Source organism: Microcaecilia unicolor, chromosome 12 (genome assembly GCF_901765095.1).
Source record: "Microcaecilia unicolor chromosome 12, aMicUni1.1, whole genome shotgun sequence".
In the NCBI taxonomy this organism is placed as follows: domain Eukaryota; kingdom Metazoa; phylum Chordata; class Amphibia; order Gymnophiona; family Siphonopidae; genus Microcaecilia; species Microcaecilia unicolor.
In genome coordinates, this window is record NC_044042.1 from 51,123,009 (window position 1) to 51,267,187 (window position 144,179).

General features: G+C 44.2%; 1 protein-coding gene across 1 annotated transcript; it reads right to left on the minus strand.

Moving 5' to 3' along the window:
• Positions 1-24,893: 24,893 nt before the first annotated feature.
• ADAMTS8 (ADAM metallopeptidase with thrombospondin type 1 motif 8) lies at positions 24,894-99,591 on the minus strand. Its single transcript, XM_030221392.1, has 9 exons — positions 98,088-99,591; positions 62,754-62,993; positions 59,892-60,024; positions 55,379-55,546; positions 52,508-52,806; positions 50,454-50,637; positions 40,792-40,964; positions 35,116-35,291; positions 24,894-27,518 (listed from the first exon to the last, which is right to left on the minus strand). The coding sequence occupies exons 1-9, from the start codon at positions 98,832-98,834 to the stop codon at positions 26,783-26,785; spliced, it is 2,856 nt and encodes a 951-aa protein (XP_030077252.1). The 5' UTR covers positions 98,835-99,591; the 3' UTR covers positions 24,894-26,782.
• Positions 99,592-144,179: the final 44,588 nt, after the last annotated feature.

Genomic DNA, 144,179 nt, shown 5'->3' on the forward strand with positions numbered 1-144,179 from the left:
CCTTGAAGTAAACTAGACATTTATGGAACAAGGCGCATTGTTGTCATGAGTGCTATTTAGTGGTGTAAAAAAAGAGCATGTAAAGACTTAAAGGGACCTTTTTACTAAAGTTTAACACGCGTTAATGGACATTAGTGTGCTCTAAATGCTGCACATCCTATCTTATTCCTATGGACCATGTGGCAATTAGTGTACACTAATGTCTATTAGCGTGTGCTAAGCTTTAGTAAAAGGGCCCCCAAAATGAATTACATTTTATTAGCTGTATTGAATTTTGCAATAGCTCAGATCAAGTATTATTACAATACATATACCTTGTGAAAATCTATAAAATGTATTTGTTTATTTATTTGTTACATTTATACCCCACATTTTCCCACCTATTTGCAGGCTCAATGTGGCATTTGCCGTTACGATTGGTAACAAATACAAGATTGTGTTGTGGTCAGATGAGGTAGATGTGATTCAGGCGTCATTGGGTTGAGGGGAATGATGATAGTAGGTTGTCCAGTACGATCCTTGATTATGTTGTGTTACTGGGCGTGGGGAGTTATGTTGGATTGGAGGGATAGACTATTTTGAAGAGGTGAGTTTTTAATGATTTCCTGAAATTTAGGTGGTCATGTATTGTTCTCACAGCATGCTGGAGTCAATTCCATAGTTGTGCGCTCATGTAGGAGAAGCTAGATCCAAATGTTGTGTATTTTAGCCCTTTGCAGTTGGGGTAGTGTAGGTTAGGTATGATCGTGCTGATCTGGATCTGTTTCTGTTTCTTGTTGGTAGATCTATGAGGTCTATCATGTATCCTGGGACTACACCATAGATGATTTTATGGACCAAGGTGCAGATTTTGAAGGAGATCCGTTCTTTGATTGGGAGCCAGTGCAGCTTTTCACGGAGGGGTTTAGCGCTTATGAATCGTGTTTTACCATATATCAATCTGGCTGCTGTGTTTTGGGCCGTTTCACTAAGCTACGCTGGAAAGTGACCAGCGCTATCCTCAGTGCTGGTCTTTCCTGTGCACTGAAACCACTTTTAACACAGCCATAAAATGGCCCCATTTCATTTTGCCTATTAATGACCATGCGCTGATTTCTCCATTAGCACATGGCCATTAGCGGGTGAGCCCTTACTGACACCTGTTTTTTAGGCAGTAAGGGCTTCTAAATTAACCACGCACTAATCGGTTAGTGCGTGGTGATGTAGCTTCGATAACCAGTTAGCAATTGTCATGCCTACTCTCCACCCCCAGACCCGCCCCCATATATATAGATATATTTAGGTTGGGTAGTGCACGCCGACCACAAAACTATTGCAGATGATTGCGAGGGATTTCCGTAGGTTTTGCACTGGTCGAGGAGCTCAGACTCAGAGGTCCAGATTTTTCAAAGAACTCAGTCCTTTCGAGGCATCCTTAGAGGAGGTCAGGACTCAGGTTCCTCTTTCCCCGCCCCTTCCCATCTGTCCCAATGAAGGTGCATGGGTCTCGCTTCTGATTCCTGTAGGAGCTCGATTGTCCCAATTCTTTTAGAGGTGGGCCCAAGTCACCACCGACCAGTGGGTCTTGGAAGTTATTCAAGATGGGTATGCCTTAGAATTCACCAAGCCTCTTTCAGGTGACTTTCTAGAATCTCCCTGTCGCTCTCTCCTCAAAGCAGGCGCGGTACGGGACACACTATACAGGCTCTTGGATCTGCAGGCCATTTGTCCCATCCCTCTTTCGGAGTACAGACAAGGCCGGTATTCCATTTACTTTGTGGTTCCCAAGAAGGAGGGCTCCTTTCGTCCTATTTTAGATCTCAAGGCCATCAATCGGGCTCTCAAAGTATCAAGTTTTTGAATGGAGACTCTTCGATAGTGATCGTGGCCGTCCGTACCGGAGAGTTTCTAATGGCCTTGGATCTGACGGAAGCTTATCCTTACATTCCTATCCAGACCGTTCACCAGAAGTTCCTGCGGTTTGCAATTCTAGGTCAGCACTTTCAGTTTCGCGTTCTACCATTTGGTTTGGCTACAGCTCCTCGGACGTTCACCAAAATCATGGTTGTAGTGGCAGCGGCCCTCAGGCGGGAAGGTATCCTTGTCCATCCATACTTGGACGACTGGCTCATCAGGGTGAAATCTTTTCAGGAGAGTGTGCAGGTCACGGGTCGGGTGGTTCGTGTCCTGCAGTCCCTTGGTTGGGTGGTGAACTCAGCCAAGAGTCGTCTGGTTCCTTCACAGTCCCTGGAGTACTTAGGAGTTACACTGCACAGGGTCATGTTTATCTTCCCCAGGGCAGAGTGCTCAAGCTCTGGTCTCAAGTTCAGGGGTTACTTCACAGACGCATCCTATGCGCTCGGGATTATCTTCAGGTTCTGGGCTCCATGGCAGCAACGATAGAGGTGATACCTTGGGCCAGGGCTCACATGCGGCCTCTTCAATCTTCTCTTCTATGCAGATGGTCTCCTCAGACAGATTCACTTCAGGTGAGGTTGCCTCTGCATTCTCTGGAGTGCAGCAGCCCTTTCTTGTGACTGCAGGTGGACAGTCTCACCAGGGGAATGCCGCTGGAGTCTCCCCAGTGGACAGCATTAACGACGGATGCCAGTCTCCGAGTTTGGGGAGCCCATTGTTTAGGGAGGCTTGCTCAGGGTCAGTGGTCTCTTCTGGTCCCAGTCCATCAGTTTGTTAGAGACCAGGGCAATTTGGCTGGCTCTGGAGGAGTTTCATTCCCGGTTGAAAGGCCAGGCGGTGCGAGTCCTATCAGACAACGCCACGGCAGTAGCTTATGTCAACCGCCAGGGAGGAACGAGGAGTCGACTCTTGCAAAGGGAGGCAGCGAGCATGGGCGGAGCTTCACCTGACCGCCTTCTTGGCTTCCCATGTGGCAGGAGTCGAAAACGTTCAGGCAGATTTTCTCAGCCGTCACACGCTCAATCCGGGAGAATGGTTTCTCAGCACTCGGGCGTTTCAATTGATAGTGGAACAGTGGGGAGTTCTGGTTCTGGATCTTTTTGCCTCCGGTCTCAACGCAAAGGTGCCCCGCTTTTTTCAGTTGTCGGAAAGACTCAGCAGCGGCGGGGATAGATGCCCTCTTACAACAGTGGCCTCCCGGTCTTCTGTACGCGTTTCCTCCCTGGTCCCTCTTGGGTCATCTTTTACAAAGGATCGAGGCTGACAGGGGTCCAGTAGTCCTAGTGGCGCCGGATTGTCCTCGCCGTCCGTGGTACGCAGACCTCCAGCATCTTTGGTCTGCGCCTCCTCTTCGTCTCCCTATTCACAGGGATCTTCTGTCTCAAGGCCCAATTTTGTCTTATGGCCTGGCTCTTGAATGGGCTCGGTTAACTAAGAGGGGTTATTCAGCTCCGGTAATTTCTACCATGCTCCGGTCATGTCATTGGTCTACGTATTTTTGGTGGCCATTGCTTCAGCTAGGAGAGTCTCGGAACTCCAAACCTTTTCCTGTGGGCCTCCATTTTTGGAGTTTTCTAAAGAGCACATGGTTTTGCGCACAGTACCTTCTTTCTTGCCTAAGGTACTTTCAAGGTTTCATCTATCTCAATCGGTCTTTCTACCTGTCCTTGGGTCTTCCTTGGGCATGGAGAGTCAGAGGAAGTTGCGTAAGTTGGACATTAAAAGGGTTCTTAAGCACTATCTGAGAGTGACTGCCGACTTTCGGCGCTCGGACCATCTGTACTCCTAGCCGGTTTGCAGAAGGGCTTCGCCACGTCTAAACCCACTATATCTCGGTGGCTCAAGGAGATGATAGCTTCTGCCTACATTCTCGCCAGCAGAGCAGTCATCACTTGACCATCACTTGACCCTACCTGTCCCTCCAACTACCGCCCCATTTCCCTCCTACCCTTCCTCTCCAAGATACTTGAACGCGCCATTCACAGCCGCTGCATTGATTTCCTCTCCTCTCATGCCATCCTCGATCCGCTTCAATCCGGCTTTCGCCCCCTACACTCGACAGAAACAGCACTATCTAAAGTCTGCAATGACCTGTTCCTCGCCAAATCTAAAGGTCACTATTCAATCCTCATCCTCCTCGACCTATCCGCCGCTTTTGACACTGTCAATCACAACCTACTTCTTGACACACTGTCCTCCTTTGGGTTCCAGGGCTCTGTCCTCTCCTGGTTCTCCTCTTATCTCTCCCATCGTACCTTCAGAGTACACTCTCATGGCTCATCCTCCTCCCCTATCCCGCTCTCTGTTGGAGTTCCCCAGGGATCTGTCCTTGGGCCCCTTCTTTTTTCAATCTACACCTCTTCCTTAGGCTCCCTAATCTCTTCTCATGGTTTCCACTATCATCTTTATGCTGACGACACCCAGCTTTATCTCTCCACACCAGAAATCACTGCAGAAACCCAGGCCAAAGTACTGGCCTGCTTATCCGACATTGTTGCCTGGATGTCCAACCGTCACCTGAAACTAAACATGGCCAAGATGGAACTTATTGTGTTCCCACCCAAACCCACTTCTCCTCTCCCTTCACTCTCTATCTCAATTGATAACACCCTCATCGTCCCCGTCTCATCTGCCCGCAACCTTGGTGTCATCTTCGACTCCTCCCTCTCCTTCTCTGCACATATCCAGCAGATAGCCAAGACCTGTCGCTTCTTCCTCTATAACATTAGCAAAATTCGCCCCCTCCTCTCCGAGCACACCACTCGAACTCTCATCCACTCTCTCATTACCTCTCGCCTTGACTACTGCAACCTACTCCTCACCAGCCTCCCACTTAGCCATCTATCCCCCCTTCAGTCCATCCAGAACTCGGCCGCACGTCTTATCTTCCGCCTCAACCGATATACTCATATCACCCCTCTCCTCAAGTCACTTCACTGGCTTCCAATCAGATACCGCATACAGTTCAAGCTTCTCCTACTCACCTACAAATGCACTCGATCTGCAGCCCCTCCTTACCTCTCTACTCTCATCTTCCCTTATGTCCCCACCCGTAACCTCCACTCTCTAGACAAATCCCTCCTTTCAGTACCCTTCTCCACCACCGCCAACTCTAGGCTTCGCCCTTTCTACCTTGCTTCACCCCATGCTTGGAACAAACTCCCTGAGCCCATACGCCGGGCCCCCTCCCTACCCATCTTCAAATCATTGCTCAAAGCCCACCTCTTCAATGTCGCCTTCGGAACCTAATCACTACACCTCTTCCCAGGAAATCTTAACTACCCCAACTTGACATTTCGTCCTTTAGATTGTAAGCTCTTCTGAGCAGGGACTGTCCTTATTTGTTAATTTGTACAGCACTGCGTAACCCTAGTAGCGCTCTAGAAATGTTAAGTAGTAGTAGTAGTAGTAGTAGAGCAGTCCCTGAGGGGTTAAGGCTCACTCCATAAGGGGACAAGCAGCTTCATGGCAGAGCAGTTCTTATTTATTTATTTATTTAATTGCATTTGTATCCCACATTTTCCCACCTATTTGCGGGCTCAGTGTGGCTTACAATACATTGTAAATAATGGAAATACAGTTTGTTACATTACGATTATGGGTTACATTGTGAAAAGTTAAGAAGATAGAGTCAGATCAATCACCTTTGGGGCGTAGAAACTATAGGATAAGACGTTGGGGAATTGCTACGGTGATCGAATAATAGCAGGAGAGCGATGGGGTAAACAGTTTTTATCTATGGGTAGATTGTTGGAAGGGAGAGAGTACGGGGAAGTGGAGTACGTGAGGTAATGTCTTGAGGCATTGTTGTGATGTATATGGGATTTATATGTTTTGATCCTTGCAGTATGCTTTTTCGAAGAGATAGGTCTTCAATCGTTTGCGGAAGTCTGTCAACTCGTTGACCGCTCTCAGGCCGCGTGGTAGTGCGTTCCAGAGTTGCGTGCTTTTGTAGGAGAAGGTTGATGCATGTAATCCTTTATACTTTATGCCTTTGCACTTAGGGAAGTGGAGGTTGAGGAACGTTCTGGATGATTTTCTGGCGTTTCTGGGTGGCAGGTCTACCAAGTCAGACATGTATGCAGGGGCTTCACCGTGAATGATTTTGTGCACTAAAGTGCATATTTTAAAGGTGACACGTTCCCTGAGTGGGAGCCAGTGTAGTTTCTCACGTAATGGTGCTGCGCTTTCGTATTTTGGTTTTCCGAAGATGAGTCTGGCTGCTGTATTCTGGGCTGTCTGAAGTTTTCTCATGATTTGTTCTTTGCAGCCTGCGTACAGTGAGTTGCAATAATCCAGATGGCTTAATACGAGTGATTGTACCAGGTTGCGGAAGACAGATCTTGGAAAGAATGGTTTTATTCTTTTCAGCTTCCACATGGAGAAGAACATCTTTTTTGTTGTGTTGTTCACGTGAGTCTCAAGTGTAAGGTGGCGGTCGATTGTCACTCCAAGGATTTTTAAATTTTCTGAGATTGGCAGGTTTAGTTTGGGTGTATTGATGGCGGTAAATTTTGATGTGTTGTATTGGGAGGTTAGTATGAGGCATTGAGTTTTTTCTGCGTTCAATTTCAGTCGGAATGCATCAGCCCAGGTGTTCATGATGTGTAGACTTTGGTTGATTTCATTGGAGATTTCGTTGATGTTTTGTTTGAAAGGAATATATATCGTTACATCATCGGCATATATGTAAGGGTTAAGGTTGTGGTTTGATAGAAGTTTTGCTAGTGGGGTCATCAGTAGGTTGAAAATTGTTGGTGAGAGGGGAGATCCCTGTGGTACTCCGCACTCAGGTGTCCATGCAGCAGATGTGGTTGAGTTTGATGTGACTTGGTATGAGCGTGAGGTTAAGAACCCCTTGAACCATTTTAGGACATTGCCTCCGATGCCGAAATATTCAAGAATGTGTAATAGAATTCCGTGGTCAACCATGTCAAAGGCACTTGACATGTCAAATTGTAGGAGGAGTATATTGGAGCCTGTTGCGATCCGTTGCTTAAATTTGGTCAGTAGGGTAGTTAGTACTGTTTCTGTGCTGTGATTCGAACGGAATCCTGATTGGGCGTCATGTAGTATTGAGAACTTGTCGAGGTAACTTGTGAGTTGTTTGGTTACCACTCCTTCTGTTATTTTGGTTATTAGTGGTATGGATGCAACTGGTCTGTAGTTAGTTATTTCGCTAGCATTTTTCTTTGTGTCTTTGGGTATTGGGGTTAGTAGGATTTTTCCTTTTTCCTTTGGGAAAAGTCCGTTTTGTAGCATGAAATTCAGGTGGTTCGTTAAGTCTAATATGAATTGTTGAGGAGCTGTTTTCATGAGGTTGCTTGGGCAGATGTCTAATTTGCATTGGGATTTGGCGTATCTTTTGAGCGTTTTAAAGATAAGGTCTTCTGGCAGTACTTCGAATTCGGTCCAGATCCTGTCTGCTGGGTATATTCCGTCTTCAGGGTCTAGACAATTCAGGAAAGTGGTGTATTCGGTAGGGCTGGCAGGTATTCTAAGTCTTAGTTGTATGATTTTCTCTTTGAAGTATTTCGCGAGGTCGTCGACCCCTGGTGTTTCTTTGTTATTGTTTGTAACAGGTGTAGTGTCTAGCAGCTTATTTACAAGGTGGAAGAGTTTGTGCGTGTCTTTGTAGTTTAGTCCAATCATAGTTTTATAGTGTAGTCTTTTAGTCTGTTTTATGGTGTATTTGTATTTCCTCCGAAGTGATTTCCATGCATTCAGTGTGTGTTCATCTTTCTTCTTGCTCCAAGCGCGTTCTAGTTTTCTAACTTGTGTTTTGAGTTCTTTCAGCTCTTCGGTGAACCATGGATTTGATTTTTTCCTGTGCGATGTTCTGGTTTGGATTGGGGCAATTGTGTCTAATATTGTTTTGCATATGTTGTCCCAATCTTGGAGGAATTGTACGGTGTCTGTGTTTGCTGGCCATTCATTTTGGTAGACCTGTTGCCAGAATGTTGTAGGGTCTATTTTTCCTCTCGTAGTGTATGTTGTTCATTCGTTTTTGTTGACTGCGTTTCTGTGTGTTTGTCTTGGTCCGGCTTGCAGACATTTGTAAGGCAGCAACGTGGGCTTCTCTGCTTTCCTTTTCTAAGCACTATAGACTGGATGTCCAGTGTCATCAGGAGGCGATCTTTGCGACTCAAGTACTCACAGCGGGTTTACTGGGGTCCCTCCCTTAAGACTACTGCTTTGTTACTTCCCATCAGTCCAATCCTGGGCCGGTCTGGAGGGACGCTAAGGAAGGAGAAATTAGACCTTACTTTCTAATTTGCTTTCCTTTAGTCCCTCCAGACCGGCCCAGGTCCCTCCCGTATTATTTGATCAGTGGTTCCAGAGCACAGTTCTTTAAGAGTTCTACGACTCTGCTAGTTTACAGTTCTTTGCAAAATAAAATACAATAAATAAATCACTCAAATTGTTATGCTATACCTCATCTCCTTTTGGAGTTGCGTGTGAGCATTGTATTACGACTTTGTCGTCCTTCAAGCATGTTGTATGAGTGCTTTGTGGCTAATTTATGTTGTGTGCATGTTACTGTGGAAAAATAGTTTGTTAGCATTCTGGATACCCACAGAAATAGTGCTGTTCTAAACTGATCCAAATGGTTCATGGTTTATGGCTTATTTATATATATTTTGCCTTCGCAGCAAGGCAGATTACAAATATAACATACATAATCAAATAAATTCAATGAAAGCATATAATAAGCTACACAATATCATAACTTTAGAACCAGGAAAGTTGTGTATTTATCTTGCTAAGGGGCTACACAAACCCTGATGTTTTGTATAGTACTGTGGCTATGATATGTAGACATCTCAGAAACAAGTATGATCTATGAGGAATGAAGGACTGTTAATGACGACATTTCAGGAGCAATGGATGAGATCATGGGGGGCAAGGATCAGTTCTCACTGAAAGAACTGGCCTACTGACAACTCCCTGACAGCTGCAAGAAATGGAAGGCTATCTGTACATCCAGATGAAATCCTGCCAAGCAAGGGGTCTGGTATTTAACAGGAGGGCTGCTTAGTATAATAACATCTGAAAAAAGCACCGGTATGATCTCAAACAACAAATGTACTACACTACTTTTTTGTTGTTTTTCTAAAAGATATCACAACTTACAAAAACTCCAGTTTTCTCAGGACACATTTTTGCCACAGATTTGTGGAAGTTTGTACATTTTGATGATACGATTAGGCTAGCAGCTGTTTTTATCTGGCAGGCTGCATGCATGTACAGTAATAACTAGAAGTCCTAGTGAAAACACATGTGTTATGTAGACAGATGATCTATCTGGCAGGGGATCTAAAAGTCTGAATGTTTAGGTAATAGCCATGCTAGTTTTAATAGCTATTTAGATTATTACAAAGATTTGTGGAAGGAAGGTAAACTAAGTGAAGGATTTGGCATGCTCATGTACCTGAGATGGTAAAATAAATATGAGAAAGACAACAAAAACCACCCTGGATAAGCAGATATCTTGAAACAGCTGAAGCAGAGAGAAACTCTAATAGTGTGAGATGCTAGCAGAATCAGTTTTTCAGAAATGAGCTACAGGGAGGAAGGGTAAAATTGCTATATTTTCCATGAATATTCGATGGGACCGATTGATGCAAACTGTTGCAAATGACAACCCAAACCTGAAAATATTATTTACTTTCTGGGTTTAACAGACTGAGGGGGAAGTTATTAAGGTGTGGAACCACAAGTTGCTGACTCCTGTGATAAATGAATAAAGCTGCTTGAGAGCCATCTCACAAGCAGTGTTATTCCATTGGCCTGCAAGCACTGGGCCTCAAAGCCATGGCCTGATGCTCCTGGGCCTAACTTTAATGAGGCATCAAGGCCAATCATACTCCCCCCTTCCCCAATCATGATCCCCCGATCACAGTCCCCCATCACTCCCTCCACCCCCGATCACACTCCCCCCATTATGACCCCCACCACCCTGACCATGACACCCCCACCCACTAATCAAGACCTCCATCCTCCCCAAGGTCCCTCTCCATCATCGAGGATCTGGTGATCCAGTGACTCAGTGGTCCAAAGGCAGGAACAATCCCCAGTCACTCCTGCCTTGCTGGTGCCATCTCCAAAATGGCATTCCTAGCAGTAGTCTTGTGCAACTAATGCTACAAGTTATTTTTCCATATAAGGCCATGATGCTCCCAGTATGGTAACATATTCCCAGCTTTTGACTGGAGTTATTTTACTGTGATATTTGGCCATATTGTGACTTGGGGTGTACACCGGTGTTTTACACAGTAAAGAGCTGCTTTGCATGTATTTGCATCTCATTACTCTGCAATCCACAGTGACCTAAATATTGCCACGTTAGGACATAACAAGCTGAATTAGATGTTAACAAGCAATTTCTGCGACTTAAGGCCCTAATGCAACTTGATAACTTCCCCCCTCAAAATAATAAATAGTGAATATGGCTGGTGCTGTTTGGACATCCAATTGATTTATTACGCTTAAGGGTTAACGACTCATTAAACCTTCAGTTAGCCAAGTGAAGTCAACTCCATAGTTCAGCAAATACTCTGATCCTTCTAACCTATCATTTTGTGATTGTTGTTCTACTTTCAATAACCATGAGCTTCTCTTAATTCGTGCAAAGCAGGGAAAGACTATAAACAATTTTCTAAACTCTTCCAGTCAGCAATTTGAATTCTTAGAAATATTGTTAAGAACTGGAAATTACACAGAAGTGTACAAATACAGGCAAGATCTGGAACATCAAGAAAAATATCTGATAGAACTGCTCAAAAACTGGTCAGATTTGCAAAACAGAAGCCACAGATCACTGTAAATGATCTGCTGAAGAGTTTAACTGACACTGAAGTAGCTGTCCATCAGGCTTATTTTCGAAAGAGAAGGGTGCCCATCTTTCGACACAAATCGGGAGATGGGCGTCCTTCTCTCAGGGTCACCCAAATTGGCATAATCGAAAGCCGATTTTGGGTGTTCCCAGCTGCAGTCGGTCGCGAGGATGACCAAAGTTCCCGGGGGCGTGTCGGAGGCGTAGCAAAGGTGGGACTGGGGCGTGCTTAAGAGATGGGCGTCCTCGGCCGATAATGGAAAAAAGAAGGCCGTCCCTGATGAGCATTTGTTCGACTTGGTTCATTTTTTTTCACGACCAAGCCTCAAAAAGGTGCCCTAAATGACCAGATGGCCACCGGAGGGAATCGGGGATGATCTCCCCTTACTCCCCCAGTGGTCACCAACTCCCTCCCACCCTAAAAAAAAAAAAATTAAAATTTTTTGCCAGCCTCAAATGTCATACCCAGCTCCATGACAGCAGTATGCAGGTCCCTGGAGCAGTTTTAGTGGGTGCAGTGCACTTCAGGCAGGCGGACCCAGACCCATCCCCCACTACCTGTTACACTTGTGCTGGTAAATGTGAGCCCTTCAAAACCCACCTGAAACCCACTGTACCCACATGTAGGCGCCCCCTTCACCTCTTAGGGCTATGGTAGTGGTATACAGTTGTGGGGAGTGGGTTTTAGGGGGGTTTGGGGGGGCTCAGCACCGAAGATAAGGGAGCTATGCACCTGGGAGCAATTTGTGACGTCCACTGCAGTGCCCTCTAGGGTGCCCGGTTGGTGTCTTGGAATGTGAAGGGGACCAGTGCACTACGAATGCTGGCTCCTCCCACGACAAATGGCTTGGATTTGGTCGTTTTTGAGATGGGCGTCCTCGGTTTCCATTATCGGCGAAAACCAGGACGACTGTCTCTAAGGGCGACCATCTCTAAGGTCGACCTAAATGTTGAGATTTGGGCGTCCCCAACCGTATTATCAAAACAAAAGATGGACGCCCATCTTGTTTCGATAATAGCGGTTTCCCCGTCCCTTCGCGAGGATGTACTTAGAGACGGTCATCCCCGTTCGATTATGGCCCTCCATGTAAACCAGATTGGACTTCATAGTAACATGTAAAGCAGAAATTTCACTCATCAGTCTGTGAGCCATGCTATGTTTCATTGGTTGAATAAAATCCTCAACCACATTCTTAAGTAGAACAAGTTTTGTGGTGCCAAGAGGTTTTCGTGGAATGATTTCATTAATTTTCTTCAGACTTTTCCAATTTGGTTCCCTCCTGAATTTTCTGCTGTTGCTCCCAGGTACAATTACCAGCTGGCTCCAAGTTATAAGAAAAGGGCTAATCAAGTTGTAGGTTTACCCTGAGGTACGCATACCATTGTAGTTCTCATTTTTAGATTGTAAGCTCTATCGAGCAGGGACTGTCTCACTGTGTCAGGTGTTCAGCGCTGTGTGCGTCTGGTAGCGCTATACAAATGTTAATAATAATAATAATTGTCCCACTGATTTAACTAAGAAAATCAGACAAAATATTGGATCCAATTAGCATAAGTTTCACATTTGTGAATGTTAGTGCCCAACCCTGGCTTTTGTCTGTTCACAAATCTTTCATAAATATACTGGTCAAAAAAGGGACTGTCAGGAGCTTAGCCGAGATTGGATAACAGAGCTGGTAGTGGGAGGCGGGGCTGGTGGTTGGGAGGCGGGGATAGTGCTAGGCAGACTTATTTTTATTACATTTGAACCCTGCTCTTTCCCACTCATGGCAGGCTCAATGCGGCTTACATGGAGCAATGGAGAGTTAAGTGACTTGCCCAGAGTAACAAGGAACTACCTGTGCCTGAAGTGGGAATTGAACTCAGCTCCTCAGGATCAAAGTCCACCACTCGGCCACTCCTCCACTCTAATATGGTCTGTGCCAGAGCTGATGGTGGGAGTTGGGGATAGTGCTGGGCAAACTTGTATGGTCTGTGCCCTGAAAAAGACAGGTACAAATCAAGGTAAGGTATACACAAAAAAGTGGCACATTTCTTGGGCAGACTGGATGGACCATGCAGGTCTTTTTCTGCCGTCATCTACTATGTTACTGTTAAAAGCAAACTTTGCCCTTGATGCCAATTTCTTCAGTCATTGCTCCAAGTATATCTTACATTTATTTCACTCATGCTTGGCATACAAATGGCTGTCATCTTCCTAATCTACTGCTGGGGGGGGGGGGGGGGGGGGGGGTCGGATGCCACCATTTTGAAAGATGGTGGTGGGACAAAGAGGACAGCTCTGGACATTTCCCTAGGTGGAGCCAGCAGTTATGTGGGCACCAATAGTATTCAGTGCAGGTGCTTGTATAATCTAACAGGCAAGTATCATCACATTAATAGCAGTCCTATCTATGCCTGGTTATCGGGTACGGACCATACCAGCATAACTTGCAGTCACCTTCAATGACACAGATATTCAGTGTTATAGCCAGCTGAATATGGACTGGTGTATTGTGTGCACTTCACATATGGTTCCTATATCCACAACCCTGTCTAGCAGGACCAACTGGTCTGAGCCTCCCTGCCAGCTTCACATGTATCCTATCTCCTCCTCCCCCATGCACAAATGATTGAGAGACAGAAGTGTGGATTTTTTGGTTATGGACATGGCTGCAACTTATTAGCTTATATAAGCTTTAATCAGCCAAGATCTGGTCTTGACCTGCTCTGCTACTAGGATCATAGTGAGCAATGTTAGTGCATTGTTATAGGCGAGGTCCCCTTCTGACCCACCATGGTCAGAGATTAGGCCCAGTCTCCCCAAAATTCTCAGATTTAGTAGTGTTGGCTCCTTGGGAAAAGGAGGCCCCATCCAGCTGTTTGAACTGTTATTGACCTGACATTTCCCACCTTACACTTGTTCCAGGGCCTACACCCCACTATGAGTTTGAGAGGTGGCCTGACCCCTGACCACCTAGACTCAAACGTGTTGATGCCTTGTTCACATCAGCAGTGCATTGAGGAGTGTGCCCTTATTATACAGGCATTTGAGGATGTCACACCAGGAATACGTCATCATGACTAAACAGCACAGATTTTGACAAGAAATATAACAGAAAATAACATAGTACTATGATTAAGACTACCTGTACCTGGATGACTTACAGTTCATTTGCCTACATTTAGGAGCCTAACCAGCTTATTTTCGAAAGAGAAAGATGCCCATATTTCGACCCAAATCGGGAGATGGGCGTCTTTCTCCCGTGGGCGAACAAATCGGTATAATCGAAAGCCGATTTTGGTCGTCTTCAACTACACTCCGTCGCAGGAACGAACAAAGTGGATGGGGGCGTGTCGGAGAAGTGGTGAAGGCGGGACTGGGGCGTGGTTATCGGTTGAGGAGAGATGGGCGTCTTTAGGTGATAATCAAAACAAGAAGGGTGTTTTGGACGAGAATTTGGTCCGCTTTATTTGGACCCTTTTATTTCAGGTCCAAGTCCCAAAAAAGTGCCACAACTGACCAGATGACCATCGGAGGGAATCGGGGATCACCTCCCCTGACTCCCCCAGTGGTCACTAACCCCTCCCACCAAAAAAAACCCCACTTTACAAACTTTTTTTGCCAACCTGTATGCCAGCCTCAAATGCCGTACCCACCTCCATGACAGCAGAATATGTTCTATCCTCTGACAGCCTTTCCCTGGTTCTGATGTGGCTCTCGGGTGAGTGTGACACCTTTTCTGTTATGCGCACTGCAGAGTCACATCAGCAATGCATTGTGGTGGGTGTAGGGTATTGGGCTCCATGATTCCACTAGCTTGTGTTACATGCTCACGATGTTGGTAGTTGGTAGGCTCTACTCCCATGGTGCTTTTCCTTCTGCTTACTGGGTCAAAGTGTGCCCTGTTTTGTTTCCGGTAGTCCATGAGGTAGTGGCCATTTTTGTAAGCCAGTTTTAGCTCCCTTTCATGTGTTACCCACGTTACTGAAAGTGGGCATTGTACAGCATTCTGCCAGCTCTGACCTACTGCTAATCTCAGTACCAGGAAGACTCTTTGCCAGTGGGGCACAACCTCTGATCTGCAGTTAACTGTGAGTAAATGTGCTTATTCAAATAAAGGACGTTTTTGGAGACATTAGTGTTCAGGTGTCAACTGGTGTGCCAAGGGTCTACAGCAGCAACAAGTCCTACAGGTCTGCGTGTATGCAGGTCCCTGGAGCACTTTTAGTGGGTACTGCCGTTCACTTCAGGCAGGCAGACCCAGGCCCATCCCCCCCTACCTGTAACACTTGTACTGGTAAATGTGAGGCCTCCAAAACCCACTGTACCCACATGTAGGTGCCCCCTTCACCCCTAAGAGCTATGGTAGTGTTGTACATTTGTGGGTAGTGGGTTTTGAGGGAGGGGGTTGGGGGCTCAGCATCCGTGGTAAGGGAGCTATGCATGTGGGAGCTGAAGTCCACCGCACTGACCTCTAGGGTGCCCAGTTGGTGTCCTGGCATGTCAGGGGGGCCAGTGTACTACGAATCCTGGCCCCTCCCATGACCAAATGGCTCGGATTAGGACGTTTTTGAGCTGGCCGGTTTTAGTTTCCATTATTGCTAAAAAAAAACCGCCCAGCTCAGAAATGAACAAATCCATGGCATTTGGTCCGTACAAACCGTATTTTCCAAAAAAAAAAAAAGACGTCCATTTTTTTCGAAAATACGGTCTGTCCCTCCTCTTCACTTACCCGTTTTCGGACATAGACGCCCATGGAGATAGGCGTTCGCATTCGATTATGCCCCTCCACGTAGCTAATTACACAGAAAAAGATCTTTTAGTCCACCTCTTCCAGGGGTTCTTAACCAGTGGTGCCTGGTACACTCAAGGGGTGGGAGAAGCGGTCAAACAAGATGTGGAGAAGGGTCTCGAAATCTAGTAAATATCATCTGCAAACAGTCATTTTATTGAACATTATGTACAATTTATGTAGTATTGTAGCTCTAAGTATGACTTCGGTAGTATAACTGTGTGCTACTATAATTTTAGTGACACGTTAGCAGCACTGTTAGTAGCTAAGAACAACATATGTAGCTGCCAGTAGTCACTAGTAGATATGTGATTTAGGAAGTGGGTGCCAGGGATTCATTAATCAGTTAAACGGGTGTTGGAACCAAAAAAGATTAAGAACCTCTGACCTATTTGTGTTTACCTACTGTGTTGTACTTGTCACAGGTCTTAATATGTGTTTTCTCTCTCCTTCCTACCACCAAGGTTCCTTTGTGTTAAATTCCATGCATACTTGAATTCTGACACTGTTTTGGCTGCTATAACTTCCACTGGAAGTGTGTTCCAGCTGTTCAGTATTGTCTCAGTCGAAAAGTATTTCCTCACATTCCTTTCAGTTCTCCCTCCCTTTAGTTTCAAATAATGACCCCTTGTCCTTCAGCTTTTCATTCTATAAAAATGTTATCTTCTGGTACTGTCTTCTATTGGGGCAATTTTCACAACGATATGGGCAAGTGCAAAGTCCACAGGTACTTTTCTTAACCGTGGATTTGCACCAATTCTCAAAAGAAAAGTAGAAGCTTAGGGGCCATTTCTATAAGGGTTGCCTAAATTTGGGGACCAGAAATCTAAGTGCTAAGCTAATATTATACACAGGGAAAGTGGTGTGCCAAAGCCATTAGGTCCTTTAGGCGGTCATTTATTGTCCCCGATAAGTCCCTTTCATCCTTTCTCAGTGACTTTGATGCCTGGCTTGCCTTCTTCCATGATCCTTCCTCCCCCTCTCTCATCATTGGTGACTTTAATATTCCTGCTAATGATCCTTCCAACTCTTATATTTCCAAGTTACTCGCTTTAACATCCTCCTTTAATCTCCAACTATGCTCCACCTCCCCCACTCATCAAAATGGTCACTGTCTTGATCTCATCTTCTCCTCCAACTGTTCACCCTCTAGTTTCCTTGTCTCTGATCTTCCCCTCTCTGATCACCATCTTATAACTTTCACACTTAAATCTCCTCCCTCCCAGTTCCGTCCTATCTTATCTAATTTATCTAGGAATCTTCACGATATTGACCCTTCATCTCTATCCTCCCATGTTTCAAACCTCCTCTCTACTGTGGCACCATCCACGTCTGTCAACGAGGCTGTTTCTTCTTACAACAATACTGTATCCTCTGCCTTAGACACTCTTGCACCTTTGATGACCCACCCTATAAGGCATACAAAACCCCAACCTTGGCTGACTTTATCCGCTACCTACGTTCCTGTACCCGCTCCGCCGAATGCCTCTGGCGGAAATCTCGGGCCCTTGCTGATTTCTTACACTTTAAGTTCATGCTGACCTCCTTCCAATCTGCTCTTTTACGCGCCAAACAGGATTATTATATCCAACTGACCAACTCTCTTGGTTCTAACCCTCGACTTCTCTTCACCACATTGAACTCTCTCCTCAAGGTGCCTCCTCCCCCTTCATTATCTCCTCAGACCCTTGCTGAATTCTTTCACGACAAGGTTCAAAAGATAAACCTTGAATTCTCTACCTCACCACCTCTCCCTCCACTAGTCTGTTCCCCTCTCTCTCCTTCCCCTCATTCCTTTTCCTCCTTTCCTGAAGTTACTATAGAGGAAACTACACTTCTCCTTTCTTCCTCAAAATGTACCACCTGTTCCTCTGATCCCATTCCCACCCACCTTCTTAATGCCATCTCACCTGCTCTTATTCCTTTTATCTGTCACATTCTCAACCTCTCACTTTCCACTGCAACTGTCCCTACTGCCTTTAAACATGCTGTGGTCAAACCTCTCCTTAAGAAGCCTTCACTCGACCCTACTTGTCCCTCTAATAACCGACCCATCTCCCTCCTCCCTTTTCTCTCCAAATTACTTGAGCGTGCTGTTCACCACTGCTGCCTTGATTTTCTCTCCTCACATGCTATTCTTGACCCTCTACAATCTGGTTTTCGCCCTCTCCACTCAACCGAAACTGCGCTTACTAAAGTCTCCAGTGACCTATTACTGGCTAAATCCAGAGGTCTCTATTCTATCCTCATTCTTCTTGATCTTTCTGCTGCTTTTGACACTGTCGATCACAGCATACTCCTCGATACCCTGTCCTTGCTTGGATTCCAGGGCTCTGTCCTTTCCTGGTTCTCTTCCTACCTCTCCCTCCGCACCTTCAGTGTTCACTCTGGTGGATCCTCTTCTACTTCTTGCACATTGTTTGCAGTTCTGGTTGCTTCATCTAAAAACAAACAAACAAACCAACCAAAACACACTCACACAAAAAACCATCAACCCCCCCCCAAAAAAAAACAAACAAAAAACAACCAACCAATCAACCAAACAAACAAACAAATAAGAGCACAAATTATAAAGCGTATGGCATGGCTTCCTTATGAAGGAAGACTAAAAAGATTAGGCCTCTTTAGTTTGGAGAACAGATGAGGTGATAATATGGTATAGGTTTGTAAAATCATGAGTGGTACAGAACAAGAAAATAGGAAATGGTTGTTTACCTTTCAAATACTACCAGGACATCACAATGAGATATTCCATCAAACAAAACTTGCGAGTTTTTTAGCCAGCACAGGCTCTGGAGTATTTTGCCAGAGATTTGGTCAATATTAGCAGTGGATAATTGGGTAAAAATGGTTTAGACAAATTTCTGGAGGTGAAGTCAATTAGCAGTCATTAGCCTGGTAGAACTGAATAAGACTGTTACCAGTTGCATTGTTGCCCTAATTGGGGGGTGGAAGAGGAGGACGAGCGCCCCATCTCATGTGACTAGGTGCTGCTCAGAGCAGCCATGTTGACATACATTTGTTGATGGTCTGATCACCTGTTGGGTGCACTGACACCCCAGGCAGGTGTCCATCTTACCCGTACCTTGCAGTGACCCTGGATTTGGGGTTGCCACCTCTTTCTGGAGTGAGCAACAGGGAATAAATCCTCCCATTAGAACTTCTAAGTGACATGAAGTGGCAACTGTTGGAGATAGGATGCTGGGCTCAATGGACTACTCGTCTGATTCAGAATGGCATTATTTATGTTCTAATGAGCTAATTAAGAAAAATTAATATCTTTTATGCTGCATATGCCTTGTAGCGCTGTAGAAGTGATAAGTAGTAGTAGTAGTACTTTATTCTCACTTCTACAGCTTTTAATGGTTTCGGGACAATTTTCAAATAGATTCTTCATGGGTAAATGAATATTTGTTCATGGAAAAGGCTTTTTGAAAATTGCCCCTTTCCCTCATCAGGGAAATCTATGTACGCTCTCCACAGCACTAGAAGTTTCCCTGTGGGGAAAAGAAACAGTACTGGGAGTGACACTCGAGCAGGATGGCAAAAGTAAGCACAGGCATTTTATTTTTACATTCTCACATTTATTTCTCACAGGTTCACCAAGTATATTTCCACTACAAAATATTTGGGTTAAGAGATTCCCATGGAACTGACTAGCCAGCTGATTTTTAAAGGAAAACACTGCAGTGAGTTTCCCTATTAAAATCAACTTGCAGGCCCAGGGTTGAAAAAGTATCTGTGAGCTTGCAAGCATTTCAGCCTTACTAAAATGTACCCTCCTTAAAAGTAAAGAATGGAGAGGGCCTAGTTTTGAAATGATGCTATTTGAGGATACCAGCATGCATTGCTCTTATTTAACAGTCACCACTGCATCACTGCATGTGCCATTTGCTTGGGCTTTTCCCAAAAATGTATCTGCATATCCGCAAACAAAATACACTGAATAACAGAAAATGGTAGTGTACTGGCAATATAAAACTGTAATGTAGAGTCGAACTGACTGGAACTAAATGCAAGCAATGAAGAACAGAATTTCAACAATAAAAAATTTATTGAATAAGACCTGACATGGGTCATGTTACATGTATCCCACAATTATCCAAAAACGAGTTTTGGTTCAATATTGCTTACAGGTAACAGTTGATTCAATTACATTTACAAGGTTGTATGATGCTATGTTTTACAGTGGTTGGCAAGATAACTATTAGTGTGTATGGAATAGCCATTGGGTTTCTTGAGAAGATATGTCTTAGTTCATTTGTTAAATGAAATGATGCGTTACAGTTAGAGGTTGTGTTGTGTATTGTTGTTCCAGTATGTTCTTACAGCAAGGGGGAGTGGTCTGGGCATGTTTTGGATGGGACTAGGAAGTTAAAATATGGACATCCAACTCCAATTTCAGAAGGGAAAGGGATGTCTATGTTCAAAAAGATGGATGTTGTTATTTAGACCTGCTACCACATTCATATTCCGAGTTGGGTGTTCTTTCTAAAATGCTGTTCTATCTCCTGAAATATCATTGTGGGATTTGGGAAACAGCTGGTATTGAGCATCACTTCACTGGAGGGATAAGAACATAAGTATTGCCATACTGGGAAAGACCAAAGGTCCATCAAGCCCAGCATCCTGTTTCCAACAGTGGCCAATCCAGGTCACAAATACCTGGCAGGTCCTCCCCCAAAAATACCAAATTGGCAAAAGAAACCAGTCACTGTGACAACTTCAGGATATAAACTGGTCAGGTTTCCAAGGTCACAGAGATAACCAGTTATGTGCTGGCTTTGAACCTGTCAAATTTTTATGCATTTATTTTTTAAAATGGATGTTTATACTGCACACTTGCGATGCATAAATTTCTCCTGTATTTTAGCACAGGCTCTGCGTTGACAGATTCTGTTCTAAATTACAGGTGAAACCTGAGACACATCAACCTGTACATCTCAATTTATGCTTTTGCGACATGACTAAAATGGGGCTGCACATAATACCACAAGAAAAACGAGGCATTTTTCTATAAAATTAGAAAGTTTATTTAGTATTTTTTTAAAAAATTTGTTATAGATTACAAGCTTGATTGGAAACTGTATCTTCTCTCATGTATCAACAGCACTGAAGTAGCAGAGGCCACAGTTGAACTCGTTACAGTTAGAATGATTAGTACTAGATCAGCACCCAGGAGTGGGGAAACAGAAGCAGCATGTTGTGCATAAACCGTCACACAGGTTTTCAAATACAACCATTGTACAAAAATAAATACCTTTTATAGGAAACTAAATACAAAACTACAGATCCTTCATTGAAGGGAACAGCAAAAACAATATAAGTTATGACTCTATGTACAGCACTGGAATGCTACATTTTCCAATTGGATGGGGGGGGGGGGGGCGGGAAGGTGTAGGATTGGGGATTATTCCACCATAAGCATCCAATGGAGATATATGTATATGTGTAGGTGGTGTGTGTATGCTCTGACACCTCTCATTGGGGGGAGCTGGGCTCCAGAAATGAAGCATATGAGAAACAGAGACAGACCAAAGCAGAGTCCTTAATAAATGCTATTCTCTCTAACAGAATTCACACCGCCAAACTCATATCATCAGAATCACCAAACTCATGTTCTTTACCAGTTTGGCTCTTGGCAATTTTTGAGAAACGATTGGTGAAAAAATATATATATTTCCTTTTTGAATAAACAATCTTTGATTGTCAATCCTAACACTTTACTTTTAAACAGTGCCTTTCATCCAAACTGAATCCACACATTATAAGCATAGCATTTTTAGACATGCCTCAGGAGAGATATTTCTGGAGTGCGAGAGAGCTTCTTGAAAGGATAAAGCAACTCTGGCAGAAGTCTCCAGATACTTCAGTTCACGTCTATCACTCCCTACTCATTTCCTTCCAGAAGTGGTCAGTTGCATGTCTCTTTCTTTCAACATCTAGGGGCCGATGCAGAAAGCAACTGCGGGCTTAGCCGCGGGGTTGCCATGGGTTGAGTGTGCGTTGTATACGCTGAGCAATGTGTACAGCGCTGCAAATGTCTAGTAGCACTATAGAAATGATAAGTAGTAGTAGTAGTAGAGAGGACTTGTGCCAGGGTGTTAACTCGTGAACAAGAAACAGCTGCAAGCTGTATTAAAATGCATGCTGATCTTTCGGGGTCCTTTTACCAAATGGTGGTAAAAGGGGCCCTGCGGCGCCATTGGCACATGGTTTTGCCATGCGTGAGGCCCCCTTTTACCACCACAGGTAAAAAGCTTTTTTTCTAAGGAAGGAAATGACCATGCAGTAAGTTAAACCTTTGCTGCACAGCCATTTCCTGGGGAAGCCCTTACTTTCTCCTATTTAGGAGGCAGTAGGATTATTGCCCCTGGTGCTAGAAAATTTAAAAATATTTTCTAGCACCGGAATTGGAGCTTGGTGGTAGGCCCAAATTGCCATGTGCCAAACTGGCGCTACCCTTACCATACCTTTTGTAAAAGGGCCTCTTAGGTATTTGGTGCCATGCATAAAGTATGCTGCTCACTTTTGACATGGGCACAATGGAAGAATTTTTCGCTAGAGTCTGGAAGGTTTTGTGGAAAGGATTTTGTGTCAATCTTTCAATTTTGTCTTATTTTGCAGATGGAAGGAAGCCCCTGGAAAATGTAAAGGCAGATGGAAAGTAACAAACGTGTGTGCTTTGGAACAAAACCAAAAGCAAAAGCAAACATCATTACTTGGGGCCCTGTTTAATAAGGTGCGCTAGTGTTTTTAGCGCATGCTAAAACTTAGCACGTGGTAATGCTAGAGGCACCCATATATTCTTATGGGTGTACATAAGTACATAAGTATTTCCACACTGGGACAGACCAAAGGTTCATCAAGCCCAGCATCCTGTTTCCAACAGTGGCCAATCCAGGTCACAAAATACCTGGCAGGATCCCAAAAAAGTTCAATACATTTTATGCTGCTTATCCCAGAAATAAGCAGTGGATTTTACCAAAGTCATTTTAATAATGATCTATGGACTTTTTCTTTAGGAAGCTGTTCAAACCTTTTTTAAACCCTGCTAAGCTAACTGCTTTTACCACATTCTCTGCCAATGAATTCCAGCATTTAATTACATGTTGAGTGAAGAAACATTTTCTCTGATTCATTTTAAATTTACTACTTTGTAGCTTCATCGCATGCCCCCTAGTCTCTAGCATTAGCACACGCTAATTTTTAGCAAGCACTAAAAACACTAGCGTGCCTATAGCACGGCTTAGCAAACAGGGCCCAAGTAAACTGCACCTAAATATGAGCCTCGCAAAATAGTTTAGGTGTAAGCAATGTTTGCAAGGCTCATATTTAGGCTGAGTAGCGCAGGAACGTTCAATCTCCACTCCCAGATATGCCCCCTCCAACACTGATTTGGAACTTACTGCAGGATGCCTGAGCACATCCCATGGTAAGCCATTTTAAACTGTGCTTACTGCAGCTTAGTAAAAGGGTCCCTTTGAGAGTTATGCTCCTAAACTGGCCTCTTTGAAATTTTTCTAGGGCCGAGTGCCTAAATTTAGGCTCCAATGGACCCATATTCAAAGGATTTATGCTCCTAGCTTTGGAAAGTTATGGTCATAAATTAGACTCTGAAAATTCACTAGGTCTGAGCACATACTAAACTCCTAAATTTAGCAACATAAAGATGGGTGGCAACAGGGGTAGCATTAGGGTGGGGAAAAGAAGTTATGAGCTTAGCACCGATTTCCAGCAGTAGGCTCATAAATCAGACTCATAAATGTAGGAAAATGAATAGCAAGCCTAATATTTATAAGCTCCAAAATGTTCATCTGAAAACATAGGATCCTAAGGGGCCCTTTTACAAAGCGGCGATAAGTAATAACAGTGCAGCATATAAGTCTGGAGCACGGGCATAGCTAGGTGGGGCCACAGGGGCATAGGTCCCCCGCAGATTTAGCTCTGGCTCCCTCTACTTTCGACCCCCTTCTCGCCGCCAACCCTCCCCCACCACTTTTGACCCCCTCCCTTCCAGCTGCCGCCGCCAACCCTCCCCCGCCAGGTACCTTTGCTGGCGGGGGTCCCCAACCCCCGCCAGCCGAAGTCTTCTTCAGCACCGGTCTCCGGTGCGTTCGCTGATCTATTTCTGTGAGTCAAGACTCACAGAAACAGATCAGCGAATGCGCCAGAGACTGGTGCTGAAGAAGACTTGAAAGGGGGGGGGGACTTGAAAGTAGTGGGGGAGGGTCGGCGGCAGGGGGTTCGAAAGTGGCAGGGGGGGTCAGTGGCAGGCTAAACTGTGCCCCCCACCTCGCCATCTGGAGCCCCCTCCCACTGAGGTTTGGCTTCGCCCCTGGTCCGGAGAGGACTGAACCCAGACTATGGACTTATATGTTGCGCTGCTATTGCTGACTGTCGCATGCATTACTGAAACTGCGTTTATTTCTCCATATGCTTTTGCATCCAAATAAAGTTGTGACCCCTGAGGAAGGCACACTGCCAAAACACGGCCCGTGTTGGGTCCGAATTGTTCATGCAACTTTTATTGGAGAATAAACTTTTCAGTTTGGAAGATATTGGACTTTTAATAGTTCTTGGAACTGATTTCTTCCACTCTGTGCCTGCTTGTTTGATTGCTATGGAAGGATTGTCTACCTTTTTTTGGTTTGAAATGTGATAATGTTGACATTAGCATGCAGCCATTTTAAAAAATGGTTGAGTACTTACCACTTTCCATTTTGTAGGCGGTAAGGACTCATGCGGTATCTATGTGCTAATCAGATAGTGCGTGACAATTTAGATGTCCTAACTCTGCATGATAATCCCCTCCAAAAAATAATTAGAAAAATTAGCATGCAGTGAGCGCACAGAAATTTCCAGGTGACCGCAGGATGCCTGAGCGTGTCCTGTGGTACCCCATTTTTTGCTGTGTTAGGTGTGCATTAGTACCTAAAACAGCTTAGTAAAAGGATCCCTATATTCTTTTTTTCACTTCCTTTGGATGATCTTAGGAAATCAAGCTAGCTGAAAGACTTTTTATGCTATAAGTGACTGCAAGCGTGTTTCAAGAGTTTTTACAAGTATAAGAAAACTAGAGGTGCTAGTAGGCTGAAAGGCACTATTTATAGTAAATGAAACCGTATATACATATCCTCTCTCAGTGGTTCCCAAAACTGTACTACTGACCACACAGCCAGTTAGGGTTCAGGCCATCCACAATTAATATGCCTGAGATAAATAAACAAATACTGGCTCTCTACAACAGTGTTTCCTAAATCCAATTCTGCAGTACCCCTTGCCAGTCAGATTTTCAGAATATCCATAATGATTATGCATGAAGTTGATTTGCATACACTGTCTCCATTATATGCAAATCTATTTCATGCATATTCATTGTGGATATCCTGAAAACCTGACTAGCAAGGGGTACTCCAGGACCTGACTTGGGAAACACTGCTCTAAAATATGCAGTCATATCTCATGACTACATGTGAATATTCTAAAAAGCCAACTGGTAGTGGGGGTCGATAGGACGAGTCTGAGAACTACTGCCTTGCATTATTCTTCTACAGTCAATCAAAGGCTAATTCCCACACTTCATAAAACAGAGAGGCATTTGTATTAATCGTGAGGGTTGAAGATGCAAGATGGTTAATGGATCTTCCCTTCTTACAATAAAATAATGAGAATAAACCCGGTACATCTGCTGAGCAATCCCTATGATTCAATTATTAAGCTTACTTATATAGAATACTATATATCTGGACAGATATGCAGGCATAATAACTACTGCACACAGATTTTCTTCCCTTCTAGAGACTGATGATGCCTACAGCCTCGTCAGAGTACTGATACAGTTGTGGAGTCTAAGCTAAGTCAATAATTTACTTTCTGTAGGAATTAATCACAGTAGATAGAGCCTTGGAATTTGCCTGTAAACTACCAGCTTTGTACACACAAAATCTGATTTACTGCTTGAGGTTTTCCCATAAGTAGAGAATGGCAAAGTCATTTATAAAGTATATGACTTCATTTTTTTTCACTATTATGTTTTTTTTTTTTGTTTGAGCAACCTAAAGTTTCATTCAGCTTGCTAAATTGTTTTGGTCGTTGGCCTAATTAGATTGACCCCTGGCTTTAGAACACAAGAAAATTTTGGAATTTCTGTTTCAAAGCTTTGTGTGAGATTACTATGAAAGAAAACATTACAAGAAAAGGTTAACCAAGAGCTGAGGTACCTGGACCACCTGCAGCAAAGCAGAATGATAGGGAATATGATAATTGTCTGTAGGATTCCCAGGTTGATCATCATTGTAAACCACACAATTATTTGTCTTTGAAAGGTACAGTGTATCACACGCTGAACCAGTTGGAAAGAGTGAAGGGGAATACAGACTGGTGTGCCATGGGAAGTAAGGTATAAATAGAGTGACTATAAAAGCTCCATTTCAGAGGGGACAAACTGATCCAGCCCTGGTTTTATCCCATGAGTTACAGTTTCTCTTAGATAAATGAGAATTATAGCTCCACTCACGCAATTAGACAAAACCAGGCCAGGATGAGGTAGTCCCCTTTGACACTGAGCTATATAGTCATACCGGGAATAAACACAATGCTTGAGCTCAAGTTGGAAAGAAAAATCTGAATGATTCCTTGGAATTCTTAGATATTGCACCAGAGATGGCTTATTCACTTGTTAGGCCATAAACTGAGACTTGTAAATTATATATGCACCTTGTAAAATTAGTTAATGCAATCCGTTGGAGACAGTGACATCTTAGGATGGAAATGACTCACACAATGGACTTATATGTTTTCTCCAACTGTCTACTGTGATCCCCTATCAGTGTGCCACCTTCGGCTTGGTTTCACCATGCTGACTTTCTGATGATGGATTAAAGCAGCACCTCACATGATTTAATCCCAGGTGAAAAATGCTTGCCAGTCTCTTGGAAAACGTACATCATTGAAACTCTTTCTTTTTTGAAAAAAAAAAGCAGTGGTTATTATTCCTTCTCAAACAGTTTAAAATTCAGCTAATTATTCTCAAACAAATCTTTGCTCAAAATCTTCTCTTCTTTGAGGTAGATATCTATTGGGGTAGAGGGGTAGCAAAAGAGTGGTTTATTTTTCTAAGTCTGTTAGTCTTTCAAGCAGGCCAAAAACGTGTGACTTGCTCGGGTCAGTTAGTGCACTTTCATCTATGTCCCTGCTTGACTGTAGGCAAGGTCAGAACCAGTTAGTAAATGCCTATGCTGTGTGTTTTTATTTTTTCAGTTCAGATCTTGGCTCAGCACTCTAGTACAACACAAGTTACTGTAACTGGCTGGGGCTTCTTAGACAAATTGCATTTTTCTGGTTCAATTGTCTTCCCTGCGTAGTCAATACAGAGCGGGCTTTGTGTCTGCAATCCACTCCCGCAAGTTTGCGAACATGGAGACCATGATCCCATTTGCCACAGTGGACATGGCAAGTCACCACATGGTTTGATATCTTCAGGTTTCAGCTCTCTTGTACATGCCACTGAGGCCTTGCCCTCCACATCTCGACACTCAACGGTTCGCCTTTGCCAGCCAGAGCCACAACTTTTGGAGCACGCGGACCAGTCACCCAAAACCCACTGTGAGGTTACCATTGGCTTGATAACATTTGCTGATTTCTTCTCTTTGCTCTTTTGCTTGCTGAAAGTGACATCTTTAGGGATGAAGAAGGTATATTTGACCTTTGGTGGGAATATCTCACTAGATACGGTCAGCAGCTGAACGGTCATGGGTTCTGGAAGTTGCTGGAAGCTCTGTATTCTCTCCAGTGTTGTTAAGGACCCACTGTATTTCAAGATGGTGCCTTTCACTAGGATATCCTGTTCCATGGCTGAAACTGCAAAGTCACCATTTAGAAGGTATCTGCCATTCATGGTCTTTAATGCCAGGTAATTGCCATCAGGCTTGATTCCTCGGTGACTGCGCTGTTTAATGTCTATGTTAGTGGCTCCAGCAGGGATTGTGACAATGTCATTGTATCCATATCTATGCATACAAATAAAATAGTTACTTTCAAAGATTGATCCACAATTCAATTCAGTTTTCTATGGGTTATTTCGTAAAGAAATGCATCACATAATATTTTACAACAAAATACAACAACATGTATTACTAAAAACCAATCAACTTGGATGGGAATTGCCAACTACCATACACCAGTGAAAGGGTAGAGCTGAGTGAAGGGATTTGAAGAAGAGATGATTCATATCACGCAGATGAAGTGGCAAGTCAACCAAGGCAGAAAGAGTAATGAAAGAGAAAGATCTGCCACCAGCCGCAGCTACATTAATATTTAGAAGAAGGATGAACATTACAAGACTGGAGGGACAAGAAAGGGGTTTATAGATATGAGGTCAGAGAGGCAGGCAAGATCAGTGGGGAATACATTTGGGAAACAAATAGCAAATGGAAAAGAACTGAGGGTCAAATGTGCTAAGCTTTTTTCCCCATAGAGAGAAAATAGGGAAATCCTTTAGGACATCTTGCCCTGAATGTAATAATCACCTAAGGAAGTTCTCTGAGGTTTGGATGATACTTTTAGGTTTTTTTTCCTGTCCTTCTGAAATATTATTTTTCTTGGAAACTGCTGGATGTACTGACAAGAGAGTTGATGTCTGAGTATGACCATATAAGTGTTATACTGCAGCGTGCTGAATCAAGACTACAATTTTAGACACACTGTACTAATGTGCCAAATGCAGTCTATAACAGGAAATTTGCTTTCCCAAAAATGTTTAGTTCTACTATATAAGGATACAATTATTTACTAGAAAAATGGTTTCACTGAAAGTGGTAATTACAGCAATGTATTACAAAATAAACCACACCAGACTAGCAGACATTAGCGTTGCTGAAAAAAAGTATTTGAAAGTTCATAATATATCTGGTGCATGAAGGACTGAAAGACAATTTCCATCACTCTATTCAAGGCTACAATAATGGAAATTCGCCCAGTCTAAATCAGTCAACAAATGGCCATCCAGAATTTGAAAACAAGGAACATAAGAACGTAAGAATAGCCTAGTATTCTGCTTCCAACAGTGGCCAATCCGGTCACAAGTACCTGGCAGAATCCCAAGGAGTAGCAAGATTCTGTGCTACTGATCCCAGGGATAAGTAGTGGCATTACCTATGTCTATCTTCTTAGCAAATTATGGGCTTTTCCTCCAGGAACTTTTCCAAACCTTTTTAAAACTCAGATATGCTAACTGATGTGGATAAAGTTTAGTGCTTAAGGGGCCCTTTTACTATGCCGCGGTAGGCACTAGCGCATGGCTACCATGTACCAAAAAGCACTGTCGTGGGATGCGTTGAGGTTTCCTGCGGTAGTCTGTCGATCAGCATGCGCTAATCCCATGCTAAAAAAACACTTATTATTTTTTGACATGTGAGGTATGTCTAATGGCAGAGAGTAGGTGTGCCCTCCGCTAATTGGGTACCACAGATATATTGCAGTGTGTTGCCCAATTAGCGCAGGAGTAGCACGGGAGCTCTTATTGCCCAGTAAATAGGTGGTGGTAAGGACTCCTGTAGTAATGGTCACAGCGTGTAGCCATTACAGGAAAACATACAGATACGGCCATGTTACCACCACGCCAAAAGTGGCTGCAGTGTGCGCTACAAACAGCATTGGCTACTTTTCAGCGTGGCTTAGTAAAAAGGCCCTTAATTGTTTTTTTGTTCCTGAAAAAGAAGTTCCTTTTTATGGTCAAAAGATTAATATCTTTCCTGATGTTTCCAGGGCTACACAACTTAGGAGGAAGCAATTTTTGTAACTTAAAAATCATGTGTTAACTCTAGGTGGGACTTTTTTCTTACATTTTCCTTAATTTCATACCATGGATCCAATTATGTTTTTAGATCCTTCTCAGTTAGAAGCCTTTGTCCGTAATAAATGGAGACTCAGCCTGTCTCTAGGATTTTCTCAGTTACTATTTCTGGGTTCCCCCCCCCCAATTAAAGTTCTCATATTTAGACAAACTATGTTTTTGCCCCAGACACAATAGCAAGTTCTCCATGATGTGGTTTATATTGATTGTTCAATTTTCCTTGTAGTACAGTGTTGTACTGTATTGGGATTTTTGGTTTAGTGTGTTTTTCCCTCTTATTTTTGAAAATTTAATGAAAATAAAAGATAAAAGTATAATAAAATACCCCCCCCCCCACACACACACACAGATACACTAACTGCTGTTATCACATCCTCTGACAATGAGCTCCAGAGCTTAACTATTCATTGAGTGAAAAAATATTTTCTCCTATTGATTTTAAAAATATTTTACCATGCAACTTCATGGAGTGTTCCCTTTGCACATTTTGAAAGAGTAAACAAGCTGTAGTAGGCCTGAAATGGCTTGCTAATGTGGATTTATTTCCTGTTCTTGGATCCACTTATTGTGGACAAATTATTTTGATTTTTCCTTTTTATTATTAGGTTTACTGTATTATATAGAATATTGTGAATTTCTAAAGCATTTTGATGTAATGTCATCTTTATGTGATTATATTAAAATTAATAAAATATAAAATTAAAAAAAAAAGAAATGGTTTGCTAAGGGAGATGGTGGCACATTTTGAGTATACTTGGGACAGCTATGGAGCACAATGGTAAGAAAAGAGTTGAAAGGTCAGGTGAAAGATATAGGGGAAGGGGAAAGGGGAAGTTGGTGTTGGCTTGCATATAAGAATTTATACGTATACACAAATTTTTAAGGGAATTCTATAAATTGGTGTCTCAGTCTAGGCACTCCAATGCCATGAACCTACCCCAGGATTCTATACAGTGCGCCTAGAGATCTGTGCCAAAATTCAGTGTGCCTAAATCTATGCGCCGGGATTTATGCTACGTGTTCGTTGGTGTGAATGAATGCATGTAGTTTTAGGTGCTAGGATGCCAACTAAGCATATTCTATATACCGTGCCCAACTCTAGGTGCCATTTATAGAATGCGCTTAGTCAGCACTGATTTCTGCACCAATTTTTTTAGGCGCCATATATAGAACCTCCCCTTAGTGCCAATTCTATAACAGTATCTTGGCTCCAAGATTCCATTATAGAATGCTAGCATAAGGCCAGCATTGGCGTGCCCTCTTATGCCATGTCAAAACGGCAGGTGTAAGTTGGCATGCTTAAGTACATCAATTGACGTGCATAGTTTACAGTATTCTCTAAACTTGCGGCTAATATTCAGTGTGATTTAGCTGGCCGCTGACTGGTTAAATTGCTTGGTTGAAGTTAGCCGCTAATTTTCAGTGGCACTTAACTGGCAAATTGCTGCTGAAATTTGCAGTTACTGCAAAACATAAAGCTGACTATGCTGTGGGGAGTTGGCACTTGGCCACTTAAGTGCTGATATTCAGCCCTTAAGGACTTGATTCTATGTAATCACACCTAAAAAACTGGCGCTGAAACAAAATACACCTAGGCATATTCTAAAAGGTATGCCTACATTTAGGCATACTTTATAGAATATGCCGAGTTCCTGTCCACACAACTAAATTTAGTGCGGACAGTTATGCCAAGTAAAGTTTGGTGTAAATGCTGATGCCTAAATTATGCGTGGATCGGGTGTATTCTAAAACAATGTGCATAGATTTTAGAAACGCCCAAGACTTGCCCATTCCACACCCATGGCCATGCTCCCTTTTCAGCTATGCAACTTAGAATTTACATGCATTACATTGTGTGCATAAATTCTAATTAATGCCAGTTAGTGTTAATTACTTGTTAAGTGGCAATTATCGGTGCTGATTGGTTTGTTAACTAATTAAGTTGCATGCACAAATCCAGAATATAACTGAATTTGTGCATGCAACTTAAGTTGCATTATATGGAATCCGGGGTAAGCGGCTAGGTTTAGCACATAAAGGGATCGCATAAAAGTCAGCCCTGTCTTTGGGGCCTGCCCCAAGTGTGTGCCATTTCTGGGGGGAAAATAAAACCCCTGGAAATGTCTTGCGTGGCAATAACCCGGTGGTAATAGGGCATCACTGTGTGCTGCCCGATTACCTCTGGGTTAGCGTGGGAGCTGTTATCGCCATCTCAATGGGTGGCAGTAAGGGCTCCCCATCGCATGGCCATAAGAGGGGCTTTTTTACCCGTTGCAGTAAAAAGGGCCCTGACGTGTGGGAAAAACAGCCCCTGCAACCAGTTCAGGGCTCTTTTTCCCGCAGCTTGGTAAAAGGGCCCCTAAGTTTGTGCCTGAGGCAATGGAGGGCTCAGTGACTTACCCAAGATCATGAGGAGCTGCAGTGGGATTTGAACTAAGATATCTTTTACTGCTGACACTGTTATTTCATGGCTGCAGTTTAAAGGCGGGCTGTTCTGGATTTTGTCTTTATATTGTACTCTTCCTATGAAAAATGTATATCTTTATACACCTCCAACAGCTCAAAATTGTGAGTTTCACTACCTGCAGAGACTAATGCTCTCTCTCAGCAAAGAAAAGATGAAGTTGATATTTTCTTTGCTGGATCAATGCTCTATCGTTAATGCAAATGGCTGTTAGGCTGTGCTCTAGTATCAGACGTTTTGCTCTTCTTGCATAACTAGTTAAAAGGCTTATGGTCTGTTAAATGGATAAACCATCACCTCAAGAAGTGAGAAGAGGACAAACACCGAGTTCTGTATGACTGTGTGATTTTATTTATAAGATACAGGAACCAAGAAGAAGATGGAACACAGACAAAGCACAAAGCAAAACAATACTTGGCTCTCTCCATAGTTTTCCTAACCAGCAGTTTCTTCACTGCTGAGGGCCAAATTAGCCCTTCCAAAATATCAGTTCAAGCTCCCTCAGAAGTCCTTTTACTAAGCTGCGGTAAGCACTAGTATGCACTTATGGCAGCATAAAATGGCTTTTATTGCGGTAAATGCTCAGGCGTCCTGCAGTAAGGTCCTCATCTGTGTGTGCTAAACGTGGCCTAAAAAAGTAGGCGTGTTTGGGGGGCAGAGAGTGGGTGTTTTTAGCACATTAACTGATTAGCACAGGTTTACCATGTGAGCCCTTACCACCTACAAAATGGATGTCAGCAAGTGCTAACGTGGTAATATTTTAATGGTCGTGTGCTAATGGTGATATTAGCGTTTGACCATCAATGCAAACAAAGAAAAATTGCCATTTTACTGCTGGGGTAAAAATGGCCTTAGTGCATGAGAAAAACCCATGTAAAGGTGTGCTAAGGCCATTTTATACTGTAGCTTAGTAAAAGGACCTCTCAGTTACCTGACTTTCCAGCTGTAGTTTTGCCTCCTCTGCTATTGCTTTTCCTGTCCCTCTGCACTTTGGTGGCAGCAGCCTCCCTCATTCTGGAGAAATAGGGGTGTCTCACTAATGAGTAAGAATGGTTGAGGTTTAAAGGTAGGCTGCTCTGAATCTGGTCTTTTATGGTGGACTGCATATATAAGAGACAAAAATCAGACCACCTACACTAGGCAAATCCAACGGATAATTTTCACCCATAGTGTTTGAAAAATTAAGTAAAGTAACACTATTCAAGGTAGTTTTATTTTGATTATTGTCGCTGGGGGCGGAGTTATGGTCATCAATAATGGTGAAACCTGCTGGCTGGAGTAGGAGCTACGATACAAGGTTCCTTAAGAAGTCTTTGGTGTGTGACTCCCAAGTTCAGGGCAGTTGTTGCAAAGGTTGGGATAGGGACAGTAGAAAGGAAGGATCTGTTGAAATAGAGGAAAAACCTCTGGATAATTGTGATACCAGTACTGGTTTCAAATGAACTGAAAGAAAATGAAGAAAGGAGGGACTAATGGGCCAAAAGAAAAATACATTCACAGTAGAATCAATTACTTGGATGAAAAGAAGGATCACTAATAGAACCAACACCATAAAAGAAAACAAACAACCCCCCCCCCCCCCAACCTTTGCTTGTAGTCTGCAAAAGGGGAAATAGTGATACAAGATGAGAAAAAAGGACCTCTGAATTATTTTACCCTTTTACAGCTAAAAACTCACTGGGTTACCTCTTCAGTCAATATAATTATCTAATCCATATGGCTGCCCAGTTATCAACTTAAGAATGTATTCTGTTCCAACTGTTTTAGTACTTGATCTAAAATTATACATAAAGAAAAAATGTGTCCCTTCTCAATACATCGAGGCTCTAATGGGGCTTCAGCATTTCCTTTTTTCAAACAATATTTATGTTCCACCAACTGTACGTTAAGTTGTCTAGTGGTTTTGCCTTTATCATTTGTTCATAAATTGACATACAATTGCACAGACATCAAAAATAGATCTACACATTGTTGTGTGTCTTAATCAATAAATTCATCCATCTTGAAGATTTGTAATTTTTTTCATCTTAGTACATAAGTACATAAGTAATGCCATACTGGGAAAAGACCAAGGGTCCATCGAGCCCAGCATCCTGTCCACGACAGCGGCCAATCCAGGCAAGCTTCCCAAACGTACACACATTCTATACATCTTGCACTGTAATCTTGCATTTAAAGTGACCTCCACAGCTCCCTTCAAAAAAGCTAGAAGTACAGTAAAGAATCTTTTAAATTCTTCCCACGGCTGAAAATCAACATCATCTCAAAAAACATTATGTACTGATGGCATATTCTAATATCTTTTAATAATAGAAGTTGCTTTTGAAGACAACAGGGAATGCAAACTACATGATTTTTTTTACTATTTTTCCATTGTATTCCACTTTGTAATAACAATTCTCAATCATTAAAAAAAACCTCTCCTTCACAATCTTTGGATAACCATGTTCAGTCAAATGATTTTGCAATATATTGAGTTTGAAACTCATTTGAAGAACTACTCCTTCTAAATCTTAAAACCTGGAAAAATGGAAGACTGTCCTTTAATCTCATTGGATGAAAACTGTCATTTTAATGGTGTATTTCAGTCTGTAGATTTAGAAAATACTGTTGGGTCAAATCCTTCATTTTTTATATCAAACTTTATTGCTTCATTATAATAATTTAACAAATTAAAAAATGATTTCAATTGCAATTCAGTGTCAGACCAAAGAATGAAAACATTACCAATATAGCATCTCCTTGTCATAAGATGCCAAAAAAGTGAAAATTAATCCACTCTCCTTCAAAATCTGCCATAAATACATTTTCCAAAGAGGGAACAAAGGTGGCTCCCATATCAGTTCCAGAAACTTGCATAAAAAAGTTTTCTGGAAAGAGAAACATCGAATGTTCTGTAGATGCAACATGGAGTCTACTTTTTGATTACTTCCAAACCTCCTTCCTGAGGTATAGAAGTAATGTAAAGTAGCCATAAACTGAACCTTTGAAATGTTAGACATTACCCCCAAATATTAGTACATGTGTAGTATCTTTTATATAGGAGAGGACCTGAGGTAAATGTGGGCTTAAAAATTTGTCCAAATAAATACTGACATTATCAAGCAAGGAACTGTTACTAGATATAACGGGGAAACCCAATGGGGATTTTGAGAAATTTTTGGATATTTTTCAATGAATAGCACTATGCATGTGCTAAGAATTTCATGAAAATGTGGCTCATCTGATATGGATAGAAACAAGCTTTGTTGAAGGTGTGCCATACAGTTTAATTTGCTCCTGCCCTTACTTGGATTTGTTGAGTGAACCTGAAATTTTCCTGCAGCTGGAGCTGTTACCTCCACATTCCCCACATTTGTCAAGCTTCGTAGAGGACCCAATGACATGGTCACAACCAGCTTTGACACACTGGCCTTGAACACAGATGGACAGGCTCTCCGGGCCACAGAGCATCCCATCAATTACCTGTGTAATAAAACGGATAGATGTTATAAAGGAATCTACCAACAAGCACAGAAGAACAAAGGACCCTCGCACAGGTAAAAGCAAGCAGACGAACACAGTGAAGGTGACAACAAAGATGATGATAAAAAACGTCCAGTGGGCTCAATGAGTTCACGTCAGAAGTTTATTCACAAAATGCAATGGACTCGACACGACTTGTGTTTCAGCCACAGAGACCTGCCTCAGGAGTCCCTGTTGTGTGTAAGTATAAGATGTTCTGAGCAATATACAGAGAATGGAGACAGAATACCTAATAACTGATGGCGACATCAGCTGTGAACGCTCTTATCTTCTTACATCAGTTATTAGGTACGCTGTCTCCATTCTCTGTATAGCACTCAGAACATCTTATGCTTACACGCTACAGGCACTCCTGAGGCAGGCCTCTGTGGCTGAAACACGATTCGTGCCGTAAATTGCATTTTGTGAATAAACTTCTGATGTGAACTCATTGAGTCCGTTGGACATTATTTATCATCATAAAGGAATTCACATCAATGGTATTATTAGTATACTGTTTTGTAATATCATGAACAGAAGAGTACCGCCAACAACCAAAAACTGCACAAACAAAGTTATACTGGATTGCTCCCTAAAAACTGATCTATTAAGTTAATTTGTATCTGATGGACACCAGTTAGCTATCATGCAAAAAACACCACTGAAAGGGAAATGCTTGCTTGTTTTTTGACTTCAACATTTGATTCTCTTTGGCATCATGGTCTTAAAGATCTTAAGTACCATAAAATAAAATTATTTGCATTAAATATTTGCAACTAATGTGTAGTAACTGCAAATATTTTCCAAACTTTAGTAAACGGGTCCGTAGTCTTGTTTTCTTTAGCAAATGAGATCTCCACCAGAACAACTGAGAAGTTTTCTAGATATTAAGAAGATCGCTTCAGTGTCAGCTTTGGACTTTATTAGTAATTAATGGGGAGGAGGGGGAGGAATAACTGTTAAGCCTTATGTTTCTATGTATCCAATTTTCCTTTTTGCTTTCTCCTGGCCTGGGGATTCTCTTTCTTATTAGTAGCTTCTTTAAACAAGATTTATGGTATATTTTTGATCTGTGTTTCTGAAACAAGAGTTACTCTTGTGAAAGTATAATTGAAAATTATAAATTAAAAAAAAGAAAGAGAACTCCACCTTTATGAAGGCAATGTGGTTATAACCAGGAGTGTTTCAGTTTGGCCGTGAGATGGTACATTTTTGAAGAAATTCACTCAAGGCGGTATACAGCAAGAATAAGTCAAACATAAGCAATAGACAATTACAGCAGTAAAAACATTCAAAAAACAATACAAAGGATGATGTGGAGGGGCATAATCGAAAGGGACGCCCAAGTTTTGCTGAGGACGTCCTCGCAAAACGTCCCGGTGGAGGGATGGGGAAACCCGTATTATCGAAACAAGATGGACGTCCATCTTTCGTTTCGATAATACAGGCAGGGACGCCCAAATCCTGAAATTTAGGTCGTCCTTAGAGATGGTCGTCCCTAGACTTGGTCGTTTCTGTTTTCGGCGATAATGGAAACCAAGGACGCCCATCTCAGAAATGACCAAATGCAAGCCCTTTGGTCATGGGAGGAGCCAGCATTCGTAGTGCACTGGTCCCCCTGACATGTCAGGACACCAACCGGGCACCCTAGGGGGCACTGCAGTGGACTTCATAAATTGCTCCCAGGTGCATAGTAGCTCCCTTACCTTGTGTGCTGAGCCCCCCAAAACCCACTACCCACAACTGTACACCACTACCATAGCCCTTATGGGTGAAGGGGGGCACCTAGATGTGGGTAGGTTTCTGGTGGGTTTTGGAGGGCTCACATTTACCACCACAAGTGTAACAGTTAGAGGGGGATGGGCCTGGGTCTGCCTGCCTGAAGTGCACTGCACCCACTAAAACTGCTCCAGGGACCTGCATACCGCTGTGATGGACCTGAGTATGACATTTGAGGCTGGCAAAAAATATTTTTAAAGATTTTTTTTGAGGGTGGGAGAGGGTTAGTGACCACTGGGGGAGTGAGGGGAGGTCATCCCCGATTCTCTCCGGTGGTCATCTGGTCAGTTCGGGCACCTTTTTGGGCCTTGGTCGTAAAAAAAACAAGACCAGGTAAAGTCGTCCAAGTGCTCGTCAGGGACACCCTTTTTTTTCCATTATGGGTTGAGGACGTCCATGTGTTAGGCACGCCCAAGTCCCGCCTTCGCTACGCCTCCAACACGTCCCTGTGAACTTTGGTCGTCCCTGCGATGGAAAGCAGTTGGGGACGCCCAAAATCAACTTGTGATTATACCGATTTGGGCGACCCTGTGAGAAGGACGCTCATCTTCCGATTTGTGTAGCAAGATGGGCGTCCTTCTCTTTAAAAAATGAGCCTGCTAATGTACTACTTACAATGTCAACACAATGCACAATAAAGCATTTTAATAGACATCACAGGGTATAAGCCAAGATGGGACATATAGATAGGACAGAGTAATAGGAGTAAGAAAATAAGGGGATTAATTTAAAGAAAATTGCAAATGAGGTCAGAAAGGTGCTTGAATATTATCTTAGCTAGGGTAGGAGTGAATAAACATGTCCTGCTATAGTATGTGCAGCCAGTGTCACTCATTATGTGTGTGACTATCAAGTTAGTTACTTCTTCCATTAACGGCCTGATTGAACAGCCAAGCTTTCACCTGAAGTAGAGATAGTCTTGTGTTAAGTGAAGCCTTTCAGGGAATGCATTCCAGAATGTGGGGGCTACTCCGGAGAAGTATCTGGCAGGTATCACATCGTGTGATGTCCGGACAGGGTGTGGTTATGGATATTCCTTGGGAGGACCTTAGTGATCTTGGAGGTGTGTAGATATTCTATTTATAAAGGGCTTGCACACTACTAGTACCATGGAAACAAGTGTCTCAGATTTGCCTGCTGAATTCTGATAAGCAAGTTTGCTATAATGACCATACAGAAAAAGCAGAGCCTGCAATGTAATAAAGATACCACTGGCCAGCTTCAACTCCTCCTCCAAAGTAAAGGCATTGTTGAAGCTAATAATTGCATATTTTTGCAAACAGTGAAATATAGGGTCCAAGAAAGAGATTTCCCCCTCCCAGCTCCCCATAAACTGGGCATGTCAAGATTTGTAAACAAACATTCTATATACAAAATAACTTTTTCAAACATGGGTCCTTAGAGATGGTCATCCCTAGACCTGCATTTTGTCGGCCTAACAAGACAGATGGCATTTGGGCACAAGAAGATAGCAGTGTGGTTCCCTTGAAAAAGCCAGAGGGCGAAATGGGTCCCCATTGGGAGCGCTGCATTGAGCTAAGTGTCCGATATTCTAGTGCCTAAAAGGAAAAGGTTTTGATGTTGTTATTTTTAATGCAAAATCAAAAATCAAAAAAGCAAGTGCATTGAAATAAGGAGGTTTATCTGACCTATGATTAAGTAGATTGCCCGTTGAGTGCTAATATGGTCTGTACTTTTGCACTGAGGGCTTCTGAGGTATTTTCCTCCAAGAAACTTTTAAGCTTATTGTGGATGTACATAAGTACATAAGTATTGCCATACTGGGAAAGACCAAAGGTCCATCAAGCCCAGCATCCTGTTTCCAACAGTGGCCAATCCAGATCACAAATACCTGGCAAGATCCCAAAAAGTACAAAACATTTTATACTGCTTATCCCAGAAATAGTGGATTTTCCCCAAGCCCATTTAATAACGGTCTATGGACTTTTCTTCAGGAAGCCGTCCAAACCTTTTTTAAACTCCGCTAAGCTAACCGCCTTTACCACATTCTCTGGCAACAAATTCCAGAGTTAAATTACACGCTGAGTGAAGAAAAGTTTTCTCCGATTTGTTTTAAATTTACTACATTGTAGCTTCATCGCATGCCCCCTAGTCCTAGTATTTTTGGAAAGCGTGAACAGATGCTTCACATCTACCCGTTCAACTCCACTCCTTATTTTATAGACCTCTATCATATCTCCCCTCAGCTGCCTTTTCTCCAAGCTGAAGAGCCCTAGCCGCTTTAGCCTTTCCTCATAGGAAAGTCGTCCCATCCCCTTTATCATTTTCGTCGCCCTTCTCTGCACCTTTTCTAATTCCACTATATCTTTTTTGAGATACGGCGACCAGAATTGAACACAATATTTGAGTGCGGTCGCACCATGGAGTGATACAAAAACATTATAACATCCTCATTTTTGTTTTCCATTCCTTTCCTAATAATACATAATAATAATGCCTAAATTAGAGCGAGTGTATTCTATAATAATGCACATAGACTTTCGTAATGCCTATGACACGCCCATAACCACACCCCCTTGTGCAACTTGCAATTTACGTGTAGCATGCTACAGAACATGCTTATACTATAAGAGTATAAAAAATATTGATCACAGTTTGGAGTTGGAAGGATTCTTATGCATCTGTGCAACAGGTTTCGTATGAAGTAATGGCAACAGCTGACATCTGTAAACCATAACTGGTGATCCCTTATTATTTTATCATGATATTGTAAACCACTTACAAGCCAATATTCGGCACTATTTAAACATCTGGGAACAGCTCCTGGCTGGTTAAGTAGTTAATATCAGCACTAATTGACATTATTCGCTAAGCATGTTCTGTAGCATGCTACACGTAAACTGCAAGTCGCACAAGGGGGTGTGGTTATGGGCGTGTCATAGGCATTACGAAAGTCTATATGCATTATTATAGAATACACTCGCTCTAATTTAGGCATCAGGATTTACACCAAGTAAAACATGATCTACATAGACACAACTAAATTTGGTCATGTGGAGAGTCGCTCGGCATTATTCAATATACCGCGTGGAACTTTAAGTCTATTCTATAACATTTAAATGTACTTTACAGAATACACCTAAGCATATTTTTTTTCTCTGCGTGGATTTCTCAAGCGTCATATACAGAATCTAGCCCATAGTGGCTAACTGGCTATATTGCGTAATATAACCAGCTAGCTGCGAATATTCAGTGCTTCACTGGCTAAATTTAGTGGCCAAATAGGATTGCCTAAATAGCAGTCCTATCTTTGGCCACTATAAACTTAACTGGCCAGCGCTGAATATTAACTTGGCTGGTTAAGTTTAAGTAGACCTGGATTTTCTGATTGCAGAACTTAGCCAGCCTGCCTCCTGCAGGCTGAATATCAGCCAGTTGGACTTTATTACCTAGGTGGTATATCAAATAACCTTGATCCTAGTGGTATCTTTTTACCCATTGACATAAGCTTGGGAATGAAGAACCTGTACCACACATTCTGAACTTCGCATTCCATTTTCACTATGCAGTAATTACATGTAAACAAAAAGTAGAAGTCATGTCTGACACATGGATAAAACCAGAAGGTCTTCATTTTATTCCCACTGACTTTGCTAGGAATCTTATAACCTTATTTATATGGCTTTTCTCCTATATTAAACAGATGAACAACAAATCTTACTTTGGACTCAAAGACTTTAAATTCACTCCTGCCTCTGGCTCGGCAAACCAGCTTGCAGCGGTCTCGGGGGGAAATCCCGGAATATTTGGGGATCCACTCTAGGAGGTTTCCATCCAGATCTGTGTAGTTATAGCTGTTATATTTCTCACACTGCTGTTCCCTGAAGCTTTTCCCTGAAAAGAAATAATGAAATAAACTGGTGAAGAAAGTCAACCAATTGCAACATAGTAATAGTCAGGTTTCCTCAGTCCTGATGCTAAGGAGGAACAAACAGGGTCCCTAAGCCTGCCTAAATCTGAAGAAGATATAGCCTGCTGGTGAGCTTTGGGACCCTCTTTTAAATTTCTGCCCTTGGCCCCTACATGTTTGACAGGGAGCTCTGGGCCTCCTCTAGATAGTGGTATAAGGTCATTTTCAAGCACTAAAGGCCAGTTATACTAAAGGATTTTCCCATGTTGGGTTTATGGCCTAAGCATAAAATTACATGGTCAAACATTCTGACTCATTTGAACAGGTAGCAGACTGACATGACGGTCCTCAGAGATAGCCAAAAATTCAGCCTGCAACGAAATGTGAGAGAACCTTCTCTAGGCATCATACTGTCAACAATAATCCCTTCCCTTTTTGCTAAATTGGGAGACTCTCCATCATGGCAAAACCATATTATACTTGATGTCTTATTTGAGAGTCCTATTGAACATGCCAGTGGCATTCCTAGCCTGGATGCCACCCGGGGCAGAGCGGATCACTGATGCGGCCCCCCCCCCCCCGCAAAATGACACCTCCCCCCCCCCGGCCAAATGACACCTCCCCCGGGTGCACGCCGCTGGGGGGGGGGGGGGGTGCCGCGGCGCGTGCCTGTCGGCTCCGAGTTCACTAACTTTGCTTGTTCGCTGCAGCTCCCTCTGCTCTGGAACAGGAAGTAACCTGTTCCAGGGCAGAGGGAGCTGCAGCGAACGAGCGAAGTTAGCGAACTCGGAGCCGACAGGCGCGCGCTGCCGCACCCCCCAGTGGCGTGCACCCAGGGCGGACCGCCCCCACTGCCCCCACCCCTTGGTACGCCACTGGAACATGCTCCTTTTTGATCAGTGCAGGGCTAAATTATGGCAGACTATCAAGCAGTTACACCTACAGGAGGGGATTCAGTAAATGAACAAGAGGGGCTCAATGGCAACAATATAGCACCTCCTACATCCACAAAAAAACAACACGTGGGGCTTAGTAGCCCCTACACAGTAGTTTCTACCCTCACAATTACAAGAGGGGCTCAGCAGCTGCAACACTATATCTTCACTCCAGCAAGAACACCAAGAGGGGCTTCGAGGGCTCAGCCTAACACCTCACATTCCAATGAAAAACAAGAGGGAATTAATGACCCAAATATAACACCTCCCATACCAATGAAAAACAAGAGGGGCTTGTCAGCTCCAACAAAAGCATTCTCACCCCCAGCGGAGATGATGGGACATGGTGACTCCAACAAAACACCTTCCATCTCTGCAAAACACTACCTGTTTCCCTTCTCAGTCCCCTTTCTCTCTGTAAACTGTACCCAACAGCATCTTGCTCTCATTCTCTCTCTTACTTCTTGCACTTCCCCTCACTGTCTCCCATTCCTTCACCCACAATCCTGTCTCCTTATCTCCCCTCTCTTCCCTCACCCACTCACCCCCACTACCTTCAGTTTGCCTCCTGCTGCCAAATCCCCTATCCTGACCCCACCCCACCCCTCTTTGCCCCATCCCTTCATTTTTCTTCTTGTGCCCTGAACTTCCCTCACTCTGCCTAACACCCCTTCTTCCTCTTCTTTTACCTCACATGCCACTCTTTCTTTCCAGCCTGTCCTGACCCTGACCCCATCTCTCTTCCCCCCTTGACATCCTAAACTCTCTCCTCTGTACCATAATCCCTCCCATCTGTACCCCCTTTTGCCCCATTCCTTCTCTCTTATCATTTCAAGATCCAGCCCCACCCCAAACTCACTCCTTTGTGCCCCACTGCCCCCAGCACTTCTCTCTTTTCCCTCTTGTTTCCTATACTCCCCTCTCTTTGCCTCCCACCTGACAAGGAGAAAAGGTATTGAACTTAATAATAATAAGTCCCTTTTCCTCATACCTCCATTACAATGATGACAACAAAATTCAATGGAATTCAAACATGTGTGGGATAAACATAAAGGAATCCTATTTAGGAGGAATGGATCCATGGAATCTTAGTGGAGATTAGGTGGCGATGCCGGTAATTGGGAAGCAAAACCGGTGCTCGGCAGACTTCTATGGTCTACGCACTGATCATGACTAAATAGATATGGATGGGCTGGAGTGTAAATTTTAAGGAGTTTCGACATTAGCTTTAGAACTTAGTACAAGAACAGTGCTGGGCAGACTTCTACGGTCTGTGCCCTGAGAATGACAAGGACAAATCAAACTCGGGTATAAAGTATTACATACCATGTAAAATGAGTTTATCTTGTTGGGCAGACTGGATGGACTGTACAGGTCTTTATCTGCCGTCATTTACTATGTTACTATCCTGCTTATTTTCGACGGAGAAGGGCGCCCATCTTCCGACACAAATTGGGAGATGGGCATCCTTCTCCTAAGGTCGCCCAAATTAGCATAATCGAAAGCCGATTTTGGGCGTCCCCAACTGCTTTCCGTCATGGGGACGAACAAAGTTCAAGGGAGCGTGGACAGGGGCGTGGTTAGCAGATGGGCGCCCTCGGCCGATAATGGAAAAAAGAAGGGCGTCCCAGACGAGCACTTGGCTGACTTTACTTGGTCCTTTTTTTCTTGCGACCAAGCCTCAAAAAGGTGCCCGAACTGACCAGATGCCCAATGCATGCCAAATTGGAGTTACCGCCATGTTACCATGTGGCCCTTGCAGTAATTTCAATTTTGGCACACGTCCGCTATGCGTGTCTGAAAAATATTTTTTATTTTTTGACATGCAGCAGCTATGCGCATGGTGGCATTTGACCTACATAGACCATCATCACTCGGTTACCACATGAGACCTTACTGATAGGTCAATGACTTGCGGTAAGGTCTCAGATCCAAAATGAACGCGCAGCAATTTTCATTTTGCCGCACGTTCGTTTTCGGCAAAAAAAAAAAGCCATTTTTGTAGGTGCACTAAAAAATGATTCTGCATGCGCCCAAAACATGCTTCTACACTACCACAGGGCATTTTTCAGCACACCTTAGTAAAAGGACCCCTCTGTTCCTGTCTTATACCTCAAGAGAGGACTTTAGTTTCCATCGCAGTTATTTGTCAGAGGTAAAGCCATAATAAAATATTTCACTGTATCTGTTTTTTAATTTGCCTATACACAGGCTGGTTCTTTGTTCCATTTCTCCTCAGAAGCCAAGCTATAGACCTTCAACCACACTACAAGCTGGCACTGCCCTTGATTGTCAGTCTCTTAGTATCACAACAGTTGGAGACACAGGGCGTGAGAAGCTTCCAGGTGAAAGAATAAAGAACTCTTGTGTAACTGTGGGCTGGCACAGCAGTTGAATTCATGCCATAGAATTGACTAGAGTATGTTGTTATGAATGAAACACACCTTCCAGGGAGATTTTCTTCCAGGGTCATGTAGGAGAGGTGAAAAACAGCCAAAAGACATTCCATGTAAGTCTGGTTATCACACTAGTTCTGGACTCATGACCATTTCAAGAACTGGCTACAGAGAAAGATGTATCATTGTGGTAGCTGGACCAAGAGAATGGAACCAACTGCTGTTAGCACTTAAGACCCAAAAGGTACCTTTGATTTTTTAGAACATAAGAGTAGCCTTACTGGGTCAGACCAATGGTCCATTTAGCCCAGCAACCTGTTTTCCAAACAGTGGCCAAGCCTCAGAGTTCTCATATTTTCTCTGTTCCCTTCCTATTCTGTTTCTTCTTTTTCTATCCTACACCGAGAAAGATGTGGAAGAGATACTAGTGCCAGAAATGACAGAGCATATACATAAACATGGAATAAAGCCAACATGGGGCTAGTCAAGGGATATCTTGCCTCAGCAATCTACTACATTTCTTTGAAGGAGAGGAGTTGTTTTAGTCCAGTAGGTAGAATTGATTTTACTGCACCACTGGATTGTTACATGCTAGCTCCTGATGCAGCCCTTTAGGAGGGCAAAACGTGGTCGTTTCGGGCCTATTTTAAATAATGTGGTGAATAAATTATTTTTCTCAACATTATCACTGACGATTCGCATCTTTTTTTCTATTCCGTGCTGGATCTTGAGAATCACAGGCCTGTTTGTTTTTTTTGGTCTCTCACCAATCTACTACATTTCTTGAAGGGGTGAGCCGGTCAATATTGAGTATTTAGATTTTCAAAAGGCATTTGACAAAGTATCTCATGAAAGACTCCTGAGGAAATTAAGAACTGGTTAAAAGAGTAGGGTTAAATGGTCAGTATTGGAGATGGGTAGATAGTGGGGTTTCCCAGGGGTCTGTGCTGGGACCTCTGCTTTTTAACATATTTATAAATGATCTAGAGATGGGAATAACTAGTGAGGTAATTACATTTGCTGATGACACAAAAGTCATTCAAAGTTGTCAAATCTCAAGAGAATTGTGACAAATTGCAAGAGGACCTTATGAGACTGGGAGACTGGGCAGTCAAATGGCATATGACGTTTAATGTGAGCAATAGCTAAGTGATGCAAGGTTCAACATTAGGAGTCACTGACCAGGAAAGGGATCTAGGTGTTATTGTCGATGATATGTTGAAACCCTTTGCTCAGTGTGCAGTGGTGACTAAATAAACAAATAGAATGTTAGGAATTATTAGGAAAGGAATGGGAAAAAAATGAAATTGCTATAATACCTATGTATTGCTCTGTGGTGCACACTTCGAATACTGTGTGCAATTCTGGTCACCGCATCTCAAAAAACATATAGCAGAATTAGAAAATGTACAGAGAAGGGTGATAAAAATGATAAAGGGGATGGGACAACTTCCCTATGAGGAAAGGCTAAAGTGGCTAGGGATCTTCAGCTTGGAGAAGAGACAGCTGAGGGGAGATATGATAGAGGTCTATAAAATACAGTGGAATGGGTAGACATGGATCGTTTGTTTACTCTTTCCAAAGGTACTTGGACTAGGGGGCACACAATGAAGCTACTAAGTAGTAAATTTAAAACAAACTGGAGAAAATGTTTCTTCACTCAACGTGAAATTAATCTCTGGAATTCATTGCCAGAGAATGTGGTAAAAGCAGTTAGGGGTCCTTTTACAAAGCCGTGGTAAAAAAATGGCCTGTGGTAGTGTGGGGGCGTCTTTTAGGCACGTGTTGGGCCATTTTGTATTGCGGCTGGGAAAAAGGCAATTTTTTAATGGGTTGGGAAATGGGCCTGCGCTAATATTATAATTAGCGTGTGCCTATTTATGGCCTGAGCCCTTACCACCTCCTATTGACCTAGTGGTAAGGGCTCATGTGCTACCCACGTGGTAACCATGCAGTGCGCGCTAATGTGGATACACTGCCGGTTACCGCCGGAAATGCTCTCCGCTATACAAAATACAAATGGACATGAGCAAAATCCACTGCTGATTTCTATGATAAGCAGCATAAAATGTATTGTACTTTTTGGGGATCTTGCCAGGTACTTATGACTTGGATTGGCAACTGTTGGAATAGGATGCTAGGGGTTTAATGGACCTTTGGTCTGTCCCAGTATGGCAATACTTTTGTACTTATTGTCTACTGCAGGATTCGGCTCACGTCAAAAATCCGAATTACCACTAGGCGCACATGTGACCGTGGCGGTAGTGCCAACTGAGCACATGCTACCTGAGCGTTAGTCCTCCCGCACCTTTGTAAAAGGGCCCCTTAGCTTGGCAATGTTTAAAAACGGTTTAGATAATTTCCTAAAAGAAAAGTACTGTACATAATCCATTAGTAAGAAGGACTTGGGAAAATCCACTGCTTATTTCTAGGATAAGTTGCATAAAATCTGTTTTACTTGTGACCTGGGTTGGCCTCTGTTGGAAATAGAAAATTGGGCTTGATGGACCTTCACTCTATCTCAGTATAGCAATGCTTATGTTCTTATCCTGCTCTATGGACTATTTTCTCCTCTTACCACTTTACTATTTAACAGAAGGGAGGGAAGGGAGGGAGAAGAAGGAGAATATAAAGGAATTTTGAATGCCACAATACTCCCAAGGTAAGAAGCAGGTGGTTAATTTTCTCAACAACTCACTGTCTCGCCTCAATTGTAATCATTTTCCATCCATCCAATTAATAATATACAAGTTTGATTAACGTCTGAAATAAATGTGTATATTTGCACTGAATAATGGGTCTTGCTATTGCTACTCTGGAAGTAGATTCACATGAGGGACAAGCATTCTGTGAACAAGTTGATGTCTGAGTGGGAATGACATGTGTCCAAAAGAAGCACAGCAGAGGCAAGGGTCCACCCTACTTCTTCAAACCAGGGGATGTTTATAGTTTTGTGTTTTTTTCCCTTACAGGTAGAGGACATGCAGTCCCTGAGCATAATCTCTTTGGACAAGGGTATTTACTTATGTATTATATCTATCCTTGTTTGGAATCACTGCATCAATGTGTTCAGGTTCGAATGTCGGCAAGTAGTTCCCATACTAATGCTGGAAACTAGCTTGAAAGCTCCTACCATTGCTATTACTACTGCTTATGATTGAGCTAAGCGCTGTTCCGATTTTTACATTTATGTATTAAGTTAGTGAACTAGAATACAAATTAAGAAAGTTAATGATTAAAAATTTGTTTTAAAATTTAGAACTGATGATGATTTGGTACATAACGCTTAGGTAGCAATGACTTTTATGAACTAATATAGTGGTACTGCTGAGGTTCTTGAAATTGGGTTCTAAGGTGTTTATAATTATAGCAAGTTTGGATTTAGGCATAGGCAATTGCCTAGGTGCCAAATTAGTCCTGCTTACTTTAAGGTTAGGCAGCAGCACTATGATCTTCATCTACTTCTCTCCTGGCTCTCCAGTTTTTAGGATTTCTGATGTCCCTGGAATCTGTTGACGGGTCTTGCCTGTGGGTACCAAAATCTTAAATCCAGGCTTGAATGTGTCTGCATTAATAACTATTATAGCAATGCACACAGTTGACCATAAGTAATAAAAAAAATAATATTCATGCTAGCTGAAGTATAAACTGAACTTTATGTAAGCTGGTAGTGTAGATTGGTAGTTGAACACTTGGGAAATCCAGGGGTTCATTTCCAAAACAATAAAACAAAGAACATCATAAGGTGGCAGAAAGATGGTTTTCTCTCAAAAATATCCAAGTTGTGATTTTCAACACCCCAATTTTAGATGTTTTGCTCCACAGTTCATCCAAATTTCAAGGGGGCGTGTTGAGGGTATGTTTTTTGCAAAACGTCCAAAATCGGATTTAGATGTCATATCAGAAATGCCCCTCCACATGTCTCAAATTTAAAACTCTTTCAGTCCTGTACCAGGAGTGAATATCAACCAGATGTCCATGGTGATCAATCATTACTCAAATGGCACACATACTCAATCTCTTGCCAAACTAGGTAAAGAGAACTACACTTAGAAATAAATTATTAAGGACCATTATCCAACAGATCTCTGAAAATAAGGATATTTCTCAGAGCAAAAGGAATGATCGGATTCAATGAAAGCTTGATTTAAAATGAAATATGGGATCAGGTTAGTGGTCTTTATCTCTGCTCCTTGTTTTCCACTAACAGATTGGCAATTTTGAGCTCTTTACAGTTAATATTCATGTAATACATCTGTACGAATTGGTGTTTGATTCAGGTTAACTTGCATAGTTTAGCTGTCTCAAACATGAAACCTGTTGGTGGCTTACAAAGGCCATTGCCTAAGGGGTCCCTCTTACTAAGGTGCGCTGAAAAATGGGCTGCGCTAGTGTAGGCTTGTGTTTTGGGCGTGCGCAGATCCATTTTTATAAATTGTAAACCGTTCTGTCTTGCAGTAGCAATAAGATACGGTATATAAATTGACGTAAATAAATAAATAAAATAAATTTTTCAGCGCGCCTGCAAAAAAAAAATGCCTTTTTAAAATTTTTGTCAAGAATGGACGTGCGGCAAAATAAAAATTGGTGCACGTCCATTTTGGGTCTGAAACTTTACCGCCAGCCATTGACTTAGCGGTAAATTAGCACGTGAAACGGCACTTGGCGCGTGTAGTGGACGCGCGTCAGAAAATAAAAATGATTTTTTTCGGATATGCGTATCAGATGCACACCAAAAATGAAATTACTGCAAGAGCCATGCGGTAGCTGGGCGGTAACTCCAAATTGGTGCATGTTGGGCGCATGTACACGCTTACACAGCTTAGTAAAAGGTCCCCTAAGTTGGATGTAATGCTGAATCCTTAGTTATGCCCGTCCTGTCCCCCTGCAATCAGCACCTCTTCAATATGTGTTTAATGGGGTCAAACTGGTAGTTTACCAGTAAGGCTAGCTTTTGCTCTCCAGGTTGGGCGGTGCTGAAGATGTGGCAGAAGCAGTGCTTATGGTGTGGAAGAGGTGAAAGGGGAAGCCCAACTACTGCTGAGTGGTGCCATCTACAGGCTGGAACTAAGCTATACATATATTAGGTTGCAAAGGTAATCGTGGTATGTGGCTCCTGGCCAAAGACTTTCATTGCAACTGCTGGGCTAGGAAATGTCATAAATAGAGAAAATACATTAGGAAGGAAGGCTTATGGAATCATAAAAATTTAAATCTAACTTACTCAGTAGAGGCCAGGCAAAAATAGAAGCAAGATAGACTTGATGATTCTGGAGAAAAATTGATTCTGTCAAAACATTCATCAAGCTTTTTTTAGGAAAAAAAAAGAAGAATCAAAAGTAGATTTCATGGAATTTACATCTGGCTTTTCTGCAAACATGAAGTAGAATTATTTTTCAATTAGGCATTGGGCTTCTCAGACTTCCTCTCATTTTCAAAGAGATCCATTGGGAAGAAAGATAACAGATTTGCCCCTAGCAGATTTGGATGAAATGTAAAATTTCCAATGAAATGCAAACCTGAATGAATTGTGTATTGGTTCAAGTATGACTGTGAACCTTTTGTCCATCAGCTCTAGTGCCTGACTCAGTAGGACACTGGATTTGCCATTTTATCACTTTATTTGGCTACAGCACATTTTCTTCCTTCTACGCATTGCTAATTAACACCAAGATTACTGGTCCTATTTGCTAAATGCCCATTCCTAATTATTCTGGGGTCTCTAGTCCTTTTGTTGTAAAGTATATAGAATTCTGAATTCCAGAAGGCTTGTTTTGCCAAACTCCAAAAAAAGTTCATGATATAGTAATCCTGATAGGTTCAGTCAGCAGGCAGGTTGGTTTTTCCACTGGAAACAAGACATCCTTTCAGCTAGCTCAGACATACAAGACCTTGGGAGGTTGCACTCATATCTGGTTTCCAGAATGTCTACTATGAGGGTTCATCAGACATTTCTGCATTTGATCTGACAGCCACAGTAATTATCATGGCTTGGCCAGCTGGAAGACCAAATATTTGGCAAACCTCAAGGACTAAGGTTGGGAATTCTGATTTTAATTGCATGTACCTTCCCTAAACACAGGTTGAGGTGGAAGGTTCTATGCAAATACATTTGGTAGTGCAATATTAAAGGGTGATTTACCCCTTGGCAGGCATTCCTCAAAGTTGCATGACTGGTACTTCACTCTTTGGCCTTCACAGTATTTCCCTCCATTTTGAGGCTCTGGGTTGTTGCATTCTCTATATGAGAAGTGTACCCCTCCTCCACAGGTACGGGAACATTCACCCCAGGGACTCCAGGCTCCCCAGTTTCCATTCACTATCACCTGTAATACAGAAACATTTTAAACAAAAATGTTGTAATGTTTTATATAGGAGATATTTTATTAAAGAGCATTAAGCCTTTAACATGTGGTTAGTGCACACAAACAGGCTACCACAGAAATGCGTTAAAGTGTTTTGTGATATTTTGCCTGTTTGCGTGCGCTAACCTGTGCATTACCAAATTAAAAAAATATATTTTTGAAGGGGGTGTGTCAAGGGCAGATAGTGGGTGTTCCTGTGTTACCCAGCTAGCGTGTTATCAATAGCACATGTTAACTGGATAACGCAGAGTTAACATGGGAGCATTTAGTGCTTCCTAGATAGGAGACGGTCAATGCCCCCATATTAACTTTTTGCAGGTATCACATGTTAATGGGAACATTAGCTCATGACCTGCAAAAAACCCCAAAAAACTAAGTAAAAACCCTGACAAAGTGCCACATTAAATCTGGGTTTAGTGCACAGGAAAGTCCCTCATTAAAACATGTTAATCTCAGATTTTACCGCCATAAATTGATTTCTAATGCACAAACTAGCTGAATTTTTATCCTTTCAGTTTGTTAGTGGATCTGGGGTTTTGGCATTTACAGGATCTACATTTTGCAGAAATGCTGACATTTACAATTCTTGAATTCTGCATTATTTGGTTGTCTGGCCTTTTTAGACGATACATTCATCGGAGCATTGAATATTTTCTGTCTGTGTATTTTACCAAAGTCTTTGGAAATCAAAACACCTTACATCTCCAACAAAATTACTGAAAATCATCACATTTCAAAAAGTTTTTTTTTTGAAGGTAGGGGCCAAGAGTAGATTACATTGGGCCCTGTTTACTAAGCCATGCTAAGGGTGCGCTAGCATTTTTAGTGTTCGTTAAACGCTAATTCACCCATAGGAACATATGGGCGACTCTAGCATTTAGCATGCACTAAAAACACTAGCGCACCTTAGTAAACAAAGTCCTAAGTATGAAAGCTCCCTAAAATGTATTTCAAATGTATAGAAATCTAGAAATGAGTGAGTGAGAAACAAAACTTTGTGGTAGTCGATCAAGAGACCTTAATGACTTGTGCAAACATTAGATTAACAGTTTAAATAGCATGAAATAATTGTTGCAGAATTTTATTTTTGGTAATATACTGTTTGCCTAATTATTTGCACAGTTAGCAAACATGTTGGTTCTTGAACATCTGCATAAAACCACTTGTTAAAATGTAAAATTTGTCCACAGACTGCTGCTTCTTTTTATTTAGACTGAGTTGCTATGATTGGGCTGGACTTGTATCTGCACAGACCTGTTAATTTGACAGTACTATTTAATGCTTTGTGTTGATTTCAATCTAGGACAATATTTTTACGCCTCTTGCCCTAAACTGGCACTGGTAGAGCTTCACACATGAACACTGAAAAGTGGCACACAGTGCAGAGATTGGCACCCGCCTCCTAAGTGATAGGCCATGCATTTTCTGGTTAATTTGCAGGTGTGGCCACCTCCAGGCCACTGGGCACAGTTTGTTCAGTCACAGAATGCTTTGAAACAGAAGTTAAAACCCAGAGTTAAATCACATTTTCCCTTGTAGGCTATGTGGTTGTGCTAATTGGAGGGGGGCAGGGGGAGTACAATGAATCTCATGTAACTAAGAATGTCAACCTGGTGATACAAACCAGTAATTTTGGCTGCACAGTTTGGAAATACAACCTAACTTGTTGTACAGAGCTGTTAATCTCAGAGTCTCAATTTCAGGTTCCACTGATGCCAATGCTCCCTTTGATACTTCAATCCCCTCCAGGAAAAACTTACCAATAGAAGCAGTTGGTAATGATTATTTTATGGGATGTGAAATGCTTCTTAACAATTGTCAATTTGAGTACCTTAGGTCTTACCACCTCTTCCTGTGCCAGGCATACACCGTCCCAACAGAGCTTGTGGGTTCCACAGGATGTTCCATCTGCCCAAGGCAAACTACCATTTTTGGTGTGACAGAGGAGTTCACCTTCTATCCTGCACCAGAGCTGTGAGCAAATGTCCTCCTCAGTTGTGTTTGGACAGTGCTGGAATTCTCCCCCAAAGACTTGCTGGCACTGGCGGTTTAAATCATACATGCCATACTGGCCGGGGAGATCTGCAGGCAGTGGGATAGGTGTGGCTGGAGCATCAAGAAGGCAGTCTCCTATTGTTAAAAAAAAAAAAAAAACAATCCGAAAAGGTGTGTTGGCTGCACAGTCCCAATGAGATAAGGCTAATCCAAAACATTTATTTCCAAAGGTCAAAGGGGCATTTGTAGACAGTTGCAGAAGATGACAGTGATGTGCTTTCATTGGACATGAAACAGAAACATTGCAACAGAACTTCCTATGTTGTTTCATTTTGATTTTAATACAGAAAAAAACAATATTTTGTTCATGCTTGTTTGTCTCTCTCTCTTTAAAAAAAATTTTTTTTTAGGTTCAGGCCATATCCTATATAATAATTCTCACCTCCAACATTCTATGCGTCGGCCTGCCTGTGTCCGTAACTTTCTTCACAGATGGGCTCCGAAGCCCTTAGGGTTGGCAGTGGGAAGGGGGGGCTCGAGAGGGTCGCGGCAGGGGGATCCAGGGGTCAGGAACTCCGAGGGGGGGTCGGGAAATTGGAGGAAGGGGGGTCTGCAAATCGGAGGGAGGGAGGCAGGGAGGTGGGGTCTGGAACTCGGAGAGCGGGAGTGGCCTGGAACTCAGAGGGGGATCTGGAATTCGGAGGGGGAGGGGTGGAGGGAGGGAATCTGGAATTTGGAGGGAGGGAGGCAGGGAGGTGGGGTCTGGAACTCGGAGAGCGGGAGTGGCCTGGAACTCAGAGGGGGGTCTGGAATTTGGAGGGAGGGAGGGAGGAGGTGGGGATCTGGAACTCGGGGGGAGGGAGGGAGGAGGGGTCTGGAACTTGGAGGAGGGGATGAGAGGGGAGGAGGGCGGGAATGCACCACCTATACAAAAACTAAAAAAAAAAAAGAAAAAAACTCGGAGGGAGGGAGGGGGAACACGGAGGAAGGGAGGACACTGGAACTGGATGGGACACTCGCACCCAGTCTCACTCTCTCTGTCACACACACACACTCGCAGATTCACTCTCTCTCTTTCTCTCTCACACAGTCACTCTCACATACACTCTCTCAAACATACACACTCCGAGGAAAACCTTGCTAGCGCCCGTTTCAATTGTGTCAGAAACGGGCCTTTTTTACTAGTAACAAAGAAATTCCAAAACCCTGGGCTCTTCAGTTTGGAGATGAGCTGGCTGAGGGAAGATATCATAGAAGCCTATAAAATCCTGAATGGAGTGAAAACGGTAAATGTGAATCAGTTGTTCACTCCTTCAAAAAGTAGACAGACTAGGGGACATTCCATGAAGTTACATAGTAGCGTAAGCAGTTAGGGGCCCTTTTACTAAGACGCGTAGGTGTCTATGCACACCCAACGTGCACCAAATTGCAGTTACTGCCCGGTTACCGTGTGGCCCTTGCGGTAATTCCAATTTTGGCGCGCATCTGCTATGCACGTCTGAAAAATATTTTTATTTTCTGATGCGCAGCAGCTACGCGCGTCAAGTGGCATTTGATGCGTGTAGACCATTACTGCCTGGTTACCACATAAGACCTTACCGCTAGGTCAATGGCTTGTGGTAAGATCTCAGACCCAAAATGGACATGCGGCAATTTTCATTTTGCAGCACATCCATTTTTGGCAAAAATTTTAAAAAGGCATTTTTGTAGGTGCGCTGAAAAATAATTCTGCGCGCGCCAAAAACACGTGTCTACTCTACCGCAAGCCATTTTTCAGTGCACCTTAGTAAAAGGACCCCTTAATATAGCAGGATTTCTAAATGGTTTGGGCCAATTCCTGGAGGAAAAGTCCATAAACCCTTTTTAACGTAGACCTAGGTAAAACCAATTTATCCCTGAGGTTAAGCAGTATGAAATCTTCCTACTTTTTGGGACTCTGCCATGTACTTGTGACCTGGACTGGTCATGATTACAAACAGGATACTGGACTAGATGGATCCTTGGTCTGAGCCAGTAAGGCAAATTTTATATTTATTCTTATGGTACTACAGCTTGGATAGAGAAGGAGGGACTGGGGATTGCTCCTGCCCCTTTTTCACATATGGATGCTGTAAGATGTGAAGATAAACTCCAGAGGCATGGGGTTGTGGCAGTAAATCTGTTGGGGGTGGGGAAAGAGAGAGACTTTTTGATCATTTTGGCAGTGTTTTATTTTTAGTGCGTATGATTGCAAAACTGTATGCAGTAGCAATGAAACAAGCCCCCACAAACCAAAAGGAAAACAAAACACCCAACCAATGAAACAGTATTTAAAAACAAAATGAAAAAAAAAAAAGCCCTGCATAACCCTAGAAGGTGCCATTCTGGGAATACAGAGGTTGGCAGGGATCAGATTATATTAAGGTGATGTATGTGCTGGAGGCTGGAGGGAAGATGAAGGGAAAGAAGGAGGAAGAACTAGATGAAGAGATGCAGACTAAAATGGAAAAATATCAAAAGGACAAAAAAGTTATAAAAGCTTATATGTACATAAAGAAGAATAAAGAAAATGGACAGATCTTCTTAGAGAAAGGGATGGACATATATATAACAGGGAAAGAGAGAGAGAGAGAGCGAGAGAGAGAAAGAGAGAAGGAGAATGTTACAAAGAAACTAATAAAATAAAAATAAAAAAAGTGAGAAATGGATTAACTCCAGAGATTCTTACCATGTCCACTGTCCAGAAAATCAGTGATGTACATGGCACTGCACGGGGACCAGGGCAGGGTTTTGTTTAGCTGGATAAACAGAGGTGCCATCATGTGATGCTTTCCCAAATGCCCGAAGAGACGCTCACAAATCTTGGAGTCATCGTGGGGCATGCTAAGCACATGTCCTATGGATGAAGAAGGGAAAGAACCAAACTGTTTAGATTTGGGAGTAAGAGAGGGGAGAGAAGGACACATTGCATTTCCATGGCCCACATTAAAATGCCTCCTCTTCACTGAAAGCTCTGAATGGCTCAATTCAGCATCCTAAAGAACTCTCCATAAGTCAAAGTGCCCTGGAAACCAAGAGGGCCAAGGAAACAGAAAGTGCTTGAAGGTTTCTAAATGAGAGATATCTGTGGGATTTTCCAATGGCCTGAGAGTGCAACTTGGATGGTAAGGTTTATCACAGTAATCATAGCTTGCAGAGGTATGTAAGGTCTTCCCATCCGCTGATCCCTCTAAGCTGAGCAGGGGTCCTGCAACTGCATTGCTAGCAGTGGGGGTGGTACTTCAATATTGTGTTTTCAATTGCTATGGACCAGGGCGTAGCTAGGCGGGGCATGGACCCTCACAGATTTAGCCCTGGCCCCCTCTACTTTCGACCCCCCCCCCCCGCCACTTTCGACCCCCCTCCCCCCGCCGCCGACCCTCCCCCACCGCCGCCAGGTATCTTTGCTGGCAGGGGTCCCCAACCCCTGCCAGCCTTAGTCTTCTTCAGCACCGGTCTCCAGCGTGTTCGCTGATCTGTGCCGTGAGTCCTGACTGACGTCCTGCATGCACGGCGGCGGCGGGGGAGGGTCGTCGGTGGTGGTCCGAAAGTGGCGGAGGAGGGTCGGCGGTGGAAGGGGGCTGGCGGCTGGGGGAGGCGGGCTAAAATGTGCCCCCCACCTTAGGCTCCTGCCGAGGTCTGGCTACGCCCCTGCTAGGGACAGGCAAGTTCCTTGCAATCCTGCAGAACTTGCCTATCCCTCACTTTGGAAAATGTGACAGTGAAACAGCACCCCCAACTGGCAGGACTGGAAGTGGAGGACCCCTGCTCAGCTTAGAGGGAGCAGTGTTCCCATTCTGTGTGCATTGTCTTCTACTGGGCAGGAGAAGGTGATGAGCTGTGGTTATTACTACGGTACTACTTCCTCCTCTGCTGGTTTTACTCTGCAGTCAGAACAATTTAGGCCCTTATTTGTGGGAGTTTTAAAATGCATTTTTGTTATAATGGGGGGGGGGGGGGGGGGGCCCGGTATGCTTGTTTACCTAGGACAGTGATTCCCAAACTGTGCTCCGCAGCATCCTGGTGTGCTGCAGCGAACTTTCAGGGGTACTGCGGCGCATCGCTCCCTACTTTCCCCCTCCCGCAGGTCCAGCATCTGACGCTTCCTGCTTCTTCCCCTGTCACCGCAGCAGTGCTTGCAGCTTACATTTTTAGGCCATCCACAATTCACACAGGCACTGTGGGGACTTCCCTCTGCTGTGTCCGTCCCTTGCAACAGGAAGTTACATCAGAGAGGGTCGGATGCAGCAGACCGGGAAGGCCCCGGTGTGCCTGTGTGAATCGTGGACAGCCTGAAAATGTAAGCTTCAAGCACTGCAGTGGCGGCGGGGGAAGGAGAAGGAAGTGGCAGCGATCCTGGACCTGCAGGAAGGAAGGTAGCGAGCGATGCTGGATTTAGGGAAGGCAGAGGTGAGAAGAGGGGGCTGCAGGGAGGCAGAAGTGTGCTGGTGTGACAGGAGGGGGCCGCAGGGAAAGGGAGACCCATGTGGGGGGTGGTGGTGTGGAGACCCATGTGGCTGGGGAGGGGGGGGGGGGGGAGGTGCCGTGAACCAAAATGTTTGGGAACCCTGGCCTAGGACCTACCACAGAGTTAATCCTGCCCTTCTCTAACCTATGATCCAAAGAAAGGAAGGTGAAATTGCACTTGCTCCTGCTCTACCTGATTCTGTATTTTAAAATGGACCCAGCCAGCTCTAAGGCCAGAGCTATTTTGAAATCCAGAACCAACAGAACAAATGTGAATTGCTCCTGTCTCCTTTGGACAAAAAAAAATATATGTAGTAAGGAGATGTTTAGGGATGTGGACAGGTACTGAGGGTATTTCTACAAATTGGGTGCTAACATTAACACACCAAATATATGCTTAAATGCCAAAATTCCACCTAAGCATGATTCTGTAAAACATTTATACCTTACATAGTAAGAGGATTACATGAGTTGCCCTATTGGTGCGATTTGAATCCTGGTCCACCAGTCTAACCATTACGCTGCTCCTCCACATGAAAGCAGATAAGAAGCTAATGCAGAGCCATTAGAAAATGAGATCAAAATACAGCAAAGGGAAGCTAACATGAAGAAGCAGACAGAATGACCTTCTTGTGAAGAAAGTATAAACTGGTGCTTCAGCTTGGAGATGAGATAATGGAGAGGACGTGTTCAGAAGAAGGACTATAAAATCATGAACGAGCTGAACAGGTAAATGTAGAATGGTTATTTAACAGCAAACACACCATGAAATAGACGGGGGCCGGGGCTGGGGATCCATAGTAACCGCAGGGACGGGGCAGGGACAGATCCCATGGGGACGGGGACAGAGCCAGTGAGGGCAGGGGCAAACTTTGTCCCCATGTCACTTTCTACTTTGAAGCCTGTTGATGAACTGGACTGTTATTCATGTTTGATTGACGCAGACGACAATATTTTTATTTTTTGGAAAAACAAGCAAACATGTTAGCTACAGCTAGCAAAATTTGCATGGGGAATCCTGTTCATCCTGCTACCAGCACATCTTCTAAGAAGACATTCTATTGAAGGAGGGACTGTGGAAGACAGGAGAGCTAGACTGAATTGTTGGTGACTTCTTATTCGTCCACAGATTTAAAAATCTCCCCTCTAGGGCATACAGAACGGGTTGCATTTTGTACCCCTGGACAATTTAACAGGGTAGATTAGGATTCCTTGGGGTAGTCAAAGCCAGCTATTGTTAGGGTTGGGAGGGGACAGTTTAGTGGTGATGGGAGGGTTATTATAGCTGCTAGTTGTTATTATTGTTTTCTACTTGTAATTTATACACAACAGTTGCACAGCATATTGTTCCTTTTTATACTTTAATAAAAAGATTTAAATATAAAATCATAACTGTTTGAGGCTTCTGTAGCTGAGAACAGAGCCCATGGGGATGGGGTGGGGACAGGGACAGAACCTGCGGGGATGGAGACAGGGCCTGCGGGGACGGGGTGGGGATGGAGACAGAACCCATGAAGACAGGGTGGGGACGGGGACAAATTTTATCCCCGTGTCATTCTCTACCATGAAAACTAGGAAACTCTTTTTTTTTTCACTCAATGTTCTGTCAAGCTGTGGGGTTAGTTGCCAGAAGATGTGGTCATGGCTTTTAGCATAGCTGGATTTACAAAGGATTTCCACAACTTCCTGAAGAAAATGTACATAATAGTCAGGAAAACTTGGAGAAGCTACTGCTCATCCCCGGGAGAGAACAACACGAAATGGATCTAATTTTTAGGATCTAACGTGTACTTGTGTCCTGGATTGGTTGCTCTTTGAAACAGGATCAGTGGCGTAGCCACAGGTGGGCCTGGGTGGGCCAGGGCCCACCTACTTAGAGTTTAGGCCCACCCAACAGTAGCACAAGTTTAGTGGTAGCTGGTGGGGATCCCAAGCTCCACCAGCTGAAGACTTCTGCCTAATGGTAACAAAAACGCTACTCTCAACGATACCGGAACCTGCACATGCTCAGTTTTCAGCGCATGCCTTTGCAGACTGCCAAGGTGGAAAGAAGCGTTTTCCTGCCAGCTTAGATATTTTTTTGGTGGTGGTGATGGTAGTGGTGGTGGGGGGGGGGGGGGGGGGGGCGGGGGGGAAGAACACTTGGTGCCCACCCACTTCTTGCCTAGGCCCACCCACAATCTGTTGTCTGGCTATGCCCCTGAACAGGATGCTGGCCTAGAGACCTTATCTGCAGGGCCAGTGTTATGTATGCTGGGGCACAGGGCAGAGATTTTGGATGGGGCCCAAAGCTCCATAGAAGACACTTCCTTCTTCAGCTTTGAAGAGGCCCTCTGTGAACTGGAAACCCAGAGCAATTGCCTAATTTGCACCCCTGCTTATGCCAGCTTTGTCTGATCCAGCATGGAATAGCTTATATTCTTTGCTTCTCAACAAGGTCATAATGATAGTGAAGCAAGACAAGTCATGTAGCAGACAAAGATGGTGCAGCTGCAAGAAGAGACATTGCCTAACACCTCTCTCTGGAAATGCTGATTATAGAACTACTCTTCTTCAAGAGCAGTCACATTCCATTACATCGCGGGTCTTATATTCCACAAAAAACCTTCACAGTTCCATGGGGATAACAAAAGACTTAAAACTAGAAACAGCAAATCTAGGAGTTACGTTAAAATACCAATGTCAATCCATGTAAAAATTCCATGAAATTAAAGGAGACTCTTCTTCTGACTTACCCAACTCATGAGCCAATGTGTAGGCTGCTTGAAGCCCATCATCTTCGATGACAGAACAGCTTCTGTTGGGGTCACACATTGTTCCTATGTCTGCCACTCCCAGGGTATCACAGCTCTGATGCCCACAAAAGTCCTATAGCCCAAAGCAAAATAAATACATAAATAAAAATGACTGAAGTATTACTTTCGTAACAAACCCTTCCCTAATTCTTCCAGAAGCCCCCAAGTTGTGTAAGCAGACTAAATCAATACCAGGTGGTATCTCATCACAGTCTATTTCAAAACTTAACCTCTCTTTTAACTAAATAATATGGAATTCCAAAATGACGGGAGGCTGCCTTGTTGAATTGTAGAACGAAGCAGTTATGGGTGAGTGAAAAAGTATGTCAGCTATTTAGTGACAATCTCTGTTCCTAAAATGTTATGTACCTGGTGGAGACGATAGTATCATTCTGGTATCTCCCTATTTTGTTATTACTATTATTATTACTAAGGATGGGCAGCCCCAAAATTTTCATTTCATTAGTTTCCAGTGTTGTTTGCAGCGTTGTTCGTTTTCTTAGGCTTTGATTAGTCTTCATTTTCATTTCGAGGCAATGTCATTAAGAATGCAATCTCTTTGGAAATAGTGTGTCTCCTTTGCAAATAGTACAAACTATTTGTAAAGAGGGTACACAATTTTGGAAAGATTACACTCTTTTTCCAGATAGTTTGTGCATGTATGATGGTTTGTACATGTGTGATGGTTCATGCGTGTGTACACTATTTGCAAAAAGGGAACACTCTTTCCAAAATGATGTGCACTATTATCGACAAATGAGAAAACACAAAATGTGTTTTTTTTCTGCTTGTTTTTGTTTAATGACATGCAACCACATGGGATATATTGTTGACATTTCCTATGTCACCACAACCTGGTCAGTATTCTCAATGGAAAAGAGTAGATAGTGGGGTTCCCCAGGGGTCTGTGCTGGGACCAGTGCTTTTTAACATATTTATAAATGATCTAGAGATGGGAGTAACTAGTGAGGTAATTAATTACAAGAGGACCTTACGAGACTGGGAGACTGGGCATCTAAATGGCAGATGACATTTAATATGAGCAACTGCAAAGTGATGCATGTGGAAAAGAGGAACCTGAACTATAGCTACGTAATGCAAGGTTCCACATTAGGAGTCTCCGACTAGGAAAGGCATCTAAGCATCATCGTTGATGATATATTGAAACCCTCTGCTCAGTGTGTGGTGGCAGTGGTGGCTAAGAAAGCAAATAGAATGTTGGGTATTATTAGGAAAGGAATGGAAAACAAAAATGAGGATGTTATAATGCCTTTGTATCACTCCATAGTGCGACCGCACCTCGCATATAGTGTGTAATTCTGGTCACCGCATCTCAAAAAAGATATACTGGAATTAGAAAAGGTACAGAGAAGAGCGACAAAAATGATGGCTGAGGGGAGATATGATAGAGGTCTATAAAATAATGAGTGGAGTGGAATGGGTAGACGTGAATCGCTTGCTTACTCTTTCCAAAAATACTAGGACTAGGATAAATACAATGAAGCTACTAAGTTTACACTTTAAAATGAATTGGAGAACTTTTTTCTTCACTCAACGTGTAATTAAACTCTGGAATTTGTTGCCAGAGAATTTAGTAAAAGCAGTTAGCTTAGCTGGGTTTGAAAAAGATTTTGATGGCTTCTAAAAGGAAAAGTCCATAGGACTTGGGGAAAATCCACTAGAATAAGCAGCATAAAATGAATTGTACTGTTTTAGGATCTTGCCAGGTACTTGTAACCTGGATTGGCCACTGTTGGAATAGGATGCTGGGCTTGATAGTATGGCAATACTTACGTACTTATGTACTTATGAAACCTTACTGATCACCCCCATTTCATGTCAATAAACAAGAAATATTTCATGGAACACCCATCATCCAAGACAATGAGATGGAAAATGTGTGTGCCAGAAAACAAAAAAATGCAAAACAAAAATAAAAACAAAAACAAGTACCTCAGCTGCGTTGCTCTTGGCACTTGGGCTTGGAATTCATGGAATCCAACTCTCCCCTCAGCACCCCACTGTGGATGGCTGAGTTCCATGCTCAAGTCCCAGAGGCTGTAGAATCTTCAATGAAATTTACATTGATTTCAATGACTGGCCCTTTTTCCTCCTGGATCACATGATAGAAGACCACTAGTCCCCCCGCGGACAACTGGCCTGCATGACTCATGGCTCATGGCAGCTTGTTCTGCAGCTTTTGGTGACCCAGACAAATTAGAAAGGAATGAAAAAAGCTTCTTGGTTCAGATTCAACTCATGGGTTTTGTGCCAGAGTGAACATTCCTTTACTACTGCTAATCATCAGATGTGGAAGGCTTGTACTGCTCCATGAATCACGACATACTTGCTCTTTGTCCTTCTCTTCACATCTGACTTTTCTTCTGGCACCTACTCCTTTTTCGCTATGACTACTTTTCCATCTCTAGTTCACACTCTAGTTATCTCTCTTTCCCCACTTATTTTTCTCTTCTGTTTCTCTTTCATCAGTCCTCATTTCCTCTCATTCTTTCTCTGTTAAGTCTGAGCCTCTATAGGCTCTATAGGATTCTCTATCTCCTTCCCTTCCCTCACACACTGTGTGTTGGTGAAAAGCACATTATAAATTAATTAAACTTTAACTGATGCAGTATCTGCATTATAAATTCAACTGAAATCCACCTGAACATGTAAAGGGTCATATTTTAAAATTAAATCAAAGGGAATGATAAAGCAGTAGGCTACCCCCTAACACTCTCCCAGGGCTTTCTGTCTAAACCCTGCAAACAACAGGGTACATATGCATGTTCTAACTGCCCATACCTGTCTGGTGAGCAAAATGGCAGTGTCATAGTGCTCAGGGTGACGATCACTCGGGGGGTTGAAGGTCTTTTGCCAGTTGCAGAAATTGCGAAGAGTAAGTCCTCCATTTTCAGATACCTCTGGTCCCACTTCCTCATCCTCCACCACCATCACTTTCACCACCACAAGGCTGACTGAGTTCTTCAAACTCGGGTGCTTATAGATACGGGATGCTACAGACATCAGAGTTAAAATGTGGTTCTACAGAAAGAAAGGAAAGAGGCCGACAGTTAAAACCTCTTAAAAAGAACCTATAGCTTTTGTCTATACTCCCAGTCCTCAAGGGACATCAGGGGGCCAGGTTTACAGGATACTCCTAATGAATATGCATGAGAGACTTTGCATGCCTACTAGCTCCATTGTATGCACATCTCTGTCATGCATGCTCATTAGAGTTATACTGAAAACCTGACCTGGTGGCAGCTCTTGAGGACTGGGAGTGAAGACCAAGGACTTATAGACAGATCTGGAAGAAAATCTTTACAGTGTGTTCACAATTATTTGGTCTTGCACTAAACATAAATTACAAACATTATATAAAATAATGCAGTTGATTCATGTGGATATTAATTTATTTGGATTTTGCTCACACCTTTTTTAGTAGTAGCTCAAGGTGAGTTACATTCAGATACATTAGGTAGTTCCCTGTCCTAAGAGGGTTTACAATCTAAGTCTGTACCTGAAGTAATGGAGGGTTAAGTGACTTGCCTAAGATCACAAGAAGCAGCACTGAGATTTGAACCTGCCACTGCTGGATGTCAAGGCTGGTGCTCTAACCACTAGGCATTCCTCTACTCCCTATGGAAGTTTTGTTGTTGTTGCCCACAAGTGGTAAGATGTGAATGGAGACTAAATGGGGTGAGGTTGCTAGTGCCACCCCTGACCAACAGAGTATTAGGTTGCTTGCCCAAGGACACAAGGAGCCATTGTGGGATATGAACCTGGGTTCTGTGGTTCCTATTGTGCTGCTCTAACCGTTAGGCTACTCCTCTGCACATACATAAGAGCTAAAGGTCAACCAAAACGTTCTAGGTGCTTTACTTTTCTTAAAGTAATTTTAGACATTTCTGAGCAGCTCAGAGAGCTACATTCCCTTCATTTTGCTTTGACCTGATGAAGAGTGGATAGCTCTTGAAATCTAGGAAAGAATGCATTAAGATAGTGTAAGAAAATGTATTCATTTTTTGCTCACCTTTTCAGGCGACCCTCAGGGGGAGGAATGCTGGCTTCGGCCTAACCCCTGGTAAGCCTTTCCTCAGCTGAGAGGTGCCCAGCTCTACCACCGGCTGCCTTTCAGGTGCTGTGGAGGACTTGCAGCTCATCTGCATATCCTTACAGCCTTCTCCGGGGTGACACCCAGGTCCACTCTATCTAATCTTTTTCCAGTTGCTAAAGTACCTTAATCATTTATGGCCCCTATTCACATTCTCTTCCTAGCTCTGTCCCTTCCTAATCTTTTCCCTCACCCCCTACCTCTCTCCGCTACAGGAACTCACTTCCCATCCATTGACTTCATCACCTCACCTTCTCTCCTACCCTCTTCCTCCCTCTTGGCTTTTAATCTCCGCCTCTTTCTTCCGTCCATTTTGCCTTCCCCATTCCACCTAAATGCCTCTCGCCTTCGACGCCTTCGTGGCCACACCTCTCCTGCTCTCCTCCGCTCTCTTTTATTCCTTCTCTTACTCTCAGCTGGTGACATCAATCCCAATCCTGGCCCCCCTCACCAACTATTATCCCAACTCTACAGATCTCACCGCGACCTCTCTAACCTCATCTCTATTTCTCTACTCCCCTCCTCTTCTCTGCCCTTCTCTTGCGCCCTATGGAATGCCCGCTCTATCTGTAACAAACTCGCCTATATTCAGGACCTCTTTATCTCGCGTCACCTCCATCTGCTCACCCTAACAGAAACCTGGCTCTGCCCTGATGACTCTGCTTCAGTCGCAGCCCTGTGCCATGGCGGTTATCTATTTTCACATACTCCTCACCCTGCTGGCCGTGGGGGCAGTGTTGGACTACTTCTCTCTCCCTCCTCCAGATTTCAACCCCTTCTTCCACCTCAATCTCACTGTTTTTCCTCCTTTGAAGTCCACTCTATCCGCCTTTTCTCTTCTCTGCCTCTTCGAATAGCGGTCATTTATCGTCCCCCTGATAAGTCCCTTTCATCCTTTCTCAGTGACTTTGACGCCTGGCTTGCCTTCTTCCATGATCCTTCCTCCCCCTCTCTCATCCTTGGTGACTTTAATATTCCTGCTAATGAACCTTCCAACTCTTATATTTCCAAGTTATTCGCTTTAACGTCCTCCTTTAATCTCCAACTATGCTCCACCTCCCCCACTCATCAAAATGGTCACTGTCTTGATCTCATCTTCTCCTCCAACTGTTCACCTTCTAGTTTCCTTGCCTCTGATCTTCCTTCCTCTGATCACCATCTTATAACTTTCACACTTAAATCTCCTCCCTCCCAGTCCCGTCCTATCTTATCTAATTTATCTAGGAATCTTCACGATATTGACCCTTCAACTCTATCCTCCCATGTTTCAAACCTCCTCTCTACTGTGGCACCATCCACGTCTGTCAACGAGGCTGTTTCTTCTTACAACAATACTCTATCCTCTGCCTTAGACACTCTTGCACCTTTGATGACCCGCCCTGTAAGGCGTACAAAACCCCAACCTTGGCTGACTTCTAATATCCGCTACCTACGTTCCTGTACCCGCTCCGCCGAACGCCTCTGGCAGAAATCTCGGGCCCTTGCTGATTTCTTACACTTTAAGTTCATGCTGACCTCCTTCCAATCTGCTCTTTTACGTGCCAAACAGGATTATTATATCCAACTGACCAACTCTCTTGGCTCTAATCCTCGACTTCTCTTCACCACATTGAACTCTCTCCTCAAGGTGCCCCTCCCCCAACTCCCCTTTCATTATCTCCTCAGACCCTTGCTGAATTCTTTCACAACAAGGTTCAAAAGATAAACCTTGCTTTCTCTACCTCACCACCTCTCCCTCCACTAGTCCGTTCCCCTCTCTCTCCTTCCCCTCATTCCCTTTCCTCCTTTCCTGAAGTTACTATTGAGGAAACTACACTTTTCCTTTCTTCCTCAAAATGTACCACCTGTCCCTCTGATCCCATTCCCACCCACCTTCTTAATGCCATCTCTCCTGCTCTTATTCCTTTTATCTGTCATATTCTCAACCTCTCACTTTCCACTGCGACTGTCCCTGCTGCCTTTAAACATGCTGTGGTCACACCTCTCCTTAAGAAGCCTTCACTCGACCCTACTTGTCCCTCTAATTACCGACCCATCTCCCTCCTTCCTTTTCTCCCCAAATTACTTGAGCGTGCTGTTCACCACCGCTGCCTTGATTTTCTCTCCTCACATGCTATTCTTGACCCACTACAATCTGGTTTTTGCCCTCTCCACTCAACCGAAGCTGCGCTTACTAAAGTCTCCAATGACCTATTACTGGCTAAATCCAGAGGTCAATATTCCATCCTCATTCTTCTTGATCTTTCCGCTGCTTTTGACACAGCATACTTCTCGATACCCTGTCCTCACTTGGATTCCAGGGCTCTGTCCTTTCCTGGTTCTCTTCCTACCTCTCCCTCCGCACCTTTAGTGTTCACTCTGGTGGATCCTCTTCTACTTCTATCCCTCTGCCTGTCGGCGTACCTCAGGGTTCTGTTCTTGGTCCCCTCCTCTTTTCTATCTACACTTCTTCCCTTGGTTCATTAATCTCATCCCATGGCTTTTCCTACCATCTCTATGCTGATGACTCCCAAATCTACCTTTCTACCCCTGATATCTCACCTTGCATCCAAACTAAAGTTTCAGCGTGCTTGTCTGACATTGCTGTCTGGATGTCTCAACGCCACATGAAATTAAATATGACCAAAACCAAGCTTCTCATTTTCCCCCCCAAACCCACCTCCCCGCTCCCCCCGTTTTCTATTTCTGTTGATGGCTCTCTCATTCTCCCTGTCTCCTCAGCTCGAAACCTTGGGGTCATCTTTGACTCTTCTCTCTCCTTCTCTGCTCATATCCAGCAGATTGCCAAGACCTGTCGTTTCTTTCTTTACAACATCCGTAAAATCCGCCCCTTCTTTCCGAGCACTCTACCAAACCCTCATCCACACCCTTGTCACCTCTCGTTTAGACTACTGCAATTTGCTTCTTGCTGGCCTCCCACTTAGTCACCTCTCCCCTCTCCAGTCGGTTCAAAACTCTGCTGCCCATCTCATCTTCCACCAGGGTCGCTTTACTCATACTACCCCTCTCCTCAAGACCCTTCACTGGCTCCCTATCCGTTTTCGCATCCTGTTCAAACTTCTTCTACTAACCTATAAATGTACTCACTCTGCTGCTCCCCAGTATCTCTCCGCACTCGTCCTTCCCTACACCCCTTCCCGTGCACTCCGCTCCATGGATAAATCCTTCTTATCTGTTCCCTTCTCCACTACTGCCAACTCCAGACTTCGCGCCTTCTGTCTCGCTGCAACCTACGCCTGGAATAAACTTCCTGAGCCCCTACGTCTTGCCCCATCCCTGGCCACCTTTAAATCTAGACTGAAAGCCCACCTCTTTAACATTGCTTTTGACTCGTAACCACTCGCCTCCACCTACCCTCCTCTCTTCCTTCCCGTTCACATTAATTGATTTGATTTGCTTACTTTATTTATTTTTTGTCTATTAGATTGTAAGCTCTTTGAGCAGGGACTGTCTTTCTTCTATGTTTGTGCAGCGCTGCCTATGCCTTGTAGCGCTATAAAAATGCTAAATAGTAGTAGTAGTAGCTCAAGGTGAGTTACATTCAGATACACTGGGTAAGTCCCTGTCTGGCTCACACTCTAATGGGCCGATGATCAGAAGCAAGCACAGGCGCTAGAGGCTGTTAGCGCCATACTAGGGCCTGCGTTTTCTAGTGCCCCATGATCAGAGTCCCCAAGCGGGCGAAACAAAGCGCTCACGGGCTCTGAACACAACTAGCATGTAAATGCATGCAAAACAGGACTCTTAGTGCAAGTAGCATGCAAATTCATGCTAAAAGTATTCATCCCCAATGATCAGCGACTAGCGCGCCAAAGATTGGCACGCTGGCTGCGGAAAACCCTACAGGGTTTGCAGACCATTGGGGAGGAATGGTGAGCCATGTCCAGCATGCATTTGCATGCTAGCAGGCTCCCATTCCCCCAATACAGCAGCCCCCCCCCCCCGCAGAAACACCGACCTGACACCCCCCCAGCGACAGGGGGCTGGAGATCCGGCAGACCTCCAGTCCCCCTGACACAGGTTTGGGGGGGGGGGCTGGAGATCCAGTGGGTCTCCAGCCCCCCTAACCCCCCCAGCATCCCTCAGATGTCCCTGGTGGCCCAGTGGGCTGTGGGTCAACCCCCCCACCTGGTGGTCTAGCAGCCCTTCCCCACCCCCTTATCTTCAGTTGGAGGAGAGAGGTTGCCTCCCTCCTCTTCCTCAGCGCTGCCTGGAAAATGGTGGCGCCCAGTGCATCTCTCTTATATGGTGTGAAGCCACACCTAGCGCATCCCAGGATGCACTTGGCAGGGCCGGGCACCGCCATTTTCCAGGTGGCACCGACGGTCCCTCTCAGATATGCAATTCGGTGGCCCCTATGGCAGACTTATGCCCTTTTAAGTCAGGTACTGGTAGAAAGAAGAGTGATGGTGGGGGTAGGGACCAGAGCCATTGTTGACCACAAAGATCTGTTTTTCATTCCTTGTGCATTGTCTTCCAGTCAGCAGGAGGAACCAGCAAGTAGCGCTTCATACCTGCCATTTCCTTTTCTGAAGTCTGAATCATGGACATCTAGTTTTTAGGAGCTGTAAAATGTATTTACATTACAATGGGGGATGGGAGACAATAACACACTTGTTCACCTTGGGCCCAGGGCACAAAGAAGGTTAATCCTACTTTGATGGGCATTGAATATCCAGCTCTGCCTGGCCACTGGAACATATCTGAGTGCCAGTTGACATTAAGTACTGGTACCCGGATGACTATGTGGGCAAGTTAGGAGAGCTATTTATGCACTCCTACTTGCCAGCCCCAGATAGTTATCCAGGTACCAGCATATCAGTGCATGGATAACTTCCAGACTGCCCCGACTCCACCTCCAGACCATCCTGGCACTAACTTAAAGTGTGGTCTCTCCAGATTTTCAGTGGCACTATCTACTTGTAGGTTTCTAAAAATCTGGGGATCAACAGATCAGCAGGAAATAACCTGGTAGGAGCCTCTCTTACCCAGTTATCTTCCACTAAATGTCAGCCCCAATGCGCATGACAAGGCCTGAAAAAGAACAAGACTAAACACATGGCTGAAATAACTGCGAACATTTCATACCTTGGAATCCTGCCTCAATAAATAAAATAGCTTTATAATGTACTGACCCCACAACCCAAGGTTTCAGCTCGCAAGACTCTATGAGTCAACGATAGGGAATCTTAAACTTTGTGTTTCTGCAATGCATCCAGGGAGCACTAGTGACATTTACAAACTATAATTCAGCTATGTTATAATACTATGCAATATTTTATTCTAATAAGGAATTTTCTGCCAAGCAATCCAGATAAACATCTCTCACAACTCTGTTGTGGGCCTGCATTCCTGCCTCTCAGTAACAGTTTCAGTGTTAAAATATAAATGAAATGAATGTATGTGTAGAGATAGGTAGTCAGCACACAGACACTGTATTTTATGTTCTAGGTTGAGATTGTAAAATGTTTTGTTCAACCTGTTGGAAAGACAACGGGAAGTCCAAATCAAGGGTAGACATGAAGCGTCTGTTTACTCTTTTTAAAAATACTAGGACTAGGGGGCATTCTATGAAGACACAAAGTAGTAAATTTAAAATAATCAGAGAAACTTTTTCTTCACTCAATGTATAATTAAACTCTGGAATTCATTGTCAGAGAATGTGGTAAAGGTGGTTAGCTTAGCAGGGTTTAAAAAAGGTTTGTTCGGCTTCCTAAAGGAAAAGTCCATAGACCATTGTTAAATGGACTTGGGGAAAATCTACTGCTTATTTCTGGGATAAGCAGCATAAAATGTTTGGTACTTTTTCGGGATCTTGCCAGGTTTTTGCGACCTGGATTAGCCACTGTTGGAAACAGGATGCTGGGCTTGATGGACCTTTGGTCTGTCCCAGTATGGCAATACTTATGTACAATCAATCAATCAATAACAAATGAAGTAAACATGGAAAAGGGATTGTTAGATCCCTTTTCTTGGTGGGGTGGGGGGGGGGGGGTGAGAAATGGTATTAGAGATGGTAGGAAGCAAAGTGGTATAGATTAAGTAAGTTTAATGTGTTCTTTTAAAACACACTGAATTTTTACCCTTACTTCATGGACATAGCTGTCTTCATGGGATTGGCAGGGGCACTCAAAATGCATTTTCAAATGCATGTAGCAGCTATTAACAGCTGCTGAATGAAGAGACTTGATCTCTAGTTCTGTTCTATTCTGCAGCAGTCCTAAGGTATGCCGACTTCAACTGTCATTACCACTTGGCAGCCTCTTGTGGAATCACAGTCATGGTCAAAAAATGTAATCATTACGAAAGAGGAAAAGGATTGAGAAATGGAAGAAGATGCCTTGAGTTGCAGCCGGATAAGCTATGATAAATCTCAGCTGAGGGACCCTTCTTGTTTAGTCAAATGAACAGCCCTGCAGAAAATGTCCTTTTACACTGTGGGATTTTTATGGCATTTTAAATGTAATTACTTGCTTTTTCAAACCTGTGTGCAAGACAAATTACAATTCAAGTATGGCAGACATGTTTTTCAGAGTACATCTGACTGCAATATTCCAGGTGTTTGGTCATGTCAAACTATTTAAGTCAGTGGTAGCCAGCCATGTTTTCTATGCCATGTGGTGTATCAGTCAACTGGAAAGACCAGAGGAAGATTTCCGCATAGGTAAGGTAGGCAACTTATTAGAGAAAATGCCAAACCATCACTGGAAGTTTGTCTCTGTCAGTAGACGTGGTGATCCTATGTAGTACCATCCTTATTTTAGGCCATTCAACTGATTTAAAATTGAAGGGTACCCCTCAGAGCCTACCACAACTCACAATTTTGAAAGAGGACTTTCCTCCAGTTGAAGGGAGACAGCTGGTTGTCCCAGCCAGGGGGCTAAGTCCATCACTGGCAAAGACTTATGGCACATTCCTCCCTTAATCTCCTTTCCTAAATTAAGGGTTTGGGGCATCTTCAGAACTTCAGGAATTAATAAATCAATCTCAGGATCCCAGACATTTCAGGAGCAGTTTTTGTACAAGGGATGAGGTCTACTAATTTTGTGTAATGAGTAGAGTACAAATTTGGGGCCTAGTTTACTAAGGTGCGCTAGCGTTTTTAGCATGTGCACAAAATTAGCATGCACTAATTGCTTAGGCATCCATAGGAATATTGTGGTTGCCTGCATAGTTAGCACACTCTAAAAATGTTAACATACGTCTAGCATGGCTTAGTAAACAGAGCCCATGGATCCCTGTAGCATAAGAGGAGGGATTAATGTGAAAAGATTAAAGATGAATCACTGCATTTGTGTTAGGAGATCCAGTTAAGTTCTAAGCAAATCAGACAGTCACCTAGAGAATCACAATTTGGAGGAGGGGAGGAAGGTGGCAGAAGCACTGCAGAAAAACACACCAGAACTGCATTGATCTATCCACTAGTACAGAGTCCTGCCTGCAGACCCATTCCACAGGACCAAGAAGGTGAGGTACCAGTGTATGAAGCCCCTATCTCTTCTCCCTCCCATTCTTCTGGTTGTTACACTGCACCTGCGCACTCCCCATGGTCAGAAGCCAATGTTCTTTTTGAGGGGGATGGTCCTTGGGCATGCCCAGAGGTGACAACATGCAGAAGAGATCAAGTGCTGAATACAGGTGCACAAAGGACTGCTTTTGAACCGCAGACACTTGCTCATGGGTTTGGAAATGAACCACTGGTGCTGAACCCTGTATGGAACCTGGAGTGACAAGGGGAGGTGATGAGGTAGATAGATGCTGTTGTGGTGGGGTGGGAGGAAGAGGAGAATATGTATGAGTTGAGGTAGGAGGATATTATGAGTGCATAGAGTTTAATATTCAGCGGGACTTATCCAGGTAGGAGTGGCTTCAGCCCAAATTAGTCTCTCTCAGCAAGGCTATACTCAGATTTTCAGTAGCATTATTTGGACAATGCCACTGAAAAATCCTAACTTTATCTGGATAGTTATCGGGTACTGTTCTGAATATTGCGGGTACCTGGATAACTTGCATTGGTCACATTATACCTAACTATCCAGCACTGCCCAGTATTCAGATACTGGTGCTGAACATCTGAATTAAAAATAAACAAAACACAGTGGCAGAAATTAAATCAAGTGCTGACAACCATGGCTGAATATCAGGAAGATAATTTTTCAGGGGGAGGTAGGAAGAGAGCGAGGATACAAGGCTGACGGTTTGCCTATGGTGCCTAATACCCTTACACTGGGTCAGTTTCCTGCAGTGCAATGGATAAGTTAAACAAAGCTCTGTTGAAGTGTGTGTTGCATTGCTAATTGGCAGGTGAAACTGTTGCAGTCTTACCTGGGTCATAGACAAGCTATTAACTTCCATAGAAGTTAATTATTGGTGAGATCCAATAATTGGCTATAAGAGTCCTTGCTAAAACAGGACCTGGGTGGGAACGTAAGGGGAGATGAGGGTAGAAAGGTAGTGAGGGGCAGCAGACTGAGTGCATTTGTAGGTAAGAAGGAGAAGCTTGAACTGAATGCGGTATCTGATTGGAAGCCAGTGAAGTGACCTGAGCAGAGGGGTGATATGAGTATATCGGTTCTGGTGGAATATAAGACGTGCAGCAGAGTTCTGAACAGATTGAAGGGGGTATAGGTGGCTAAGTGGGGGGCCGGTGAGGAGTAAGTTGCAGTAGTCAAGGCGAGAGGTAATGAGAGCATGGACGAGAGTTCGGGTGGTGTGTTCAGAGAGGAAAGAGCGAATTTTGCTGATGTTAAAGAGGAAGAAGCGACAGGTCTTGGCTATCTGCTGGATATGCATAGAGAAGGAGAGGGAGGAGTCAAAGATGACTCCAAGGTTGCGGGCGGATGAGACGGGGAGGATGAGGGTGTTATCAACTGAGATAGAAAGTGGAGGAAGAGGAGAAGCGGGTTTTGGTGGAAAGACGATGAGCTCGTTCTTGGACATGTTCAGTTTCAGGTGGCGGTTGGACATCCAGGCAGCAATGTTGGATAAGCAGGCTGATACCTTTGCCTGGGTCTCCGCGGTGATGTCTGGTGTGGAGAGATACAGCTGGGTGTCATCAGCATAGCGATGATACTGGAAACCATGAGATGAGATCAGGGAGCCCAGGGAAGAGGTGTAGATTGAGAAGAGAAGGGGTCCAAGGACAGATCCCTGGGGAACACCAACAGATAGCGGGATGGGGGTGGAGGAGGATCCATGAGAGTGGACTCTGAAGGTGCGGTGGGAGAGATAGGAGGAGAACCAGGAGAGGACAGAGCCCTGGAACCCAAATGAGGATAGTGTGGCAAGAAGTAAATCATGATTGACAGTGTCAAAAGCGGCGGCGGTGTTATGAAAATGAGCCTCCCCATTTTTCAAGTCTTTAAACATCTTTGTATCATATCTCCTCTCTCCTTCCTCTCCTCCGGGGTACACATATTCAAGTCTTCATATCTCTTCTCATACATCTTCTGGCGCTGACCCCATACCATTTTGGTCACTGAGTCTTTTTATATCCTTGGCAAGATACAACCTCCAGAACTGAATGCAACACTCCTGGGGGATCTCACCAATAACTTGCACAAGGGCATTATTACCTCCTTTTTTCTGCTGTTTACTGTATTCCCTTTTCAGTGCAGCCAAGTATCCTTGGAGCCTTGGCTACTGCCTTGCCACAAATGAGGCAATTATATAAACTAGGTGCTAACATTAATTTAATTAATTTATTAGGATTTATTTACCACCTTTTTGAAAGCTTCACTCAAGGCAGTGTACAGCAAGAATAAGCCAAACATAAGCAATATATAATTACAGCAGTAGAAGTACCTGTCCCTCCAACTACCACCCCATCTCCCTCCTACCCTTCCTCTCCAAAATACTTGAGCGCGCTGTTCACAGCCGCTGCCTTGATTTTCTCTCCTCTCGTGCTATCCTCGGTCCACTTCAATCCGGTTTTTGCCCTCTACACTCGACAGAAACAGCACTCTCTAAAGTCTGTAATGACCTGTTCCTTGCCAAATCCAGAGGCCACTACTCCATCCTCATCCTCCTCAATCTATCCGCCGCTTTTGACACTGTCAATCATGATTTACTTCTTGCCACACTATCCTCATTTGGGTTCCAGGGCTCTGTCCTCTCCTGGTTCTCCTCCTATCTCTCCCACCGCACCTTCAGAGTCCACTCTCATGGATCCTCCTCCACCCCCATCCCGCTATCTGTTGGTGTTCCCCAGGGATCTGTCCTTGGACCCCTTCTCTTCTCAATCTACACCTCTTCCCTGGGCTCCCTGATCTCATCTCATGGTTTCCAGTATCATCGCTATGCTGATGACACCCAGCTGTATCTCTCCACACCAGACATCACCGCGGAGACCCAGGCAAAGGTATCAGCCTGCTTATCCGACATTGCTGCCTGGATGTCCAACCGCCACCTGAAACTGAACATGTCCAAGAACGAGCTCATCGTCTTTCCACCAAAACCCGCTTCTCCTCTTCCTCCACTTTCTATCTCAGTTGATAACACCTTCATCCTCCCCGTCTCATCCGCCCGCAACCTTGGAGTCATCTTTGACTCCTCCCTCTCCTTCTCTGCGCATATCCAGCAGATAGCCAAGACCTGTCGCTTCTTCCTCTTTAACATCAGCAAAATTCGCTCTTTCCTCTCTGAACACACCACCCGAACTCTCGTCCATGCTCTCATTACCTCTTGCCTTGACTACTGCAACTTACTCCTCACCGGCCTCCCACTTAGCCATCTATCCCCCCTTCAATCTGTTCAGAACTCTGCCGCACATCTTATATTCCGCCAGAAGCGATATACTCATATCACCCCTCTCCTCAGGTCACTTCACTGGCTTCCAATCAGATACCGCATTCAGTTCAAGCTTCTCCTTCTTACCTACAAATGCACTCAGTCTGCTGCCCCTCACTACCTTTCTACCCTCATCTCCCCTTATGTTCCCGCCCGAAACCTCCGTTCACAGGACAAATCCCTCCTCTCATTACCCTTCTCCACCACCGCCAACTCCAGGCTCCGCTCATTCTGCCTCGCCTCACCCTATGCTTGGAACAACCTTCCCGAGCCCTTACGCCAAGCCCCCTCCCTGCCCATCTTCAAGTCTCTGCTTAAAGCCCACCTCTTCAATGCTGCGTTCGGCACCTAACTCTTTCAGGAAATCCAGACTGCCCCAATTTGACTGCCCCTATCAGACTGACTGCTCACGTGTCCTTTAGATTGTAAGCTCTTTGAGCAGGGACTATCCTTCTATGTTAAATTGTACAGCGCTGCGTAACCCTAGTAGCGCTTTAGAAATGTTAAGTAGTAGTAGTAGTAAGTATTTAAAGAACAATACAAAGAATGGCACTGTCTATGAGCTCTTACCGCTCACCCTTCTCTCCACCACTAATTAGTTTTTTTGAGAAGAGAGAGAGAGCATTTCTTTCCTGGCATTCTAAACTAAACTGGTAGGCACATCTACCTCACCCCCACCTTACCCTCTCTCTTTCATGCCACAATCAATAACTGATGGACACAAGATGCAAATAAAGATTAGCTACTCTGTGCACAATTATCAAACCAACTTTAGACATATAATAGAATTTCTTGGACTAGATTGCTGTTTCTGATAACTGCACACCTCAAAACAGACACTTTTAGCTCCATGGGGGGGGGGGGGGGGGGGGGTAGTCAATTTGCATAGACTGGGTTTAAAAAGGTTTAGCAAAATTCCTGGAAGAAAAGCAAACAAATGATGCTAGTTAGTTGCGAGGGAGGGGAAGGCATTCTTAGGGTTGAAAGCAATGGTATTATGGTATTTTGTTGCAAGGTGGCAAATTGCCCACTGCCAGTGTTTAATTGTGAAGTAGAACCTGCACAGAGTGCTAGATACAACTGTGATCACCTTGTTTGGCAGACTGGATGGAGGTCTTTATCTGCTGGTATTTACTATGTTACTATGTAAAGGTCTATAAATTGTTATTAAGGCAGACCTGGGGGAAGCAGAATGGAATTTTGCCACCTTTTGGGATCCTGCCAGGCCCTTATGTGTGCAATATATGCACAAATGTTTAGAGCAGGGGTGTAGCTATGGAGGGCCGTGGGGGCCTGGGCCCCTGCAAATTTTGTCCATGCCCCTGGTTTGGCTGGGAAGGGTCCCTAACCCCCGCCAGCCGAAGCCTTCTTCAGCGAGGACTTGGGGCAGCCGTGTTCACCACCTGCCCCCTGCTCTTCTTTCTTCTTGCTCCTCCTGTGCACACTGACACTCAGCGGTCTCCGGCGCAGCCGCGTTCGCTGCCTGCCTCTGCTCTTCTTTCTTCTTGCTCCTCCTGTGCACGCTGACACTCAGCGGTCTCCGGCGCAGCTGCGTTCGCTGCCTGCCCCCTGCTCTTTTTTTTTTTTTTTGTTACATTTGTACCCCGCGCTTTCCCACTCATGGCAGGCTCAATGCGGCTTACATATTGTATACAGGTACTTATTTGTACCTGGGGCAATGGAGGGTTAAGTGACTTGCCCAGAGTCACAAGGAGCTGCCTGTGCCTGAAGTGGGAATCGAACTCAGTTCCTCAGGACCAAAGTCCACCACCCTAACCACTAGGCCACTCCTCCACTTCTTTCTTCTTGCTCCTCCTGTGCACGTTGATGCTCTAAACCAGGGGTGTAGCCAGACCTCACGGTGGGAGGGGGCCAGAGCCCAAGGTTGGGGGCACATTTTGAGTGCTACCCCACCGCCACGCCTCACCACCTCGCCCCACCACCGCCTCGCCTCCTCACAAACAAATACCCTTTGCTGGTGGGGGTCCCCAACCTCCACCAGCCGAAGCCTTCTTCAGTGCGGTCTCCGGCGCAGCTGCGTTCGCTGCCTGCCCACTGCTCTGCATTATGATATTTATATGGCCCTCTGCACCTAAATCTACACACTAGGATTTATGCCACATTTCATTGGTATAAAACGAGGCATGTAGTTTTAGGCACTGGGATATCAACTAAGCATATTGTATATACCACACCTAAATCTAGGTGCTGTTTATAGAATACACTTAGGCGGAAATGTTTTCCACGCAGATTTTTTAGGCGCCAATGGCCCATAGTGGCTAATTAGCTATATATCATGCAATATAGCCAGTTATCCACAAATATTCAAGCGCTGGATGGCTAAGTTTAGCAGGCAAATCAGACCACATAAATAGCAGTCCTATCTTTGCCTGCTATTAACTTAACTGGCCAACACTGAATATTCACATAGCTGGTTAAGTTAGACCTGGCCAACCCCCCCCCCCCCCCCCCCCCCCAGATATTCAATGCCTGACACCAGAAATGGCCCAGCACCGAATACCCAGGGTTAGTGCCAGTAGCGGTAGCTAACTGCACTGCCTGCCATTGGCTGAATATCAGAGGGATAGTGCCTGAGGATCTTGAGGTGTAAAACAATCACTCTGAGGTCTCGTTCCTGGTCCATGCACATTAGTCTAGCACCTCCTATTATGTAAGTTCCTTTGGATGGATTTATTTATTTGTTGCATTTGCATCCCACATTTTCCCACCTATTTGCAGGCTCAATGTGGCTTACATTATGCTGTAATGGTGATCGCCATTTCCGGAGTGAGAAATACAAAGTGGTATTGCATTAAAGTTCATAAGTGACAGAGTAGGTTAAGCATTTAAGTATAAAGAGTTCATTTCCAGAATGAGAACTGAAGTGGAATTGCGTTCATGATCCTTAGTGACAGAGTGAATGAAGCAGTCAAGTGTAGAGAGTTCGGTTTTGTCCAGTTCCGATACTCGTTTCGTTGTTTGGTATTTAGGTTGGGTCATTGTGGTATGCCTTTTTGAACAGGTTGGTTTTTAGTGATTTTCGGAAGTTTGTTAGGTCGTGTATTGTTTTTATGGCGTTTGGTAGTGCATTCCATAGTTGGGTGCTTAAGTATGAGAAGCTGGATGCATATGTTGATTTATATTTTAGTCCTTTGCAGCTGGGGTAGTGGAGATTCAAGCTTGTACGTGCTGATCTTTTTGTGTTCCTGTTTGGTAGGTCTATGAGGTCAGACATGTAGGCCAGGGCCAAGTCGTGAATAATTTTATGCATTTCTGCATCCCAAGTGAATCACTCTATATCTCTTCACATTGGTTTCACTTTTCTGGGCTTCCAAATTTTCTATCTTATCAGCTCAGAAATAAAGGTTAGTAAATTAAAAAAAAAAAAAACTATAGATGATGATATCATTTTATTGGACTAACAATACTAAGTTAGATCAATAAAAAGGTATCACCATAGTTAGTTTTGGTTTATGGATGTTTATTTCTATTCCACCTACCATAATTGCGGCCAACAGAAAGTTTTGATAGTTGTCTGGAGAAAATGCACTTCTATTCTGGTATGAATTCTCTACTCAGAAGGGTGTAGTTTGTGCTCATTTTAAATGATTTTTTCCAAATTGTTGGGCTTTTTTTTCATATTGATTTCACCTATTTGCTCTTGGCATGCACATTATGGGGGGAATTCTATAAATAATGCTCAAAAAATGGGTGCCAAAATAAATCGATGCTAAGCACTAGTATTTTATCTTCATATTACCAGTATCTTCGTTGTTCTCTTAGTTTTACCACGCTCCAGACCCTTTCTTCCTTGCTGCAACCTGGCCTTGTTCCTGACCTAGCTTTCCGAATAGTCATGTGCAGCAGCAATTTAGAAAGGATGTCCAACTCAGAAAATGGACATCCATTCTCAGGTATTTTAGAACAGGATCTGCCAACATACAGCCTGTTCTAAAATACATAAGAAGTGGACATTCGTGTGCTGATGATGTTCAGCATGAACAAAGATCACAATTACAAAAAAAAAATCACAAAAAATTGAAGTGGGATTCAGTGCCTTAGCGAGGGCTAATGACACCCGGGGCGGGTCGCCGCTGCACACCCCCCCCCCCCCCCGGATGCAGCACGGCGCGCCCCCCCGCTCTGCGGCACACCCCCCTCCGGAGCGAACCCCCCCCCCGGAGCGCATTCTTACCTGCGGGAGGGCCGATCCGCCCCGAGTGCACGTCACTCGGAGCTGCGTTGGCCCCGCTGGTTCCCTGCTCTCTCTGCCCTGGAACAGGAAGTAACCTGTTCCGGGGCAGAGGGAGCAGGGAACCAGCGGGGCCAGCACTCCCCGAGCGCATGCACCCGGGGCGGACCGCCCCTCCCGCCCCCCCCTTCCTACGCCACTGGTGGGATTTGAACCTGGATCTCTTGTTTCTCAGGCTACTACACTAACCATTAGGTTGTGCCTCATCTCTGCTTGGAAGTAGCACTATAGAAATGATAAGTAGTAGTAGTAGTAAGTCTCTTAAGAAGTTAATTTATAAAAGATTTTAGTACCATGAACATCCATGGTTCCTGAAGCTGTCATATAGCTTCCTATCCCTTGCTAGTTTAATATTTAATGGAGGTAGGGGAACAGCAACCACTGGGAACGTAAGGGGGTGACTTGCCTCAATCCTTCAAGTGGACAGCTGTATCAGAGCACCTTTCTGTAACCTGGATGCGCCAAGTAAGGGAAAAGGAATGGGACTTGATATACCACATTTCTGTGGTTTTTGCAACTACATTCAAAGTGGTTTACATAGTATATACAAGTACTTATTTGTACCTGGAGCAATGGAGGGTTAAGCAACCTGCCCAGAGTCACCAGGAGCTACAGTGTTCCTGTTATATTGATAACTCTTTGCACTCCTGCTATGCTTTGGATCCTTTCTCCTTGCTATGATCTGGCCTTGTTCCTGTCCTCACCTTCTATGTGCAGTTATGCACTCTTCACTTAAGCCTTGTGCAGTTAAGGTTTGGCAGCTACCAGCACCAGAGGACCTAACACACAAGGACTGTGGCTGCTTCAGGGGGAGACCATGCTCCCTCTCTTCCTGTCCTGGGAAGGAAAGTGGCAGCTTCAGGGGAAAACCAAACCCTCTTTCTTCAAGACCCAGAGTGCTCTGTCTCGAGACTTCTCTGGCCTTGTCCCTACTTGCCATCTCAGGATCCTTCTTAGTTACTAACAAGAAATTGTTCCAGATCTCTTTTCTGTCTGAGTGTATGCTGCTCTGGACTCCTCTTAGTATTTTTGCTAAAGCATTTTTTTAGGTGCCTTTCAAACTGGAATGCATACTTCTGAGCAAAAGGTCTGAAAATGCTGGAGACCGCATGAGGGGAGGTAGGACAAAGAGCTAATGAAGAAACTGGTTAAAGACAGCTCTACTAAGTTTCCGCTAGTCCCACACCAGGTCTTGGCACCAATCACTGTAAGGCCCTTTTACTAAGCTGTGGAACAAGGGACCCTGCGCTAGCTGCAGCGGCCATTTTTGTCACACGCCAGAGCCCCTTTTACCGCAACAGGTGAAAATAACCAAAATGAAATGGCTGTGCGGTAAGGTTTGGGGGGGGGGGGGGGAGAGGAGCACTTGCTAGGGTTACCATTTGTCCGGATTTACCCGGACATGTCCTCTTTTTGAGGACATGTCCAGGCAACCGGGCGGGTTTTGCCAATCTGCCCATTTGTCCAGAAATCCAGACAAATGGGCAGATTGCTAGCCTCCCCTCCCCTTACTTACTACTGTCCTGGTGGTCTAGTGACCTCTTCCGCCTTCGGGACAGGAAACAGCCCCCTCTTTCCTGCCCGGAGCGCTGCCCTGCATGCATCCTTCCTGTTCGTGATCTCGGCGCCAATTCAAAATGGCTGCCGAGAGTTGACGTGACCTCACGAGACTTCAACTCTCGGTGGCCATTTTGAATTGGTGCTGAGATCACGAACAGGAAGAATGCATGCAGGGCAGCGCTCCGGCCAGGAAAGAGGGGGCTCTTTCCTGCCCTGAAGAGGTCACTAGACCACCAGGGCAGTAGTAAGGTAAGGGGAGGGGGTGACGGGGAGGGGGAGTGATGGGGTGTGTGACAGGGGGGAGGGGAAATGTGACAGGGGCGGAGTGAGGGCAAAGGGGGCAGGGCATGTCCTCCTTTTTGGGGGACAAAATATGGTAACCCTAGCACTTGCCACCACCCATTGAGGTGGTAGTAAGGGCTCCCACACTAACCCAACAGTAATTGGGCAGTGAGCGATGCTGCCCAATTATCGCCAGGTAACCCCTTGCAGAAATATTTTTTCAATATTTCTGCTAGCACCAGAAATGGCAAACTCTGGGGGTAGAATTACTGCCGGCACCTGCATTAGGCCAGCAGTAGTTCTGGGTTGCCACACAACAACCCTTTAGTAAAAGGGCCCCTATGTAAGTTCAAAAAAGCACTGTAGGTGCAATGATTTTCATCGTAATTCCATGATTTCTCAGATTGTGATCATAGGGATGTACTGAGCACTTTGTCACACTTATATATACATTTATTTTGAAAGATTATGAGGTTATAGTTTAGATTTGTTAATTATTACTTAATTGATATGAGTCAACAAAAATATTAATAATTTACTATATTTGTTGATATTCTGAGATCTTTAGCTCTATTTTATATATATAATGAATATGCATGAGATAGATCTGCATGGATACTACCTCCATTGTATGCAAATCAATCTCATGCATATTCTTTAGGAATATCCTGAAAACCTGGTCTGTGTGCAATATTCAAGGTCAGACCTCCTGCAACCCTGCATTAGGTACATCTTGAAAATCTGGCCTGTTTGTGGCCCTTGGAGACTGTACTTAAGACAACCCTGGTTTGGACTAAGACTCTATTTCTGCTTGATAAACTGAATGTAAAGAAAATGGAGCAGATAATGACTTTGCAATCATAAGAGAAGCCACACATGCAGATCAAAAATGTCAAGCAAAAAACATTGGTAAGCAAAAATAATTTATGCACTAAATTCAATAGACACATATCAGGAGATCAGATAAGTGGAAAGACTAGTGTACACAAGAATAATATTTATATTGGCTAAAACCTGGGCTGTGCTCCAGTTAGCTGTGTCAGACATATATAGGCCACTGTCTAAGGTCAGCAACTTAATTTCTTTCCGTCATAAGAGCAGGATGACCTTAGTACAGGGATGAAAGGTCGAGTGTGTTGATCCGCTGAACTGCCCACTTCCCTTACTCTGAAATTTCACCCAGGGTTACAATTAGATTCCGGATATGGTCTGAGTTAAATGAACCTTTAGGGGATGGTCTCTGGGTTGTGCCTGGGAGCTGCTTGACTCTGAAATCTGAGCTGGAGAGTTTATTGGCCTCTTTGCTGGAGGATTAAGTGAATTCTATTGTATGAGCTTTAGTAAAGCTGGCCAGTGCCTGGAGGGCAAACATGGGGTGGGCAAAACACAGGCTCCCCTCCAATTTATTATGAATGTTTGGTGAGATCACATTCAGTCTAGACTGTCATGAGATACTGCTCCCTGCAAGAGCCCTTTACCCTGCTACTCCCACCACCTCTGGCTGCTGTTGAAGTGGCATTTGATTAGTAGCTGAACTTGTAACAGCTGTAAAGGAAAAATTTGTAAAGAGTGGAACATTCCAACAGTGTCAGAGCTCCAGTAATTCCATCTCAGATCTTTTATCTAGACAGAGCTCATTTTCTACTAGGAGAACTGCAGTCTTCCTTCCTGCCCATTTTCTGCAGATCTAACTTCTGCAGGGGAGTGGAGATACAGTGAGGTCTTTTACCTGTAATGGGGGAAATTGGAAGACTGGGCATCCAAATGGCAGATGAAATTTAATGTGGACAAATGCAAGGTGATGCACAGTGGAGAGAATCATCTGAATCGTAGTTACCCGATGCTAGGGTCCACCTTGGCAGTCAGCACTCAAGAAAAAAGATCTAGGTGTCGTTGTAGATAATACGCTGAAATCTTCTGCTTAGTGTGCGTCAGCGGCCAAAAAAAGTAAACAGGATGTTAGGAATTATTAGGAAAGGGATGATGAATAAGACCAAAAATAATATAATGCCTCTATATCGCTCCATGGTGCGAATGCACCTTGAGAACTGCATTCAGTTCTGGTCGCAAAAGAAAAAGTGGAATTAGAAAAGGTTCAAAGAAGAGCAATCAAAATGATAAAGGGGATGGAACTCCTCTCATATGAGGAATGAAGGTTAGGGCTCTTCAGCTTGGAAAAGAGATGGATGAGGGGAGATATGATTGAGGTCTACAAAATCCTGAGTGGTTTAGAATGAGTTTAAGAAGTAAATCGATTTTTCACTCATTCCAGAAGTACAAAGACTACCGTTGCAGCAAAGCTTCCTTCAGTTTCAAATTCTGAGTCTGACGTCCTGCACTTTGTACGCGCAGGACGTCAGACTCAGAACAGGATGCTTTGCTGCAACGGAAGAGGGGACCTCAGCTGGCGGGGGTTGGGGTCCCCCGCCAGCAAAGGTAGGCGACGGCGGCGGGGGAGGGTTGGCGGCAGGAGGGGGGTGGAGAGGGTCATTGGCAGAGGGGGGGTCAAAGTTGGTAGCGGGGGGGGGGGGTTCGGCAATGGCGTGGGGGTCAGCAGCGCTGGGGGGGCTAAAATGTGCCCCCTCACTCTGGCTCTGGCCCCCCCTCCCGCCGAAGTCCAGATATGCCTCTGGTCAGTAGGCAGGAAGCAGACTCAAGAGTAATCCAGGTACAGGCTAAGTCAGCAACGAGGAACAAAGTAGAGGAGAAGCACACTACTGAGCAAGTAACACCTACCAAAGTAGAAGCCGAAGCAAGGATTCTAGGGAGAGCTCAGCTGATAAAGTGCTGGCGTCTGACATCAGCAGGGAGAAGGGGCACAGCCATAGGACAAGAGCATAAGCCCTGCAGGCCGCCCGCACCTAGGGGCTCAACCTCTGGGAAACGGCGGTCAGCGCAGGTGAAACCTGGGGTTGTCCGACCGCCAAGCAGAACCTGGTCCGAGTACCGGGCTTGGCAGCGCTCTGCTTGGTACAAGAACTCACAGGTCTGACACATACATGAAGCTTCTTTGCGTGTATGAAAGCCATATACAAGCACCACTTTGAGCATGTGCAGAGCATGCTCAGCTGACTGACTGGCTTCCCCACTATCGAGCTGCTTGCTGCTTTTGTGAGCAGCTAATTTGCATAGATTCACTTTGGGAATCCCTCTGTATTTCCAAATCGGTAAATTTTACCGAGGTGGGTATACAGAGTGATTCTTTACGGGGACCTTTGTGCATCTGGGTCTCAGTCTCCCAATGAAATGTATTAGAGTGGAGGAACTGCTTTAGAGGAAGCAAGAGGCTAAGTAAGATGGAATTGTTCTGCCAAAAAGAGGAATAATTTGCCTTTTTAAGTAGCTGGCACTGCCACTGACCGTGCTTGAACGGATGAATGGATGATCTAAGTTCCTAGACTTGACAGTTTACTATCTAATGCTAGCTGTAAATTCACCAGAATATCCAAAATTGAAAAGGGGAGGAAGTGGAAAGACCTCTCTGAAATAACTGTTTGCAGGGTAGCTGTCCACAGAGAATAACAGATGTAGGCAGTGCTGAATTTTTTTTGTGAAGTTCCACCTGCAAGGTCACTGATTGCCAAGTGAGCATACTGTGCTACTGACATTGGCCCAGATGCATCAACCATACGTAAAAAAATTACAAACGTTAAAGTCCGAACCGAATTTTAAAAAGCGAACAATGCACAAAAAAAAACAAGTCGCACAAGTTCGGTGCGGATTTAAAAAGTACAATGCATCAATGATTCGTAATTCTGGTCGGTAATCGGCCCTTAAATCATGCGCAGAGCAGAATAGCGTTATGCTGGCTGCTCTGCGCATGCCACGAACCATCAAAACAACAACAACAAAACCCCCACAAACACGTGGCTCCCCGCTCCCCGCTGCATCACTGAAAAAATAAACATACCTTTAAAAAGGATCAGGAGGGGGCAAAGGCGCTTGTCAGAAGCGTCCTGTATGGACGGCCTTGCCCCCCCCCCCCCAGATCGCCGCTGTTCCCCGCTTCCGCCCTTCACTTAATTAAAAACTGAAAATAAAAAGCTAAACTTTAGCAGCGCCAGGTCCCCCTTCCTTCCTGTGTTGATCTTCTTCTTTTCCCAACACTGCTCCGCCTCCCGCCATCCTCCGCCCCCCCGAGTTCGTCGCCGCCGTTCCCCCCTCCAAAGGACCCCCCTCCGCCTTAACGGCCGTGCAGCGCCTCTCACCTTTGTGTGAAGGCGCTGCATGAGATGAAACAACCGATCGTCGCTCCCTTCTGCCTCCACCGATGTCTCTCTCCTTCTTCCTGTGCACGCCCTCCTCTGACATAGGAAACTTACGTCAGAGGAGGGCGGGCACAGGAAGGAGAGAGACGTCGGTGGAGGCAGAAGGGAGCGACGATCGGTTGTTTCATCTCGTGCAGCGCCTTCACACAAAGGTGAGAGGCGCTGCACAGCCGGTAAGGCGGAGGGGGGTCCTTTGGAGGGGGGGAACGGCGGCGGAGAACTCGGGGGGGTGGAGCAAGGGGTGGAGGATGGCGGGAGGCGGAGCAGTGTCAACACAGGAAGGGAGGGGGCCCGGCGCTGCTAAAGTTTAGCTTTTTATTTTCAGTTTTTAATTTAGTGAAGGGCGGAAGCGGGGAACAGCGGCGATCTGGGGGGGGGGGGGGCAAGGCCGTCCATACAGGACGCTTCTGACGAGCCTTTGCCCCCTCCCGATCCTTTTTTAAGGTATATTTATTTTTTTAGTAATGCAGGGGAAAGCGGGGAGCCAGTGTTTGTGGTGTTTTTATTTTTTTTTCTCACTTTTCATGTTTAAACATGCCAGCTTTGATTTTTCTGGTACAGGGGGCAGCGGGGAGATGACAGCTCAGGCCTTTACGACTGCTCTGACCACACGTTAAATATGTTGCGGTAAATGATTCGGTGTAATCGTCGGTATTGTTAGTGCATCCCGAATCGCCCACATTACAATGGTAGTTACTCCGTTTTCGTTAGCTGCTTGCTTCATTGGAAAAAGGCCTTTAATGCATGCAAGGGTTAGGAATTTCCTTCGTTAAAGGGTTGTTAGAGGGTCGTTAAGGTTTAGTACATCTAGCCCATTGAAGGGGCTTGCCCTGTAAAGTGACACCCATATACCCTGCATAGTACATAGTAACCTGGGCTTTCTGGTACCTGAAAGGGCTGCAGATGAGACAACCAGGTGGAGTTTGCATATAAGGAAGGCAATTTTATTCAAAGACCCGACATGGCTCGTGTTTCAGCGAATACCTCTGTCAGGAGTCAGAGTGATGATGTGTCAATAATGCAAGTCTTCCTGTGTTAGTTCCACAATCACAATGATAAAATAGCAACAACACACTACACAAAAATGTGACAGTACGATATAGTTGACTCCTAATGTTCAAACAAAGCAGCCGCATGTCAGCAAAATAAAATACATGGAGTGCTGTCATAAGCTAAAATACCGTTATCACCAACTTATAATATATATGTGCACCGAGAAGACATATAATAATTGCTCAGTTTACAAATGTTGGGAATGCTGTCAACCACTTGCAGGCTAGGAGGTGGTAATGTGACACTTTTATTAGTGGTCGATGGCGTTCCCTGCTAGATCTCTGGTGTGGCTTGATAGTACATGTTGGTCTACTCTCTCTTGCCTAACTCCTTCTTTGTGGAACACTCTACCATCCTCACTTAATTCAGAAACCTTTTCTGAAGGCTAATTTAAAGTACTATTTGTATCTCAAGGTTTTGTGGACTAATCAGCCCCATAAATGAGCTGGATGATGGCCAGTGCAGTCGTGAACAGTTCGTGTCTCCTCTTCCTTTCGTTTTCTATTTTGTAAATATTGCTTTATGTCTAATGTTGTGTTGTGGTAAGATTATAACTATTAATTAGATATCCCTATGTTTCTTTGTATGCCTTTGTTGTCTTCTTTGAGTCTTGGAACCCCAGTTTACATAAAATATCGAGAAAGGAATTAAGATGTCCAGGTTGGGATGCGTTCAATTCCAGCAGTAGTTTAGAACAGCATCTGCTACTCAGAGCTTTTCCCAAAATACCTGCAAGAGTGCATATGTATTTGCCATCAAATGCAGTGGGAGTAGCCATTTTACAAATAATGTATGTTGATAAAATGAATGACTCACACCTGGCAACTTCCACTTCCACATGGAGGTGTCGGCATTTACATGTGGAAGTGATAATTTCACAGTAGCGAGGCCACTATTTTATCTCGGTTTCACTTTGGAGGTAGAAAGAAACTACATGGGATTAAGGTAAAGCTGCCAACTGGATCAAGATCCACAGGACAGGGTCAATCTAGTCCTGGGTTTACCCCAGTGTATGCTGGGAAATCAGAACTACAAGTCCCTGCATGCAACAGGTAAACCCAGGACTAGATAAACCCTATCATTCAAATCTGGATCCAATGGTCAGCATTAGATTAAGGAGAATGTTTCCCTCAATCCATCATGTGAAGCCATAGCCAAAATGAGCACCATTTAAAAACCTATGTGTGCTTTTGAGCTGGTGTAAAACCTGGTGTGGAAATGTTTCCCATACATGTACATTTCCTTTCTAAAATGGGAATACGTGTGTAGATTTAGTCCCTTCCAAATCACAGGTACAAACTTAGATTGTGAGCCCTCCTGGGACAGAGAAATATCCAGAGTGCCTGAATGTAACTCACCTTGAGCTACTACTGAAAAAGGTGTGAGCAAAATCTAATTAAATAAATAAATAAAACCCCTTGAAATCTCCGAATAATATAAATCTCCACATGTAAAGGGAGCTTCCCAAAATTGATATTTAGACATGTGTATGATATACATATGTAAGTGCTGTAAATATATGTAAACATATTTTTTTTTATATCCCCTATTGAATCTGTAAACCATGTTGCCATATATTCTGAAAGGTGTAATAAATAATAATAAAAAAGCTATTCTATCCTAGATTACCCTTGTTCTTTAACCAGAATTCTAGAAATAGAAGGTTCATTGCATAATGCCTTTGTACTGAGAGTTCTTACAAACAGAATTCTAGAAAGAGAATTTTATGACAGCTTCAAAAAAAGATGCTGTTATACTGGGGTCTCTTAAGCGACATTCACTATTCTGGTTTTAGTGAGGGGGTGAAAGTGAGGAGAAATCCAAATGACCAAGAAAAATAAGTAGTAAGAGTGTCCAAGAGTTTATTTGCCAAGAAAACGGAGACAAAAAACCTACACGGGCCGTGTTTCGGTTCGAAGCCTTCGTCAGGGGTTGTAGCAGTACAAATGTAGTTAGCTTCACAGAGACTTTGGCTGAGGAAAAAAAAGCCCTAAAACCAACGGAACGCCATATGCTATACAGCAAAGCAAACAGACGTCTCTGAGGTTTTTTTTTCCCACAGAGATGTCTGCATTCCGGTGCTTTTAGGGCTTTTTTTCCTCAGCTGAAACACGGCCCTTGTAGGGTCTTTGTATCAGTGTTCTTGGCAAATAAACTGTTGGGACGCTCTTACTACTTGCATTTGCCTTGGTCATTTGGATTTATCATCACGTCCACCCCCGCTGGTGTTGCTTGACTGTTTTGTGGATGCTGTGAGGAATCCTCCCCTCTCTTTTTGTTTAGTTAGTGAGGTTCATGCTCTATATTGAGGAACAGCTAAAGGGTAGGGGATGGCATGGGTAGGCAGTAACTGGACAGCAGAGACACAGTTTTGAGATGGCAGTAATCAGGGGCTACAGAATGTACATTAGTTATGATGAAAAGCCCTCCTGGTTTACATAAAAGAGCAGACTTCACGAAACAAGTCTATTAATCTGAGCGCTGAATAGATTACATGAACCACATAGCACACGTACCCATCATGCGCTCTGCCCGTACCAAAATCAAAGGCTTATAAAAGGTAACAAGCCAAAGCTGTGTTCCCCTGCTGTAGGATTCCACAACGCGCAGGCTCAGTGTGGGGCATCACAGGGAACAAGGAGACCTTGGTTAACCAACAGCAGACAGGAGAGGAATTTGAAGAGTTTTGAAAACCTTTTTCAATATTTCCAACATTTTTTCTGTATCTTCCTGCAGAATAGAATTCCTCGTGGCCCTAGGCAGAACGTGTTATCCCAGTCAGTGTCTTGGCCTCAAATAACTCTGCTAGAATTTATGTAAATGGGGAGGAGAACATGAACAATTGGAAGGGGACTGTGCCATAATCATGTTGAATAACAGTAAAAATAAAGCCCTGACTCTTAACACACCCTCTACCCAAGGAGGACTGACCCACCACTCCCAGTGAGGACAGAGAGAGAGATCAAAATCCTAATTTATAAAAATAAAAAATTAAAGCTCCTACACAACTCCTTCAGAAATCAGTTTCGGAAAAGCAGTGAAGCTCTGCAGGGTGTGCTTTGACATAAATATTATCAGTTCTCAGGTATCTGAAGCCATGCCAAGGACACAGCCTTCATGAGGAACAAGAGTATACATAACAAAGCACTGCCTGTTTATTACCTTACTGCTTAAGCAGACAGCTTGAAGGTTTTCTCAGAGATTAATGTTGTTTTGGTAAAAACTAAACAAAAAAAAACACACTTTTGGGAATGTCTGTAAGTATGGGCTATGCCTGTTTACTAAAATTTGACTAACTGCATTAGTGGTTTAGAAAGCAACGCACATATAATAGTCAGGCATAAATAATGTACAATAAATTATACAACATAGTGAAATGTGTCAATTAAAATTCCATAGACAATTAAAAAGAAAAAGGGGAAGGAATAGTTCATAAGGAACGGATTGCAACACAGAGATGCCAAGCATGCTCTGCCAAGCACTCAGACTAACCTATGGCCAAATTAGCAAGCAATGTTATTTGAAAGCAGTAATGAAAAACCAAGTCTCCTGCATAAGATCAATAGAAAAAGTATTCCACTAGAAAGGCGAAAGAGGACTGCTGAAAAGTCAGGCCAAGTAGATTCTCAACAGAGGATGAACAGTCAACAAACCAGTTTGTAAAGAGTGAGGTAATTGAAATGATCTATAGGAAATGATCCAATCAACGAGATGTATAGGGATGCCTGTATGCAAATTTGGATGCGCTAATAGCAAAATCTCAATTTTACGTTGATATGATATTAGTAATCAGTGTTTACTAAACAACAAGGGTGTCACATGATCTATGCTGTGACCATGAGTTATTAACCGCATTGCAGTATTCTGAATGAGCTGTAGATTTTGATGGAAGTCAGACTATTGTTGAGAGAGTTACAATAATCTAATCTGAAAAGAACAAGAGCAAGTAATAGCGTCTGGAGTTCTTTGTCCTCTAAATATTTGCAGACTGACTGAATCTGTTACAACACAAAGAACGAAGATTTAATAACTGAAAAGATTTGTCTATCAAAAACCATTATCTAGTTTCACCCCCAGGGTTTTCACAGCATCCTTATTGGAAATGACAGCAACCACAGGACACAAGGAAGAGAAGCGAGTAAAGGACTTTCTAGCAAATCAGATAGACTCAGATTTGTTAACATTAAGTAGAGGTGTGCAAACAGAACATTTTAATTTCTAGGAATGTTCATTTTTTCCCCCCCATATTTTGCCATGGAAGCAACATGGAGCCATCGGTTGGAGAGTTTTTACTACCAATCTGTTGATTTTCAGATAAGTAACTTTTCTAGTGACTGTAATGCTGAACTGAACTTTTGTCATTTTTGTATTTTGGAGTCTTTATATTCTTTTTGGGAACAATTCCTTTGTATTTGGGATATTTTCACTTATTTCACATTCTCACACACACACAGGAATGGTGAACTTAAGGTTGAATCTGGGCACCAAATGTAAGAGCCTGAAATAGATGGCTCAGAGTTCTTGTTATCTAAGTAAGCTTTAGACACGTGGGTGTCACAGCTTAGATAACTGAGAGTCTCCATTCTTTTCACATAAATTTACCATTATTAGTTGTGTTGTTTCATCCCTGCTCGTATTCCTTTTTGATTTTTAAAAAAAATATTTTGTGTATTTCACATTTGTTTGGTTTTTGTTTTTGAATTTATTATTCTACCTTGCGCCATGGAAGCAATCTCATTAATAGTACATGCTCTTCTGAAAGAGCACATGTTATTTTGAAAGAGTGTGCATTATTCACAAATCCCCGTATGCTATACATAGCACCCAAAGTTGAGCACTCATTAAAATTTGCACATGCATTTAGATGTGAGCTGTTCTATAAAGCATGGTACCTAATTCCCATGGCACATATCTCAAAAGGGGCATGGACATGGGCGTGTTAGAGGCATTCTAAAAAGCTGCACGTGGAATTACAGAATACTGCCTGACTGCACCTAACTTGGGCCAGGGGCGAAGCCAGACTTCGGTGTGAGGGGGGTCCAAAGCCCAAGGTGCAGGGGCACATTTTAGCCCCCCCGCACCGCCAACCCCCCCCCCGCCATTGCTGACCCCGCCACCGCCACCACCAACTTTGCCCCCCCCCCCCGCCGACGACCCTCTCGACCCCCCTCCCGCCAACGCCTACCTTTGCTGGCGGGGGACCCCAACCCCCACCAGCCAAGGTCCTCTTCTTCCCACAAAAGGCTTCCTTCTGTTTCTGACGTGCTGCACGTCCTGCCCACTCTGGGGGCCCTTTTACTAAGCTGCAGTAAACACTAATGCATTCTTACCACAGCTCTAAATGGTCTACCCTGGGGCATGCTGAGGCGTCCCACACAGGGCCGCCGAGAAGGGGGGGCAGGGGGGACAAAATTCCCCGGGCCCGTGTTTCCAAGGGGGGTCCGGTGCCACAGTCCCACCCGCCCTCCGTCGTCGACCGTCTGCCACTGGGCAGGGCCCCCTGCATTGAAATCACAGCACCTCTCACCTCCGTGTGAAAGCGCTGCAGGCAGCAGGGCAGCAGATCGCCTCCCTTTGGGCCTCCTTCCCTCCCTGTGTCCCGCCCTCATCTGATGTAACTTCCGCGAGGGCGGGACACAAGGAGGGAAGGAGGGCCGAAGGGAGGTGATCAGCTGCCCTGCTGTCTGCAGCACTTTCATACGGACGTGAGAGGTGCTGTGATTTCAATGCAGGGGGCCCGGCCCGGTGGCGGACGGAGGGGGCGGGTGTAGGGGGGAGTGGTGGCGGCGACTTCGGGGGAGGGCAGCGGGGGCGACCTTGCCCTGAGCCCGGCCCAGTCTCTTGGCGGACCCGGTCCCATGGTAAGTTGGAAATGTGCGCATGCTATATCGGGGTGCGTCTGGGGGTGGAGAGTGGGCATTTTTGCACCAATCAGTTAGCACATTGGCATTGCGGTGTACTAGCTGCTTAGCGCAGGATTAGCGCATGAGCCCTTACGGCCTACAATATAGTTGGCGGTAAGGGCTCACATGCTAATTTTTGTTAATTACTATGCGCTAATGGCTACGTTAGTGCATGGCCATTAAGTTGGAAAATGGAAAATCAGCCATTTTTCGGTTGCAGCAAAAAGTGGCCTTAGCGCACAGAGAAGACCAGCGTAAGGACACGCTATTTGCCACAGCTTTGTAGAAGGGCCCCCTCTGTGAATATTTTGCATACTTTGAAAGACTGTACACGCTTTCAAAAGACTGCACATTTTTTCTGCTCATTTGCTTTTGCCAGTGTCGTGAAATGACATAAGATGTGTCATTTGACATTTCCTTTTATTTTAAAGTCTTACTCTTGTTGGTTTTTCTTTGATAAGGGAAGTGATATGGGATAGAACAATACCATGAACTGCCAGATACAATAAAAATACAACAAGACCCAGCGACCATAGTGTCAGATAACAGAGAGAAGTAGATTTCCAAACAACTTCCACTAAAATATATGACACCCACAGCCAGCTAATAGACATAACACCAATGTCGTTGACATGTCCTATTTTGTTTCAAATGAATGCATATCTTTAACATTTGGGGGGGGGGGGGTCTTTTAAAAAGCTGCAGTAGCGTTTTTAACGCGCACTAAAAATAAGTGTGCGCTTAATGCTAGAGATGTCCATATATTCCTTTGGGTGTCTCTAGCTTTTAGCTTGTGCTAATCATTAGCGCGTGCTAAAAAAATGCTACCGCTACTTAGTAAAAGACCCCCTAACTTTGAACTTCAAATTTGAAACCACCCATCTACCACCTCCAGACAGTTGTTCAGATTAATGTTTATTTTTGATGTCTGCAGGGGGATCCAATTTGGGTCTACATAGCTGGAGCCCAATTTAGAGGGAGTCATAATTGTGCAAAGTGGTTTCACAGAAGGCGTTCTTAAAAACTTGAAACACTAACATCTCTTCTGAAACGGGAGAAAAAAAATCTGAAAAAACTAGAAGCCAAATGATGTTTGTTTTTTTTGTTTAATTAACAGCTGAATAATGTAAAATCAGCAGACTTGGAACGGGAGGGGCAACTGGGGAGATATCCCAGAAGCTGTATTTTTAAGGGCGCTTTCCAGCAGTGCTCTGTGGGGAATGGAGTGGGCATCACACTTGTTTGTTTGTTTTCAATAGTCTTCCAGGTGTCACAAAACAGCTGCCTCCCAATATCAGTAGCTTTGGTCCTGCAAAATTCCTGAAGTGTATAAATTGCCTCATGTCTGGAGTATGGGAACTGTAACATTTTTCCCATGCTGAAAGAAAAGATATTCAGGATGGCCTTGGATATACTTCTGCCATAATCAGGGCTGGCACAAGGGTATTCAGTGCCCGAGGCAAACATTCTAGGTTTGTACTCTCTAATTAACTTAAGGCTCCTAGCCCCCATGCCTGAGAGTCTGATAATTCAACTCAACAATCACGATCACTCCATCACCTTCCCACAAAAAGTTTGTAAAAATACATACTTGGAAATCATGGAGTCAATATTTAGTGATTTAACCAGGCTGGAGAGGCTTCTGCCCAGTTAAATCTATGGTCTATGTCCTGATCATGACTGGACAAATTCAGCTTCAGTAGTTGGAGATCAAGGCTAGTGCTGGGCAGACTTCTATGGTCTGTGCCCTGAAAATGTCAAGGACAAATCAAGATCAAGTATGCATATGTAGTATCACATTATACCTTATGCTATGAGTTTATGATGTTGGGAAGACTGAATGGACAGTACAGGTCTTTATCTGCCACCATCTACTATGTAACTCACATCACTTAACCAAGTTGTGCTGCTAAATATCAGCACTGACTTCCCCCATACTATCTGGGTGGTGCTGGGGCAGTCAGGGGGTGGAGTATGGGTGGAGCCAGACAGCCCTGGATTAACTATTAAGGAAACTAAGTACATGCTTAGGCCACCAAAGGAAGCACTCCAGAGCTGCTCCCCTCTTGGTCCCCCCCCCTAACTAGGAGACATTTTATGAGCGTAGACAGCATAGGCAAGAGTGAGTGGGATTCACTCCTGCCCCAAAGACTACCCCTAGAATACCAGGGAGACAAATTAGACCCAGGGGGCCTTCAGGTGGGTGGTTAGGGGGGACCTCAGGGGAGGAGCCTCCAGTGGGAGTCCAGGGGGGGAGAAACTCTTAGGAGGGGGCGAGTGAGTAGTGGGTGCTGGAAGGGGTATGTGTTCCTATTGGAGTGGGTCAGGGGAGGTTCAGAAAATGGGGGAATTCCTTTATACAAGTCCTATCTGATATTCAGCTGGGATGCATATCTTATATGGGTCGTGCATGAATATCAGTAGAGACCTGCATAAAAGCTGGTGGCCAGCACTTGTCCAGATAGCCCCTGATATTGAATGCACTGGCATTGAAAATCCAGTCTTAATTCAGCCAGCTAAAAAAAATATTGACTGCCAGCAGTTTAAATATTGACCAGCATATTTTTATTAGAACATATAAGTAATATGGTAAATGATGGCTGCTAAATTCTCAAGTTGCCCATGCAGTCTGCCCTGTATAGATTCATCCTCTTGGTAGATAATATGCCTATAGAATTTCTACATGCAATGCAATACCAATTCCTCTCTTGCTCATGTCTTCCACTTGTCCCCTCAAGCCTCTTCTCATATCTGTCCAAAGCATGACTAAACTCTATTCAGCATTAGCTTCCCCAGGGCTGCAATACAAACACCCCCCCCCCCCCCATGTTTTAAGGCAATAGTACCACTGCTAATTAAAATTGTATTTGCCATGCTATGCAGTTATCTTCATGTTACTGGGAGACTTGAGTGATCATGTTTGCTCTTTGGGGTTGTATATAATGAAAGCAATTTCCAGAAGTCATTTTCCCTGGTAAATACGCTCTCTGAAGATTTCCCACTGATGGCTCTTTGACTTTTGTGTGGCTGTCAGAATCTATTCTTGTTTTTTTGTTTTTTAGTGACCACCTAGTTTGCACAGTGGTTAAGCAAGTCCTGGCCAGAGAAAAGACAACTGCTGGACTTTCTATCTCACATAAGGCAGCACCTGTATTTAGGTATGAGCCTGACTGATAAATAGATCAGCAAGTTATCATTCCTTTTGCCTTCAACCAGCCAAAAAAGTTAGGAATCTCATCACCAGGCTGCAGATGATCAAAAGCAAACACCGGTGCTAGAGGCTGTTAACGCCATACTAGCGCCGGCGTTTGCTACCACCCCATGATCAGAGCTCTCGAGCGGGTGAAACAACGCACTCGCCGGCTCTTTGCGCAAGTAGCATGCAAATGCATGCTAAACAGGGCTTAGCGCATTCATCGCCAATGATCAGCGGTCAGTGCGTCAAAATTTGGATCGCTGGCCGCGACAAACCCTACGCCAGCTCCGAGCTGGCGTTAGGGTTTGCAGATTATTGGGGAGGAATGGTGAGCCCTGTCCAGCATGCAGTTGCATGCTGGCAGGCCCCCGTTCCCCCCCCCCAAAGCAAACCTGCCAACAGGGGGTTGGTCCGACGGACCTCTGGTCCCCCCCGACGACCCCCCCCCCCCAGGTTCAGGAAGGGCTGGAGATCCGGTGAACTATATGTTTGAACTACATTTTAATGTCTGCTAGAACTTCAAACTAAATATTAAACTGAATTAGCACAAATGAGCTTTCATTTCTTAACTTCCTAATCTCTCTGGTGCTAAATTACATTTCACTTTCAGAACACTGGAAGGTCATCAAGAACAGTCTGTGTAGTTCTTAAAAGCTTGCTGCTAGTGTGCTGTGAAGCCAGGTATCTCTAGGTAGGTACAGTGTGTCAAAAGAAAGTCTCCCTCTGACCTGCCCAGGTTTGTCTTTGTCTCTCCCTGTGGGAGGAAGAGCTGGGCACTAGAGGTATGAAGCTCATCAATTTTCCTTTTGTATGGTTTCCTATGTCATTTAGTGGAATCGTCATTTTCTTCTTTCTTTGTATTATGGGAGTGATATCATTAAGGGGTCCTTTTACTAAAGCTACAGCAAGTGCTAGCGTGCGCTTACCACAGGTTAAAATGGTTTACCATGGGACGCACTCAGGTGTACTGCAGTAAGTTTTGGATCTGAGCATGCAAACCATGTACTAAAAAATACTTTTTCATTTTTCTGGGAGGGGCTGTGTCTGGGGAGGGGGAGCAGAGAGTGGGCATTTCTTTGCTAATCAATACCATACGTTAACTGATTAGCACACGAGTCCTTACAACCTACAAAATAGGTGTTGGTAAGTGCTCATGCACTAATTTTTGTAATGGTCATGTACTAATGGCAAAATGAGCGCATGGCCATTAATTCAAAAAGGTATGCTAAGGCCAATTTTTACAGCAGCTTAGTAAAAGGACCCCTTAGAGTACACATTTTTTTTTTTTTAGAAAGAATGCAACTCTGTTCCAAAAATATTTGCTCTTCTCTCAGTGTGCATTATTTGCAAAAAAAAAAAAAAAAGGTGTGTTCTTTCTCAAAGAGTGCACACTCTTTCCTGATAGTGCGTACTATTTGTAGTAGTAGTGTGCACTACTGGAAAAGAGCATGCCCTCTTTGTAAATACTGTGCAATGTTTGCAAAAAGTGCACACTTAGAAGAGTGAGCAGTCTTTTGGAAGAGTGCACATTATTAACGACACATGAGAAACCCACCACAGGAATGCACATCCCTATTCTGCACCTCCCAAACTGCTTTATAGCCAAATAGGGAGCAGGAAGCAATCATATCACCTGACCTATACAGATTCCATGCAAAAGTCCCCAGGCTTTCAACTCTTTCCCCTCACCCCAGGCATGAATTTGAATGACATGGGCAACCTTCACAAGCTTTCTTACCAAGATGTTTCTGATTCAAAAGTAAAGAGCCCCTCCCAGCACCCATCCCAGGGTGTGCAGTCCCTATAGGGTATTTTTCATCAAAGGTTATTTTCTCCATGATGTGTGACTACTTGACACACACGACCCTCTCCAGCAAACTTAATCTAAAACCTCTCCGTTACCCCTTCTGCTGTCCCCAGGGCTGTAGCAGCTGGGGCGAGACCCCACTAAGAAATCCCCAATTAAAAATGTTTTTTTCCCCCTTCGGAAGGGGTACAGCATTACATATATTAATGACAAAAGCCTGCAGGGGAGTTCTGAGCTGACCAAGTAATGTTTTGTATTTTTGTTGGTGCATTCAGGATGAGTTCACTATATTTTCTGCCAGCGGGAGTTGGGGAGAAAAGAAATCTCTCTGCATTTTTTTTCCGGTGGGGGGGGGGGGGGGGGTGCATTTTGCCAGGTCCTCCGTATTTCTATAGCTAGACTACTACTACTACTACTACTACTATTTAGCATTTCTATAGCGCTACAAGGCGTACGCAGCGCTGCACAAACATAGAAGAAAGACAGTCCCTGCTCAAAGAGCTTACAATCTAATAGACAAAAAATAAAGTAAGCAAATCAAATCAATTAATGTGTACAGGAGGAGAGGAGGGTAGGTGGAGGCGAGTGGTTACAAGTTACTACTTACAATATAGACTGAGAATCAAAACAGGCTACTCTCAGGCACAAGAAGCACCCTCCTCCTCCCCCTTCTTCAAAAATCCTGCAACAAATCCCGTTTAGGGAGTTTGGAGTAGGAAGGGCGATTTGAACGTGCTAGTGCTGGGAAGGCGTGTGTGTGATCATACCTGTGCGCTTAAGTGTAAAGGGAAGAAAATAGGCTTGTCTTTCTGTGAGGCCGTCCTGCCCATGTGTGTGTGTGTGTGTGTGTGTGCATTAATACACGAGCACAGAAGGGCAGACAAGGATCAATCAGAACTAGTGTCTTTCTTACCTTTAAGTCCTCGCCATAGAAGCTGACCATGGAGGGATCGGCCACCAGCAGAGTCTCCACGAAGCGAGCCTCGGACACAAATCTGCGGCGCCGGGGCTGGGGGACCTTCGGGTCGCTCTGCCCCAGGATCATCCCCCGATCCACATTTCCTGCGTCCCTTTCCCGGGAGATCTTCTTCTCCCCAGCACCTCCCTCCTGGGCTTCGCTCTGTTGGGGGCCCCTCGCCCAAGTGCTCGGGCTTAACCTACGATGCCCCCCCTTCAGGACGAGATGAGGCCGGGGGCGGATGCTGATCCTTTCGTCCTGCCCCGGACCCTGGGGCTGGATCAGATACTCTTCTCCGTCCAGAAGGAAGGAGCCCCGGATCCCCCGGCACAGGCTGACCGCTGCCAACGAGTCCCTCTGCTGGTTCACCTTGCCCGAGTAAAAGCAGCTTCGAAGCCCTGCGGGCACGTCTCTGGCTCCGCTCAGTCGCCCCTGGCCCTTCCTGACGTACTGGATCTTGAGCCCCGGGGCCAGGAAGCTGGCATCGGGCACCAGGTGCAACACGAAGTCCCTGCCGAAGGCGGACAACTGGAAGGAGAGAACCTGCTGGCCCCCGGGGCTCGGGAGCCGGATTGGCACTGTGAGCTGCGAGCTGGGCAGTGCCGGGGAGCTGGAGACCACCAGTAGGGAAAGGAGGGCTGGCACCAGGGGAAGGAGCAGACGTGCCATGGGAGAGCCCTTAGTAAGAAAATAAATATGCATTACCTCTCAGCTTGCAAAATAAATCTTGTGCAGATGAGCATTCAAAAAAAATAAAAGTTGCACTGTGGTAACAGGAAGCAAAATTTCAAAAATAATGAATAAATGTTGCAAAAAAAAAAAAAAAAAAGGAGAATTTACATATTAAAAAAAAAAAGTTTCAATGAATTCAGTTTTTTTGTCAAGTGGTTCTTTTCTATCACTGAAGGAAAACAGAGAGAGAGAGAGAGAAAATCTTGATATAAGAAAAGTGAATGAGGGAATGAAGGTTTTTCAGCACCCTCGGCGCATCCTTCCTTCCAGCTGCAGAAGTGTGGATGAATGTGGACCTGTATTTGAGGCAGCGATTATAATCTGGGCTTTTTCTAAGATCTTGAATAAAGTTTGCAGCCAAATCAGCAATGCAAAGCAACAGACACCCAGCAGGGGGACGTGGAGTGGACGAAAAAAAGTTTCGTGGTCCACCACGCGGTCAGCACAGGTCGCGGAGAAAAGCAGCTCCTTCCCCTAAAGGTGTCTTCTCAGTCCACCTTGACTGTCTCAGGCTCGTCGACAAGAAAAAGTTCCTCTCTCTCTCCCTGCTTGGACCAATCCACTCTTCAGAGGTCTTTGAAGCAGCGGCGCAGGTTGGAGAACTTCAGCGTATTTATACGTTCTGCCCTTGCTTTGACATAAGCGGTTTATTTTTGATCTCCCAGTCCTCCGGTTTCTCCTCCCCCCTGAGAAGCTCAAGAGAGGAAGGAAGAAAAAAAAGACACGAGTTCGGGATGAAATTTAAGACCAATGAGTTCGAGAGTCACGCCCCTCCTTTTAAGTGTCAACTCCGACTTCTTCTCTCCCCCCCCCACCCCCCCACATTTTCTGTATTAACCCTTTCGGCACCCACCCTGTCCGAATGCCAATGGAAGAAGATGTACTTTAGACTAGCACATTTTACTGCAGCCTCTCCTTTCGCAGCTTTGTGTTCTGTTGAAAGTAGAGGAGTGTGGTAGCCGTGTTAGTCCACTCTTAAGGTTATCAATAGAAATCAAACAAAATAAAACATGGAAAAGAAAATAAAATTATACATTTTTTTATTGGACATAACTTAATCCATTTCTTGATTAGCTTTCGAAGGTTGCCCTTCTTCGTCAGATCGGAAATAAGCAAATGTTGGTAGATGACATACTAGTATATAAGTGAAAACGTTCAAGCACTACTATGACAGTCTGCTGAAATAAATACAAACTCGTTTGCTGGTTGCAACATCGTTGTCCTCAGTCACTGAAGCGTTAATCTAACCGCACCCACCACCAGGGTGTTCACGCACCTCTAGCAAAAGAAAAGTGATGAAGCGTGGGGGGTGGGGGAGGGGGGGGGGATCTGTAAGAACACATCACAGTGCACACATCCATCTTCCCAGCCCAGCGGCTCTGAACGGATTTTAACCCCACCGTAAGATGAAGCAATGCACACACGTGCTGCTTCCTGGCTGATTTATCAACATTTTGCCTTCACGGCTGAATGGAAGTAGGAACTGTTTACCCATTCATGCTATTGTATTTTAGTTCGCTTTATTATTACTCGGAATACTTAGTTCGGGCATTCGAGAGTCAATAATTTCGAGCCAAATAAGGAAATTGGAGCCTGATTGTATCCATTTGGAGCTTTTGCTCATTTGGAATGTCTTCTACTTTACGAAAGTGTTAAAAAAATGTCCAAGAATAAATAATCACTAGAACAGCAAAGGTTACAAATGCATTCTATTATTATTATTATTATTAACAATCTATTCCCTTAAAAAATTGAATCTGTGTATTTTGAGGGCCTCACAGAAAGCACGAAGGAATGCATCCAAATCTGGACACTTGGACACTTTTGTTAATTTGCAAAATGGAAATGTTAATCCATTCCCTGACAGCCAGTCTAAGCCACCAGCGCATGTCCACGTCCTCTCCGTATTACTGGAAATCACTGGGGCTCAGGGCATTTTGGGCTGGAGCCAGGCCAGTCTTCCCAGCACTGAAACGCGTGGTCCAGCTGAAGATCTTGCTACCCACACCGGCTCGTTTCTGGGAACAGCTAACACAGTTCTTTTTATATCCCTGCAGTATTTCAGTACATCTACCTGTTACATTTATAAACCCTGTGTGTATTTATACCGGCATGAATAAGCCTCAGAGCTATCCCTGCAAATAGTATAATGCTCTGGAGAGAACCAAGGTTGTATTAGGTTCTTACTGGTGAACTGCAGTATGTCAGACATATATAGGTACCATTAAATCAAAATTTGGATGTGACGAGATGACAAGTCAGGCACGAAAAAGTAGACGTGTTACCAAAGCGGCCCCGCTACCAGGACCCTGAAGCAGAAGTGCGAAACGCTGGCCATCGTCGGCCTGGGGCGAGGAGAGGAGAAGATACGGTTCAACACGAGGCCCATCAGTGCCTTTCAAAGATAAGTGGCTCAATCGATATTAAATGCTAAGTTGGACTTTTGTTGACATGTTGTAGGTTTACATAGCATAGACCACAATCAAAAAAAAAACTGTGTTCTGATTGACATAAGTACATAAGTACATAAGTAGTGCCATACTGGGAAAGACCAAAGGTCCATCTAGCCCAGCATCCTGTCACCGACAGTGGCCAATCCAGGTCAAGGGCACCTGGCACGCTCCCCAAACGTAAAAACATTCCAGACAAGTTATACCTAAAAATGCGGAATTTTTCCAAGTCCATTTAATAGCGGTCTATGGACTTGTCCTTTAGGAATCTATCTAACCCCTTTTTAAACTCCGTCAAGCTAACCGCCCGTACCACGTTCTCCGGCAACGAATTCCAGAGTCTAATTACACGTTGGGTGAAGAAAAAATTTCTCCGATTCGTTTTAAATTTACCACACTGTAGCTTCAACTCATGCCCTCTAGTCCTAGTATTTTTGGATAGCGTGAACAGTCGCTTCACATCCACCCGATCCATTCCACTCATTATTTTATACACTTCTATCATATCTCCCCTCAGCCGTCTCTTCTCCAAGCTGAAAAGCCCTAGCCTTCTCAGCCTCTCTTCGTAGGAAAGTCGTCCCATCCCCACTAAAGAAAGAAAGAAAGAACATTTAATTAAGAAAAACAGGAGTGGGACTTCAATATGGAAGGTTTTGTTTGGCCAATGATGAAGAGAAGATTGAGACATATATAGGTAGCAAGCAGTAATTCCCACCCTTAAACAATTAAAACTTTCATTGCTGTCATGTGTTTTCAAATATTTCAAGGTGTTGTCCTATTAGTCTAGTGACCCATATAGGAAGCAGTATGTTGAAAAGTTACAAGTTAACTTGCATGGAACCAGTTCAGACAGGCTCACACACAAGCAGTAAGAGCAGGTGGGGTAAGCTCAGGGGTTCCCAAACCTGTCCTGGGGGAACCTCAGGCAGTCAGTCAGGTTTTCAGAATATCCACAATTAATATGCATGAGATAGATCTGCATACCAAGGAGGCAGTGTAGGCAAATTGATCTCTGATTGGCTGGGGTTCCCCCAGGACAGATTTGGGATTCACTGAGCTATGCACAGAAGCTCAATGCACAGTTGCCTATCACAGTCCTAATATTTTGCACCCAATGCTGTAACCTAATTGTATGCAAATAATTTGGTGCAAAAAATGTGGGCAAATAAAGGAAAGCATGCCTGTCACCATGGAAACAAGCATACATGGGCTGGGTTAACACATGCTTGCGTGCATATATGTTATGCGTGTGTCAGGAATGCTATTCTGTGAAGAAATATTTGTCTGGTATCATTTAAAGTTCTACAGTCATGCACTTTTCTCTTCATTTCACAGCTGTGGCACCGACTTCCTAACCATACATTTGGCAACAGATTCACCTCAGATCCTTTTTCCTCTGACACTTTTCCCCCCACTGACCCTTCCCCTTCAACAAAGCAAGAAAAACAACTGCAGGTACCTACCGTATTTTTCGGACTATAAGACGCACCGGACCATAAGACGCACCTAGGTTTTAGAGGAGGAAAATAGGAAAAAAAATTCTGAAGCAAAAAGTGTGGCGGAGATCTACTGGAGGACCACAGGTTGTGCAACACTCTTGCTTGGGGACAGCAGTTTTGCACAACCTGTGTGGCTCTGCAGTGGAATTTGTCCTCTCCTGCCATCCATGTCCAACGATTCTCCTCTCTCCCCTGCCCTGCCCTCCCCTCCCCTCCATGTCTAGAAAATTCTCCTTCCCTCCCCATGTCCAGCGATTCGTTCAAACCCCCACCCACCTGCCTGCCCACCTGCCTGCCTGTCCGCCCTCAATTCTCCGACTTTCCATTCGTGCAACCGTGCTCCCTGCCTTGAAATCTTTAATTTACATACCCAAAGTAGCGGCGAACCAGCAGTAAATAAAAGCAGCAGCAGGCAGGCTCACCTCCTCATCGCTTCCCTTCCCTCTCAGCGCGTCCCGCCCGCACGGAAAGGAAGTTACATCAGAGGAAGGCGGGACGCGTTGAGAGGGAAGGTAAGCGACGAGAAGGCGAGCCTGCCTGCTGCTTTTACTGCTGGTTCGCCGCGACTTTGGGTAAATTAAAGATTTCAAAACAGGGAGCATGGGTGCACGAACGGAAGGGAGCGGGCAGGTGAGCTGGACCTCACAAAAAAAGCACTGGGCGGAGTTGAGGCTCCGCACGGGGCCCCTTTGAGCGCAAGGCCCTATGCGATCGCAGTGCTCATCTCGGCCTAAGACTGGCCCTGGCTGCCCCCCCTCCCACAGCAAGCAGGTACGCTACATTCGGACTATAAGACACACCCACATTTTCCTCCCAAATTTTTGGGGAAAAAAGTGCGTCTTATAGTCTGAAAAATACGGTAATGCTCCCCAAAAAAAGAGAATAAAGAGGCATGTAAACCTCACTAGCACTAGTCACAGAAGAATGAGCTTTTCTCCATGTGTAAAAGGTCAGGATTAGATTAGGGAAATGGGACTTGATATACTGCTTTTCTGAGGGTTTTCCAACTACATTCAAAGCAGTTTACATATATTCAGGTTCTTATTTTGTACCGGGGCAATGGAAGGTTAAGTGACTTTGCCCAGAGCCACAAGGAGCTGCAGTGGGAATTGAACTCAGTTCCCCAGGATCAAAGTCCACTGCACTAACCACTAGGCTACTCCTCCACTAGCAACATTCCACATAGAAGCCTGCCCTTGCAGATCAGCAATGCGGCTGCGCAGGCTTCTGTTTCTATGAGTCTTGCGGACATCAGACTCACAGAAACAGAAGCCTGCGTGGCCGCATTGCTGATCTGCAAGGGCAGGCTTCTACATGGAATGTTGCTAGTGGAATAGCAACATTCCATGTAGAATCTCAAATAGGGAAATGGAAATGGGACTTGATATACCGCCTTTCTGTGGTATTTTACAACTACATTCAAAGCGGTTTACATATAGTCAGGTACTTATTTTGTACCAGGGGCAATGGAGGGTTAAGTGACTTGCCCAGAGTCACAAGGAGCTGCAGTGGGAATTGAACTCAGTTCCCCAGGATCAAAGTCCACTGCACTAACCACTAGGCTACTCCTCCACTAGCAACATTCCACATAGAAGCCTGCCCTTGCAGATCAGCAATGCGGCTGCGCAGGCTTCTGTTTCTATGAGTCTTGCGGACATCAGACTCACAGAAACAGAAGCCTGCGTGGCCGCATTGCTGATCTGCAAGGGCAGGCTTCTACATGGAATGTTGCTAGTGGAATAGCAACATTCCATGTAGAATCTCAAATAGGGAAATGGAAATGGGACTTGATATACCGCCTTTCTGTGGTATTTTACAACTACATTCAAAGCGGTTTACATATAGTCAGGTACTTATTTTGTACCAGGGGCAATGGAGGGTTAAGTGACTTGCCCAGAGTCACAAGGAGCTGCAGTGGGAATTGAACTCAGTTCCCCAGGATCAAAGTCCACTGCACTAACCTCTAGACTACTCCTCCAGTCTTCTGGTCACTTCTTTGCAGCTAGGTTTAATAAATAATATCTTTATTACCGTTGGATTTAAATGAGCAGTGCACCGATGTGTGCACAAGTCTTTGTGTACAGTATTCTTGTGCACTAAGCTGTGTTTTGCATTGGGTGGCCAAATGGAGCAGAAAAGTGAGCACAGAACTCATGGTTAAGCCTCCTGCACTTTGTTACACTGGTCTCCCAGTCTGTCCACTTGTCGCATCTGTTCAGACTTTGTTACATCCGTCAATACCAGGCATGTTGTTAGGCATGTGGGGGGTCCAAGATAGAAATTTGGGAGGGGGCCCAGAAACCCACTGCCAGACTGTGCCTACTTCAATTTTGGACAGACATGGGGCCTCCTGTAGTCTGGTTGCACACTACTGTAGCCAGCTAAGAGTCTTTCTACCCTCCCTTTAAGAGTTTTCCCCCATTTTTCTTTGCAGAACTCTTGTAGTTTAGAAATATCCTTAGGTATCCTTGCATGCATTGTTTGAGATGTCCCCAGAGATTTTCAAAATTATTCAAGATTGTGAAGGCCATTCTGATTCCTTTGTCTTATTTATTTATTTATTTATTTATTTGTTTGTTTATTGTTACTGTAAGTGTTTTATGACTGGTTTTGAGCTATCTTTCAGATCATTGCCTTGCTGAAATATCCAACCTCTTTTTAGCTCCTGTTTCTTCACAGACTGTTGGGTATTAGCTTCTAGAATTTACTGATATTTAGTTGAATCCATTCTTCCTTCCACCTACATGGCACTTCAGCGTCAGCCAAACTTTTCAGCAGGTCATTTGCAGTGATTTCTGGGTTCTGTTTTTGCAAATCTGACCTTTTTTTTCAGGCAGTTCAATCAGAGATTTCTGTTGGTCTTCCTGGAAGATATTCTTAATAATATTTCTAACAACTGGAATTGCTAGCTGAAAGCACTTAGAAATCTTTATAGCTTTCTCTTGCTTTGAAAGAGTGAATTTGAATGCTCAGACAGCTGCTTAGGGGAGCTCATGATTGAAAATAGACAGAACAACAACAACAATCAGAAGCTGAGAAGTTGGAAGAGTCAGAGTATTTGTTCTATCATGAAATTGTCTTCAGCTGACTAATAAAGAAGGCCTTGGAGTAAAGTAATCTTTTGCCACTTATTAAGTAGTAATGAATCATCTGGTAGTTTTTCTAAACTTTTGTTCATGCCAAATTCATGTTAAAATCAGCAAATAAATAGTAATTTTGCTTTAAAAATTACAGAAAGATAAAGTGTTTATCTTGGTACCATGTTGTGTCAGCTTCTGTCCATTTGAGGATTCATTGAAACATAATTGAACCAGAGATGTCTAAGATTTGCATACCACTGCATCTATCATTGTACAGAGTCACATAAGAGATTCTCTTTGGAGCGTACGATCAAGATGACACATATAAAGAAAAGATAGACTTCAGGAAATGTATTTATTATAGAAAACACGGTCACTGCACTACTGAATTGACATTCATTTTGCCAAGAAGGATTGCATTAATAATAAGAGGTCCCTGGAGGGGCTACATTACCTGATACTGAGGAGGGGGATTCCTTGCTGAGTCAAAAGACAAGGTAAATGGTTTATCTTGGCTTTTTGAGTCAAATGACACAGGGAAGGCCCCTTCTTAACCCATTGGCTGTCCTTCTCCAAAGTGCCTCAAAACAATACTCCCTAAGTTTTGCCTTTCTTCCACTCCATAGTCGGTTTCATCACTTTCCCCCATTCATTGCCAGGGCATTTCATCTACCCCCATTTGGATATCATCCTTCCCCAGCAGAGCACTCCACCTGCATTCCCACTAACCAGCACCACTCAGTGCTCTCATGTTGCCACTGTACCTGCTGGAAACCCGGAAGCAATGCTTCCCTTTTCTCTTGCACCTCCTTAAATATTGCAAATGAATGGCCCCTTTAAACCCCTTAGACTCCTCTTACTTCTTCATATATCATCCATGGTTTAGCTGGAGCAAGGGTGATCCCCGATAACTGCTGCCCCACTGCTTCTGTTTTTCAAACTAGCACTGATGGTTCTGAGGGCTGCATCATTTTGTTGTAAGGCCCATACAAATGGCATCATTCTGCTGTATGGCCCATAGAGATGGCGCCATTTTGCTTTACAGGTGGACAGCAGGCACCATTTTCAAAAACAGAAGTATGTGGGGCAGGATGAGCTGAGGATCACTCCTGCTCCATTTAAACCTACAGATGGGGCAAGAAGAGTTTGGAAGAAACCATTCATTTGTACCGGGAAGGGGACGTTGCCTCCACGGGTTACAGCAGCAGTAGAAGTGATTTTTTTCCTGCTCAGTTGATGGTGGGGGGAAGGGGTGGTCATGAGCCAGATGGGAGAGTCACAAAGGCTTGATCAGGCCTATGAGCTGCATAGATTCTCCATCCCTATTCTATTGGATCTCCAGTATTCATCTTCTTTTGCCCCTCCCACTGCCTCAGTGCCTATGCCAAGCATGTCTGAATTCTGCCCTTCCAATGGTTACTACCTACTATATCAACTTTGCTGGTCAGTCGTTCAAGGGATCAACTACCTTTTCAGTAAAGGATTTTCTCCCATTCCTCTTAGTCTTTGTCTTTCAGACCTTCATATCATAACACATGAAAATCCAAATGAACCAACTGCTAAGTGTAAGTTAGTTTGTGACCCTTATAAATGTCGAGACTCCAGAGGATTAAGAAGGAATTGAAATGAGACTGCTTAATGAATTACACAGAAACAAGAATGCACCAGGACAAGCTGTGCGTACTTCTGAAATTCTGCACAGCTTATTTTCCCTAAAGAATAACTCCTATATTTTTTCATGTTCTAGTAAGATCATGTTCCCTGCCTAGATTAAATAAGGATTAAACTGTACAGAGGGCACTGAGGAATTTAATGAGATAGCATACTTTATATGGAAGGATGAGAATCCTCAGGGCAGTGGGATTGCAGACACTTTCTGGTGTTGCTGTTCATTTTGTGCCCTGGGAAGAGCTAAAATGATTAGGGATGGGCTGTTTTTGAAATTAATGTCATTCGCCGATAGTGGTGTGCACTATTCGGAAAGAATACACACTATCCTTCAAATTCTATAAATAGCTGTGCCTGCAATTTAAGGAACAAGATCAGTTATATGCATAACTTAATAAGCTAATGAGCTGCTAATTGGCATTAATGACCAATCACAGTAAAACGCCGATTGTCTGAACGCCGATCATTCGGATGTCAAATTATCCAGACCCATTATCCACCCACCAGTTCAGTACCTTCCAAACCAATCCTAGTAGTCTGTTGCAGGAAATGATGTGAACCGGAATAGGGGACGCAGCTGAGAAAAGCCCTGTCCTTTCCTTTCTGGCCCTTTCCTGACTCATACGCAAGAAAGAAAAGCCCTGCCCTTTTCTTTTCAGGCCTTTTCCTTGCTAATATGCAGCATAAAAAAGCCGTTTCAGCCTCTGGGGCTTGCTCTTTCAGTTTGCTTGGATGCGGCAGAGAAAAAAAGCCTTGCTCTTTCAGCTTAAAAATGGCCACAAAGTTAAGAAAAAGATACTTTTTGTCATTAAAAGTGAAGATTGATATCGTGGAGAAATTAGGAAAGGGAGTGTCAGGGAAAAATTTGGCAGAAGAATATGGTGTAGCAACAGCAACAATATCTGACATAAAAAGTCAAAGTGATGCTATTGTAAACTTCGTTTCAGTTTTTGAAAAAGAGGAAGGAAGTTGTTCCAGAAAAACCGTGATCCAATTCATAAGAGAATTGAACATAAAAGATTGTTCCTACATGGTTGCTGGCGCTTGGAATCAGGTTAAAAACCAAACCCTGAAAAAGGCGTGAAACATAATTCTAAACAAATCAGAAAGACACAAAGATGATGCCCAAATATCTGGATTTATAATTATCTGGATCACCCCCTGCAGAGGATAGTCTGGGTAATTGGCATTTTACTGTGTAGGCTATGATTGCTGTTAACTGGCACAAATTGACAGTAGTTAGCAGTTACCTGTGTGTAACTACCCCTACTTGGTATTGTATAAATTGCTTGTGCAAATTCCATAGTGTACAACTGCAAGGGGTGTGTGGACCTGGGAGGAGCATATGCAGGCCAGGGGCATGTCTGGAAGCTCCATGTGTGGGATGTAGAATACCTGCATGGATGCACCTAACTGCTTACAGTTAGGTGCAAACATGTACACCAGAAGCCAAGCAGACCAGCCGTCTGGATAGATGTGAAGCTTTATTATTTATTTATTTTTATTTATTGCATTTGCATCCCACATTTTCCCACCTTTTTGCAGGCTCAATGTGGCTTACACTATATCATGAATAATGGAGATATGTAAGAAATAAACATTTAGTATTATAGAAGGATCTTGGGTAACATGATAATGTTAAAGCATGATATTAATATAACAAGCAGATAGTAAAGACAATTCTGGCTATGTGTGAAGGAGTTCATATTTGTTGGTCTTTGTGGTATGTCTTGTTAAAGAGATGGGTCTTCAATAGTTTGCGGAAGTTGGTTAGTTCATGGATCAATTTTAAGTATTCACAATGGAGAAGGGTAGTTAGTGGGGCTCCTCAGGGGTCTGTGCTAGGACCGCTGCTTTTTAATATATTTATAAATGATTTAGAGATGGGAGTAACTAGCGAGGTAATTAAATTTGCTGATGACACAAAGTTATTCAAAGTCTTTAACTCGCGACAGGATTGTGAAAAATTACAAGAGGACCTTACGAGACTGGGCGGCTAAATGGCAGATGACGTTTAATGTGAGCAAGTGCAAGGTGATGCATGTGGGAAAAAAGAACCCGAATTATAGCTACATCATGCAAGGTTCCATGTTAGGAGTTACGGACCAAGAAAGGGATCTGGGTGTCGTCGTCGATAACACACTGAAACTTTCTACTCAGTGTGCTGCTGCGGCTAGGAAAGCGAATAGAATGTTGGGTATTATTAGGAAAGGTATGGAAAAGAGGTGTGAGGATGTTATAATGCCGTTGTATCACTCCATGGTGCGACCGCACCTTGAGTATTGTGTTCAATTCTGGTTGCCGCATCTCAAGAAAGATATAGTAGAATTGGAAAAGGTGCAGCGAAGGGCGACTAAAATGATAGCGGGGATGGGACGACTTCCCTATGAAGAAAGACTAAGGAGGCTAGGGCTATTCAGCTTGGAGAAGAGACGGCTGAGGGGAGACATGATAGAGGTATATAAAATAATGAGTGGAGTGGAACAGGTGGATGTGAAGCGTCTGTTCACGCTTTCCAAAAATACTAGGACTAGGGGGCATGCGATTAAACTACAGTGTAGTAAGTTTAAAACAAATCGGCTAAAATTTTTCTTCACCCAACATGTAATTAAACTCTGGAATTCATTGCCAGAAAATGTGGTGAAGGCGGTTAGCTTAGCAGAGTTTAAAAAGGGGTTGGACGGTTTCCTAAAGGACAAGTCCATAAACCGCTACTAAACGGACTTGGAAAAATCCAAAATTCCAGGAATAACATGTATAGAATGTTTGTACGTTTGGGAAGCTTGCCAGGTGCCCTTGGCCTGGATTGGCTGCTGTCGTGGACAAGATGCTGGGCTCGATGGACCCTTGGTCTTTTCCCAGTATGGCATTACTTATGTACTTATGTACGCGGTAGTGTGTTCCAAAAATGTGTGCTCAAGTAGGAAAAGGTTGACGCGTGCGTTAGTTTGTATTTTAGCCGACCGACCCAACTTAAATGGCTCAACCCTTCAGCACTTCATTATCAAAGATCTTATTGGACATTAACAAACCCTTATACCTCAAACCCAACTTGATTGAATCTTATCTTCCCTATCCCACTACAACATTTTGTACTTATCCCGTACCGGACTTGGCGAATGCCTTCACGGTATTATGTAAGCCACATTGAGCCTGCAAATATGTGGGAAAATGTGGGATACAAATGTAAAAAATAATAATAATAATAACATTAACCTGACATGGCCACATTTCGCCCACAGGCTGCATCAGGGGTAGGAACTACAGGGGAATGCAACCCACTTTCCCCTAATAGTTAAAACAACAGCATTCCTCCTCAATGCCTTGGCAAATTCTAATGCCAGCTCCAAGCCACGGGAGCAGCACCCTTGTTTGAGCACTGGGGAGGAATAATGATGACCCTGTTTAGCATGCATTTATATGCAATTAGCGTTCAGAGCTGGCAAGCTCGTTTCATGCGGCCCACAGTTTGGGAAGCTCTGGCTTAGGTTGTGATGCAGGCAAACCCCGAAAGACTGAGTTGGAAACCCAAAGAAGCAGGATGAAATTGTTGGATCAAAATTTTTTTTTTAAATGGATCTATTAACATATTTATAATACATATATTGGTGCTACATGATATATGCATTTATTGAAAGCGTAAAGAATTTCTTGTATTACAGCATACAGACAACTGTTACCCTGAATGAAGCCACAAGGTGGCAGTGGTGCCTTAGATTCCTGTTCAACATTTACAGTAAAGGGTAGACAGGTGGTTTGTTTTTCTGTCTAATATGTCCACTATATGAACACATGTAGTATAATAGCAAATATATAATTTCATGACTTTTTGCAGACCTGTTCGGGTAAGAAGACTGAAAGAGAAAGAAATCTGAGCATAAGAAAAATTCCAGTTATGGTCTAGATTTCATTTTCCTATTGCCATTTGGGAACTGGGGAGCAATATGATTTTTTTAAATGTTCTTTTCCCAGTCAGGAAGAGTGCATAGACAAGGTCCCAGGTATGCATGAGTCATACTCCTTAGGACCAATACTTGACCAAATTTCTTAAAATTTTAAATGACACAGACAGACGGTATTTGCTGTTGCCTTAGACATTACTCTGTAGCCAGCATTACACAGCTGGATGCTTCAAAACAGTATTGAAGTACCAGTACCAGTGCCAGCTTCTTAATGAAATGTCATAAGAACATATGCATTGCCGTACTGGAACAGACTGAAAGTCCATCAAGCCTAGTATCCTGTTTTCAACAGTGGTCATCCAGGTCATAAGTACCTAACAGGATCCCAGAACAGTAAAACAGATTTTATGCTGCTTATCCTAAAAAGAGACAGTGGATTTTCCCAAGTCCATCTTAGTAATGTCTTATGGACTTTTCTTTTAGTAAATTATCTAAATCTTTTTTTAAACCCTGCTAAGCTAACTGCTCTTACCACATTCTCTAGCAATGAATTCAAGAGCTAATTACACACTGAGTGAAGAAATATTTTTTCCAGTTTGTTTTAAATTTACTACTTAGTAGCGCCATTGTGTGCCCCCTGGTCCTAGCAGGGCCGCCGAGAGCCGGGGCCGGGCCCAGGACAAGGCCGCTCCCGAGCCCCCCCCCCCCGAGGTCACGTCGCATTGCGCCCCCCCCACCCGAGGTCGCTGGGCCCCCCTCCACCCGCTGCCAGTGCCGGGCCCTCTGAACTAACCTGGTACCTGAAGCGCCTTCATCTCCGATGTAAGCAGCAGCAGCAGGGCAGACCTCTCCTTCCTTCCCTGCCCCGCCCTCGCGGACGTTACGTCAGGCGAGGGCGGGACACGGAAGGAAGGAGTGGCCTGCCCTGCTGCTGCTGCTTGCGTCGAAGATGAAGGCGCTTCAGGTTAGTTGTGGGAGCGATGGAGAGCGGGTGGGCCGGACTGTGGCGGCACCGGGCCCCCCGCGGAGGCCCGGGCCCAGGGACGTTTGTCCCCCCTGTCCCCCCCTCTCTGTGGCCCTGGGTCCTACTATTTTTGGAAAGAGTAAACAAGCAACTTACCTCTACCCATTCCACTCCACTCAGTATTTAATAGACCTCTATCATATATCCCCCTCAGCTATCTCAGACCCACAGCTTGCTAAAATACATTGCAGGGAAAACATTTTATGGAAAGAGAACACAAAAGATTGGTACTTTTTTGGACCAAATAAAAGGGAGATTCAGTTGGAAGCAGTGTCTCTTGCTTCTTACTCTTGAAGATGTGGACTTGTTTGACCTTTGTTTGACCCAGTTTAGTGGTTCTCAAAAATCCTAAGGCAGTGAGATCTCCACTCTAATTTATTCCTTCCTGCATCTAAGTGCCTCACACCCTAAAGAGGAGATGTGAATGGCAGGACTGCTTTACATTGGAGGTAGGTGAAGGGGAGCTGTGGATGAGTGTTTGATTCACAAGTTATACAGTTAAATAACGAGTTCATTCTCTCTCTCCCCCCCCCCCCCCGCTTTTACCCCCATGAAAGGCTTCTTAAAGCAATACACTTTTTTCATAATTCCTTTATTAACCAATACAATAATTAGAGTTAATGCAATTCTCCACTGTCCCCTTTCTTCAATAATAAAATACTATGGGCCATATATTTTTATATATTATAAATGACTTTGATGATCCTTTCAAATAGCAGTTTATCAAAACTAGATGATACTAGATACTTGAGGAAAGATTCCCTAGTTATGGTGGTAGAAAATGCTATCCAATGTGTCTTAGAAATTCTTTTTACTTGATTAGATCAATTTAGTTTTAGATGATTTCAATATTAACTCTGTAATTTACTGTACTTACATCTTCTTATATGGTTGCTTTGTCTTGTCAGTCTTTATTCCCCTGCCTTTGATTTAATTATATATTCGAAACTGCTTTGATAATCCTTTTGCTTAGTAGTGTATCAAATAAAAAGAATACTTGATGCTTAATTTTTTAAAAAAGGTGAATTTCTAAACTGAGGCATGAATTCGATCCTAAATTTGTCTCTTATTTTCAATGAAATTTAGGAACTTAAGGTCTGGTGAGTGTATAACTGCTACCTATGGATTTTCATCTGCTATATAGATAGCAGCAAGCCAAAAATCCATCTAACTGACCCAACATTACCTGGAAAGTCATGCATTTGCATGTTTTCCATCTCATGACTATGTAACATGGGGTAACCTAAATAACATAGTAACGTGGAGGGGAATAATCGAACGGTGCTGGTGAACTACATGGCCGGCGATGTATTTTGGCGGTGCAGCAAACTGCTGGCCAGACCCGTATTTTCAAAAAAGATGGCTGGCCATCTTTTGTTTCGATAATACGGTTCCAGCCAGCCAAATGCCTTGGATTTGGCCGGGGTTTGAGATGGGCGGCTTCGTTTTTTAGCAATAATGGAGTTATGTCAGCCATCTCAAACCCCGGCCAAATCCAAGGCATTTGGCCGTGGGAGGAGCCAGCATTTTTAGTGCACTGGTCCCCCTGACATGGCAGGACACCAACCGGGCTCCCTAGGGGTCACTGCGGTGGACTTCAGAAAAGCTCCCATGTGCATAGCTCCCTTACTTAGGGAGCTGAGCCCCCCAACCCCCCCCCCCAAAACCCACTACCCACAAATGTACTGCACCCACTAAAACTGCTCCAGGGACCTGCATACAGCCTCTAGTACTTATTGCTGCTGTATAACTTTGGCACACCAGTTCACACCTGAAGACTAATCTCTTTGAAAAAGTCCTTTATTTGAATAAGCACATTTACTCACAGTTAACTGCAGATCAGAGGTTGTGCCCCACTGGCAAAGAGTCCCCTGGTACTAAGATGAGCAGTAGGTCAGAGCTGGCACAGTGGTGTACAATGTCCTCTTTCAGCACCATTCAAAGTAAGAACTACGTTCTCTAATGTGGCTAACACAGGAAAGGGAACTAAAACTGGCTTACAAAAATGGCCACTACCACATGGACTACAACAGGAAACAAAACAGGGCATACTCTGACCCAGTAAGCAGGGGATAAGCACCAGGGAAGTACCAACTACCAATACCTACACCCACCACAATGCATTGCTGATGTGACTCTGCAGTGCAAATAACAGAAAAGGTGTCACACTCACCCCAGAGCCACATCACAAGCAGGAAAAGGCTGTCGGAGGACAGAACACATTCTGCTGTCATGGAGGTGGGTATGGCATTTGAGGCTGGCATACAGGCTGGAAAAAAAGTGTTTAAAGTGTTTTTTTTTGGTGGGAGGGGGTTAGTGACAACTGGGGGAGTACGGGGAGGTCATCTCCGCTTCCTTCTGGTGGTCATGTTGTCAGTTTGGGCACCTTTTTGAGGCTTGGTCGTGAAAATAAAATGACCAAGTAAACCCAGCGAAATACTGCTTAACGCCGTATTTTTTTCCATTATCGGTGAAAGACGGCTATCTGGTAGCCACGCCCATACCTGCCCATGTCCCGCCTTCGCTTCGCCGCCGACATGCCCCTTTGAACTTTCACCGGCGAGGCGACGGGAAAGCAGCGATGCTGTCAAAAAAAAGCAGCTTTAGATTATACCGATTTCGCCTCTTTTCCCAGATTGCTGGCCATCTCCCGATTTGTGTTGGGAAATGGCTGGCGATCACTTTCGATTATGAGCTGGATAGTAACATAGTAGATGACGGCAGAAAAAGACCTGCACGGTCCATCCAGTCTGCCCTTTTATATGTGTTAAGAGGCAAATGAAGTGGGTTAGTTCCCTAATACAGCTTGATAACTACCCCTCTTAGTGTCTAGTTTGTATACTGCTGGAATCTCATAAAAATAGAATTTAAGATCTTGCATAAAATGTATCATTTGCATGGTTACCTGTTCTGAAAATCCTTATTATAACCACCAGGGGGCTCCCTTGCCCCATGCATCTGTTCTAGGCAGTTTACTGAAAGCATTATTGAATGGTAGCCAGTGACAACTTATGGATCACTCTGAAAAACTATTCATGGTGCACATGGATGACATGTACTGAGTTGCAATAAATCACGTGAGCAGTGCCAACCCTCAGGAAAACTGTGTCTTCAAGATACATCTATCTCTAAGATATAAACTGGACAAAAGCATGGATTTTGTGTGACATTGGGTGCTCTCCCTGCCTGTATATGAGTATATATTTTCCTGTTTAGAAGTATGGTTATTATTGGTTTACTATATGCTCACCACCAACAGGAGTATTGACACCTAAGTAAATGTTACTAGTTACTGTACTTAAGCAAACGTTTTGTCACTTTTACTTGTAAAGAAGTACAGGAAACATTTGTTACTTTTACTGAAGTAATATTTTCACCACTTTTTATTACTTTTACATAGTTACATCTGATCTTGCATTTAAAAGTAAAAGGTAATTGTGGAAACGAGAAATATATGATGATGCCTCAGTACACCAAATGAAACAGCAAAACCTGAAACAGGATTTTCTGGTTGCAAACCTTGTCATGCAAACAGTAGATCATCTCATCTTAAATTTTGCTGTTCAGTGAATATATCCTGTGAGAACAGTGGAGTTGCCTGTTTGTTGAATTGGTTACTGGTCTCCAGTCAAACAGAACAGTGATGAGTTGGGTCACTTTGAACAGGGTGGAGGGGGGGGGGGGAATTCCCCAGGCCTAGGCCTCTAAGGGAGGGGCCCAGCGCCGGGGTCTCTCTCTCTCTCTCTTGCTTCTGATGGGACCCAAGTGATCACATCCTGACAGGAGCAGAAGAGAGAAAACTCCGGCACCGGGCCCCCCCCTTGGAGGCTGGGGAGGACCCGGAGCTTCCTCCAGCACTGCTCTTCTGCTTATTGCTAAACGACTGCTTTTCCTCTCAGGCACACATGCTCGGTTTTGAAACTGAGCATGCCCTGAGAGGAAAAGCAGCTGCAGGGGCAGGCAGTCAGCACTGGGGGAAGACGTCTTCTGCTGACGGGGCCTCAGGATCCCTGCCAGCTAACGTATTTTAATCCTGTTATGGCAACAGTAGCGATTGGGGGGGGGAGGGGCGGCAGTGATCGGGGAGGCGGCAGTAGCAGCGACGGGGGGTGGCAGCAGCCTTGCCCGGGCCCCGCGGCCTTGCCCCAGACCTGGTTCACTCTCTCGGTGGCCCTGACTTTGAAGTGGAGATGAAGCTGAAACTGGTTGCAATTCTTGTTGAACAGACATATTTCTACCCCAACAGACTCCTGGACATCCCATGGGAAATTTTACATTGGGATGACTGCCCACTGAATCGATAGAGTGTTTAAAGAAGAAGTCTGTTTATTTAAAACTAGTAAAAAAAGCCCCGTTTCTGATGCAAATGAAACGGGGGCTAGCAAGGTTTTGTTCTGTGTGCATGTGGGAGTGTGTGTGTCCCTGCCCTCTCTCCCCTCCCCCCTCTGAGTCCTTCACTGTTACAGAGAGAGCGATTTGATTTCCTGCTTTGCTGTGTTTTCCTTCACTGACTGTTTGTGTTACAGAGAGGGCGGGGCAGACACTCATGGGGAAACCGGATATCTCTCCGCCTTCACACTTCCGGCTGGAGGCTTCATAGAACGTTGGTGGTGTCTTTTATATAGAGAGATAACTGTATCCTGCACTATCTTTCCATTCTAGGTGATGGCCTATGATTTCCATGTGCAACTGAGGCAATTTGTAGCAGTTTGGCCTGTTCGCTTTTCTCAGCTGGAGGTGTACTGGTGTTCTAGAATATTTACTCTGCTGACCTTTTATTGGTGAGGTTGATATAGGTTCAGTTCTTGGACTTGAAGATGGTATAGTATGGTGAGCTTTTGAACGTCCATTTGCAGGGTTTTGTGTTCCTTCACTGCCACCGTATGAAATGAGACTGTTTTGTTGTCACTAATATCAGGAAATCACTAAAAACCAACCTGTTCAAAAAGGCATACCCTACCGACCCAACATAAATGCCTACACTCTGCAACACAGCAAAACCAAAGCTCGTAATGGACATTATATAACCTCCCCTCTACTCAACCCCCATTGTGCCTGATCCTTAATCGACCACAACATCACCATGTATTTGTTTCTCTACCGGACTTGGTGAACGACTTTACGGTACCACGTAAGCCACATTGAGCCTGCAAATAGGTGGGGAAATGTGGGATACAAATGTAACAAATAAATAAATAAAATAAATAATGTGACACCACAATTTGAATAGAATCTTTTTTCGTATGGTTAGTTGTAATGTGAAACATGATGCTTCTGCTCTGCTCCCGTTGTTAGGGGAATTTTATTGGTTAGTCTGGCAATGTTCCATATGATTGAATGAGTTATACTTGTCAGACCAATATTCAAAGGCGATTATTTGAATGCATAATTAGCCTATTCATGTATTTTAAAAAAATATATGAATAAATACTGGGCATTTAAACTGCTAAACATTCAGATATTATCCATGTATTTGTGAGCTATGTTAGGGGATGAGCATGGGCAGGCCAGAAAACTATTCAGGTAGCAGCAATATTCAGTCACAATCCAAATAAATTATGTCTTCAGTCACTGCACTAGCTGTATATTCAACACTGCCGTCTATATGGATACTGGTACTGAATATATGGATTAAGTTAAATGGTGTGTACTACACTAGCTGAAACTTTATCCTTATCTGTGCAGACTGGTCTGAACATTGGCTTAGGAGCCACAGCCCTTGAGCCGGCCCTGGTGAATCCCTCTCTCTCTCACCCAGTTCCTTCCTAGCTCTTCCTCTCAGATCTTTCCCCCTCCTTTCTCCTTCTTCTCTAAGTGAAGCCACCTACCTTCCATCCCCCTCCCCACCGGTGCCAGGAGAAGTGTTGTTTTGGACATCATTCCTTGCTAGTGCAGGGGCAGTCTGGTGGTAAGAGCTGTGAGGTTTTGTGGCAGCAGGAAATGACATTAGTTTAAATGCTTCTCTGGCTGCCAGTTTGGAGTGGTGGGATGATGACCAGCAGGGAGGGAGGTCAGAGAAGATCAGGACTGAATGCTGAAAATGGAGTACCAAGTCTTGGTTTTGGGGTGGATCTTTCCTCCTTTTGCTACTGTGACTCCCAGTATGTTTCCCCCCCTTCCTTCCCATCTTCCAATTCACTTTCTAATCTAATCTCTCCCCTGCTCCCCCAGTTTGTCTCCGACTCACACTCTTTCTATTCCCCTCAGTCCATTTCCCCAGTCTTTGGCCTCCTCACCTTTTCTTCTAGCTGTAGCCTCCAAGTTCTCATCTGGTGCTCAGCCTCCCAGTACAGCTGTATTCTTGCATTGTTCAACTCTCATCTTGTGAGCAGTGAGGTACCTGAGCTCCTGTGCTGTTCTCAAAGACTCATGAGAAAAGTTTGGGTTACCGATGTGGCTCACATTTTGAGAGACATTAGCGGTGAAGGGAAATATAAGGACTAACTTCCCCTCTTCGTGCAGCAGTAGCCTCGCCATCTTCCCAGGGGCCTATTCTAAAAGTGAGAGGAGTGAGGCCTATCCATGGCAGTGGCCACTGACATTGCTTCTATGGCTAGTACATAGGTAAGAATGGCAGCCACTGGCTCCTGCACACTTCATCCTACTTTCCTGTCTAGGCAGAGTATGTGTCTGCATCCCAACATAGACCCATCTTGTTGGAAAGTGCAGGGACACTGTCCCAGTGGCAATATACCACTGCTGTTTAGTGACCATTACAATGATCAAACGGTTCTATGAACACTGACATTAGGGATGTGCAATCGGATTGATCCAAGTGGGAAATTAATCTGAAAAGAGCCCGTTTGCATTTTGGTTCAGCAGTTCCAAACTAAAAGGATGAAGTCCTCTGAAAGATCTGGTTTGGGACCATTACAGTCTGTGGGCAGTGGCGCTGCTACAGGTGGGCCTGGGTGGGCCGGGGCCCACCCACTTAGAGCTCAGGCCCACCCAACAGTAGCACGTGTTTAGCTGTAGCTGGTGGGGATTCGAAGCTTCGCCAGCTGAAGTCTTCCCCCTGATGGTAACGAAAGCGTTACTCTCCATGATACCAGTACCTGTATATGCTCAGTTTTCAGCGCATGCCTGCTGCAGACTGCCAAGGTGGAAAGAAGCATTTTCCTGCCAGCTGAGATATATTTTTGGTGGTGGGGGCAGGGTGGGGGGCGAGAGAACACTTGGTGCCCACTCACTTCTAGGCCCACCTAAAATCTGTTGTGGGGGAAGCACAGCAATAGCGTTTGGCCTCAGCACCTTGCTGTGTTTTTGTGCCACTGTTGCTGCACAACCTGTTCCTTCCACCATGCCCCTCTCCTGGTTATACTCGGGTGATTTGGTCCCTCCTCAAACCCCCCGAAAAGCATAAGAGAAGAAAAACCTTCTCTTTCTGTCATCCTCCTTGGAAGCCTTGGAATCTCCACTACCCAAGCTGCAAAGGACTCAAATACAAATCAACTTATATGCATCCAGTTTTTCCTACATAAGCACACAACTGTGGAACGCTTTACCAAAAGCCGTGAAAACAACATATGACCACCTAAACTTCCGGAAATCACTAAAATTGAACCTGTTCACAAAAGCATACCCCAACGATCCAACCTAAATGCCTGAACTCTGCAACACAATGAAACCAAAGCACGTAATGGACATAACATATCTCTTCCGCTCTACAATTCCATAATGTGTCTGTTCCACATGAACCTTATCCTACCACAACATCAATTTCTATTTTTTCATACCGGAGTTGGCGAACGCCTCTCTGGTGCTATGTAAGCCACATTGAGCCTGCAAATAGGTGGGGAAAATACGGGATACAAATGTAACAAATAATAATAAAAAAATAATAATGTTACAAATGCTGCATGCCGCCTCTGTTAAGTACCTTGTGTTGACGGCACTTAGTACCAGGGCTGTTGATGTTACTTAATATACCACTTTTGCTGCTTTTTTGTCCCTCTCATGGAGCCTTAAGGTGTTCCTGCCACCGTTGATGCTGCTTTTGCCCTTCTCTCAGGGGTCCTTTTAGAAAGGTGTGTAAGGGCCTACATGGGTGAAGCACATGTCAAATCGGCATTACTGCCTAGCTAGCGTGTGCACCTGGTGGTAACTCTGTGTTCTCTGTGCACTGAAAAAACGCATTAGAAAATAATTTTCTATTTTCTACCACGGGGGCATTCCCGGCGGTAATCGGCAGTCGGTGCATGCTGGACAGTTACCGCGCGAGTAACACGTGAGCCCTTACCGCTAAGTCAGTGGGTGGCGTTGAGGGCTTGGGCCATAAATAGACAGTCACGGGCTTTTCATTTTGCCGCACGTCTATTTCTTGGCCCAAAATGCCCCTTTTTTTCCAGATGTGCTGGAGAAATGGTCCAGCACGCATCCAATACACGTGCCCACACTACCACAGGCCACGTTTTGGTGCACCTTTGTAAAAGGGCTCCTCAGAGACTTATGCTTCATCATTCTTTTGGCACATTGGGGTGCTCATGTTCCTGTTTGGACTGCTTTGCTCCTCCTTCAGTGTCCCAGGCCATACATGCCACTGCTGTGGTGCTTTTCGGCCCATTTTCGGTGCCATAAAGTGTTCATGCCACTATTGGTGCCACGAGATGCTGTTGCATCTTCTCTTGATGCCTGCAAGCAAGTTTCATCTTGGATAAACAGGGGGTCTAGAACCACATGAGGTGAGAGAGAGGTCTAGACCCAATTCATAGGAGTGGGAGGAGGGTTGAGATGCTGAATGGGTGGGGTGAGAAGTGGGATGTGATGCTCAGGATTAGATTTGTTTGAAATGCATGGGGCCACAGAAAATGCATCAGCAGATGGTGCAGATACACATACTTTACTATCAACCAATGCATTTACCGTGTAGTAACTGTTTGACCTGTACAGTAATTGCAGGGAGATGCTGGCCACTACCCCCAAAATTATTGCACAGGTTTTGCACTTACTGCATTGCTAATTTCTGCACCCAGCACACTGTAAGCGCAAAAAACCTTGTGCTTTGGTAATTAGGCCCCTAAATGAAGAGGTAGATATATTAGGAATCAGAGACCCCGTGGAAGGAGGAAACCAATGGGACATATGAAACTAGGGTATAAATTATATCAAAATGACAGGGAGGAAAGATTAGTGAATGGGCGGTGTTATAGGTAAAGGATGACATACCGTCAAACAGGATAAATATCCTGTAGACCAACAAAAGAAAAAGTGGAAGTCACTAAGAGGCATATTTTCAAAGCACTTAGCCTTCCAAAGTTCCATAGAAACCTATGGAACTTAGCCTCCCAAAGTGCTTTGAAAATATGCCTCTAAAGACCCAAATGTTCAAGACGTTAAATAAAAAGTCAAGAGACCAATAGAAATGATGGCCATCAAATGTATTCATCCATAATTTGTTAAACCCCAAGCCAACTTACCGACTTACTTAAGTTGGCTTGAGGTTTAACCAATTATGGACATCATTTATGGACTTTTTGTTTTGTTGGTCTGCTGACATTTTGTGGAAAATTCTTTTGTTTTCCTCCTTCTTTTTCCTGTAAATATCATGCGGGCAATAAAACACAATTTTTGAAAAAAGGGTTCAAAAGGTGATCTTGGAAACAACAGACCAATAGTTTGACGCTGGTGCTTTGCAAAACAGTAGAAGCTATTCTTAAAATTAAAACCTCAGATTCTATATATGGCTTTCGAGATGCACGCGCAACGTATCGGCTAATGAGACGTTAATGAGCAATAATTGGATTCTAACAACCAATTAACAACATTAATTGGCTGGCACCAATTTGGAATGTGCATTCATCTGGCTGCCAATTTATTTTATAAATCCTATAGTGTGCAACCCAAAAGTAGCATGGCTATGGGAGGGGCATGGATGGGTCAGGGGCATTCCAATCTGCAGTGTTATGGAATAATGAGCCTCTCTGCCCAATTTGTGCACTGGGATTTACAGCAGGATTCAGAGTTGTGTGCTAAGCACTATTCTTTAAAGGATGCACTCCCTTTATAGAATAGTTCTTAGCACTGGGTACTTAGCAACTGGGTGATCAACCAGTTGGACTTGGGAGGTGCACTACATGTGGTGTACTTGGATTTTATCAAAGCCTTTGACACGGTTCCACACAGGCGACTGATAAATAAACTGAGTGCCCTTGGTAAGAGATCTAAAGTGACTGGGTTAAAAACTGGTTAAATAGTAAATGGAGCTTGCTCCGGAAAGGATGTTATCAGTGGTGTACCGTAGGAATCAGTCCTCGGACCGGCTCTTTTTAACATCTTTGTGAGTGACATTGCAGAAGGGCTGTTGGTAAGGTTTGCCTATTTGCGGATGATACCAAACTCTGTAATAGGGTGGACACCCTGGAAAGTGTGGATAGCATAAGAAGAAATCTAGCAAAGCTTGAAGAATGGTCCAATAATTGGCAACTAAGATTTAATGCTAAGAAAAGCGGGGTCATAAGTACATAAGTACATAAGTAGTGCCATACTGGGAAAGACCAAAGGTCCATCTAGCCCAGCATCCTGTCACCGACAGTGGCCAATCCAGGTCAAGGGCACCTGGCACGCTCCCCAAACGTAAAAACATTCCAGACAAGTTATACCTAAAAATGCGGAATTTTTCCAAGTCCATTTAATAGCGGTCTATGGACTTGTCCTTTAGGAATCTATCTAACCCCTTTTTAAACTCCGTCAAGCTAACCGCCCGTACCACGTTCTCCGGCAATGAATTCCAGAGTCTAATTACACGTTGGGTGAAGAAAAATTTTCTCCGATTCGTTTTAAATTTACCACACTGTAGCTTCAACTCATGCCCTCTAGTCCTAGTATTTTTGGATAGCGTGAACAGTCGCTTCACATCCACCCGATCCATTCCACTCATTATTTTATACACTTCTATCATATCTCCCCTCAGCCGTCTCTTCTCCAAGCTGAAAAGCCCTAGCCTTCTCAGCCTCTCTTCATAGGAAAGTCGTCCCATCCCCACTATCATTTTCGTCGCCCTTCGCTGTACCTTTTCCAATTCTACTATATCTTTTTTGAGATACGGAGACCAGTACTGAACACAATACTCCAGGTGCGGTCGCACCATGGAGCGATACAACGGCATTATAACATCCGCACACCTGGACTCCATACCCTTCTTAATAACACCCAACATTCTATTCGCTTTCCTAGCCGCAGCAGCACACTGAGCAGAAGGTTTCAGCGTATCATCGACGACGACACCCAGATCCCTTTCTTGATCCGTAACTCCTAACGCGGAACCTTGCAAGACGTAGCTATAATTCGGGTTCCTCTTACCCACATGCATCACTTTGCACTTGTCAACATTGAACTTCATCTGCCACTTGCACGCCCATTCTCCCAGTCTCGCAAGGTCCTCCTGTAATCGTTCACATTCCTCCTGCGACTTGACGACCCTGAATAATTTTGTGTCATCGGCGAATTTAATTACCTCACTAGTTATTCCCATCTCTAGGTCATTTATAAATACATTAAAAAGCAACGGACCCAGCACAGACCCCTGCGGGACCCCACTAACTACCCTCCTCCACTGAGAATACTGGCCACGCAATCCTACTCTCTGCTTCCTATCTTTCAACCAGTTCTTAATCCATAATAATACCCTACCTCCGATTCCATGACTCTGCAATTTCTTCAGGAGTCTTTCGTGCGGCACTTTGTCAAACGCCTTCTGAAAATCCAGATATACAATATCAACCGGCTCCCCATTGTCCACATGTTTGCTTACCCCCTCAAAAAAATGCATTAGATTGGTGAGGCAAGACTTCCCTTCACTAAATCCGTGCTGACTTTGTCTCATCAGTCCATGTTTTTGTATATGCTCTGCAATTTTATTCTTAATAATAGCCTCCACCATCTTGCCCGGCACCGACGTCAGACTCACCGGTCTATAATTTCCCGGATCTCCTCTGGAACCTTTCTTAAAAATCGGAGTAACATTGGCTACCCTCCAGTCTTCCGGTATTACACTCGATTTTAGGGACAGATTGCATATTTCTAACAGTAGCTCCGCAAGTTCATTTTTTAGTTCTATTAATACTCTGGGATGAATACCATCAGGTCCCGGTGATTTACTACTCTTCAGCTTGCTGAACTGACCCATTACATCCTCCAAGGTTACAGAGAATTTGTTTAGTTTCTCCGACTCCCCCGCTTCAAATATTCTTTCCGGCACCGGTGTGTCCCCCAAATCCTCCTCGGTGAAGACCGAAGCAAAGAATTCATTTAATTTCTCCGCTACGGCTTTGTCCTCCTTGATCGCCCCTTTAACACCATTTTCGTCCAGCGGCCCAACCGACTCTTTGGCCGGTTTCCTGCTTTTAATGTATCTAAAAAAGTTTTTACTATGTATTTTTGCTTCCAACGCTAATTTCTTCTCAAAGTCCTTTTTTGCCCTCCTTATCTCCGCTTTGCATTTGGCTTGGCATTCCTTATGATCTATCCTGTTACTTTCAGTTGGTTCTCTTCTCCACTTTCTGAAGGATTGTTTTTTGGCTCTAATGATTTCCTTTATCTTACTGTTTAGCCACGCCGGCTGACGTTTAGTCTTTTTTCCCTTTTTTCTAATACGTGGAATATATTTGTCCTGAACCTCCAGGATGGTGTTTTTAAACAGCATCCACGCCTGATGCAAGTTTTTTACTCTGCGAGCTGCTCCTTTCAGTCTTTTTTTCACCATTTTTCTCATTTTGTCGTAATCACCTTTTCTATAGTTAAACGCTAGCGTACTTGATTTCCTAGTTTCACTTCCTTCAATGCCAATATCAAAACCGATCATATTATGATCACTGTTATCAAGCGGCCCTCGTATCGTTACCCCCTGCACTAGATCATGAGCACCACTAAGGACTAAGTCTAGTATTTTTCCTTCTCTTGTCGGCTCCTGAACTAGCTGTTCCATGAAGCTGTCCTTGATTTCATCAAGAAATCTTATGTCCCTTGCGTGTACAGATGTTACATTACCCCAGTCTATATGCGGGTAATTGAAATCCCCCATTATTATTGTGTTGCCCAGTTTGTTTGCGTCCCTGATTTCCTTTAACATTTCCGCATCCGTCTGTTCGTCCTGGCCAGGCGGACGGTAGTACACTCCTATCACTATCCTTTTCCCCTTTGCACATGGAATTTCAATCCACAGTGATTCCAAGGAGTGTTTTGCTTCCTGCAGAATTTTCAATCTATTTGATTCAAGGCTCTCGTTAATATACAATGCTACCCCTCCACCAATCCGATTCACCCTATCACTACGATATAATTTGTACCCCGGTATGACAGTGTCCCACTGGTTATCCTCCTTCCACCAGGTCATGCACTTGGTTTACAAGAATCCAAGGGAATGGTACAATATAGGGGGTGAAGTGCTTCTGTGTACGAAAGAAGAGCAGGACTTGGAGGTAGAAAAAATGACAGACAAAGCCAGAAGGATGCTTGGCTGCATAAGGACCAGCAGGAAAAAAGAGATGATAGTGCCCTCGTATAAGTCTTTTGTGAGGCTTCATTTAGAGTGGGTAAAGTGGCATAAATGTTTATGTTGGCCATTTTAGAAACTTAGGATTGATGTTCAGCTGGCAGTGTTCAGTGTTCTATTTATTTATTTATGTATTTATATCTTAACATAGTTACATATCGATGTACATACATTGAAATGTAAAGATTTAGAACATAACTAGAAGAATTCACGTTACTAACAGTAATCTTATATCATTTGTCCACAACGAGAGAATCCAAGATTAAGAAATACTAAACAAAGCCATCAAAAATGTGAGATTTGTCACAACAGAACTAGAAGGACATTGAGATTTTGCAGCCTGGACAGTACAGCTATGTAGGAACAGCCATCTCAGGCGGTTCACGTATAACCTCCTTAGCTAAAACAAGCTCTTTTAATTTCATAGGACAGAAAAAAAGATAATTTACACCATTTAAAGAAATCATACATCTTGATGGGTATCTGAGGGTAAAAGTCCCTCCCAGAGAAAGGATTCTCGGCCTAAAAGCCAATAATTCCCTTCTCCTGGCCTGTGTCTCTTTAGCCAAATCTGGAAAAATACGAATTTTCCTGCCCATAAAATTAACATTCATTTTCCTGAAATAAGAACATAGAATTAAGCTCTTATCTGACTCCAAGGCAAACGTTATAAGTAAAGTTGCTTGATCTGAAATCTCAGAACGTTCTAGAAAATCAGTCAGATTATCTCAAAAAAGATATAGTAGAATTGGAAAAGGTACAGCGAAGGGCGACGAAAATGATAGTGGGGATGGGACGACTTTCCTATGAAGAGAGGCTGAGAAGGCTAGGGCTTTTCAGCTTGGAGAAGAGACGGCTGAGGGGAGATATGATAGAAGTGTATAAAATAATGAGTGGAATGGATCGGGTGGATGTGAAGCGACTGTTCACGCTATCCAAAAATACTAGGACTAGAGGGCATGAGTTGAAGCTACAGTGTGGTAAATTTAAAACGAATCGGAGAAAATTTTTCTTCACCCAACGTGTAATTAGACTCTGGAATTCGTTGCCGGAGAACGTGGTACGGGCGGTTAGCTTGACGGAGTTTAAAAAGGGGTTAGATAGATTCCTAAAGGACAAGTCCATAGACCGCTATTAAATGGACTTGGAAAAATTCCGCATTTTTAGGTATAACTTGTCTGGAATGTTTTTACGTTTGGGGAGCGTGCCAGGTGCCCTTGACCTGGATTGGCCACTGTCGGTGACAGGATGCTGGGCTAGATGGACCTTTGGTCTTTCCCAGTATGGCACTACTTATGTACTTATGTACTTGAGGAGGTTCTGAATCCATAGGCATAAGTTTTTTTTTTTTATTATACTGCATTTTAGATATCAAAGGATGATTTTCAATAGGAATATCCAGAACTTCCAAGAAATACTTTTTCAATAGTTCAGTTGAGGTAATAAATGATGAGACAGGAAAATTAAGTACTCTAAGATTGTTCCTTCTGTTTTGACTTTCCATATATTCCAATTTCTTTGCCTGGATTTTATTCTCTTTTATAACTGCCTCCACTGTAGTTTGCATAGTTTTTAAATTGGATTCAAATATCTGGATTTTACCCTGATAGGACTCAACTTTAGTGGTAAGCAGATTAGATTGTTCTTTCAATTATCTTATTTCAGTCTGTAGTTGCCGGAGGTTCACATTCACCCCTTGAATGGCCTCCCAAATCTTATTCATAGTAATTAACGCAGGTTTTTCCAAACCACCTCCTAACCCAAGAAGATTCACTTCTTGGGTTAAGGCTAGGGGCAAATGTCCCCTTCCCGCGGGATCAATACCTGGGGTTGATGCAAGAACCGGACCTCCCACCATCGACGATAGTCCGCTCACTTTGGACGCCTGTTCAAACAGCGTTACCTCTGTTCCGCTACTCCTTCCAGGTTGTGGTGGGGTCAGACCTGCTAACGGGCTCAAAGTAGCGCCCTCTGCACTGTGCTCCGTGCATGTTGTTTCGGAGGTTCCAGAAGCAATATCTCTCAGTTCCGGTGGGTGGATTCCGAAGGTCTCAAGTGTGGGTTGTGTCAAGGCAGGACCACCAGCGGCGCTCGAGGAGGTATGAGCCGCCGCTTTTCCTTTCCTCTTCCCCATTTCTCCCGGGGAGCGCTCCGCAACAAAATCCCACAATACTGAGAAGCTCCGGAGCTCGCACTCACACGTCTAGTTCAGATGCCATCTTGGGTGTTCAGTGTTTTGATGACCACTGCTGGTGTTATTCCTGAATAATCAATTCCAGTTCTTACCTGGGCTTCAGCATTGAATATCCAGTTTTGTGGAGCTGGATAATGCATGGAGGGGCATTTTCGATATGACGTCTAAATCCGACTTTGGACGTTTTGCAGAAAATATCCCAAAATCCAGTAGCAAAGATGGGCATTTTTGAACCTGAAAAACATCTTTTTTTTTTTAATGGCCATCAGTGGGGCCAATATTCAAAGGGATTGAAGCAGGAAGGCGCCTCTCCTGCCCACTTAAATCACTTCCTGCTGCCTAAGTGGGGATATTCAGTGACACTTAACTGGAGAGTGCTTCTGAATATCCTCTCCGACTGCCCAACTAAAAAGGGGCGGCACTGAGGAGGAGCCCCAGGTTATGCAGGTGTCAGCAATATTCCGTGCCAGCACCTGCATAGCTAAACGACTTAATTTAGGACAGCTCAAAAGCTGTCCTAAATAAGGCTGCTTAGCTATGTGGGTGCCGGCTCTGAATACTGGGCTGGCACCAGCATAACTTTATTTCTCCCTTTAAAAAAAAACAAGCCCCTCCCATCCCCCCAACAATGTTCCCTCATTCCCTCCCTCTCCCCAGCCTGTGCCCCCATCCCCCAGCTGTGCAGATAGGCCCTTCCCCTTGGCCTACCTGTATCCCTGGTGGTCCAGCAGGGTCGTTGGAGGCAGGATCACAGTCCCCTCACTCCTGCCCCTTGTGGCTCTTCTCTAAAATGGCTGCCATGACCTATATGAAGATATATTTATTGCTCAACTAGGTTTTGCTACTATAATTGTACAAAAACTTTAGTTCTGGGTATAGAATTGTTGTCTTATTGTTGGCACCCCCCACATTTTCAGTTAATCAGCCCTGTAATCAGAGTCACACCCCAAAGAGGTCATGTGAATGCTAGGAGTGTTTCTCATTGGAGGCAGACAATGGGGAGCTGTGGATGAATGGATAACTGAGAAGTTATACAGTGAAATAATGAGGTCTCTCTAACTCTCCTCCCCCCTTTAGTCCCGTGGAAGGCTTCTTAAAGCAATAAAATATTTTTCATAATTCCTTTATTAACCAGTAATATAATTAGAGTTAATGGAACTCTCCACTGATCCCTTTATTCATATATTTTTATATATTGTAAACCAGTTTGATGTTCCTTTTGATTAGCGGTATATCAAATAAAGATGATTCTAGATACTTGAGGAAAGATTCCCTAATTATGGTGGTAGGAAATGCTATTTGATGTGTCTTAGAAATTATTTTTACTTGATTAGATCAGTTTAGTTTTAGATGATTTTAATATTAACTCTGTAAATTAGGTTTCCTTTTTGTGGTTGCTTCATCTTGTCAGTCTTTATTCCCTTGTCTTTGATTTCATCATAAATAGTTTTAGATGATTTTAATATTAACTCTGTAACTTAGGCCTCTTTCAGGGCTGGTGTTGGACATGATGGGACCCAGGGCAGATGCTAGGGAGTGGGCCCCAATGCTTACTTGCAGGCTGTGGCTCTTTCAACTTCCTTCAGGTTTGGGGTCCCCTGTGACATGGAGGCCAAGGGCAATTACCCTGATTAGCCACCCTTAATGTCATCCCTGCCTCCTTTTGTGGTTGCTTTGTCTTGTCAGTCCTTATTCCCTTGTCTTTGATTTAATTATATATTGTAAACTGCTTTGATAATCCTTTTGATGTGCAGTGTATCAAATAAAAATGATACTCAATGCTTGATTTCTTTTTTAAAAGGTGAATTTCTAAATTAAGGCATGAGTTAGATCCTAAATTTGTCTCTTATTTATTTAGGAACCTAAGGGTTAGTGAGTGTATAAGTTTGCTATCGATGGATTTTCATCTGCTATATGGATAGTAGTAAGCCAAAAATCCCTCTAATTGGCCCCAAACTACATGGAAAGTCATGCATTTCGATGTTTTGCCTCTCATGACTATTTAACATGGAGTAACCTAAATAATGTTGTGTTAAGGCCCTTTTACATGTGTTAAGAGGCAAATAAAGTGGGTTAGTTCCCTATCATAGCCTCATAGTGTCTTTTGTATACTGTTGAAGTCTCATAAAAATAGAATTTAAGATCTCTGCTGACTATTTCTTGCCCTGTATAAAATGTATCATTTGCATGGCATACTACCTGTTCTGAAAGTCCTTATTATAGCCACCAGGGGGATCCCTTGCCCCATACATCTATTCTAGGCAGGGTATTGAAAGCATTATTGAATGGTAGCCAGTGTGATAACTTATGGATCACTCTCAAAAATTATTCATAGTGCACATGGATGACATGTACTGAGGTGCAATAAATCACATGAGCAGTGTCAGCCCACAGGCAAACTGTGTCTCCAAGATTCATCTATCACTATAATATAAATTGGACAAAAGCATGGATTTTGTGTGTGACATTGGGTGCTGTCTCTGCCTTGCATGCGAGATTATATTTTCCTGTTTATGGGCATGGTTATTATTGATTTACTATACTGCCTTTTGCAGTTAAAACATTAAAGTACTTATGATGTGTTCCATCTAACATTGGATGTTGTCCACTGACTTCTTGTACTATTACTCGCAGACTTTAGCAGTCATTCTGAAGTTTTTGGGAAGTCTCTGTGTTGTTATCACCAGTGATGTGCTGGATGATTATTTGTACTGATCTCTGGTCTTCCACTTCCATTGCAAAACTGGAAGCTAGAACTAGAAGGAGCTGTTTTCTGTTGAGGTGAACACGAAGGCCTATCGAAGAGAAACAGGCGGAAAATCAGAGCACAAGTCAAAAAAGTGAAGGAAGCCAACCACAATGTCCAGGGTGACCAAAGTTTAATCTTCAGTCAAAAAATGCTGAAAGAATGACCCAACACGGGCTGTGTTTTGACAAACACAGTCTTCGTCAGGGGTTTCTTTCAAATCAGCAAGTAAATTTGCAGCCGTTGGTGAATGTGGAGCACTGCGCTGTTGTGCTTCTCAAAAGTAGTGCTGTTATGACATTTTGAATGTGACAATACTTAACTTGTGGATTTGAAAGAAAACCCTGGTGATGACTGTGTTTGTTGAAACACGGCCCGTGTTGGGTCATTCTGTCAGCATTTTGTGATTGAAGAATAAACTTTGGTCACCCTGGACATTGTGGTTGGCTTCCTCCACTTTTTTCAGTTTGTTCATGTGGATGTGTGGACTTATCTAGTGCATTTTGGTATTTCTAGAAATATAGAAAATAATGACAGATAAAGGCCATATGGCCCATCCAGTCTGCCCATCCATATCAATCTCTATCTCTTCCTCTCCCTAAGACATTCCACATGCCTGTCTTGTGCTTTCTTGAATTTGTCCTGTGCAAGGGTTTAATTTTTGGGCGTCACTTCACTCGCTGTTCACTCATGTACAAATTTAGGGCTAGATTTGCTAAAAGGCACTTCTGTGTTACCCATGCTAACATGCATTAATGTGGGTTATTTTTAGGACTTTTGGTAAACACCAGAAAAATATCACTTCCCCTAGTACTCTTGTCATCTTCTCTCTGGCTTGTGTTTTCTGTACTGACAATTTCCTGTGGTGCCTAAATGTTTGCCTCTAGTTGTTTCCTGTGTTGTTTTAGGGAATTTGTGGTTTATTGGGGTCTTCATGGCCATTTTGTTGTTAGTGGAGCAATGTTAAGAAAACACCTTCTTTGCAAACTGTGCACACTATTTCCAAAAAGAGTACACAAGGAGTAACCTAGTAGTTAGTGCAGTAGACTTTGATCCTGGGGCACTGCTCCTTGTGATTCTGGGCAAGTCACCTCATCCTCCATTGCCCTAGGTACAAAATAAGTATCCTATATAATAATTTGCACCTCCAACGTTCCATCGCTGTCTGGCTGCCTGGGTTCGTAACATCTGATGACGTCAGCCAGCCTCCAGCGTTCCATTCCCCCTCACTGCCCCCGCCCTCGCGTCAAAACGTAATGACGTCAGAGGGCGGAACAGTGAGAGGGAAGGGAATGCTGGAGGCGAGCTGACGTCAGGATGTTACCAACGGAAGGGAAGCCAGCCAGGCCAGCCAGAAAATGATGAAGTACAAAGGAAGAGAGAATCGCGGCACATCGAGGGGAGGGCACTCTGCTGCTCCCCAGTACTTCTCCACTCTTGTCTCTCCCTACACCTCCCCCCCCCCCGAGCACTCCGTTCTGTTGACAAATCTCTCTTGCCTGTCCCCTTTTCCTCTACTGCTAATTCCAGACTCCGTTCCTTTTATCTCGCTGCACCTCACGCCTGGAATAGTTTTCCCGAGCATGTACGTCTAGCCCCGTCTTTGGCCGTTTTCAAGTCCAAGCTAAAAGCCCACCTCTTTGACACTGCTTTTGACTCCTAACCACTGCTCACTTGCCCTGTACCTTTTCTCCCCTCCTCTTTAATTCCCTTACCTCTGTTACCTGTCTTATTTAGATTGTGAGCTCTTTGAGCAGGGACTGTCTTTTTGTATATGGTGTACAGCGCTGTGTATGCCTTGTAGCGCTATAGAAGTGATAAGTAGTAGTAGTAGGGCAGGGCAGGGCAGGATCGATGGACATGGATGGGATGGGATGGGAGGAGAGGACAGGAGAGAAGAGAATCGTGGGACACGGATGGGAGGGCAGGGAAGAGGAGAATCGCTGGACATGGAGGGGATGGGATGGGATGGGAGGGGAGGGGAGGGAAGGGAAGAATCGCTGGACATGGAGGGGAGGGCAGGGGAGAGACAAAAGATCGCTTACAAGAGATCTTTTCTAGGGCCCGTTTCATTGTTGAGGAAATGGGCTGGGTTCCACTAGTCTGTATATAATATGTAAATTACTTTGATTGTAACCACAGAAAGGTGGTATATCAAGTCCCATCTCATTTCCTTTTACCCTTATGTTATTTCTCCTGTCTCTTTATATTCCCTTTCAAACTCTTCTAGATCCTACACAGCATCTCTCTGTCCCTCCCTCCAAGCATGCTTTTGCCCTTCTAATTTCCTCCTTTCATCTGCAGAGGCTGTTGCCCATTCACATCACCTTTCTCCACTCTTTCCTCCCCTCTTGAGGCTCTTTCATCCTTCTTATCTTGAGTATCCTAAAGCCCTTGCCTTTGCTCATTCTCTCCCCTTTCCTTTTTGCAGATATGAATCCCTGGGTAGCAGAAGAGGTGAGCCAGTGATGCACTGGCTTAGGGTGACCAACCCTAAGGACACCAAATACCTGCTTCACTGGTTCCACATTTCACAGCAGTAGGAGCTCCTCCCTTCATTGTTGCCATTGTGCTCTTTCATGGCCTATCTTGTGTCTTGCTGCTGCTACTGCTACCAAAAGGAGGAGTAGCCAAGTGGTTAGTGCAGCAGCCTGAGAGGCAGGGGACCTGGGTTCAATTCTCACTGCAGCTCCTTGTGATTCTGGGCAAGTCACTTAATCCTCCTTTGGCCTAGGTTCAAAATAAATACCTATATGTAAACCTCTTTGATTGTAAGCACAGAAAGGCAGTATATCAAATCCCATCCCCTTAAACATCAGAAAAAAGCACTTCTCATGGGTTTTCTTTAATATATATATTTTTATTATTTAGAAACAACCAGCACCTTTACAACATAGAAACAAGTACAGCTGCCATGTCCTGCCAAAAAGTGAAGTCAACATAGATAATGAATACTGGATAGCTTCCATAAACCCTTTTCTTATCCCCCACCTCCAAACACCCCCCAACATTTCCCAAGTGATGCAGACCACTCTCACTCATTCTATGGCACAATTAAAAGAATGCAATCGGGGCCACCCATGTGGACTCTTCAAGGCGACCCCCAAGAGACTAACATACAAAGTACCAATACCTCCCACTCCTATCCCCTATCCACTCAATCCCAAATCCAACCCAACCTCCCCTTCTCTCCTCCCAGTCTGAAAGCTCCACTGAAAACACATTACAGATTCAACAAATAGCTATGGGGAGCCAAGTTTGCTGGAAAGTTCTCCAAGCCTTAGGCGAACCTCGCTTCACATCCAATCACTCCATTTTCAAGAGATGATACGGTTTATTTCTCCATTCAGTCAAAGAAAGAGGTTGGGGTTGCCTCCAATTGCTCAGAATACACTTATGAGCTAAATCACAAGATTTTTTCAATAAAGAGTTTTCTCCCTTTTCGGAAGTGAATGATTCTTTTAATATTTAAGTACATGCAGGTTTTGATATATTTTTTGATAGATATTTCTGACCTGTCTGTTTCCATCTTCGCTGGTAGTATCAATAAAGTTATTTAAGCAGCTAAGTTCTGTTTCCGGTCAGGGAGATTGATGCTTTAGTAAATGAGTAAGTTCCGTTATTCTTTAAGTTAGCAGTATTTGAAGTTTTGCACTCACATGATATATGTATATTTTCATAGGTTTTGTGGGATGTTCAGCACTTAGTCCCCTGAAGACGTTTAAAGAAAAGTGAAATGGAGAGCTCTTTTGAGAAATATATTTGAAGCTAAGTGCTCTATTCAATAATCCCTCACATTGTTTGGAAAAGATGTTTTGAGCTTCTGATATAAACTACTAGTAAAAAAGGCCCGTTTCCGAAACCAATGAAACGGGCGCTAGCATGTGGCTTTTTTTGTGTGTGTGTGTATGTGTCACAGAGTTATTTTGTGTGTGTGTGTGTGTGTGAGTGTGTGAGGGTGCGGTGTGTGTGCAGGTTGTTGATGTGTGTCTTTTTTTGTTTTGTTTTGTTTTTTGCTTGGGGGTTGGGGGATGTGCTGTGCTGTCCTTGGTCGCTGTTTGCTGCTGGCTGGGTCGCGGGTAATCCTTCCAGCTGGGCCGCAGCTTGTCCTGTTCGCCCACGTCCCAGATGGTGACGGGCACGTTGTTTTCCGGCTCCTCTGACCAGGGGCGTAGCCACGGGTGGGCCTGGGTGGGCCGGGGCCCACCCACTTTGGCCTCAGGCCCACCAAGCAACGGTGCATGCTGCAGGCCTTCTTTCCCTCGGGCCCTCCCTCCCCTTCGGGCAGCGCCGCAGTCTACCTGAACAGGAAAGCTGCACGGCACCGGGTCGTCCTGCCGCTACGCTGCTGCCCTCCGCTCCAGTCATCATCATTCTGGCACAGAGTTCTTCTGCTGCTTATCTGCAGCGGATCCGCGCGCTGCCAGGGCTGTATGCTGCTGTGACTGCTTCCTCTGCGCTGGCCCCGCCTTCCGCCTCTTCAAGAAGGCAGGGCCAGCGCAGAGGAAGCAGTCGCAGCAGCATACAGCCCTGGCAGTGCACGGATCCGCTGCAGATAAGCAGCAGAAGAACTCTGTGCCAGAAAGATGATGACTGGAGTGGAGGGCAGCAGCGTAGCGGCAGGACGACCCGGTGCCGTGCAGCTTTCCTGTTCAGGTAGACTGCGGCGCTGCCCGAAGGGGCGGGAGGGCCCGAGGGAAAGAAGGCCTGCAGCATGCATGTCAGTGAGTGGTGTCTGGGGAAAGGGAGGGAAAAAAAGCCTGCAGCATGCTGGCGGGTGGTAGGTTTGTTGTGTGTGTGTGTGCTGGTGGGGGGGGGGGGGTCAGGGATAGACAGGAGCACTGTTGGGATGAGGGAGTGAGACAGATAGGGGGAGGGACGGAGAGATGCTGCAAGGGAAAAGAGAGGGAGAATGGTTGGATATGGGTGGGATGGGGAGAGGGAGGGAAAGGGCATGAGAGAAAAAAACGTGTTGGACATGAAAGTGGAAGGGAGGGAGAGATGAGAGGGGAAATGTTGAACATGGCATTGAGGTGAGAGAAAGGAAGGATGGAGAGATGGTGGGAGGGGGAGAGAGATGTTAAACCAGGGGCTCAAGGCAGGGAGCGGGAGAAAAGTTGGACATGAAGAAGGTGGAGAAGAGGAGAGGAAAGGAGAGATGCACAAGCGGGGGAGGGGAGAAAGAGGGAAGATGGATTCAGGAAGAGAAGATAGACAATGGATGGTAGGGAAGAGAAAGGGAAAATGCTGGACAATGGGGGAAGGGAGAGGGAACAGGAAGATACTGGTGGTGGGAGGTAAAAGGTATAGGGAAATAGGCTATGAGGGCGAGGAGGGTAGAAAGAGGGAACAGATGCTTGGATGGGAGGGGGGGGGGAGAGAGAAAATTTTGTGCCCACCCACATTGTGCTCAGGCCCACCCAAAATTGGCTGTCTGGCTACGCCACTGCCTCTGACTCCATGTCAAGCGATCCCAAATATAGTCTGTGCTATAGGCCCTCTGGCACTCTTCAGTACTGGCATTAGGCATTTAAAAATTTCTCCCCCCCCCCCCGGTCTATTTTTGCACATACCCAGAGCAGGAATATTCTTCTCTCGTTCCAGCGGTGGTTCTGTGCTCTCCGTGCTGCACAGATAATGAGCCATTCTGCTGGGGAATGCTCCTCCCTTATTGTCACGTAGTTTCCTCTGATTGGTCCGTCTTACGTTGCCTAGTGTTGCCTGGAAACGGTGTTGTGATGGTCCTTTGTGTTTCAGAATGTTGAGGGTGTTTTTTCTGATTGGTCCGTCATGCGAGGGCGGGGCAGAGAGACATGGTCAGTATTGTGGCTTCACCACCATGAATCCATGAACCCTTCAGGGAGTGACTTCAGAACGTTGTCTTCAGAACGTTGAGGGTGAGTTTTATTATAGTAGATTATTTTGATGATTGAATTTCTCTTATATGAGTAGTTTGGAACAAATTACCTTAGGGCCTAGTCTGTGTAATTTCTCCACTCTGAACGGTCCAAGGTGTGTGTCTAACTGCAGCGTTGAGGAAACCACACTTCTAGTATCCTTTCTGGCAGTCCAATAAGGTGGAGATTATTTTGAAGAGCTCTATTTTCAAATTCATCCATTTTTTACAATAAGGCTTGGAGTTCTCTCTCATGCCAACTCTGCTCAGCCTCCAAAGGTGACATTTTATCCTCCACCACGCTAAGGTGCTGCTGAGCGTCAACCAGCTCCAGTTCCACGCTATCAATTTGTTCACGAGCTGAGTTGATTTTATCAAAAATTGGTGGAGCTTTTTTATCTATAGCCACTTCCACCACCACAGATACCTCACTGATGATCTCTGCCGTTCATTCAGAGCTTACAGACATTCTGGGTGGGCTTGAGGCCGATGTCATCTTGATCATCTTGCTGTCTCCCGGCCTGAAAATGGTCCCGTTCCTTCTGTAAAGATTTTACCGCCAAGGGAAAGCTACTGGCCGTCAAATTAGGATTCCAAAGTCACCCAGGTTATCAGTAGCTATAATCCTTCAAATTCAGGTTCAGAAAGGGGGTTCTAAGAGCGCTTTCAAGGTAATTTGCAGAGTAGGGAGTGGAGCAGAGCCTTTCAGCGTCTGCTCAGGCTCATGGCATCACCAGAAGTCCCTGTTTCTGTTTTTTTTTAAAACAGCACAGTGCCAATGCTAATGCTTGTCCTTTGTGGCATGTTTTGTATTTGGAATGCTCTTACATTTTGCAGACCGATATACAGCATTTGGCAGAGATAAGTGCAGCGACCCATCGCATATGATATCTCTGTTAACGTTTTATTTACTGAGAGTTACCTGGTTCCCAAGGTATTTCACATGAAGGATTAATAGACCCCTGACGCAGGCCTTCTTGGCCGAAACACGTCACGTGTCGGGTTGTTTTATTGATTTGAATAAAGACCTTGTTTAGAAAGACGCCAACTGTGAGAGGACTTTTATTGGATCCACTGTTGTTCGGCAGTCTGATTGTCAACATTTTAGATGCTGTATCACTGGATTCTCTAGCCCATATGTTTACAATTATCATCAGTGGCTGAGATAATCTGCTTGACTCCTAAAGCATGTGCTTGTGGCACCGAAACACAGGACTGTGTTGAGTCAGTTTTTAATAAACCTACTGTTTTGGGAGCACATTGGTCTACCCCCTTCTTCTGCTTTCTTTTTTGCTAATGCATGAGGTGGACCATGGAAGAGAACAATGGTAGGAGTGAAGGGAGGATCTCCTGCTACTGTGTAATGGAATTATCGTAGTGGCATCAGGGAGGGGAGGGCAGAGGGCTCACATGTTCCACCACAAGTGTACTAGTTAGAGTAGATTATGGGCCTGGGTTCCCTTCTCTATAGTCCATTGCATCAACTACTAGGCTCTTCCAGAGCCCTGTTTGGTGCTCTAATAGGACTGGCCATAACAACTGAAACTGTCATAGAGGCTGGTATGTACTGGGGTGGGGGGGGGGGGGGGGGGGGGGGGGGTCAGTGACCACTGGGGGAGTAAGGGGGGATCATGCCTTAATCCCTCCGGTGGTCACCTCATCATTTAGGGCTCCTTTTTGTGACTTACACACAACTGAAACAGGTCTAGACCAAAACATCTAATATTTAGCCCTGGGTGTTTTTACTTTGTTCCATTATGGCAGAAAAACATCCAAGTTTTGGGAATGCCCAAATCTCACCCCAACATGTCCCCTTGTGGTTTGGACGCACCGCAGAGAAAAATTTCTCAAATCTGAGTTTCAAAAATCACGATTTGGATGTTTTTTCAAATAAAAACATCCAAATGCTACTTTATGCCGTTTTGAGAAGTTTTTTTTTTCTCTTTTGAGAATGAGCCCCTAAATCTCCTACCTTTTTTTTTTACATGGATGACTTAAAATAATATGCTAAATCAAAACCCAAAATGGAATCATTACTAAATACTGTTCAGATATTTAGTAATAATATTGCCATGCGGTTTGGATTTCATAAGTGCGCATTATTGAAATTCAGAAAGGGAAACACACTAAATTACAAGATTGCATTCATCTTGTAAATGCAACAACCATCAAAGGTCTAGAACCTGAGGAACCTTAAAAGTATTTGGGCATCTTGGAAATATCGGCTATTTTGCATCACGTTTTGGGCAGGTCTAGGGAGGGGCCAAAACATGGATGTCCAACTATAACTTCAGAAGGGGAAGGAACATCCATGTCCAAAAAGATGCATGCTGTTATTTAGACCTGGTAGTTGGCACGTCTGGATTAAAGAAAGGGGCTCTGATTGAGCAGCTACCCGCTAGAAAGCAGTCCCTGCAGCTAGAACCTAGAGTTTTGGCTGTGGGAGCAACTCTTTTTCTTAAATTTTCCTGTAAATTCCCATGTTCGGTATGGAAACTTTTGTGGATTCTTCTCAATTACTACTACTACTTATCATTTCAATAGTGCTACAAGGCATACGCAGCGCTGTACACCAAACACAAAAAGACAATCCCTGCTCAAAGAGCTTACAATCTAGATAAGACAGGTAAACAGACAGAACAATTAAAGGTAAGGGAATAAAGAGGTGAGGATAAAAGGACAGGGCAAGTGAGCAGTGATTAGGAGTCAAAAACAGTGGTAAAGAGGTGGGCTTTAAGTTTGGACTTGAAAACGGCCAAAGAGGGAGCTAGACGTACAGGCTCGGGAAGTCTATTCCAGGCGTGAGGTGCAGCAAGATAAAAGGAACGGAGTCTGGAATTAGCAGTAGAGGAGAAGGGGACAGATCAGAGAGATTTATCAACAGAAGGGAGTATGGGGGGGGGGGGGGCGTAGGGAGAGACAAGAGTGGAGAGGTACTGGGGAGCGGCAGAGTGAATGCATTTATAGGTCAGTAAGAGAAGTTTGAACTGAATGCGGAAACGGATATAATTGTTTCTTTCTGATAAACCAGTGCTTGCTGAGCAGCTTTCTTGAGATATTATGTTCTTGAGGTTCACAGAGTGATAATTGAAAATAATATTATTTGCCTGTTCTGCTCTATAGAAACTTTTGTTTTTCCTTTTGTTCTAGTTTCAACTTGTTTGTTTGTCTACAGCAGTTTCCTTGATGTGGACTAAGCCTATGTATTTTACTATAATCTTTGGTTTCTAGATGATTATTGCTCTAGGATGTTTCTTTACTTTGTATGGTGTATGGAGTGGAGGGATGGCCTAGTGGTTAGGGTGGTGGACTTTGGTCCTGGGGAACTGAGGAACTGCGTTCGATTCCCACTTCAGGCACAGGCAGCTCCTTGTGACTCTGGGCAAGTCACTTAACCCTCCATTGCCCCATGTAAGCCGCATTGAGCCTGCCATGAGTGGGAAAGCACAGGGTACAAATGTAACAAAAAAAAAAAATGATGAATATGCGATTAAAAAAAGTAAAAGAGAAGTCACCTCCTAATTCCCCAAGTGGTTGCTGTCCCCTTTCCTCCTCCGAATGTGAAACTAGCAAAGGATACTAGGCACTATGACAGCAGCAGGAACTATTGATGTTTGTGTTATCAACATCTTTTTAAAATTAATTTCTTAATACACCTCAGTGCAGAGCTGAGGAGTAGCATAATGGAGATCACAGTGGGCGGAGAACCAAGGAATCAAGGTTCAAATTCCAGTTCATTTCTTTATGACTTTTTAAATAAATTGTGAGTCCTCCATGGACAGAAAAATACCTACTGTACTTGAATATATAAGAAACCCGCAAGCCTGAAAGCCATTGAAGCAGTATACATTCCGGTACAGTAGGTATTTTTCTGTCCCTAGAGGGATCATTATTAGAAAAAAATATATCCAGAAAGAGCTGAAGTGGAACTTGAACCTGGGTCCAGTGGTCCTTAGCTCTCTATTTCAGAAGTTTTACATTGAAAATTTAAGTTACTTCCCTTTTCTGCTATCATATGGACTGCTCTGTCTGTGTTTCAAATTCTGTACAATTAAGCAAGGTAGTCTGATTGTCTATATAAGTTGCATAAACAGTAGATGCAGTGATATAGAGGAAGAGTGTCATGGCAGAGAGGACATCAGAAGTACCCTCCTATCTCTATATGATCTAACTTATTTACTGCGCACATAATAGCTTAGCTGGTGTGTTAACCTAATGGGCCGATGTTCAGAACTCACGCAGTAAAGCCAACAGCGCAGAACCCATACTGCCGGAACAGTGCAGAAAACTAGCCTGCCAATGCTCCAAGAAAATAGTATTCAAATTACATGTGCGCTGTAAAAGCAAAAGCAAGGGGGGAACGTGATTGGCACATGCGCGGAAGAGTTTTGCAGTAAGCTCAGCTCTTATGCGCGTGCACCAATCAAACCTGAAAGTAAAGCACACATTAGCGCCTGTTTTCTGCACCTTTAAATATAAGCTTTTTAATTTTTATTATTATTTTTGTCACTTGGAAGGCTTACATTTAAGCAAAGGAAACAGGTGTCAATATGCACTTTCACTTTCAGGTTCGCTCTGATTCACACTCATTTCGTCTCTCACTACTAGTGCTTAGTAGCTTGCACGGGCTTTCTTCTGCTTTCAAATTAAATAAAAAAACAGCAGATTTTAAAGAAAGAATCATGAGAAATCCTGTCTTCAAACACTTTAACACCTGCTCCGAGCTGGTGTTAGGTTTTCAGCGGTAAGGGCGGCTTTGCTTTTTGCGCTGTTCTCTGAGCATTGGGAGGGAATAGGAAATGACCTCATGAACATCATTCGACTACATTTGCATGCTATTTGCACTAATCTTTGGCATGTACTTTGTCTCCTGAGCTACAGCCCTCTGAGCATTCTGCGCTCAATAAAGCTTGTGCTAATCCAGCACTAATCACCTCTTGCACCAGCGTTACCCTTCAACCCTCGCCCTCAACCAACCAACCCAACTCCTCCTTTCCTGTCATCACCGAGGAGGAAACTGCTCGCCTTCTTTCCTCCTCGAAATGCACCACCTGCTCCTCTGATCCCATCCCCACCAACTTACTTAACATCATCTCTCATACTGTCACCCCCTCCATCTGTCATATCCTCAACCTCTCTCTCTCTACTGCAACTGTCCCTGACACCTTCAAGCACGCCGTAATCACACCTCTCCTCAAAAAACCATCACTTGACCCTACCTGTCCCTCCAACTACCACCCCATCTCCCTCCTACCCTTCCTCTCCAAAATACCTGAGCGTGCCATTCACAGCCGCTGCCTTGATTTTCTCTCCTCTCATGCCATCCTCGATCCACTTCAATCCGGTTTTCACCCTCTACACTCGACAGAAACAGCACTCTCTAAAGTCTGTAATGACCTGTTCCTTGCCAAATCCAGAGGCCACTACTCCATCCTCATCCTCCTCGATCTATCCGCCGCTTTTGACACTGTCAATCATGACTTACTTCTTGCCACACTGTCCTCATTTGGGTTCCAGGGCTCTGTTCTCTCCTGGTTCTCCTCCTATCTCTCCCACCGCACCTTCAGAGTTCAGTCTCATGGATCTTCCTCCACCCCCATCCCCCTATCTGTTGGTGTTCCCCAGGGATCTGTCCGTGGACCCCTTCTCTTCTCAATCTACACCTCCTCCCTGGGCTCCCTGATCTCATCTCATTGTTTCCAGTATCATCTCTATGCTGATGACACCCAGCTGTATCTCTCCACACCAGACATCACCGCGGAGACCCAGGCAAAGGTATCAGCCTGCTTATCCGACATTGCTGCCTGGATGTCCAACCACCACCTGAAACTGAACATGTCCAAGACCGAGCTCATCGTCTTTCCACCAAAACCCACTTCTCCTCTTCCTCCACTTTCTATCTCAGTTGATAACACCCTCATCCTCCCCATCTCATCTGCCCGCAACCTCGGAGTCATCTTTGACTCCTCTCTCTCCTTCTCTGCGCATATCCAGCAGATAGCCAAGAACTGTCGCTTCTTCCTCTTTAACATCAGCAAAATTCGCCCTTTCCTCTCTGAACACACCACCCGAACTCTTGTCCACGCTCTCATTACCTCTCGCCTTGACTACTGCAACTTACTTCTCACCGGCCTCCCAGTTAGCCATCTATCCCCCCTTCAATCTGTTCAGAACTCTGCCGCACATCTTATATTCCACCAGAAGCGATATACTCATATCACCCCTCTCCTCAGGTCACTTCACTGGCTTCCAATCAGATACCACATTCAATTCAAGCTTCTCCTTCTTACCTACAAATGCACTCAGTCTGCTGCCCCTCACTACCTTTCTACCCTCATCTCCCCTTACGTTCCCGCCCGAAACCTCCGTTCACAGGACAAATCCCTCCTCTCTGTACCCTTCTCCACCACCGTCAACTCCAGGCTCTGCTCATTCTGCCTCGCCTCACCCTATGCTTGGAACAACCTTCCTGAGCCCATACGCCAAGCCCCCTCCCTGCCCATCTTCCAGTCTCTGCTTAAAACCCACCTCTTCATTGCTGCATTCGGCATCTAACTCTTAACGTTCAGTAAATCCAGACTGCCCCAATTTGACCGTTCACTTGTCTTCTAGATTGTAAGCTCTTTGAGCAGGGACTGTCCCTCTATGAAAATTGTACAGCGCTGCGTAACCCTAGTAGCGCTTTAGAAATGTTATATAGTAGTAGTAGTAGTACTAGCATTGGGCCATAAGTTAGCAAGACTTGTATAACACGATTGATATTGAGGAAGGATGCATTTATTTATGGAGAGAAGTATGCCTGTTTGCGGATGACAAATAAACCTTTAATAGGTAAGACACAGAGGGGCATAATCAAAAGGGGCGGCCAAGTTTTCCTGAGGACGTCCTCGCAGGACATCCTGGTGAAGGGGCGGGGAAACCCGTATTATCAAAACAAGATGGGCGTCCATCTTTCGTTTCGATAATACGGTCAGGGATGCCCAAATCTTAACATTTAGGTCGTCCCTAGAGATGGTCGTCCTTGTTTCTGATTTTCGGCAATAATGGAAACCAAGGATGTCTATCTCAGAAATGACCAAATGCAAGCCCTTCGGTCATGGGAGGAGCCAGCATTCGTAGTGCACTGGTCCCCTTGACATGCCAGGACACCAACGGGGCACCCTAGGGGGCACTGCAATGGACTTCAGAAATTGCTCCCAGGTGCATAGCTCCCTTACCTTGTGTGCTGAGCCCCCCAAACCCACTCCCCACAACTGTACACCACTACCATAGCCCTTATGGGTGAAGGGGGGCACCTACATGTGGGTACAGTGGGTTTCTGGTGGGTTTTGGAGGGCTCCCATTTACCACCACAAGTGTAACAGGTG

What these genes read in the sequence shown, in the direction of transcription:
- ADAMTS8 (XM_030221392.1), bottom strand. Translation starts at nt 98,834, where the DNA reads ATGCATATTTATTTTCTTACTAAGGGCTCTCCCATGGCACGTCTGCTC. An exon ending in CACATTGGCTCATGAGTTGG is followed by an intron (nt 55,547 to 59,891) that starts GTAAGTCAGAAG and finishes CTTCATCCATAG; the next exon opens with GACATGTGCTTAGCATGCCC. An exon ending in GGTTCACTCAACAAATCCAA is followed by an intron (nt 27,519 to 35,115) that starts GTAAGGGCAGGA and finishes TTGTATGCATAG; the next exon opens with ATATGGATACAATGACATTG.